General features: G+C 38.2%; 3 protein-coding genes across 4 annotated transcripts; 1 reads left to right on the top strand and 2 right to left on the bottom strand.

The window, feature by feature from the left end:
* Nucleotides 1-21,214: 21,214 nt before the first annotated feature.
* rps6ka2 (ribosomal protein S6 kinase, polypeptide 2) lies at nt 21,215-49,303 on the bottom strand. Its single transcript, XM_047364146.1, has 22 exons — nt 48,642-49,303; nt 43,170-43,286; nt 40,257-40,338; nt 38,656-38,736; nt 37,763-37,842; nt 37,262-37,368; nt 37,131-37,168; nt 36,898-37,040; nt 35,501-35,571; nt 35,049-35,137; nt 34,572-34,636; nt 28,989-29,091; nt 28,630-28,772; nt 28,373-28,495; nt 27,906-27,995; nt 27,647-27,805; nt 26,390-26,551; nt 26,199-26,275; nt 25,709-25,826; nt 25,537-25,593; nt 24,714-24,794; nt 21,215-23,154 (listed from the first exon to the last, which is right to left on the bottom strand). The coding sequence occupies exons 1-22, from the start codon at nt 48,744-48,746 to the stop codon at nt 23,005-23,007; spliced, it is 2,241 nt and encodes a 746-aa protein (XP_047220102.1). The 5' UTR covers nt 48,747-49,303; the 3' UTR covers nt 21,215-23,004.
* Nucleotides 49,304-50,281: 978 nt separating this feature from the next.
* Nucleotides 50,282-60,069, bottom strand: rnaset2 (ribonuclease T2). Its single transcript, XM_047362900.1, has 10 exons — nt 59,921-60,069; nt 58,345-58,422; nt 58,139-58,193; nt 56,817-56,869; nt 53,973-54,030; nt 53,698-53,762; nt 52,622-52,735; nt 52,365-52,410; nt 52,195-52,269; nt 50,282-52,072 (listed from the first exon to the last, which is right to left on the bottom strand). The coding sequence occupies exons 2-10, from the start codon at nt 58,413-58,415 to the stop codon at nt 51,878-51,880; spliced, it is 732 nt and encodes a 243-aa protein (XP_047218856.1). The 5' UTR covers nt 58,416-58,422; nt 59,921-60,069; the 3' UTR covers nt 50,282-51,877.
* Nucleotides 60,070-61,142: 1,073 nt separating this feature from the next.
* On the top strand, nt 61,143-105,048 carry myom2b (myomesin 2b). Of its 2 annotated transcripts, none has more exons than XM_047362899.1 (39): nt 61,143-61,263; nt 68,543-68,643; nt 69,646-69,703; nt 69,915-70,069; nt 70,263-70,349; nt 74,198-74,286; nt 74,853-74,903; nt 75,092-75,256; nt 75,543-75,704; nt 75,833-75,974; nt 76,173-76,372; nt 77,092-77,145; nt 77,234-77,361; nt 77,732-77,915; nt 78,017-78,191; nt 80,835-80,956; nt 81,078-81,265; nt 81,955-82,081; nt 82,219-82,397; nt 83,587-83,701; nt 84,252-84,414; nt 84,539-84,645; nt 85,512-85,556; nt 85,856-85,992; nt 86,218-86,362; nt 87,616-87,678; nt 87,841-87,908; nt 89,424-89,537; nt 92,107-92,194; nt 92,801-92,839; nt 93,632-93,737; nt 94,315-94,381; nt 97,267-97,363; nt 97,908-97,944; nt 100,732-100,754; nt 100,855-100,910; nt 100,995-101,084; nt 104,076-104,201; nt 104,497-105,048. In XM_047362899.1, the coding sequence occupies exons 2-39, from the start codon at nt 68,564-68,566 to the stop codon at nt 104,713-104,715; spliced, it is 4,251 nt and encodes a 1,416-aa protein (XP_047218855.1). In that variant the 5' UTR covers nt 61,143-61,263; nt 68,543-68,563; the 3' UTR covers nt 104,716-105,048. The 2 variants fall into 2 exon arrangements, with proteins under 2 accessions (XP_047218855.1, XP_047218854.1); XM_047362898.1 differs by lacking the exon at nt 61,143-61,263 and adding an exon at nt 61,868-61,903.
* The last annotated feature ends 39,131 nt before the right edge of the window (nt 105,049-144,179 follow it).

Raw genomic sequence — 144,179 nt, forward strand, 5'->3', positions numbered from 1 at the left:
CATTCTCAGTGGCAACACCCAACTCTGGAACCAACTTCCTTTAGAACTTTGACCCAGGTTAAATCTAAGCTTAGGACTTATTTTTGTCAGGTAGGCTTTTAATATCGAGTAGTATGGTGGCATTTTGTCTATGATTCTTAGTTTCCTGATAACACAGTTGATTCTCACTGGGTTTTTATGATCTTATTAAGTTAAGTGTGTTGGTCACCTTAGCTGGTTGTTTTAAAGGGCTATATAAATCAATAAATGAAAGCAATAAATGATATAGAAACTTGAACTTTTAGGCCACAAAAGGTGGCCAAAATGTATGTCTGGCCCAGAAACAAAACTGCATGTCATCTTATGAACACTCCAACTACAGTGAAGCATGGTGGTGGCAGCATGATCTGGGATTACTTTTCTTTGATGGAATTAGATTTGTTTTTCAAGATGGATGAAATTATAGGCAGTTCTAAACCTGACCAAAAGTGTCAGGCTGAAAAGAGGAATTTCATATCTTACAAAATCTAACAAAATATGAACTTTGCTAGAAGAAAACTTAAGTCTTTATATGACCAAGCCAAAGTCCAGAACTAAATTGCACAAATTTTTGGGATCACCATAGATCGAGACAAGAGATGTCCTCATAATCCAATAGATTTTGGATACTTTGTTTTTTACTTTAATTAAACTTTAGAGCTCAAACATAAAAGTCACCATTTGATACACTGTACCAGAGTATAGCTAAAGCTAATTCACATCTGCAGTCCCTTGGCAGGTCACAAAGTACAGCATAAGTGGCATGTTAATGAACCCCCACCAAGGAAGACCTACTAAAGAAGACTGAATACGGTTTTAAAATTAAAAAAGTATTAGTGTGCATGTGTTTACTGATTATTTTATGTGAAGCCATCAAACAATCTGGAGATACAAGTATAAAAAACAGCCTAAGAATACGCCTAAAGGAAAAATCAGAAACCTTAAGTAAATTCCCATCAAAATAACTGATAGCACAGGCAGCCGTATCCACCACTTGAACTTAGTTTACCTGCAAACTGTAGTACCTTAAACTGAAAATAAATAATTCTAATCAACATACAACCACACATTCTGTTTGCATTGTGTGCATTAACTTCCAGTAAATTTGCTTTATATCATTCTGCAGCTTTTTTCTTTAGTTGTCTACCTTGTTTTTGTTGGATAGATAATGATTATTTAGGATAGATATATTTGTCTAGAGCTGAGACTTCTGATAGCTGTATCCTTAAAAGCTAAGGTAATAGCCAAGTGAACCAAACACAATATACCAGCATAAACTGCATTGCAATTGTCTTTGTCAGATGTGTGTGTGTGTGTGTTTGAGTTTGAGTTTGTATGTGTGTGCATGAAGAAGCAGGGGGCCCAGCTGACGAAGCCTCTCGCTGGGACACTGGCAGCTCGCCGCAGGCCCAGCTCTCAGCTCCACCTCTGACAGGCTTCATACTTATTGCTCAATGACATTCGATGTTTTCCTTCAGTTTGCTGTAAGATTGATTTCTCAGATATGTTTGAAATATCTCCAGAGCCCTAGAGCAGGGTGACTGGCACAGCGGCATGAAGAAGGGAGAGACACAGAGAGGTGGTGCAGCAGGGGAGGAAAGGGGTAGATGGTTTGTTTAGGGCAAGGAAAATTGAGATTTCTTCTGTTTTTGCTTTTTGTTACATTTAAATGTTTCAGATCATCAAAAACATTTTAGTATCATACAAAGATACTTGAGAAGATTAATAAGCAGTTTTTAAATTATGATTTCATTTATTAAGGGAGAAAAACATTTGTCCAAACCAAACTGGCCTTACTTGAAAAAAAACCCTTATAAATGGTTGTAGTACATTTGGTGGGCACAGCTGTCATTGAATTGCAAAAGCTGATGTGTCTTTTTTCATCACTGTGGACAAATGTTGGCACACTCTCCTTTGTCGACTTGTTTAAATTCAGACCATATTTGAGGGGTTTTTGAGCCAAAAGGGTTATGCCACAGCACCTCAATTGTATTTAAATCTGGATTTGTATAGGGACTTGATATGTACTTAAGATCATTGTCCTGCTGCATGACTCAAGCATGCTAGAGCTTAATGTCGTGAAAGGATGTCTGCGTATTCTGCTTCAGAATTGTCTGGCAGAGAGCAGAATTCATGGCTCCATCAATTACAGCAAGTCATCCAGGTCCATCATGTTTGACTGTATGTATGATGTTATTTTTCTGAGATGCTGCATTAGTTTGATGCCAGATGTAATGGGATGCACACCTTCTAAAGAGTTTTACTTTCTTTTCCTCTCAGTCCACAGTCTATGTACCCACAAGTGGTGGGAATCAGTAAGGGAAATGAGAGATGGGCCTATGTGTAATTTGTGGTCAGCAGTGGTTTTGACTTTGGAGCTCTCCCATGGATACTGTTTTTGCTCAATCTCTTTTTTATTGATGAACACACAGGGAGGCCTGCAGTGCTTTAGATGTTCTGGGTTCGTTTGATCTCCTGAGTGAGTCGCCTAAGCGCTCTTGTTTTAATTTCCCTCCTGGGAAGGTTCAACACTGTTCTATGTCTTCAGTTTGTGGATAATGGCTTTCACTGTAGTTCACTGGAACTCCTAAGCCTTTGTGGCTTTGTCACCTTTTCCAATTTGATAGATGAATATTACTTTATCATTTGCCCCTGAATTTCTTCAGATCAGGACATGATCTGCTGCTTTCTGTGATTTTCTTTCAGTCTACTTTATGTTGTCAAACATGTCTTATCTAAATCATTGCTTAATTCTAAACCCAAGCGGTAATAATGCTTTTCTGTAGGTAGTTCAACTGAAGCAAAAATGTAGAAAATATAGTAAATGAAATAATCATTATTCAGCTTATCTTTGTCTGATAATACAATTTGCTTGAAGTGTCAGGAAAATGCTAAAACAGAAGAATTATTCAAGGGCGTAAATTATTTTTCTAGACACTTTAGGTTCTATTCCTTCCCTGAATCATTAACAGTATTATGCAAGATATATGAATGTGAAACCGGGCTGAACTGTACTTTTTGTGTACAGGCATGACTAAAGATTTTAGCAGTGGCACTGTGAACATTTATTTTTCATGCTTCCATGGTGTACAAAAGAACATTGCATAACATTGTTTACCCTTCTTCTCCACAGTGTTCCAATATATTCTAGACAGCACCTTGTGGCCCACTTGTGAGTCAGTTTTTGTGTTTTTGTTGTTTAGAGTTGATTACATTTTGTCGACTTCTGCTTTTCCGCCCTCTTTTTGTGAACTGATCACAGGTTGTCAATAGGGTTAAGATAGAACTTTTGGCTTTTGACATGGTGCTCCATCACATTGGGAAACATACAGACCATCAACAAACTGTCCTTGGATTGTTGAAAGAGCTTGCCCTTGAAGACCTTCTTATTATCACTTTTTTTAATGACAGTGTTATTGGACAGAACTGTAAGTATCTGTAGGTCCACTCTTTTCCAAAAGAGGCTCTACATATGAATATTATCAGGATACTTCACTCATGGCATGACACAGGACTGCCCATCTTTTCTTCTTTACCCAGAAAGCCCGAACAAACAGAAGAATACTTTTTCAAAGAAATTAACTTTGATTGAGCCTTCTGCTGTTCATGTTTTTACCTCTTGGCAAATTGTTTGTCTTTCTTTGATGTTATGGTAAATGGCTTGTACTTGTATAGCGGTTTATCAAGTCCCCAGAGACCCTAAAGCTTCTCACTACAGATGTTTGGACAAAAATTATTCGCTGCTCTTCCTGATTCAAGGCATTTATCCAAAACTCTTCAGCTCGCTGTGCGTGGACATGCTCTCACACCTACCTGCGTTCAAAGTTGAGCAACACTGCACTGGTGGCGACATGGCTCATTAGTGCATTTGTCAGTGGGAGACTATCTTAGCTCTTGCTGGATACTCAAGTCCATTGGGAGGCCTTTAATACCACAACTGAACCTCTCACAGTGAAGTTCTCGTATGACCTGGAAAACTGCTGTTTTGGGTATAGCACTCTGAAGGGTTGGGGTTCCGAAGCAACACAATTTGCAAAACATTTGTGATATATTTGTAAAACTTTAGGGCTTTAAAGGTTCTCCTTGCGTGAACGGGAGAAGCCAGAAGATCCTTCATATACGGTTTATTTCATGGAATCAAGTTCCGGTTTCTCCTCAGAGGTGTCCATTATAATCAGATTGGTCCTTATGATACGATTTCAGCCTTTTGTAAACATGCATCCTCTGTGCATATTACACTGTGTCACATCTTGTCACTGAGCATTTTGATCACATTTGCTGCTTTGTTTTATTTTGAACAAGGAAGAAGAGTGTGTGTGTGTTTGAGTGTGTGTGTGTGTATGTGTGTGTGTAGAGGGCATTTCTACTGTTTTAAACTCTTTAATGCAATTTAACAATCCCACATATTCTTTTCACGTTTCATTGGTGTCCTTTACGTGTGAAATTGCAGAGGCCGGCCTAGCCTTCCTGACACGGTACAGCAGAGACATGGTTGCAGTGAAGCGCCAGATGTGGGAGGGAGAGCGAAATTAATTGACACACATTGTTCAGTGGGTGTGTGCTCACCTCCAGTGAATTAGCCGCTCTGAGGGCGTGACTGTTTGAATAACAGGAATTGGGTATGAAGCCTCTCACTCACAGCTGAAGCCAACTTCATTGCCTTCAATTAGCTGATCTGCCCCAGAATTCACATGCTTAACTTGTCGTTTGTTAGTGCGTAAAGATGGAAAATCATTTTTCTGTGAACAAAACATCACATACTTTTCTCTTTCTGACTTTCTACTTAATTTTTCCCTAAATTTTTTTCCTCAAAACTTTCATTTTGCATCCTTGAAAACAAGAAACACTTTACTTAGAGGTGAGACACTAGGAATCATTAGGATGTCAGCCACTTAATTGAAATGACATGCTCATGCAGAGAGTTCAACTTGCTGATGTTGATGTTAAAATCCATCCATCTGTAATTTTAGAAACTTATTAGTTCGCATGCATCGTAATATTTGCTATTTAGATGCAAATTGCTGTCAGATTAAAGAATAAGGTGAGATCACAAATAATGCACATTAGTGACACATGGTTCTCTCCCCTTTTAAGGCATGACAGTTACATGAATGTATGACAGCTGTATTTTTTTTGTAGAGTTCCACACAATTACCTCAAGACATATGGCATCAAGAATAGTAGCACATGATAATGTTCCTCTAAAGTCTGTGATTACCATCTCAGCATTTCAAACTGACCCTAACCTGAACTGTCAGCATCATCTGTATCAGAGGAACTAGCAGTGGCATGCCCACCTCAACTGTGACCCTCGCATGGACTCTGGCATAAAGGTAGAATAGAGCACCTCTTCCCTCCACCTGCCCCTCCTATCTCTGCAATTTCCTGGGCCATAAAGGGGGTGGGCGGTGTTGAAACAGAGGTGGTGGATGAAGAAGGCATCAGGAGATAGTGGGGGTGGCGGTGGGGGGCTCTGCTTCCCCTGGGGCGGCCTGCTGGAGCGAAGTGACCCAGCTTGTCGCTCGGTGACCTGTGAGAGGGACATTATGAAGTGTGAGTGGCTGTCACCCTAACTGCTTGTGACAACACGGCTCCTGGCGCAGCTGTGCCAGCCTGCCCCAGCCAGAGACCCAGAGCCCATGGAGAAGAGGGCGGGAGAGAGGCGGCTTTGGAGAAGGCGTGGAATAGGGTGGGGTGTCCACGCTGGGGCAGGACGAGCAGGAGGCATAGCTGTCATTAAATCTGGACATTTAGGACTCAGTGGATATAAAACATATATAAGAGACTGAGTTTTTCTAAAAGTAGTGATAACATCTGTATCCGTCTCTGCAGACTGCAGGTGCTGCTCCTGGGCCTGGTGACTTTTACTTTCTTTCACTTTGAAACCAACTCAACATTTAAACTTCAGACAATTTCTGTGCGTATTGGTATATAAACACAAACAATCATGTAAAACATATACATATACACACACACACACACACACACACATTGACACACTATAAAGCATGTAGCTTAGATTTTCCGAGTTACAATTGCTACTTTTATGTCTGTGTGGAGTAGAGATATGTAGTTCATACCATTTTTTTATTGTTTGTCATTGTTGTGTTTGTTCTTTTTGTTTCCATGATCACTGCACCCTTTTTCCTCTCTTTGTGGTTATGTTTGTATTTTAATAATTATCATTGCCTTTTCTGTTGTTCTCAATCTGGGTGCGTTACAGTGTTTCAATTATGCAACAAGCGTACTCCATTTTACCACTCTTGTAGAACCAATCTGCCTTCACACTATAAGGCAGCCAGGTCCACCATACTGTTTACTTGATCTTCTAGGAAAGGACATGCTTAAAAAATACCAATAAGAATTTTTACTATTATTTGAAAGATGGACTCTTCTCATATAATTTACAGTTTAAGAATAATTTTTCTTATTAAAAAACTTGTAAAGACCTCCTACCTGTTCTATTGACATTGTAGACTAATTTGCAATATTTTTTAAGGGTAGTTTTGCAGGATGATTTAGAAATGCGACAGTCTAACAAAGAACAAGGACCAAAACACTAAGCGCATTTGCTTCGTATTGTAAAAATCATTTAGTGTTGCAGTTTCTTAAAATGTGATTAAATTTAGAAGGTTGACTTATGAAAAGTTTCAGTGAGTCTTGTCTGAAATTATAACTGAACAGGTCTTGTTGACTATGCTGTAAACAGTACACGTAAGACTACTAACAGTAATATTTATGGTATGTGATTGTATGCAAAACATTTGAGTGGATTACAGATATTTACAGAAATATTAAAAATATATAGCCACTAAATCTGAAAGCATTCACCGAAACCTTGAGCTGCCCCCCTCTGGCCAAGTGGAGGAGAAATCTACCTGAGTCCTTGTTAGGAATGTGATGAACCTCACAAATCTTAATCGAAAGTGATTCAGGTCATGTTTACAAACCAAATCCTAAAAATAGAAGCAGCAACAGTTTACTGATTCTGATTCAGGATGCTTCAGATATTTATGTCTCTTCTATTGCCTCCTGCTCCCAGTTACTTGTTTAAAGACAAAAACATGTCTTTAATAAAGTAGATCTTCCATAAAATATACATATTATTCATTATTTTTCACTCAGACTAATAGGACGTTATATGCTGAACAAGGCATTGACTGAACTCCAGTTTTACGCATCACATCAATAATTTAGTTGTGGACAGGTAAATTGTGACTTGTACCTTATATGCCTCATCCTGGTATATTCAGTCCTCAACCAGTTTCTTCACCTCACGCCTGTGTTCGAGTTGCTTCATTTAACATAACTATATATATTTATCGAAAGGGTTTTATACAATGATCATAACTGTATGTAATTATTTTTGTGAGAAGTAAAGGAAATATTGCTTTTCCATATATATAAAAAAAACTATTAGATACTATTACATGCTTTGAATTTAGTCATCAGTCATTTTCTACCGCTTATTCCATAGTGGGTCGCAGGGGAGCTGGTGCCTATCTCCAGCAGTCTATGGGCGAGAGGCAGGGTACACCCTGGACAGGCCGCCAGTCCATCGCAGGGCAACACACAAACAACCAAGCACAAACTCATTCACACACCTAAGGGCAATTTAGAGTGACCAATTAACCTAACAGGCATGTCTTTGGACTGTGGGAGGAAGCCAGAGTACCCGGTGAGAACCCACGCATGCATGGGGAGAACATGCAAACTCCATGCAGAAAGACCCCCAGTCAGGAATCAAACCCAGGACCTTCTTGCTGCAAGGCAACAGTGCTACCAACTGCGCCACCGTGCAGCCCCTGTTGGAACGCAGCCCGCTGCACAAGCATTACCCCTGGACCCAGCTCCCCTCTCTAACTCTGCCCTCTGCAAAATAATATTAAGATTTCATTCTACTATTTCACATCAACATCCTCTCCCTCAGTCTAATCCTATATCTCCTTCATAGTGAGCTGCTGCTGCACACCTTTCCCGAGATCCGCCAGTCAACTCTTTCAGTTGACTGGCAGACCAAAACATACTCACACATTGCTGTTTTTCCTGTCCTACCTCTATTTCCATGAACCCATTTTGTACTCATGTACTCAACTGTTATGTATCACATTGTATTTATTTCTCCATGAGTATTTCTGATGTATTATGAGAACAGATTATCAGAAACAAATCTAATTTTTGGAATTAATTACTTAAACTGAATATTTTATTACTTGTAGACTTTTGTTGAACACTTTGTCCACTGATTGTGGTTTTGATCCCCATTTAGTCCAGTTGCTTCTTTAGTTTCAAATAACCCTGGGTGACTTCCTACTGTGAGATAGCACCTATTGGACAAACATCTCACATATGTGTTTATGTGCTTATATACAAAGCATATTTTGGGTTCCATCCCTTCCTCTCTGGCTTATCTTTTAACAAGGAAACATGAAAGTTACAGTCTGCCATCTATAAATACTTTTTCATCGCCAGTGTATGAACAAAACAGGGAATGAAATCATTTAGGTTAAATTACAAAATAAACTCCATCTTCATGATCTTAATTTCAGTGCATTTTAAGCTGTAGGAAAATCATTGTCTCTGTGCAAGTCTTTTTAATACTTAGAATTATTAATGTTTTTAATCTTGTGTATTTATAAAGGTAATAAGTTAATGGCTTCCTTACAACACAATATAGAAAAAAGTCAGTCAAATTCTTATAAAAAAACTCTTTGCAAGTTTCTTTACTGTGTAAAAAACACCTAAAGGTAAAAAATTAAACAGTCCAATTAGACTCAACTAATGGTAAACTTTAGAAATAATAACTTGGTAATTTGGGGTGGATTTCCAATATAGTCCAACAGTCATGTTTTTTTTTTCCTTTCCAGTCCCCGCTTAACTTTACTGTCAGAAAAATACCTGTTTCTAAACCTTTTCACTTCACTCCCCTTTTTCTGTGTCCTTCTGCCACAGCTGACCCATGCCTTCTCTCTGCGGGGCCTCTTCTGGTCGGCCCAGCTGGCGCGTTGTGAAACGGCTGGGCAGAGGCAGGAGCCAGTGCCAGCTCTACTGGTGCAGAAATGGGCACACCAGGCAGACAGACCTGGAGTCAGCAGTGGCAGCATGCTACTCCCCCACTGGCTGCTACATTTACAATATACACATATGCGGGCATACATGCCGCTGCAGCCCAAACGCATGCAACACCAGCATCAACGGACCAATGCCAAATAGGTTTGGTCCGACTGGGACCTAGTTAACTGCTATAAAACATTTGTTTGCACACTGTACTAGCTGAACCAAACATATAGACATGTAGAGTTACACAAAACACACATGGGATCATACAGCGTTCCACTAAAATACAGAATAGAAACAACTAATCCTTATAAACTTAGAGAATCCTGAATTTAACCTTAGACTTGTTATCTACTGAGTGACTTGACTAGAAATAAGCATGTGAAAAACAGTTTTAATATACTTTACTGTTCACTGAGTAAACATTAGCTACTTTCAGGAATTAAGAAGAATGAGACCGACCTGCTTCCTTTTGGCTACCTTGTCTTTTTTGGCTATTTATTCAATGTAAATTACCTTCAGCAGCAGACTTGTCAACCCAAACCAAACCCAGCAGACATTGAAATGAAAATTTCATTCCTCTGTCAGAGGAGAAACTTGCTGATTTAAATATTGTTTGGTTGTCTTGAGTCCTTAGCCAGACTTCCTTATTTGTGCTTCATTTTGTGTGTGTGTGTGTGTGTGTTTGTGTGTGTGTGTGTCTATTTTGACCTCTGTCACACAGAGAGACCCCCAAATGTGCTCCAGTAGCCAGCCGAGCTTGGTGAAGCAAAGCTGATATGCTCACTGGCATTTCACGCACCCAAATGCATGCATGTAAATACACACAAGCAGCCAATATCCAGCTAGGGTCCAGTGAAACACACACACCCACAGACATCAGCTAAGATTTGGAAATTATGGTTAGGGTCGGATCCACTAATGCACGTTTTGCGAAGCTCCTTCACACAGCAGATGGAGCCTCTCAGCCACATCCCCACTGTCCACAGTCCAGCTCTGCAGGTTAGCTCATCCTTTTACATCCCCAAGATCTGAGGCGCACTTCCGCCTTAGAAAGTTGTACACTTCTACCTTTGATAATCAAGGCAGAACCTAATTGAGCTCACCCATGCAGAAGATGCGCTCGCCTTTTTTAATGCACACACACCTTTTTTTTGTTGAGACGGGGCCCTATACTGTTTCAGCTCATCCAACTGTGAGATTCTCCTTTCCCCTTTCCAGTCCTGCCATCATCTCACTAATGGTGTTTCTATCTCTTCTCCATGGGAGGTAAATGAAGCTTTTAAGCAGGGAGGAGGGAAGGGGGACTGCTGAAAAGATTAATTGACTTTCTGTGGAGCTTCACTTATCCTCCACTGCCACCTTTGACTTGTGAGTGTATTTGTGTTTGGATTACATGATTATATTACAATTATTGTTGCAATTCGTGGTTGGTTTGAGAGTGTGTCAGGACACATCAAGCTGTGTCCCATCAACCATTTCATCTACATTGACTACTTTGGACTTTTATGCAAAAAGCTCAAATCTTGATGTCAAGGTTGGTCAAAATATTCGGTTTATGAATGAATAATACAATTTTGGGCAATTTTAAATAATCTAACTCAGAAATCTGAATTTGTGGCCAAATTGCATTTCAAAATAAATGCATAATGATCTTTGTTACTTTATTAGATTATTACTATGTTGTTATTATGGCCAACTGAGTTCCCAAAAAATCCTAGTACACCAAAATTTCATGTTTTAGTAAAAATAAATATTCCAAACAACTAACCTTATCTTTCATTCATTTTGATTATTGTATTGCATCATTTTTGGCAAAATGAATTAAATTTAAACTGCATAAGTTGGGCTTGTGTATCGACAAGAGCAATAACTAGACTGTACAGTAACAGACAGCAATGAAAAATTAAGGTACAAAAAAAACATTTTATAATGTTTAAACCTATAGCCAGTGGCTATATTGATTGATGATTATGTATTGTTTAATTTGTTAAATTGTATAAAATAGCCTGATGTCACAATAGAACATATAGTGATGAAGGATGATGTTACAAACATTGTGCAAAGATCCTCAACAAAACAAGATGCACATGTAGGGAGTTTAGGCAACTCATTGATAACAGACAGTGCCATTTTTGACGCGAGGTTTCTTTTACAGATGCACAAATCCACCTTTTCCTAGATGCTAGAATTTGCTAGGGTTTTTCTTTTAAGGTCTGAGCTACTTATTCCATATTTGACTGGTTAATAACATAAAAAAAAGAAAATGAGGTGCTGTTTTATTATTTTTTCTGATAACCGCGGACGTTCAGAATCCAACTGAAAATGTATTAATTACAAGATGATTCCAATCCATGTATGGAAGCGCAGGCCCCTAACCTTGATCAGATTTTTATTAAATCTAAAATAAGCCTTCATGGACATCTGAGGGATGGTATGAGCCCTTAGTTTTTACAGATTTAATAAATAGGAAAAAAATCTGATCTTTGGCCTGCTGGTCACCCATACAATTCGATCAAGGGGAAATTGGCACATTCCAATATCTGGTAGATTCATTGGTGCATCTTTAATTATGCCAAATGTAATACTTGATGTACCACAAAAACATAAAGACGAAGGTGTTGATAGGTGGTAGAGCTTCACAGTATACCAAATCGCAATTGCCGTTTCAGCATCAGGGGTGCAATATAACAATCGCAAAGTTCCTGTTTGAGCACAGCCTTTGGTTGGACACTTTATTTCAAGTGTCAGGCATTCACGCTCTTCATATCAATAATATATTTGGCTTGTTGAATGGACTCTAACTGCCCTCAATCCCCACACCTACTGTGTATTTTTAGGGTCTGATTAACTAGAACTCACAGAGAGGTGTGAGGGCTTTGTGTCAGAGGTAAAGAAAGAAAAGAGTCAGAAAAATGTGGGCTAATCATAATCAATATCATGAGGCCTTTGTGGGTAGTCTGGCAGAGTTTTAAAAAAGATTAAAGCAATTGAAGAAAATGAGTGATAAAGAGAATGGATATACAGCACACTTCAAGGTGAAGTTAGCTACACTGTTGCAGTTCATAATCAATCTCCACTGAGTAAACTGCTTGATATGCATAAACGAGTGTCAAATGACAACAAATATTGCTAGTACCCACAGACTGCTGGTAATCACTGTATTATTAAAAACAAACTTGTATAGAGAAAATGTTCTACCAGACAGTAGTTCTGAATCAGGAAATGCATGTTTGTCTGTGTTTGTGGGAAATGTCTCAGGTTGTCTTGCCTAAAACCGTTTTTTCCTTCACATGCATCGGTTTTTTATAAAAGGACAAACAAAGTGAAGGAATTTACTCTCAGTGTTTACAGTTAGTGGATATTTGGTTACTTTGGCACGGATTGCTGCGAGGTGATAGACACATGATTCAAATAAAGCTCATACAGGGACAAAAATAAATTTGACTCTGAATGCGTACTCAATAGTGTGATGAGGAAAGCCCAAACGTGTGAATGTTCAAAGGACGCTACTCAACACTCTCAAGCAAGTACAAATTCACACATCTCCCCACTACAAGCTCCTCCACCCACAGCTGCACAACCTTCTCTTGTCATGGTGATAATCTCTTTGTCGGAAGCCATCTGTTGGAGATTTGTCCGTCTCATTCGGTGAATGTCCGAATGGCAGGTCGTGCTGTAGTGCCACAGGGTGTCCAAGGGTGTCTGTCTCTATGTGTGCGTGCATGTGTTTTTAGTGACATAGGTGGTGGGATATGTGCTCCTGTCAGAGTCTGTATGTCGCTTGTCTTCAGCACTCTGTTTTATGAAGTAGGAGGAATGTTGAACACGGTGAAAAACAGCTTATTTGCATCAGACAACGCTGTAATTTGAATTTAATAACACATGTACTAATACTTGTTCTGTGTGCCTGCATTCATCCTTGACTTTTCTCATCTTCACGACAGCTTATTCAGATGTACTGTATGTCATGTGTTATCCACTCAGCATTTCAAGTGAGCTGCTTTTTATAATCATTTTGTGAACGTTAAATACTGTTGGAAATGTCCCTCCACTGGATGGCCCTGCTTGTCATTGTTTGGATGGTTTGTTGAAAAGTGACATTAAAAATTTCCTTTTTGATTTAATCATATAAAGCAAGTTGATCCAAGTTTATTATTTGCATGTTTTTAATTACTTTCCTTGTTCACTGGTAAATTTATTAGCATTCTGCAACACCAGACTGGAATGGCCAGATTTCAGTATCAAAGACCTTTGGAGATCAAATGACTAGCAAATATGCAAAGCAAAAGATGGAATAATTCAGTAAATATATTTGTGACAGTAAATAACTCTGCAGATGTTTGCTTCAGCTTCTGCAGTTGCCACCACAGCTTACATATCCTCTTGCTTGAACCCCTTGAGTCCTAACATCTTTCAAAAGTCACGTGGCTTTTTGACATTGTATTTACTAATGCCGGTTAATCAGCTTGATTCTTGCGCCTCAGGTGATGTTATTGACCCAAACACTCACTAAGCAGAAACAGCAGGGGGCTTTTTGTTTATAGCACCTTCGAACAAAAATACAAATTGTGTAATCCTGCAGTTAAACCCATACTAAATTACACAGATGTTTTTCATGCTGTCATGGTACATTTGTTAGTGAAACAAACAGCACTTTAAACCTTTAAATGAAAATCTTTTAAATACCGAAATAACCCATATACGTTATAGGAATGACATCTTTATTAGACGTCATTCCTATAATGAGGATTGACATGTGTTTGATCAAGTGAGTTACATTTGATGGTGCAAGGGCAGTATATGTTAATAGAACAACAAACATTTCAAGAAGTAATACCTTTTAGTTGTACATTTAGCAACATTATTTACAGCATATATATATATATATATATATATAGTATATATTGGGAATTAATGTTCATACACTACATTTTGCAAGGAGAACTTTCCAATAACATATGTGTCTCCTAAGATCAAAGAAAAAAAAAAAAAGAAATCCCAGTGTTATGTGTGAAATTCGGAAGTCATGTTGTCAGTTATAGTGGCAGCTCAAATTTTATTTTACCAATTGCACCCGTTAGTTTGTACTAGGCTATTGAAATCAAAGTAAACAAGATATTTCAGCAAGATATGAGCAACACATTTGATATGCTGTGATGGAATGTTGCAATGACAATATGACTTGTGATAAATAAATGCTTAACTAAACAATGTTAATGTCTTGCTGCTTTAGGCTCACTGCAAGCATAAACCCCAGATAATGATTAGTCTTCCCAAATACCGGAAAAAAGTTAAACTCACTAGTTCCACTGCAACAAAAGGGTTTTTTTTTTTAAATAGTGGCATCTGCCTGCATCTGTTGCTTCCATGAGATGGAAGTAGTACTTATGGAATGTTGAGACTTTTGTTTTGAAAATACAAGAAGACTTTATTTTGAAAGGATAAAGTTGACCCATTTCCATCACTGGTTGAATTCCAGCAAAAGGGTATGTCCTAATTCTGCAATAAATTGCCTCATTAAATATAAAGGCTTTTATTTTGTAGACTATGTTTAGGTTTTATTTTGAAAGTCCAGCATACTTCTTTCAACACTGTTTTTCCAATGCTAAAATAATTTTCACTGCAGTTAAGTCAGTTCTTTTCTGTATTGATGTTGCATACAGTGATAGTGTAATAGCAATACATTTGGGACATATTATGCAGCCCTAAAACAGGAGTAGAAGTCCTCAAATTATCAAGAGAATGAAATAATAGGAAGTACTACAACAAGGGAACAGTTAAGCTGGTTTCAGTAATGTCCCATCAGGGCTCTGCAGGGCCAAAATGTGATGCAAGTTAAACCAAAAGCCATGGTGGCGGTTCGAAATCACTGTTGGAGGACATAGTGTGCGAAGGTGACTATTTATTTTACTTTGCATGTTTGTTCTTGAAACTTATCTCATGTTTGGTAGGTTTACACAGAACCATATAGTAAGGGTTAATAGTGGCACAGCACACAGCTGACGCCTGCAAAAACTGTTTTATGTAAGATAAACTTCAAGCGCATTTTTTTCCCCATTATGATATCAGATCCTTGAATAAATCTTTAAAAACGAACATGCAAGTTCCACATTTACCTGGATATTACCCGTCAGAGCAAATTAAGCTGTGACATTTAATTTGCCAAACATCATTCCATATGTTTGCCAGACACTTCCCCAGCTCTAGTTTGGCAGGAAAGTTGGTGGCCCATTGTTCTTACGAATAATTATGTTACCTTTCAATAGACACCTAGAAATAAAGTTGATATAGAGGTAGGGGAATGATGGCTGCCAGGATGAAATAGCAATCATCATAAGTACAATAAGAATTACTGCAAATGTAGGAAGCCAATAAATTTAAATCTAAGAAAACTTAGGTTCTGTATATTTCTCGAAGTTTTCCCTTTTTTGAGCTCTGATATAAATTCCGACAAAGATGTAATTGTGAGGTTGAGTTATGGTTTCTCAAGGCTTCTATTTCTCCTCTTTTTCGCCTTTCATCTCTCCCCTCCCAACCCATTCTCTTTGCTCTTTTTGTTGTTTGGTCTCCTCTTGTCACTCCACTGCAATCATCCTCGCAGGGGGGCTTGTCATCTGTATCTACTCATATCCTACAATCTCTTCTGTGCCGAGTACTACTGCACTTAAATGTCAGAGCTGATGAGCCTGCCACACCCACCTGACACATCAGCTGAACGCCTGCTAAAAGCTTTTATGGAGTGAGGACCTGGTGGTTGATATAAATTAAAGAGTTTCTCCTTGTTCTATTTTTTTTTTTTTGGTGGGGGTTGGGGGGGGGGGGTGCACACGGTATGGCTTAAAAACAACTTCTTAGCAGAAGGTAGAAAGAGATTGGGACAAACTATGAGCATTTGCTGTGACTGGTTGCCATCTAGTGACTCTCATATATATATACAGGGGTTGGACAATGAAACTGAAACACCTGTCATTTTAGTGTGTGCTAACCCAGATTATATCCAAAAAAACATAAAACCACGGCTGCTCAAATCACGGCAGAATTAAATGTGCACCTCAACTCTCCTGTTTCCACCAGAACTGTCCGTCGGGAGCTCCACAGGGTCAATATATTTTTCTCAAAATATTGAAATGCACACAACATTATGGGTGACATACCAGACTTCAAAAGAGGACAAATTGTTGGTGCACATCTTGCTGGTGCATCTGTGACCAAGACAGCAAGTCTTTGTGATGTATCAAGAGCCACGGTATCCAGGGTAATGTCAGCATACCACCAAGAAGGACGAACCACATCCAACAGGATTAACTGTGGACGCAAGAGGAAGCTGTCTGAAAGGGATGTTCGGGTGCTAACCCGGATTGTATCCAAAAAACATAAAACCACGGCTGCCCAAATCACGGCAGGATTAAATGTGCACCTCAACTCTCCTGTTTCCACCAGAACTGTCCGTCGGGAGCTCCACAGGGTCAATATACACGGCCGGGCTACTCTAGCCAAACCTTTGGTCACTCATGCCAATGCCAAACATCGGTTTGAATGGTGCAAGGAGCGCAAATCTTGGGCTGTGGACAATGTGAAACATGTATTGTTCTCTGATGAGTCCACCTTTACTGTTTTCCCCACATCCGGGAGAGTTACGGTGTGGAGAAGCCCCAAAGAAGCGTACCACCCAGACTGTTGCATGCCCAGAGTGACGCATGGGTGTGGATCAGTGATGGTTCGGGCTGCCATATCATGGCAGTCCTTCGGCCCAATACTTGTGCTAGATGGGCGCGTCCCTGCCAAGGACTACTGAACCATTCTTGAGGAACATGTGCATCCAATGGTTCAAACATTGTATCCTGAAGGCGGTGCCGTGTATCAGGATGAAAATGCACCAATACACACAGCAAGACTGGTGAAAGATTGGTTTTATGAACATGAAAGTGAAGTTGAACATCTCCCATGGCCTGCACAGTCACCAGATCTAAATATTATTGAGTCACTTTGGGGTCTTTTGGAGGAGCGAGTCAGGAAACGTTTTCCTCCACCAGTATCACGTAGTGACCTGGCCACTATCCTGCAAGAAGAATGGCTTAAAATCCCTCTGACCACTGTGCAGGACTTGTATATGTCATTCCCAAGATGAATTGACGCTGTATTGGCCGCAAAAAGAGGCCCTACACCATACTAATAAATTATTGTGGTCTAAAACCAGGTCTTTCAGTTTCATTGTCCAACCCCTGTATATATACATATATATATATATATATATATATATATATATATATATATATATATATATATATATATATATATATATATATATATATATATATATATACATGAACAGTACAGACCAAGCGTTTGGACACACCTTCTCATTCAAAGAGTTTTCTTTATTTTCATGACTATGAATATTGTAGCTTCACACTGAAGGCATCAAAACTATGAATTAACACATGTGGAATTATATACTGAACAAAAAAGTGGGAAACAACTGAAAATATGTCTTATATTCTAGGTTCTTCAAAGTAGCCACCTTTTGCTTTGATTACTGCTACGCACACTATTGGCATTCTGTTGATGAGCTTCAAGAGGTAGTCACCTGGTATTAGGGCCTCTGCTCTAATTCATTCCAAAGGTGTTCAAGAAGGTTAAGGTCAGGCCAGTCAAGTTTTTCCACACCAAACATTATACAACTGTAGCCATGGAAGTGATTGTAACACCAGAATTCATTGATTTAGTGGTGCGAACCATCACGTTGCAATAAACTGAATTCCATATCTTCATATATGCTTACATTTCTTGACCGGGCTCAATTCTCAAATAGAGCTGCACTCAGCTCACAAGAAAAAGGTGTTGGTAGCGTCAAGGACTACTACTGTGCTACTTTGTATTTTAATCCTAGGAGTATCTCTGTTTTCCCTTGAGAGAATTCAATGATGTGATCAGCCTGTTCTAGCTCAACTCAGTCCTCGTGTTTCTCAGGATCCTACTTGCCACACCACCGTCTCCATGACGCTCTCTCCTGGCACTCACTCTCTCTGAGGTCGACCTCTGCAGCCCAAACCTCCCCTGTTGTAATCTATCTACCTGCTCTCCAGCATTCAGTTCATCCCTCATCTTACTCTATAAACCACTGTTGCCTTCACCTCTGGAATGTTGGACCTCACTGCAAGTCCACCATCAAAAACTCAACGCCAGTATCTCCTTTCCTCCTCATGCCTTCCTTTAACTCCTGGATAACTATCTGCTTGTGGGTCAGAAAATTATACCAAAACATTCCAGTGTCATTGGATCTAATTGTGACTAAATAATTACAGCGTTGGAATGGCATTAAATTGACCTCCGGTAATAAAGTGAAAAACCTTGTTGTTATTTTTGACCAGGACATGTCATTTAAATCACATATTAAACAGGTCTCTAGGATTTCCTTCTTTCACCTCCAGAACATTGCCAAAATTAGAAATAACCTATCCAGGAGTGACGCTGAAAAACTAGTCCATGCATTTGTTACTTCAAGGCTGGACTATTGTAATTCTTTACTATCAGAATGTCCACAAAATGCAGTTGAAAGCCTTCAGCTGATTCAAAATGCTGCAGCAAGAGTTCTGATGAAAATTGAAAAGAGAGATCATATTTCTCCTACTTTAGCTTCCCTTCATTGGCTCCCTGTTAAATCCAGAATAGAATTTAAAATTCTCCTCCTCACATATAAAGCTCTTAATGATTTAGCTCCATCATACATCAGAGATCTGATACTGATACTGGTGGTTCCTACAGTCTCTAGAAGTAGAATGGGAGGCAGATCCTTTAGTTATCAGGCTCCTCTCCAGTGGAACCAGCTCCCAGTTTTAGTCCGTGAGGCAGACACCCTGTCTACTTTTAAGGCTAGGCTTAAAACTTTGATAAGGCTTATAGTTAGAGTGGTTTAGGTTATCCTGAGCTATCTCTGTAGTTATGCTGCTATAGGCTTAGGCTGCTGGAGGACATAACGACCACTTTCACTCTCTTCGCTACATTCTCACACTACTCTCCAATTTTGCATTATTTGCTGTTATTTCAGCTTTTAACTTTATGTTCTCTCTCTTTTCTCTTCCTAGAAGCTACACTTGGCCTGACTTTGTGTCTACCTGTGACACCTTTCTGGAAGGGGCATCGTCCATGTTTCTGCTGGCAACAACTTAATGCTCACCCTCTACTGATGATCCACAGTGTTTAACCCTTTCTCTCTCCTAGACATAGTTACTGACTGAGCTTCTACTGTGACTCTATGTGCTTTCTTTCAGACTATAACCTTGAAAACTGGCTCGGAGTTTGTGTTCTTTCTTTCTAGGTGAAACAACTAAAGGAGCTACATCCATTAACATTTACTTTTCCTTCCCATAGAAAGTACTCCTGGATCAGTGCTTCTTTGTTCTTTTTGTGTCTCTGCTCTGTTCTCTCAAACCCCCAGTTGGGCGTGGCAGATGGCCGCTCACACTGAGCCTGGTTCTGCTGGAGGCTTCTTCCTGTTAAAAGGGAGTTTTTCCTCTCTGCTGTCGCTACATGCATGCTCAGTATGAGGGATTGCTGCAAAGTCAATGCCAGTGACTGTCCACTGTCTCCACATGCTCATCCAGGAGGAGTGAATGCTACAAGTCACTGACTCGATGCAATCTGCTGGGTTTCCTTAGATAGAAAAACTTTTTATCCAATTTGAATAAATAACTGAATCTGTCTGCACTGTTCAATGGTTACGATTAATTGGAATGTATGTACCTGACTTTTGTGAAGTGCCTTGAGATGACATGTGTTGTGAATTGGCGCTATATAAATAAACTGAATTGAATTAAATAAATTTGAGGTATCTATACTGGATTCTACATAGCTCGATTTAAATTAAACATTAATGTAAACTGCCCTGAGATGGCAATTGTTGATAATTGGCACTATGTAAATAAATTGATTATGTAATGGCTGCTCACAGGCATTATGTCATGTAAATTTAAAGTACTGGTTTCAAAGTTAATAAAATTTCCCATTGTAATGTTCCAACAGATTCAAGATGACAGAGAATATGTAGTCAAGTACCACTCCCCCTCTGCCACTTACCAAACTGCCAGTCAGCTGACTGAAAAGAGGCTTTTACAAGTTTTCTCTCACTTAAAAAAAGACAAATTTGGCTCTTTGGAAATATTTTTGGAATGTAACATTGTGGAAACTAAAACAAGCACAACCTAACAGTCTTATTAAGGTAGCAGTGCCTCAAAACTGTAGTTAACCAGCTACTAGCAGCAGCTGAGTGTTTAAGCAGAGAACCTGACAAATTAACCAACTAACATCAACTTGTTATACTTGTTCTATGAAGAGCAGAATGTGGAAAACAACTTGAAAATGACTACACATTTTAGCAGTTGTTTATTCTATAATTTGCTTCAGTCAGTGTACCAAAATCAAAATATCATTTAAAAATGGTTTAGATAACCTTTAACTGTAATAATCTAGTGTATGTCATGTTTTACCAGCAGAAGAATGATTGTTGCATACCTATTCTAAATCAATGTAGTTAGGTGATGTAGTTTTGCTTTTCTGTGTAAATATTACAATATTTTGAAACTGTGATATTTTTAGTCAAGATTATACCATCAGAATCTCATAGACGTCAATGCCTAAAGCCTAGTTGGATTACAATAATTAATCAGTTTTAAGGTCAATATAATTTGTTTTATTGAAAGTTTTATAGTGATGCAACCCTGTGCCCTGTAGTTACAAATCTTACTTTTCATGCAGCAGGCTTGAACACATCTTTTAAGCTTTTTTATTTTCAGACTAAATTAAATTATTTATTTGGTTTACTTCTTTTCTGTAACATTTTTAAATATGTGAAATTCCTTTATGTAAATAAACTACAGATTGAGAGAGACAAAAGTCAGATTTTTTTTGTATATGTTTTTCTTGAAAAATAAATATTTCTCTATCGATCAGCCAAAAAAAAAAAAAAAATAACCTGCTCAAACACTTAGTACTGTTTGTTAACTCACGGACATCCAGAGTGAAAAAAGTCTTTGTCATAAGAGGTAGCATTTGCACTATTTTCCCATAATTGCTCAAAATCCATTTTTATATGTGGAATGAAATTCCCATGAATCAGCTTGTCAGTATTTACCTGTACTCATTGTTTTTCACATACTTTATTTGTAAAATGTTGGCCCTTTAGACAGTTATTTCAATGTCTGACCAGGTCAACAGTCTGTGCAGTCTAAGCAATGGATGAACAACATCTCAATATATTTACACTTTCCTTACAAATGCAAACACAAAATGTACAGTCCCTATGTCTGCGAGCCATTGTACAGCTGGGCATATATATACACACAGATTTTGACCTCTTCAGTGTGGGATTTGCATGACGCTATGTACATCCTAAATTAGCAAAACATATGTACAGCTTCACCTCCAACATGGGGCATATTACATAAAATCTAAAGCGCCTATTGTGGACCTAAAGAATTGCATCAATCCCACCTACATGAGTTACAGATGTGTAAAGCAATAGAACATAGTTTATGCAAGGGAGAACATAGGATGTACACAATGTACTACAGGGCCTTGTAGTTACCAAATATGCTTAGCTTGGTTTTAGCTTCTAACAGTATTCATGTAAACTGTGGAACATTGGTCTTCATTTCTTCTGGCAAAAGGTAGAACACTGTAAATGTATAACACAACATAAGTGCTACTCACGTCTGCATTTTCTAAGCATTTTCATGATCTCGTCTTGTGTTTTCTACTTTTAAATCTTAATAGTGTTTTCTGCTTTTAAATCTTAATAGTGTTTTCTGCTTTTAAATCTTAATAAATGCAAACAGGACTGCAATAAACAACAGCATAAACAAACATTTAACACAGCGGTTCTCAAATATTCTGGCTCTGAAACTGTAATGAAAAAAACAAGCCTATAGTCTTGGCAGAGGCCAAATGCAATAATGGATTCTCACATTCGTTGTTGATTAAACAATGCAATTTGTGGACTGTTTGCTGAGAAAAATGGGTTAAGAGTACGACACACCTACTGTATCCCATCCAATTTCCTGCCTACCTCCTGCTGGCTCAGTAAAATTGATCAGGGATACATTTACCAGTAAAACATCTTAGTTAGTGAAATGTTGAAATTATGCACACAACGATTTATATGCAGATTTACTATGAAGCATTATGAAATGAGAGTCAGTGCCACAGTTATCTCAGTTAGCTCCGTTAAAGGATATTAACATATATTGTTACATTTACATGCAAAATTCTAAAACTCCTGAAGAATAAAAAAAAATATTGCTATTGTAATGAGTGACACATTTATAAGTTAAAATATAAGCAAAAGACAGATGAAAAAAAGGTCTACGATATGATCTTTGTGGCACTGAATATTGATTTTCAGTTTTATTTTCCTGTCTATTCTCCTTAGTTTACGTTTCATGTAATTCAAGGCAGTTCCAGTTGAGCTGGATGTATTGCACAGTGTTTATTGCACAAAAGTCTTCCTTCCTTCATGACCAAAAATGTTTACAATTGCTTTGCTTGGAGTCAAATGAGTTTGTTGTAAATGACTGGAAGGGCTGTTTCTTACTGCACCAAGGAGTTGTTTTTGAATTAAGTATGAAATGCCTAGAGGACAGGTCAGACAGATCCAAAGGATCTATAAAACTTCTCCACTAAAGCTACTCATGATCATAGAGTCCAGCTCTCAATGAAGACATAATAAATGTTATGTCACAGTGTAACATTAGCTCATTTTGCTACAGTTTAACAACTGCACTGAAAACCAAGTGAACAGAAATCAATCTTGTTGCCAATATAATGTTAATTAGGCATGATTTGTCCTTGTCAGAATGAGTCGGTCTTTTTAATGCAGGGTTTTTATTATGACTATAGTTTGCCTACTGACTTTCTGTTCTAATAATGAAGTTATTCCTTTTCTGTAGGTTCTGAAGTGATACTTGAACTGCCCAGTTTTTTCATTCCTCTTCGCTGAGCCAGACTGGAGGACTGCACTGGTTCCAAGACTGGAGCAGGAGCACAGCGCTTTAGAGCAGAATATGTGGCAGACAGAGCCCCCTGGCGGAAGATAAAGGACAATGCAGTTAAATGACCTGTACAACAATCCAGTAAGTGGTAAAAGTGCCATCTAGTGGATTTCTGAGGCATTATATTAAGGTGTATGACTTTAATTTAATCAATGAGCAGAACAACAATTACTGTATTATTTACATCTTAAAAGCCATTTTCTCTTTATTCAAGTCATAATTCAAACACAGAGAGGATAAGATGATCAACACTAACAAGCTGCTGGTATTTATTTCATAAATAGAAACGGACAAAAAGCTCACTCTGGTTTGTAGGTCAGATGTGTGTTTGGCCTCAAAAAAAGTCACGTTTCACTAAATATCAGTGTTTTATAAATTCAAGTTCAGTGACTTCAAAGACCAGTGAAAGCTAAAATGTCAGAAATCTACCATGATGTTACTGAAATTAAGCTAAATCAACATAATAGTACAAAATCAGAAAACACAACTATACAAACCCTTTTCTAAACACATAAATAAATCATGATCATGATACATCTGGTGAAACAGGTCAGCTGTTAATTTGTGATCTAGTCTTTCAGGAGGGCCTGCTAAACTATTAATATTGAGCTTTTGTGGAAAAAAAAAAGAAAACAGAGCCAAAAAAATCCTGATTTTATGCATACATATCGACCTGATCAGCCACATTCTGAGCCGTCTCAATCCAGTTCACTTCTGTGCAATTATTATTCTGTTTTACAAACATGAATTTCTATCTATTTCAAATGTTAAACTGTCTTTTATTGAGCATTTGTGCAAGGGAATGACTGAACAGTGGCAACAGTTCTATCAGAAATTCTCCAATATATTTACTACAGTTTAACACAGACTGAAATATTTTGAATTATATAATAATAATAGAAAAAAATATATTTATTTTTTCCCCTTAACTATTTAGCTTAGTTTGAGTTTGAATTTATCTATAGATATATAGATATAGATCTATATATCTATTTATATATATATATATATATATAGATAGATATATCGCCATGGTGACATGCAACACATAAACATAAATACAAATTCCCTTTGGTTTTATTTCTCTGGGTTTATCAATGTGCTCCAAACACATAAAAAGCTAGATTTAGCTGGACACGGGTGCACAATTTTATGTATTTGCCGTCCAGAAACAGGATCGTTTTGTAAAACCATCTTACTATTTAGAGTTGAAATTAGACATTTTAACTACCTCATGACTTCCTGGTTTGGACATATAGGCAACAGTTCTTATATTCTGAAGTCTTATAGTTTATTTTTCAACAAAACAAGCTTCATCGTGCTGTCTCATTGCAAAAACAATAGTCTATGCTTAATTCTTTGGGCTTCTCTTCATATTTCCTTTCAACCAGCCAGACCTTTTGGTAATCGTTTAGAGTAGATCTAAAGGCATTTAGTTTTTAACTTTTTTTTTTGTTTGGTTGATTTTTCTTTTCAATGTTTTCTTTGGGCACACACACACACAAACACACACACACAAATATAACAGTTAATAATTTACAATGGGATGCAGTCATATGAATACAGAATCATATGCAGAAAGGATCTGACCTTGACGATGATGGCATCCTGCCTGGTGAGAGGTCTGTTAGAAAGCTGGTCCTTCTCTACAATCCACGGGTGCCGAAGAACCTAAAGAGCATTGCAATAAAACTGATAATCCATATCTAATACCAGTCAGCAGCATAAAATTAAGAGAGAGCATTATAAACAACAAATTATTGGTAACACACAGTAAATACAGCATTCAACTCTGGTTTAAAGTTAGTAAAATAAGTAAAATAACAAACCTATCAAAATTACAATAAATCAAGCTATAGATGTTTTCACACTTATAATGTCTGGTGCAGTCAGTCTTCTGCAACCTATCTCCTGTTGGGTCTAGTAAAGAGGTCTCACAACTCCTGAATACTGGCAAACCTTAGGCAAGTTAAATATAAATGTGATATTGGTGTTCTCTCTCACATAAAAGACTAGCATGATCTGGCATCGATGGGTACCTGTTCTCACTATCTGGCTCTGTGATTGTCTAATTAAGGTCTCTTCCGAGTGTTAAACTCCAATGTCAAGAGGTTGTAATGCTTGTTGCTCCTAAACCTTTATTACAGCCTTCATCTTTCCTCTTTAATGAGCTCTGTTGAATCTGTTTGTTTCAAACAAAGAGTAACAGCTCCCATTTTCAGGTTAGCTTCTCATGAATATTTCTACCTTATTATTTTTCCTTCTCATATGCATACGAGTCCAACTTGGTACCTTTGTTGGTACCTTTGTTGAAAAAAATAAATATACACTTTTTTTACTAAACAAAAAGAGTGAAACACCTAAACTACCTAACTTTTTTTGTTGGTCACTGTATTTTAACAAAGGATCCTACCTGCGGGGCAGTTAGACGCTGGTGAGGGTCCACATGAAGCATCTTTATCACTATGTCCTGTTAAACATGCACAGACAACACACAAAGAATATTAGCATAATTTGACATAATCAGTGCTGCAGCAAAGGAAAGACAGCTTTTTAATACATGTCAGAGAACATTAAGATGTAACCTTGGCAGCTTCAGACACCAAGTCCCAGTTCCCTCCTGTGATGACAACTTTCCCACTTCCAATCTGAGCCAGGATCTCCTCTGCTGTGTCGTTAGGGCTGCTGGCAAATGGGCTGAAACTGAACAAGAATGAAAAGTCTACAGTTATTTAATGATGTGGTAAATTAGTAATAAAACAATAAACTAATTTAAATAAGACTTGGCAAATACTTATATTTACAGTTTGTAAAGACCATACAATTCTATTAAAGAAGATAAAATTTAGATGGGAAAAGGGATAAAACTGAGATTTGTCCTTGGGGTGACCTTTTGTCCTGTTGTCTGTAAAGTTGTTTTATCAACGGGAGTTTTTTTTTTCCTTATAGGACAGCCGCAATAGGATTATATGCAGGGAATCATGACATCACACAAGCCTAATGCTGACAATAGACAGACCAGTAAATAAAGCTGAAAGTACTGGCAGTTTTATTGCTTTTAAACATTACACTAACCCTGCTATCATTGTGTAGAGAAGGATCCCCAGGCTCCAGATGTCACAGGCTGCATCATAACCCTGTTTCCTTAAAACCTAAACACACAAAAATACACAATGAGAAGTTTTCATGATCTGTTTTCTTTTTTGTGTGAATGTTGGAGAGATAGCAGATGTTTTATGTCACATTGATGATAAATATCACAGTACCTCAGGAGCCATGAATGTGGCTGTGTAACATGGTGTCATCAACAAGCCATTTTCAGCCCGCAGCTGTTTGGCAAAACCAAAGTCGTATATCCTGATGGATTCTGGGAGTCCAGCCTCATCAGTATAGCGGATGTTACTGGGTTTCAGGTCTCGATGCACAACCTGAAACAAAACTAATGATCAACCAACGTGCGTGCTCTTGGTGTGCTTGGGAATATAAATGTTTCTAAATGATTGTCTGATGAAACAAAATGTTCACAATATAAATACAACACTTTCCATAATATTCGGAAATCCTAAAAAATCCTCTACTTCTCGGCTAGCCTTGCTTATCACAGTTACAGTTGTTTTAAACGTTTTAAATTATTACTCTGAATGAGGTGACGCCTGCTACCAATACAGGCCATCAACTTGGCCTGTGCTGCTGCTTCACATGTGATCTTTCTCACACTCTACAGAATATACTGTATCAAGCATAAGCAAATTATTTGGGTAATCTATTTATTGTGAAAAAACATTGTCTGTCCTCTGCATTTCCTTCGCTGCTTTGTCATGCCTGCTTTCTGCTGCTGTCAGCTTCTGCTTGGTTCCTTTGCAACCCATTCACCACTCCATCCCCTGTGTTGGGCTATGAGGTGAGAGGCTCTCTACCTACTTCCTGAGATGTAGAAGACATGTTTAGAGAGGTGGAGATGCACACATCACCCCCTGAGTAGCATGACCATTGAGTAGTGAGACTGGAGCAAAGACGCCAAACTCAAACTTATAATATACTTGCTAATAAAGATGTATTTAAACATTTACACCTGAGTTATCTTAAGTGAATACCATGTTCTCTTGAGTTTCCTGTCTTGAAGAACGCTTAAGAGTAGCCAGAGAAATGGACTTAAACAGAAAATCAAAGACTTCAGATAAAATAAAATTATTTTTTTTAGATACTCTGATCAACAGGAAAAACCAAAGTATAAATTAAACTAATATTTTCAGATATGCTTGTTTTACCACGGGAGCCAATTATCTCAGAATATTAGATTTTTCTTTCAGTTCAGTTCAAAATACCTTTTTAATCCAAAAGGGAAATGAAATAAGAAAAAGAGTAGAATTCCTACATTATTGTGTGTGATTTTGCTGACATTATAAAAGAGCAATTAGTTTTTTGTGCAACCTTTACCAGGTATGCTAATATTGTGTGACGCACTGTATAATGCCATAATCATAGTTTATGTAATTGTTTGGATTTTGGCTAGTCCATCTTACCCCCTGGGAGTGTAAATACTCCACAGTCTTGGTCAGCGTGCAAATGATGTCTGATGCATCCCTCTCTGTAAAATGTGGCAGTCTCAAAACTCTGTCCAGCAGTTCGTTTCCTCGCACTACATCAAGAACCAAGAAAACACACTTGCCATCGTCAAAGACCTACATGTAGAGGAGAAAGGACATACGTATTTTCAAAAAAGTCAAGGAGCTGCTGCTCTACCTATTTTACTTTTGTAGTGTGGTGTTTTTTTTAACTTACATCTCTAAGTGTAATTATATTTGGATGCTGTCCATATCGTAACAGAATTTCAATCTCTTCTGATGGATCTTTCTTGGCTCTGTCAATAATCTGATTAAATAAACCGGAACATAGAATCTGTTATTAACTGCACACAAGTACAACTATTTAACATATTAGGGATATGTTCCATTTGGTACTTCTAAAATGCATCAAGCATATGCAGTAATGTAAATCTAGATATTCCAATGATTTGGTAGTGGTTTTAAGAGTTCATGAGATCTTTTAAAAATGAACTGAGATCAATGTTGTCTGCAACAAAGCCACATTCCAAAACCCTGATGTTTTCATAAACTAACTTGCAGCCAGCAGTTTTTCAGAAAATAAAAGCAAACATATAGAGTTATTTTTACTCTTTATAGCCACAACAAACTGTCTTCCACTGTACTTAAGCCCAGGAAAAAGATTATCTGAACAAATTTTCATACCTTCACTGAATACTCCACAGCAGTAATTCTGTGCAGACATCTTTTGCGGACAAAAGCTCCTGTCTGCTCGACTTCCTCCTTCAGCTCATATGTATCTTTGAATGCCACATCGCTGCGGATATGCTGTTGGAGAATACTGATTACATGATGTAATATTTATTTTTCATTTTATTTTCAAATATCTGTTAGTCTGTCAGTGAGTAAGTGTAAACTTTAAGGTGCAATGTGTAACTAGATATTTTCTAAATGGTACAAACCTGCGCTATGGGGTTAATGTTCACTTCTTGACGGGAAGGAACTACAGGAGCAACAGTGGCCTCTTGGTTTTGATTAGTTGCCACAAAGCTGAAACCACGAAACAGCTGGTGTGTGTTTGCACTTGGAGGAATCCCTGGAGAATCTGGAAATAGAAAACACACACACACACACACACACAGTCTCTGAGAAAAATCCACATGCAAATCTACCTATTTTGAATACTTCCACTTATTTACTACTGATTTTACATCTAACCAGAGCTGACTTAAAATGGAAAAGGAGTCATCTTCTTTTGAGCAATTTGCCCCCTCTGCCTATGCATGCATAGGGGACAAACATGTTACAAGCAACATGTTACCTGTTGGTGTTCTGGAGGTGAACTCAGGGTCAAAATGGAAAGTGTCTTCAGGTCTTCCAACAGTCGGTTTGAATGGAGGCCTCATCTCCTTTCTGAACAGCTTCTACAGAGTACGACAAAAGCAATGTTTGATCAGAAAGAATGAGCTTTGCTGCAGAAACACATATGACCTATGAAACCAGGGGAAATTTACAGGAGGACGTAAAACGTTGCACAGGTCTTACATTAAATTAGTTAAAAAACAGCATCATGCAGTGTTGAGTTATAAAATAATATCACTAACATTGAACGTTTTACGAAGCAGTGTTTCATCATGCATTTGAAAATATAAAGAATATTGCACAGCTACAGACAGTACTCTGTATTTGTTCATCACATATAATGAAATCTGTTGAAGTGTGGTTGTACCATTACTAAAAAATGAAAGTTTAAAATTCAAAAATTATGTTTTTAGATAAAATTAAAAAGTCTAAAAAAATGTAAGCAACATGAAAACTTTCGCAAGGCACTCTATGTATGCCAGTTAAAAGGAAAACATGAACTAACTTAACAGCAACACAATATACAGGTCCTTCTCAAAATATTAGCATATTGTGATAAAGTTCATTATTTTCCATAATGTCATGATGAAAATTTAACATTCATATATTTTAGATTCATTGCACACTAACTGAAATATTTCAGGTCTTTTATTGTCTTAATACGGATGATTTTGGCATACAGCTCATGAAAACCCAAAATTCCTATCTCACAAAATTAGCATATTTCATCCGACCAATAAAAGAAAAGTGTTTCTAATACAAAAAACGTCAACCTTCAAATAATCATGTACAGTTATGCACTCAATACTTGGTCGGGAATCCTTTTGCAGAAATGACTGCTTCAATGCGGCGTGGCATGGAGGCAATCAGCCTGTGGCACTGCTGAGGTCTTGTGGAGGCCCAGGATGCTTCGATAGCGGCCTTTAGCTCATCCAGAGTGTTGGGTCTTGAGTCTCTCAATGTTCTCTTCACAATATCCCACAGATTCTCTATGGGGTTCAGGTCAGGAGAGTTGGCAGGCCAATTGAGCACAGTGATACCATGGTCAGTAAACCATTTACCAGTGGTTTTGGCACTGTGAGCAGGTGCCAGGTCGTGCTGAAAAATGAAATCTTCATCTCCATAAAGCTTTTCAGCAGATGGAAGCATGAAGTGCTCCAAAATCTCCTGATAGCCTGCTGCATTGACCCTGCCCTTGATAAAACACAGTGGACCAACACCAGCAGCTGACACGGCACCCCAGACCATCACTGACTGTGGGTACTTGACACTGGACCTCTGGCATTTCCTTCTCCCCAGTCTTCCTCCAGACTCTGGCACCTTGATTTCTGAATGACATGCAGAATTTGCTTTCATCCAAAAAAAGTACTTTGGACCACTGAGCAACAGTCCAGTGCTGCTTCTCTGTAGCCCAGGTCAGGCGCTTCTGCCGCTGTTTCTGGTTCAAAAGTGGCTTGACCTGGGGAATGCGGCACCTGTGGCCCGTTTCCTGCACACGCCTGTGCACGGTGGCTCTGGATGTTTCTACTCCAGACTCAGTCCACTGCTTCCGCAGGTCCCCCAAGGTCTGGAATCGGCCCTTCTCCACAATCTTCCTCAGGGTCCGGTCACCTCTTCTCGTTGTGCAGCGTTTTCTGCCACACTTTTTCCTTCCCACAGACTTCCCACTGAGGTGCCTTGATACAGCACTCTGGGAACAGCCTATTCGTTCAGAAATTTCTTTGTGTCTTACCCTCTTGCTTGAGGGTGTCAATAGTGGCCTTCTGGACAGCAGTCAGGTCGGCAGTCTTACCCATGATTGGGGTTTTGAGTGATGAACCAGGCTGGGAGTTTTAAAGGCCTCAGGAATCTTTTGCAGGTGTTTAGAGTTAACTCGTTGATTCAGATGATTAGGTTCATAGCTCGTTTAGAGACCCTTTTAATGATATGCTAATTTTGTGAGATAGGAATTTTGGGTTTTCATGAGCTGTATGCCAAATTCATCCGTAATAAGACAATAAAAGACCTGAAATATTTCAGTTAGTGTGCAATGAATCTAAAATATATGAATGTTACATTTTCATCATGACATTATGGAAAATTATGAACATTATCACAATATGCTAATATTTTGAGAAGGACCTGTAAACTAATGTTGAAATGTAACTGGAACTAAGTAAATGACAAAACTAAATATCTAATGCTGCTGCAAAAAATTATGTTTATTGTTCGGCCTCCAGGTGTCACTAGTGTGACATCGGCTGTGTGGGGTTTTAGGTTCATTGGGGGCAAAAGAAAACAGGGAACTGACAGGCCACAAATATTGCAAAGCTGTATGTAAAGTGGGGGTGCAGCCCTCTGCATTTCTTCGTCTTTTCATATCCTTATGGAAGCAACCCTTTTAAAAAGCATGAGAAATTTAAGACAAACTGATTGATCACAAACAATACCAGGGAAACCACTCTGTCTGATCAGAGTAATGATTTATTTAAATGGTATGGAGGAAAATATAAGCCTCTTATTTTCAAAGCTCATCACATTAAGCAAACACTGTTGGGAAATAGGGGAAAATGTGCCTAAGTGGAAGTGAACAGACATGATGACATGATGTGGTAAGGAGCATGGGAGGAGCGGAGAGACTAGTAAACACGGAAAGGAAAATTGAGCTTGAATATTCCCAAAGCCAGATAAATAAGAAGTCATACACATCCTCTGTAATGATTAATTTAATTTTTACTGTACATACACAAATCATCAGTTTTTGTCTTTAAACTCAGTTAAATGAATGCAATTCAGCAGAACAAAGACATACATAAATTTAGTAACTTATTAAGGTTATAAATAAGAGCTTTTCATATGGATTAGAGGATCTTTAGAGATAGTTTTCAGCATTTTGTCAAAAATGTAAATGTAATATATTAATTTGACACCAGCACTCATTAAAATGGTTTTCTATTATATATAAATGTTGAAAAAAAGACTGGGCTTTCGCTTATCCAAGTTGGAACTGATTGTTTTTGTTTTGAGATAAATGCATCGGTACATCTGTACATAAATCCAAACTATTTTACAGCCCAACAAGATTACATAATTTTTGACTCCTATAAACTGGCCAAAGCAGTTATATATTTTCCTCCTTGTTTTAGAAAAATTACACAAAATAATAAAGTCTGAAACACAGTATAATCCACTTTTTATTTCAAGATTTGTAATTATCATTATGCATAAAAAACATTTTTCAAAGACCTGTAAACAATCCCAGCAGATTTGTTTTATTACTTTGGTGATAACCATAAAATAAAAATGAAAGTGACTTGCTTTGATAAAGTATGAGGCCATACAGATATTTACAGTTTTAAATTATTTCTCACATAAATGTTTCAGATAATCAAAGAAATTCTATATAAAAATACCAAAACAGTTTTCACATGAAGATTTAATTTATTGATGGAAATACGCTGTCTAAATAAGCCTAGGCCTGTTTTAAAATATAACTGGTTATGCCACATTTAGAGGCAACAACTCCCATCAAGAGTTTGCGAAAACTAGAAATGAGTCACATAATTATTTTCATTCACCCACATTGGAAGGTTTTCATGAACCTGTTTCAGTCCCAGGCTGTGACTAGGCCACTCCAAAACCTTAATTTTATGTTTTTCAGGCATTCAGAGGAGGACTTTCTGCTGTGCACTGGATAATTTCCCTGCAACATAACCACAGTATGTTTGAGCTTAAGGCCACAAATTGTTGGCAGGACATTCTCCTTTAGGATTATCTGGTAGTGAGCAGATTTATAATTCTTCAATTATGTCAGGTTGTCCAGGTTCTGACGCAGCCAAAAAGTCCCTGAACATCATAGTACCACAACTATGTTTTGCTATGAGATGTTTTTCTACTTAACTGCTCTGCTAATGTTACATCAGATGGATCACACACCTTGCAAAGAGTTCCACTTTTGTCTCATTTTTGTTTTAAGTCTTGGGGATCAGCAGGACGTTTTTGTTGACAAATGTGAGGCTAGTCATTGGGTCCATTTCGGTCAGTAGCTGTTTTTGTCTTGGAACTGCCATTTTTCTCCAGTCTTTTTATTTTTGTTGAATTATGACCAATAATTGAAGCAAGTCAGGCCTTAAGTGCTTGAGATGTTCTCTTGGATTCTTCTGTAGGCACTTGGAGTAATTTTGGTTGGCCAGCTGATCCTAGGAAGGTTCACTGCCTTTCCAATGTTTTTTTCCTTTTTTGGATACTGACTCTCACTGTGGTTTGCTGGGCTCCTATGGCTGAAATAAAAGCTTTGTAACCCTTTCCAGATTGATATATGTCAGTGACTGTGTTTCCCATCTGCTCTGGTTTTTCTTTTTTAAACAGAGGATGATGTGTTGCTTTTTGAGATCTTTTAATTTAATTTATGTTGATAGGCAAGTTTTGTTTGTGATTTATTGATTCTGCTATAAAGGGCAGTGAGAAGGCCTAAATGTGGCTAGTAAAAATTAAGAAACAAAATGTGATGAGTCACAGTTCATTTGTGATTTAAAGTGTTTTATACATGCACAATTATAAACCTACTCAGGAAGTTTTGCAGTGGCAGGTTTGTGCTGCTTTGACATTATTCCCTAGGGATGTAAGATTGTCCAAAGACAACGAGAGTCTCTGGTTTTGATGCAGCACGGTTTAAAAGACAATTTAAAGAGAATCTCAGTCAGGGCAAGACGGATAATACTGCAGAGAATGATCCTTTTCAAGCATTGCACATCAAAGCAAAGGATGTTAAGGTTTAATGATGACTGCCGAGGTAATTTTCAAGACAGATCACATGGACATGTGTAAACTCTCTGAGTGCAAGGCTTTTAAAGATAAACGCCACAGTCAGATAAAGAAGACAGAGTAAAACTGGTTAGGGATTTTTGTCTGATATATTAGTCAATGCAAAAGTAATGACTAAAATATAGCAAGTGTGAGTGACATTTTATTTTTGGGTGCCTTTCAAGACACTCAAGGTCACCTAACATAAAATGCAATATAACAACAACTATAAAACAGCAATAGGAAGCAATAAGCAATAAAACCAGATGGGATTTTAAGACTGTAAGATCACTAAGATGTCTAATGAACATATGAAGTGAGTTCTAGAGATGAGGGGCCGTGTAACAGAAGGCTCTGAACCCTACAGTGATTAGATGGGCAGGAGGTGTAGTGAGGAGCATGGAATTGAAAGAATAAAGAGTACGTGATGGAGTGTAGGGATGGAGAAGAGCAGAGATATATGTGGAGGTGCGAGGTTATGGAGAGATTTGAAAGTAAAGTGAGGAGAAGAATCTTAGATTCAATTCTGTGTTTTATGGGAAGCCAATGAAGTTGGCTCCCCATAAAAGTATGAGGTTGTTGTTAGCAAGACAGAAATTCTACTAAATTCCCTTTATCTTGACTATATTCACACTATTTGAACATAAAAGAAGGCCTTTGTTGCTGGTATAATTTGTGTTGTGTAAAATCTGGTAAAATATTATCTACATTAATAATGTCCAGAGTTCATTAATGTATACTCTTTGTAATTTATACTTACATTCCAGTCAATTGATGCAAAGAAGCGATGTCTCTTAATTTCTTCCACTCCGTCTGGTCCGGCACCTGTCAGCCACACAGATTGACAAAAATATGTAAATGGCCGCAGATATAGAGGAAAACACAGGCATCCCAACTGCATGTTCAAACACCCTTTTGCTTGACAGCTGACTAAACATAAACTGCAGACTACGTACAATCAAGTAAAAACCCTCACAACCCCAAAAGCCCTTGAAATCATTTAACAGAGATTAGGGTAACTATGAACAGGTGAAATACCACCTTTAGACTCTACAATATTTTTGTAGTTTGCTCCTTTTTGGACATAAAACTAAATAAAGGGTTACAAAGAGACGGCTTCACATGTTGGAACACATTAAGCTCCTTTTAGATCAGGTAAAACATAGCCTTGATGAAAACTATTGCATCGCTTTCGTATTAACAGATCAATTATGCACAAAGCTTTTGAACAGTAGACCTAAACGGTTGGCAGGATTCCTCTTGAAGAGTGCTCTTAATAAACTCTGCACTTCAGGGCTGAGGAACTGTGGCATTCCAAGCTTTGCCCTGCAAAGACAGGAAACATGTGATGGTTGGTAAAAACTGTACTTTTAAATAGTATAGTCCAATATAATAACACATATATATATACTAAAAGAATCAAAACAGTAACATACAAATTAAAAGAGAAAATATGCAAACCATTAAATAGAATAACATGACCTAACATCCAGTAATACAATAGCATGCTTTACATATGGAGAAATATCTGCTGCATAAAACACAATCAAGAACAAACCCAGCTAAATGTCAATAAATAATGAATTGTTGTACTAAAAATAAATCAACAATATAATCTTTACCTTACTTATTGGAAGTTAATCAATAAAAAGTTTAGAGACAGCAAATGTTAAAAGGTTTCATTCTTACTTTAAAATAAATGCCATTGTTTCTTTTCGATCTTTCCCTTGAAATGGCAAAGATCCTGTCAACATTTCAAACTGGAAAACAGAACAAGAAACTGTCAGAACATGTCTAATGAAAGGCAGATTACAAGTAATATTCTGAGGTTTCATTAGGTTTTTGATTTCTATTACTAAATGTTAAGCTAAATCTGACATGTGAATTGACATGTATTTAACCTTCCATTTGACCCAGTTGTACTGGTTCACAGGACCAACTTACTGATCAGTTGAGCAGAAGCAACAGTTAGTCATCGGACTTAGCCAGCGCCCGTACCTTAAACAAATGTTTTCATTTGCATTTGTCTTGCAACAATGATCAAAGAAAAAGATCCAGAACATAAATAAGATCATAACATTTTTTTAACACTGTCGGGTTCATTAAGCAGAAACATTGTGGAGACACTTTCACAAAAGCCCAAAACCGTTGGAAACATCAGCACCTTTAGGTCTGAGGCTATTGTTTGCTTCTGGAAAAGAACAGAGGGCCAGCTCCAGGGTAGAAGCAAACTTTTGTCTCAAAAAGAAACAAAGAAAGGCAAAGAAATACTATGGTGCTGTGTTGTGTTGGAGAGAGAGTTCAACAAAAGTCAAGTCTGTTAATTTGTCCATTGAGTTATGATTCCCCCCTTAATTATGGTCACAAGCTATGTGGAGTTCACATAATAAAGAGATTGCAGACACTTTTTTGAATGATGAAAGACATGTCTGAGTGCGGCACTGGGATGACTGCTGAAAGTAATATACAGTATATATATGCTCTAATATAGTCTATACTATAGTATGGACTGCTGTTGTTTTGAATTACAAATTTTATATGAAATCATTTCATATAAAATTTATAATTCAAAATAACATCTTATAATAATTATATATAATTATTATACATATAGTTATTATACATATGTTTTTCTTGATGAATAAGAAGTGATGGAATAATGTTGCTACGGAATGTAAATTACACACCGGTTGACTCCATTTAACAAATAGGTGACCTCTTAAATTAATTGGGTGCACTACATTTTATGTATTTGAATCAGAGTTAAAAGGGTCGCAAATAGAAATGCACAATGGATTTTATTTGTGAAGAAAAACAATATATTGTTTTTCTTTGCTTCCATATTAGGTGCTACCTTGTGTTGGTCTATCAAATAAAATCCCGATAAAATATGCCGGGTTTGAAGTTATAATGTCACAAAACATGAAAAAGGGTGAATACTTTTGCAACATTTTTGTAATTAAGCAGTGTAACTGGAATAAGAAAGTCAATTGAGGAAGTCACAGCAATTCTGCATTATTTTTGCAACTGTGTACAGTTGTTTAAAGGTATATTAGCAAACAACAAAAGTAATGAAGAATTCTCACCATCAGGACCCCAAAAGACCACCAGTCAGCACTTTGTGTGTGTCCTCTCCTGTTTACAACCTCAGGGGCCATATACTCAATGGTTCCACAGAAGGAGTAGGCTCTTTTATCATGATCAATGGCTTCTTTACTCAGTCCAAAGTCTGAGGGGAAACGCGGAATCAAAGTGAGACAAATATGGACAGAAAAAAGTTTAAGAATAAAGATTTTTGTTTGCAGCTGAATACTCTGACCTGTGATCTTTGTATGCCCTTCCTCGTCCAAGAGAATACTGATGAAAGAGACAAACATCATTAGAAATAAAATTAAAAAGGATTTAGGTAAATATAAGCACATAGAAAAAGGACCCTTAATGTTGTAGTACTTCTCAGGTTTAAGGTCTCTATAGATTATCCCCAGACTGTGTAGATGGTCCAAGGCCAGGGCCAACTCTGCAAGGTAAAACTTCACATCCTCCTCTGTAAACATTACCTAGGCAAGTAAAGGTATGCAGATGTAGTAACAGTTCCCTAAAATACAAGTTAAAAAATCACAAATTAGACATGTTAATAATGACCTAAAGATGAGTGAATTACCGAAGCACCATGAGGTTGCCCAGATAACACTTAACATCATGTGTTTGTTTTTGTTTTACTTTCTAAGAGAAGTGCCTGGTTTTCAGGTTATAAAAGTCGCATGCTTAACCCAAAAAGGCTCCCAACTGCTGTGAAAACTGAATGGATTTTGGCTTAATGGAAACCTGAATATGTTATCTAAAGACACCCAGAAAATAAAGCCTGATGAGCAGCACACCTTTGTTGCCTCCATGAATCCACACCAATCAGTTTTGTTTTCTGTTTTATGATAAAGACTGGTACAAACTCACCTCCTTGGACAGACGAGTGAAAAGGTCTCCTCCTCTGAGGAAGTCCAGGATCAAATAGAGCTTTCCTTCTGTCTGAAAGGCTAAAGGCAAACACAGATATACAAGTTTCACAACACATACTGGGCTCATCTTATTGGGAATTTATTACACTACCTTTCATTATGAGCGTGTAATATTAAAATAAGAAAGTGTAGTGTGCACAGTTTTCTGCATGTTTGTACAGTGAAAAAGCCAGTATTTAAAAGATAATAAAACAATGTTTTTCTCATTATGAGTATGACAATTAATCAGAACATTTTCTGAATTACCTTTCCCAAATCTTTTGTGTAACATGGCTCGCAGTGACTAATTAGCATCATATTTGACTCAAATCATCCATTGAAGTTTCACAGCGGCCAAAGGTTTGCAGACATCAGAGCCGTATGGAATAAGCTCTTAGAGTTTTACTGACCAAGTATTGTGTGCATATGCTGTCCGGTTCCTGGACAAACTATTCAGTAGGCTGGCATTTCTGTATTAGAAATTTGATCTAATTATCTAATTTTCTTTAGAAACTGAGTTTTTGGTTTTCATTAACTATAAGTCATAATGATCAAAATAACAGAAATAAACACATAAAAAGCATCTACCTGGTGCAAAGAATCTATATATTATGAGTTTCCCTTCTGAAATGAGTTGCTGAAAATACCAAACATTTGGATTATAATCTAATTTAGTGAGATTCATCTGTATGCCCCACCTAAATGAAAGTTTTTACTAAATATTACCACAATACAAATGTTTGATAGAAATTTCACAATTGAGTAGGACAAGACTTTTTTTTTTTTACACTATGTATAATTTTCTAACAAATACAAAAATGTAAAGCTGCAGAAGAAATATTTCCAACTTACCATAGTGGAGTTTAACAATAAATGGGTGATTAACTTCTGCCAGAATGTCTCTTTCCATCTTTGATCGCACTCGATCCCGTACTAAAAAAAGGAGAAAACATCATTAACTGATATCAATTATCCAGAAATACTTCGATATGCATTGATTCATTGTCATTTAATGAATCAAATGTTTTACATTAAGGTCCAAAATAGCAAAACCCTAACTTAAACTGTACATAAAATAGGTGTGAAAGAATCCACATTATAAAATCTTTCATTTATTTTAACTTGTTGCAAATTTCTTTATATAGATAGTAAAGCATGTAATATTCAAAAAACATGATTCCACTGGTAAATCTTTCCATAGTAAAAGGATTAAGGTGTTGATCATGAAAGAGTTGGCTCAAAGTTGTAAACGTTTTAGAAATAGTCAACAATTGTTCTCCAGATTAAAATATAAGGTATTTCAAAAGCTAAAGTTGTTAAATCTTAAAACAATTCTAGACTTGATCATCTTTTACAGGTAATACTGTTATTAAAAATTGGACTTACTTGGAGACAACGAAACAAAACTGAAAACTTAATTCATGTTAAATTGATGTTGTCATTCTTACATTTTTTTAAGCACTCTTCTAACAAGATAAAAAAATACAAATAAAGAATCTGGGGAGATCTAGCATGTTACATTAAATGAATGCTGACCACATACTCCCAATTACAGAATGGCTCTGTGATAAAACATCCCAGGAGCTAAAACAGGCTATCTGCTCCAAGAGAATAGTAAACAACAGTTTGAATATTATGAATATTATACAGAATACAACCAAGAAACTACCATACTGCCAGATAGCTGCTAGCCTATAATAGGCAAACAGCAAAAAGTCATTCTCTTCAAACTGCAGCAAAAGGTCTTAACAGTTCCTAAACACTTGCAGAATTCTGGAAATATAGCTCAGTTCTAACTTTTATCAAATGTGCCAATAACATAGTTCTTAAACTCATGAAATATTTTGATTACCGTAATTACGACACATCTGACACAACGTTTTTCACATATGTTGCTGAACATAGTACAAAACAAGTATTTCGGTTTCTGGCTGTGCAAATTAAGACAACAGCTATATTGCAGCATCTGTCTCCTTGACAGGATACGACTGTGGTTCTTCCAATTCCAGGGATGAGGGTAAAGAGGATTAAATCTTGTACAAAAACTCTAGATTAGCACATGACATCTGAACCTGCTTCACTCTAGTTTATGCTAATCCCAGCAGATGTAAAAAAAATGTTTCTCTGAGTAAAGAGTACAAACTAACCTGTTTTACCCCAAATCCCTTAAATGTAGGGCATGTGAAGTTGGAAACCTGACAGCCACATAAATAAAGGCATTTATCCACAAAACCCATTTTTATCTCAGTATATTAGCACTTAGATCCATAACAGAGGCTTTTTGCATTGTAATGTGTTAAGTATACACTACATGTCTTCATTTAGCTATGCTTAGATAAAATCAATGTGTGAGTTGTTAATATATGTGTGGATAGATATGCAGAGGGTTTATCTTTCTTTATTTCACATTTTAGGTGTTATGTTCCCTCAAATATTTGCTTTAATTGAATTACCTTTTAGAGTAGCTTTTTTCAGGACCTTCATGGCGTAGAGCTGTCCTCTGTCCACTCCTCTGATCTTTCTAACCAGGAACACCTAGAAATACGTAGCACTTGTTATAAACTACATTATGGTTGTCATATTGTTCCTTACAGTTCATAATAGATGAATATGGCAATTATTGTGAGCATAAAGATAAAAGAGAGACCCTTTCTGAAGCAATAGCTGAACGTAAAAATAAAAGCTGCTGACAGATTGTTAATTAAAACACAATCTACATTAGCCTACAAATTGTAGGTTACACACTTGAAGTAAATGTCATTTACCATCATGTTTTAATAACAGTCCCATGTATGCTGTCTTGGAGCTGCAACAGCTATGAGTTAAACAAGGTCTGTCAACAGACAACAGTACACGTAAGCAGGCAATCCAGGCCACACTGAGACTCGACCTCAATTGTCTGCTCGCAGCTTTGTAAACAGCATCCACTTGCCAATGACTGCCAGGGTTGAATGTTTGGCCCTCGCAGACCTCTAATCAACAGTAACAAGTCAGTCCATGTACCTCTATTCATTTAAATAAGCTTAGTGGTCTAGGAAGCTGTTGTCAAGGCAGCTAATCTACAGATAATTGGAAATGGGTGGCTTATCATTAGTAGATGCTGGTACACTTGCTGGTAAATAACAAGCACACATACAAACACTCTGTTAGCCAGGCAAAAGTAAGATCAGTCCTTTTCCTTTGTGTTGTGTACTTTCTGTGTATTTTAATATTTTTTTCTTTCTTTCTTTCTTTCTTTCTTTCTTGTTTGTTTGCATGGGGACAAGTGTTAAGTATAACAACACTGAACACTGTGACATTTATAGCCTTCGCTAATTTGCAATGCATCTCCCCAGTTGAGCTTTAACAACATAAAACAGTGTAAAAGATAGTAAAACAACATAGCAAGATAAAACATTAAAATATAATTTTGACATAGGCATCTCATTTGTAGTTTTTTTAGAGCTTATTTGAAGATACCAATTACTTGTTGGAGATGGCTTTAACAATTTAGGCCTTCCAACATTTTCTCACCTTCAAAACAGCCACAAGAAAACCTGGAACATTTTAAGAACTCTTAAACCAAACTAAACATGGATTATGGGGATAAAACACACTTAAAGAATCTTTTTTACAGTAAATCTACTCCACTCAGTTAATCTTGACAACATTATATTGGAGAAGAATTTCAATTCAATTCAACTCAATTCTATTAAGTTTTATTTATATAGCGCCAATTCATGTCGTCTCAAGGCACTTCACAAAGGGTTTGAATTGGTGCGGGGTTGTTGGGGAGGTTAGAATAAACTACTGAGTGTTAGACTTTGGCCGTTTTAGAATGGGCTATGTGTAGAGGTACCAAGTAAAGAAAACCAGTTCCGAAAATGATCCTGTCCAGATGTAGCACAAGTCATGAACAATAATTTTATGTCCACTTTAGTCACAAGTTGGAATCTTTATCCTGAATGAGCCATGACAAAATCTCTTACAAAGCGTATTTTATTTTATTTTACTTTATTTTCCAAACAACTTGCAAAAAGATCAGTTACAATCATGCAACCAATGCTTATGGTTTTTTGTAATTCTAGTTATTTTTCAGTGCTACAAAATAATTGTCCACACTTTTTGTCCATATGGTGGCATGTCTGATTGGCTGACACATTTAATACTTCCATCAGTTACCTTCAAAATATCCTTAACAGATCTTAGAACATTTGCCAAAACAACTTCTGACCCCACTCCAATGATATCCTGAATCTCTACATATGGCTGAATGCAAAATTGAATCTCGAAATTTAAGTTTCAAGATTCAGTTATTCTTACTGGTTTTATAACATGTTTTCCAAAGTCTGCTTCTGATTGGCTGATCGGGTTCATGACAACTCTACTTCCAGATGCTGCTGGTTCTCAGTGTACAAGGTTCTGAGACTCTGACAGATAGCGGGAAAATTTTAAGACAGAACCAGCAAAGGAGAAGTCCAGCCAAATCAGAACCAAGCCTGATCCACTTGCCAGATTTGGTGTGATAAATGCATTTTTTGCAATGAAGTTACAGCAAAGCTTTGTTCGGTTTTTCCTTTCCAGCTCTGACCTTATGACCTTATTATAATTTTTTTTCCCTTTTCCCATGAGTAAATCAACACCCTGATTCCAGACCCACAAATTAGGGTCTCTCTTTTCTACATTTTCTCCTCAGTTGGTTTTCTGGTGCTGGTAAAATTGACATGTCCAGCTTTAAAAAGCTTAAAAGCACATTTGCTTTTTTTTTTTTTTTAAACTTGTTCTTGTTAAATCACCATTTGGTAACAGAACATCAAATTGTTTAGCAAAATCCTTGCTTTAAACTCCTGAGAGAGACAGGTTAAACTTAAGATAAAACTTATCTTGTTTGCTTTTAGTTTTATCTTAGTTTTATTTGAATAAATCATTAGGAAATATGTCTTGGTCTGATTAATAATAAATATATACCTTGATTATGTGGCATATGTTCTTATTTATAAATACATCTTCATTTTGATAATCATCCAGAATATCCTGCTGCTACACAGGTGCGATGTAATTGGTTGCTGGGAAAAGTACACGATTTCTCCTTCATGCTGATGTTTTTTTGTTGATTATGAAGTAGGTTATGAGATTGATTAGGACCGATTATTTATGTACATTACTATAATTTAAAGTAGAATATCAATTCCCTACAGCAGATTTTAAATTAAAACTGCAGTCCACTCTGAACCACAATGCCTTATCAAGAAAAGCTTACAAGTGGTTTATTTTTATCTGACACTCATCTAGATATTTAGTAAGCACTATGTCCTTCGATTGTACATCCTCCAAGAAATGTTATTTTAGGTTTTAATCATAGGCCTCAGTTATCATGTTTTTATTACCTTTCCATAGGATCCTTGTCCCAGTACCTTCAGTAACTGGAACTGAGAGGGGTCTGCTTTTTCACAGCCCTCCTTAACATGGTGGCTGATGTCAATCTCCTTAAGTACACTGTCATCCTGATGAAACAAAAAAGGCACAGATCATTTGTTGTATTTTATTAATTCATTAAAAAGCTGTTTGCACAACCTGACTGACATAAGCTGCTTGACATGACTGAAATAGGTACTCTAAACTAAATGCATACAGTTAAAGCCCAAACTATTATTATTCAGACCCCTGGCAGAGAGAGATTTAAACTTATTTTCCATCAATCAAGCTTGTTTCTGATAAAAGATAAAAGGGATCTCTCAAAAGTTAATAGACCCATGTAAAATGAGTACTGGTTTTAAAAGATATGCAGTGGTGTGAACAAGTGTTTACCCCCTTACAGATTTCTTCTGTTTTTGCTTTTAAGTCACATTTAAATCTTTCACATTATCAAACAAATTTTAATAATGCATAAAGATAATCCGAGTAAATATAAAAAACAGTTTTCAAATGATGATTTCATTCATTAAGGGAAATAAGTTTTGCCCCCTAAATCTGAATAATGCTTCCCAGTAAATATTAAACTACAGTTTACTGCTGGGAGAAGAACCATTCTTACACATGATAAACAGAGTAATGTTTAAAGCTCCCAAGAACCCGGAAAAAAAAAAAAAAAACGATGATATCAGTTTCTGCCGACACAGCAAACTAGTCTAATGCTATCTTTGTACTGGGCTTAGTGCGACTCTGGCAGGACAGCACATGCAGTTCTCAGTGTCCACTAACCAAACACATACATAATGGGAAACACAATCTCTTAACAAATGAATACAAACTGTTAATTCTTTTCTTGTTTTAGGAGTTTTGTGGACTTATTTTCTGCACATGAATGGTACATCAAACATTTACTAAAATGCAAATATATTTTGCTGTTGACAGTTCACTTTGCTATTAAACAATGACGATAAGCCCTATAATAAAGCTATTTGTTCCAGAGAGGATAAAAAATTAAGTAAATATAAAATGTTCATTAGTAAGATTTGTGGGGTTTTCTGTACGGTCTCATAATAAATCTCATCTGTTATAACTCAGAAGCTTGCAAGAGCAAAGTTGTGGAAGTGCAATAGATCAATGTTATGATTTTGTCAGTGAAGTGATAAAACGTGTGGAAATTTGATTAGGTTAAATGGCACCTTAAATTGTTTGATATATGATAGTTAAACTCTATTCACACCATAATTTTTAGCAGACCGATATTAGAGGTCATATTTTATTTATGTTTAAATTTATAAGTGTTTTTTCAGACAAAAAAATCTAAACTGTTTCATTTATATTGCAAGAAAAAGGCTTAAGCCATGTGCAAAGTGTATACCATACACAGTTTTTCAAAGGGTAAACTGATCTGTTTCCATAAAGATTATTCATACTTATGTTACAGTATGTGTGATCACACAGGGTTTGTTGCACAGCCGCTTTTATGCCAAACATCCAGGTATTAGAGAGCAATGGATTAGGATTTACAGGTCCTTCTCAAAAAATTAGCATATTGTGATAAAGTTCATTATTTTCCATAATGTAATGATGAAAATTTAACATTCATATATTTTAGATTCATTGCACACTAACTGAAATATTTCAGGTCTTTTATTGTCTTAATACGGATGATTTTGGCATACAGCTCATGAAAACCCAAAATTCCTATCTCACAAAATTAGCATATCATTAAAAGGGTCTCTAAACGAGCTATGAACCAAATCATCTGAATCAACGAGTTAACTCTAAACACCTGCAAAAGATTCCTGAGGCCTTTAAAACTCCCAGCCTGGTTCATCACTCAAAACCCCAATCATGGGTAAGACTGCCGACCTGACTGCTGTCCAGAAGGCCACTATTGACACCCTGAAGCAAGAGGGTAAGACACAGAAAGAAATTTCTGAACGAATAGGCTGTTCCCAGAGTGCTGTATCAAGGCACCTCAGTGGGAAGTCTGTGGGAAGGAAAAAGTGTGGCAGAAAACGCTGCACAACGAGAAGAGGTGACCGGACCCTGAGGAAGATTGTGGAGAAGGACCGATTCCAGACCTTGGGGGACCTGCGGAAGCAGTGGACTGAGTCTGGAGTAGAAACATCCAGAGCCACCGTGCACAGGCGTGTCCAGGAAATGGGCTACAGGTGCCGCATTCCCCAGGTCAAGCCACTTTTGAACCAGAAACAGCGGCAGAAGCACCTGACCTGGGCTACAGAGAAGCAGCACTGGACTGTTGCTCAGTGGTCCAAAGTACTTTTTTCGGATGAAAGCAAATTCTGCATGTCATTCGGAAATCAAGGTGCCAGAGTCTGGAGGAACACTGGGGAGAAGGAAATGCCAAAATGCCAGAAGTCCAGTGTCAAGTACCCACAGTCAGTGATGGTCTGGGGTGCCGTGTCAGCTGCTGGTGTTGGTCCACTGTGTTTTATCAAGGGCAGGGTCAATGCAGCTAGCTATCAGGAGATTTTGGAGCATTTCATGCTTCCATCTGCTGAAAAGCTTTATGGAGATGAAGATTTCATTTTTCAGCACGACCTGGCACCTGCTCACAGTGCCAAAACCACTGGTAAATGGTTTACTGACCATGGTATCACTGTGCTCAATTGGCCTGCCAACTCTCCTGACCTGAACCCCATAGAGAATCTGTGGGATATTGTGAAGAGAACATTGAGAGACTCAAGACCCAACACTCTGGATGAGCTAAAGGCCGCTATTGAAGCATCCTGGGCCTCCATAAGACCTCAGCAGTGCCACAGGCTGATTGCCTCCATGCCACGCCGCATTGAAGCAGTCATTTCTGCAAAAGGATTCCCGACCAAGTATTGAGTGCATAACTGTACATGATTATTTGAAGGTTGACGTTTTTTGTATTAAAAACACTTTTCTTTTATTGGTCGGATGAAATATGCTCATTTTGTGAGATAGGAATTTTGGGTTTTCATAAGCTGTCTGCCAAAATCATCAGTATTAAGACAATAAAAGATCTGAAATATTTCAGCGCGTGAGGCTGGGGAAGCACATCTCTGACTCCCTGACCATCAGCACCGGTTCCCCCCAAGGCTGTGTTCTCTCTCCTCTGCTCTTCTCCCTGTACACCAACAGCTGCACCTCCAGTCACCAGTCTGTCAAGCTTCTGAAGTTTGCGGACGACACCACTCTGATCGGACTCATCTCTGATGGTGACGAGTCTGCGTACAGATGGGAGGTGGACCATCTGTTGGACTGGTGCAGCCAGAACAACCTTGAGCTCAACGCTCTAAAGACTGTGGAGATGTTTGTGGACTTCAGGCAGAACCCAGCCCCACCTGCCCCCATCACCCTCTGTGACTCCACAATTGACACTGTGGAATCTTTCCGCTTCCTGGGAACCATCATCTCCCGGGACCTCAAGTGGGAGCCAAACATCAGCTCCCTCATCAAGAAAGACCAGCAGAGGATGTTCTTCCTGCGGCAGCTGAAGAAATTCAACCTGCCAAAGACTATGATGGTGCACTTCTACACAGCCATCATTGAGTCCATCCTCACCTCCTCCATCACCATCTGGTACGCTGCTGCTACAGCCAAGGATAAGGGCAGGCTGCAGCATGTCATTCGGTCTGCTGAGAAGGTGATTGGCTGCAGTCTACTGTCGCTCCAGGAACTTTACACCTCCAGGACCCTGAAGCGGGCAGGGAAGATTCTGGCTGATCCCTCCCACCCCGGTCACAGACTCTTTGAAACTCTCCCCTCTGGCAGGAGGCTGCGGTCCATCCGGACCAAAACCTCACGCCGCAAGAACAGTTTTTTCCCATCTGTCACCAGCCTTGTAAACAAAGCCCGGAAACCACCCTGACACTCTCCCTTTACTCCACAACCCCCCTTTTTTTTTTGCTGACAGGACACCTGTAACCTGCAACTCTATGCGTTACAATAACGCTCAGCATGGACTCCTGCTTTACTTGCACTGCCATACTTGCACACTGATCACCTGCACTGTTGTACCGCTGTGGCATCCTATACTACTCTACATTTACTCTCACTCACTTAAAACTGTGCACATATATGTATATTATATTGTAGATATGTTTATACTGTTTAATTTGTATTGTATTGCACCGCCTACGCCAAAACAAATTCCTTGTATGTCCAAAAACGTACTTGGCAATAAAGCTTTTCTGATTCTGAACTTTGATCAGCTTCCCTTTCTCTGTTGAAGAAAGCCCTCACAGCAGCATGATACTGCCACCACCATGTTTTGCTGTGGGAACTGTATTAACAGTAATATGCAGTGTTAGTTTTCCACCACACATAGTCATTAATGACTTCTGTAAGCAAATTGTTTTAGTGGATTTTAATTGAGGGTATCAGAATAAAGGAGGTTGAATACAAGGCAAAGTAATTTTTTTCAGATTTTCATTGTTTTTTATTTGTAAAAAACACTTTAAAATCCTTTTTCTTGCACTCAATAATTATGCAAAATGGGACAGTTCTGGCTGAGAATTGAACCCCTGCCCCAGTCTCAAGTCTTTTGCAGCCAATAACAGGTTTTCTTTCAGGATTCCTCTGTATTTAGCACTTTCCATCAACTCTGACCAAATTCCCTTTGCTTATTGAAGAAAAGCATTCCCACAGCCTTATGCAGCCACTACCGTAATTCAGTGGAGGTGGCGGTGGTTGCTGTGTTTGTTTTTTGCCACACATGTTGCATGTAGACCAAAAAATGTTGTTATGGTCTCATCTGATTGATGAGTTGATTTATTGCTGAAAATCCCTATAAAATATGTTAAATTTGCAAATGTAACCTAACAAAATGAAAAGTTTAAGGTTGATAAATACTTGTTGCCATAATGAAGAGCAACAGCTGTCATCCAGAGAGATAAACAGTCCCTCAAACTAAAAATCACTCAAGCTGATTTAGCAGCATTCACAACATAGGGTCTTGCAAAATGTTTTACAGCATATCCAGCTCAGACATGTAGGTAGGTGTACCAGACACCTCACACTGTGACCCTGCAGATGGGTTTGGGCTATAAATAGAACTCCGCTGCTGTGGCTGTCAACTGAATCAATCTGTCTAGGTCCTCGTATTGACCAATCTGCCTGCCTCAGCCTTGTGCTATCTATCCTATTATATGAGTGTGTCCTACACCCCACCTCACACACCCTCTGCCAAAACACATCTCCCTTTGGGCCTCAGGCTCCAGTTCTTGGCAGATAGAGAGAAGGGCAAAAATCTAGCAATGCTTTCTGAATTATTCTGCAACAAATTAAGTCACACCAGTGAGATGTGAACTCAGCTGTTTTTGTTTATGTTTTGGAATGCAACCTGTCTAGCTCATCACATCAACACATTGCAATAGTGATGCAGCTCCTTCCACACGTGCATGCCTCCTGTGACTAGTCAGATGTAAAGACGTCCAGCTGATAGCATGACTAACCTCCAGCTGACAGAACCCTGCGCTGTTCTTGTTCCGCGCTGCCTTGTTCTTCAGGTAGATGGAAAACCATCTCCGCACTGTAAATTTACGCGTGCTTGTATCCATAGCAACGATCAAATCTGTGCATCTATCCCATAATGATGAACATCTCCCTGCTGGAGGGGGAGCTCCCCAAGATAGACGTGCAGTAACACAGCTCTTCGTTTAGGTTTCCTATTTGTCCCGCAGCTTCCCTGTTGGCGCATCCTCAATGCAGCAGTCTCTCTGTAGTTTCTCCATCCTCTGCGCTCTCCGCTGGTTGGATCTCAGCTGCGGCGGGCGAAAACCCAGTTACTGAAAGAGAGTTGTAACAGAGCTGATAATCCACGCAGAGGGCTGATGATTGCTGCTCGCTTTAGGATTGCCCTGTGTGTTTTGCAGCAGGCTCGCTGCGTAAAAGGCTGCAGGGGGTGAGGTGACGAATAAATCCGTTTCGCTGAATCAGGAGAGGTGTGCGTGAGCTCCTTCCTCACATCCCTGCCTGTGCATGTTTGTGTTTATCTTCCACTCTCCCCTACATCTCTCTGTCTGTCTCTCTCATCCTCTTTGCGAAGCAAGGGATTGTCACCAGTCACATTGTGCGCCATCGGCAAGCTCCCCGAACCCTCCCCATTTCTCTCTCTCCATTTCACCTTCTGTCTTTCCCAACAGCACACAGCAACAGCTGGTGAGGTCACATGATGCAAACCTGCAACCTCTCCCAGGCTGACTCTTCTTTTTCGCAGCATCCACACATACAGATTTAGAAAGAGTATTTTAGTAACAGGACTGGGTTTTCAACATGTCGAAATGCAAAAAACGGAATTCAATAAAATGCTGAGTGCAGCAGTCAATAATGATCACACAAATGGGACCAGCAATCACACGGGGAACAGCGTGATCTGTTTTGATCAGTAAGCATGTGTGTGTGTGTGTGTGTGTGCGCGCGCGCTTGTGTTGGTATTTGGATCTGTCACATCAGCAGCTTTTGCAGCGCTGCAGTGTTGCATAACCTGAGACAGAAGCAGTGATACATAGCAGTGACAGCACATTGATGAGAGCTGGGGGTAAATGAGGACTGCTTGCTGTTTCTGAGATGAACTGTCCACAGTTTACCTGATGTGTTGTTTTCTCTTAAAATTAAGATTCAAGTTCACCTCACTCTAACAGGGGTGTACACATCTTCAAATCCAGGACACACAGAAGTCACAGTTGGATTTTCACATGTTTGACAGGAACTGGGTCATGCTTCGGTCACATCAGGTACACAGTTTTTAGCATTTTAGGACAATTGGAAAATGTAATCAAATGTGTTCAGTCAATCTGCTGCGCTCTGCTGTGGGTGGAGATTGAGGATTATGGACTGATGTCTTTGTCCTATTAGGATTAAGGCTCTGTAAGGAGATCACAACATTAATATTTATACCTCACAGCCAGACTGTGAGACTGACAGCCTTAAATATACCAGCGTAACTATGCTGGATCATACTACATAAAGAGAGAACTGTTAACAACACCCTGTCATATTTTGTGTCAGATTGTCCTACTGTGTTTTCCCACAAAGCTGTATTTATAAATTGAAAACATTTCTTATGTTTTTAAAAAAAACGTTGATGACGCTGTAGAGAATCAACAAGATATGTTTATTTATATTAACAACTTACAGCTCTGTGCAACTGCTGATTTAGAACATTTGACATAACAGCAAAGATTAATTAACAAGCAATCACTTTGCTACATATAAAAATAGCCTGAGCCAACAGGTAACAGATTCATTCATAATCCCTGTTTATGCATGAATCAGTTCATGTTTATTCAACATTTCTAGGATTTCTCATAAAATAAAAAGAACTTAAGTCATTCCCTGTATACAGGACGCAGTGAAAAACGATGGATTTATTTCATCTACTTGGCAAAAACCTAAAAGGCACTCAATTACAATAATGAGAACGGTCAAATGAATGACATCAACAAGTCCCAAAGTAAGGCATTGTGCGTTTTAAAGTAAAGGCCATTTTCTCTTCCCCCAAAAGAAAAAACATGCAAATTTCCCTGATGAAAAAAAAAATAGTGTTATTCCTTAATCTATATTTTTGATAATTTTTGGAAATGTATTTTTAATTACTTTATTCATATTTCTGTACCTTTTTTTCCAAACATTACTTAGTTTCATTCATTTTTATTGTTTGCATTTTTTTAGGCTTTTTAACCTTTGATTGCATCTGTAAACTCTTATTAATTTCTATAAAATGACAGCAGCACAAACAATTATTTGCAATAGAAACCAAAACTGTTGTAGTACAAATGTTTGACAATCTTTGGTTAGATTTAAAGCATGTCAATGTGTGTGGGTGAGTGTGTGTAAGTGCTTGTGTGTGGGGGGAAATCTAAGTGCTGCGCTCAGTACAGCTGATCATAACATTCTGACTTACAGTTGGGAAAAGTGGGCAGGATTGTCTGTTATTGTGCTAAACAGGTTAAGATTTTGTTTGCAGAGCAGAACTACTTTGTGTTATTTGGTAATTATATATCAGCACAAACAAAGATGTGCCCAATATGTGGGGTAACTCAAGGCTATATTCTAAGGCTACTTTTATTCAACATTTGTATAATCCCACTTGTTTAAATTAAGAAGTACTATATCTTCCACAGTATCTGTGCTGATGACTTGTCTTGTCTTTTTTTATATATCTTATTTTATTTCCTGCTAAATCAGCTGCTAAATTGGTTTCATTGTACACGAGGTATAATAAAATTTCGCCCAGTATAATGCAGTAAGACAAAAGTAATTGTTTTTTTTGTCCAAAAAATGCAAGGTTAGTAATCAGAACTAGATAGACCTCATGGGGCTAAAGAGCCCACAGCAAGCAAAAATCCTCAGTGTCATCATGGACTCAAACTTGAATTTTGATAACCAAATAAAGTCTATCAACAACCCTACTATCACCTTACAAACATTGTGAGGATAAAGGGGTTTTTATTAAAACAGGAATGTAAACTAGTTATACCTTAATGTAGAACAGCATCTTAGTTTCCGTGTGCATGCTTCATTATTTGCTGTGTATTCAAGTGAAATAGGTTATTTATTAGTGTAAGCGCTAAATTACAATGCATTTACAACAAACAAACAAAAACCTAATTGGTATTATTTTGTGCATGAAAACGGTAAAAGAAGATATTTAGTGTGCTAAAGCTCCTCAGTTTGAGCATGTTTGCACTTAAGGGATAGGAGGGTAATAAACTGGTATGTCATAGGAACACACGCTGAGTCCAGATGGTTTGGTAACACCAAGGGGATGGTCCCAGGGTCCTCTTGAAAAAGTGCTGATGGTAAAATGTTTCTCACAGTCCAGCAGAGAGAAGTCAGCATCAAAACAGATCTCAATCTGTCCCAAGACCTGGGGCTCAGAGTTCTGTCGACAAAAAACAAAAACTGTGAACCTACTTATTGTATAATAGAAGCACCCTATACAAGTCTGAAAATAATTGTCTGTTTTATTGTTTTATTATTTAAAGAAAAATAAGCTGTCTATACCTTTGATGGATGCACACATTGGATCTTAGGTTTCACGCCATAGAAATTTGTCATCCCTTCCTCAATTTCTGAAAACTGCAAGAGTCGCAAGAGAATAAATAACTGTCAGAGTTATTTCAAACAGAATGTAGTTTCATAAAAATCCAGTGCTAGAATACAGATAAACTTACTGTGTAGTATTTGTCAGAGGGGGTAATATTAAACTTCATTAGCATGCTGCAAGAAGACATGTACAGATGATCACTTAAGATGATGTTGGGTGTTATCCACAGAAACATAAAATAAGTGAAGCACAGGACAGCGAGCATAACAAGGTAACAAAAAGCATATAAATCACAACAATTCAAAGAACTAAATAAAGAAACGTTGCTTCTGTATGACAAAGCTTGTGTGAGGCAGATGTGCAGAATACGTAAGTAACCCGTACCTGTTTAAATCCACCTTATGATATAATTCCAGGGCCTTGCTGAAGTATTTATGTTGACTATTCAGTGAAGCTGCTTCAGCTGCACATGTTCCATGTTTAGACCACTCGTACTTCCTGACAAAAAGCAAAAGCTAATTAATTTGACTGATGGAAACACAAAACAATAATACATCCAGATTAGTTGAATGTTAATGTGGAAAACAATGGCAAAGTTCCCATACATTTGCAATTTCAAAATTCCATACTTTGCCAGAAAACATTTTTATAGATTTTTCCCTTCAGTTTTTTCAAGACTAAGAACATATTTAGCATAAATCATTTAAACAATTTTTGGTTTTCTTCCATATATCACAAAACAATATTTTGCAAAATTACAACTGGCTTTAATCAGAGGCAACTGGACTTTGGTTCATCCATGACTCGGATGACTGAGAATCTGCACAGGTATATTGCTAAATCTATCTTCTCCAACATGTAGCAAAAGCCTTTTTTAAGTACATTTTAACAAAAAAGATCAGGTAGGAAGTACAATAGAGAAACCTAGACTGGATTATAGATAACTTAAAATCACATTGTAAACACAAGATACCTTAATTTTACTAAGGAGTTTTAACCTTAACTAAATCCAGGTGAAGAACCTGGGATGCGATTCAAAACCCACAACTAAAAGGATCCAGAGGCTATAAAAAGCAGTGAAATATCCCATGTATTATTTTTGAATGACTGCTAGGAATAGTAGGTATATTCTACTCCTGAAATACTATCTATTTTAAGAGCTAATTGATGATTTATCAATTAGATTTTGAAATACGATGTTAATGTAAAGCAAAGTACTGCAAAGCAGCTAAGTTAAGTTGTTAAGCATCACAATTAATATATCCAAATCTACAAAATGTTACATAAAAAATACACATAGAAAGTATCCCTAATAATAATAATATTAATAATAATAACTGGACATGTATTAAAATAGCATAAAGATACAGTTTGAAAAGATGAAACCACAAACAGGCAAACAAGAAAACCAACTATTTAAAAAAAAAAAAAAATGTGCTAACTTATATGATATGACGTACCAGAACTGAACAGAAGATGGGTTGAGAAGGTCTGGCCAACTCTTCTTCATGTCTGGGAGCAGGTCCTGAAAACAAACGTAACAAAAACACATTTATTTTATCCATTAAAACATGGTTTATTGTCAGTAGAGAAAATAGTAATTTATCATTTTATTAACCTTTTCAAAATAGTTTTAGGATTACAAAGCCAATATCTTAGTATTCAAAGGAAATGTTTTAATTCTGGTTCCTGGAAGGTTGCAGTGTTACAGAGAATGATCAGAGCAGTGCTATACCTCTATTTCAGAAGAATTGAAATGCCACGAAGAATTGCAGTTATTCCCTTTATCAGGCCTGAAACACAGAAAGAGATGACAAAAATATACATCAAATCAAACTTAACAACACTGAACTGAAGAGATGTTTGTCAGGGGCTTCCTTTTTTTCCTCCTTATTTTATCAAGATATTTGCTTCACATAGGTTTCTTCTTTTCAGCTGTTGCACATACTATCAAATGACCAATGCTACCTGGGTTTTGGAGATACAGTTCAGTATAGGTATGTTACAGCAGCAAAAACAAACAAGTTATAGGAAATGTGTTGGATCCTTTGATAAGTGGCCATTGTGGAGATGTCAGTAAAACAGAACTATATTTCCTCTGCTGCAAAATAGTGGATAAAGACACATTCACAGAGCCGACAGACTTTCTAGGCTGCCTCTTGCCTCCCTGTGTTTTATTTCTCTGTTCTCAGGTTTGCAAATAATGTTTGATGCAAAAACACTGTTTTAATAAAAAAAAGAAATCATGAGTGAAGCTTCATAAAGTTGTTTAATTTAACTTTTTTTCCTGTTAATTCCATTAACACATAGAAAAGGCATTTTCGTTTGGAACCACACTGTCTGAGGCACCTAAAGCCTTTCCTAGATGTTTGATGGCACTTAAAAAAGCAATATAAAAATAGCCAGTGACATCTATACCATGTCGGTTCAAGACAAATACAGGTCCTTCTCAAAATATTAGCATATTGTGATAAAGTTCATTATTTTCTATAATGTCATGATGAAAATTTAACATTCATATATTTTAGATTCATTGCACACTAACTGAAATATTTCAGGTCTTTTATTGTCTTAATACGGATGATTTTGGCATACAGCTCATGAAAACCCAAAATTCCTATCTCACAAAATTAGCATATTTCAAAAAACGTCAACCTTCAAATAATCATGTACAGTTATGCACTCAATACTTGGTCGGGAATCCTTTGGCAGAAATGACTGCTTCAATGCAGCGTGGCATGGAGGCAATCAGCCTGTGGCACTGCTGAGGTCTTATGGAGGCCCAGGATGCTTCGATAGCGGCCTTTAGCTCATCCAGAGTGTTGGGTCTTGAGTCTCTCAACGTTCTCTTCACAATATCCCACAGATTCTCTATGGGGTTCAGGTCAGGAGAGTTGGCAGGCCAATTGAGCACAGTGATACCATGGTCAGTAAACCATTTACCAGTGGTTTTGGCACTGTGAGCAGGTGCCAGGTCGTGCTGAAAAATGAAATCTTCATCTCCATAAAGCTTTTCAGCAGATGGAAGCATGAAGTGCTCCAAAATCTCCTGATAGCTAGCTGCATTGACCCTGCTCTTGATAAAACACAGTGGACCAACACCAGCAGCTGACACGGCACCCCAGACCATCACTGACTGTGGGTACTTGACACTGGACTTCTGGCATTTTGGCATTTCCTTCTCCCCAGTCTTCCTCCAGACTCTGGCACCTTGATTTCCGAATGACATGCAGAATTTGCTTTCATCCGAAAAAAGTACTTTGGACCACTGAGCAACAGTCCAGTGCTGCTTCTCTGTAGCCCAGGTCAGGCGCTTCTGCCGCTGTTTCTGGTTCAAAAGAGGCTTGACCTGGGGAATGCGGCACCTGTAGCCCATTTCCTGCACACGCCTGTGCACGGTGGCTCTGGATGTTTCTACTCCAGACTCAGTCCACTGCTTCCGCAGGTCCCCCAAGGTCTGGAATCGGCCCTTCTCCACAATCTTCCTCAGGGTCCTTTTCTCGTTGTGCAGCGTTTTCTGCCACACTTTTTCCTTCCCACAGACTTCCCACTGAGGTGCCTTGATACAGCACTCTGGGAACAGCCTATTCGTTCAGAAATTTCTTTCTGTGTCTTACTCTCTTGCTTAAGGGTGTCAATAGTGGCCTTCTGGACAGCAGTCAGGTCGGCAGTCTTACCCATGATTGGGGTTTTGAGTGATGAACCAGGCTGGGAGTTTTAAAGGCCTCAGGAATCTTTTGCAGGTGTTTAGAGTTAACTCGTTGATTCAGATGATTAGGTTCATAGCTCGTTTAGAGACCCTTTTAATGATATGCTAATTTTGTGAGATAGGAATTTTGGATTTTCTTGAGTTGTATGCCAAAATCATCCGTATTAAGACAATAAAAGACCTGAAATATTTCAGTTAGTGTGCAATGAATCTAAAATATATGAATGTTAAATTTTCATCATTACATTATGGAAAATAATGAACTTTATCACAATATGCTAATATTATGAGAAGGACCTGTACATGTACCATTGTAGCCCTATCGCCTAGCTGAAGCCATGTTTCGAAGCTTTAGGGAGCTTTGTTACAGAGGCAAAGGCTTTTAAGCTACATTTTGTTTACAATGTTTTCTTTCCATAAGGGTAAGGAGTTGTCTAGAAAACAACAGGGTGGCATTTAAAACTAGGGCTGAAAGAATTGGATTATTTGGATAAATTGAGTACTGAAATAATTTTGTTAATGAATCGCATAATCATTAACTGGAGAATGCAGACTCTAAAACATGTCATTTGCTGAAAGAACAACACACTGAGAGCAGTGATTTAGACAAAACTGTACAAAGAATATATATATTTTGCATTTAAGGTAAAAAAAAACCTTCTTTGTTTGTAAATATGCTCTATCTAGAATTCCTCAAGTGGCATAGCTTTAGCTTTACCTGGTTCAAATTCTGTAAAAAAAATCTCCTTTTAGGAACCTTTTACTATCCAATTATTAATTAGTTAATCGAAAAAACAGACAACAAATTAATTGAGTAGCAAAATAATCGTTAGTTACAGCTCTGTTTAAAACTAAGATGCAGATTCTTACCACAGTCCATGAAGCGTCCAGTAACTAAAGTTGGGATGGCAATGATGCTCCACCTGAAATGTGATAAACAAATATTTAACAATGCAAATAAAGAAATAACTTAATAAAAAAATACACTATTACTGATGGAAATAATAATAATAATGACTAACTTTGCCTTTACCAAAAAGGAGCTGAAGTTAGCAATCGTTTGAAGTGTATTCAGGTTAGAGCTTAAATTATTGCTGAAACAGATCATTTCAAACTATTATATATGTCACTAATTAGCTTTACCTAACCAAGCATGAGAAATTTTAATTTGATTGTGCATACACCTTTGAAATTTTGGTATTAATATATATTTCATTGTGTGCAGTGACATAAATATCTGCAAGGCCTCCCTAAACAACAAGAAACTCCCTTGGTCTTAAGCTGAAACACCCTAAACCAAAATACAACATGAAATTGATGAAGATTCCCACTAACTACACATTGCTGCTAACGTACCAAATTTTTCTTTGGATTGTGCCTGATTTTGTCTCCAAACACAATCAAAAAACCTAACCGTGCAAGAAGTAGAAAAGGTACTGTCAACAGTCCCACAAAGAGATGTGTGAGTCATGTTATTACTTGAATCTGAAAAATGCTGCCTCAGCAAACCACTCTGCCGACAAAATCTTGTGATTTCACAATAGATCACTAGGGGCTTTCGTTTATCTCGACAACGCCTGATACTTCCTTGACAACAATGTTAATTCCTCACATGACTTTGGTTGCTGTAACATTGGGGGAGTTCCTGTTTTAACTAAAGAACAGATGAGATGAATCACAAATTCAAATGTGAGCATTTACAGGAACATAACAACATTGTCTTTTACTGAACATGGAGATTTTGAACAAGCAAATCAGAGATATAATTCATTTAATTTGAACAAGTATTGCTGATAACTCCATAAAGCTCTCCGACACTGGAGTCTTGGTCTGTCGAAATATATATTATTCCTGCTGCTGCCAACAGTCAAAATCTATATGACCGGTTTTATCATATATTTCTGGATATGAATGAGTCGTGTTTGTCTTATAAAGTGGCTTGAGATGACAGTTGTTGTAAATTGTTGCCGCTTAGATCAAATAAACTGAACAAAAATAAAACTTTTTTTTTTTTTTTTTTTCGTGTTATTTAACATTTTCTGTGAAAGTCAGAACTGAATTTTATGTTTGGTGATAAATGCATTTATTCTGAAATAAGTAATTTGTCTCAACCAAGAACAAAACAAATTCAGTACAAATTCCATAAATGATGAATACTAATAAAATGACAAGCAAAACAAACAGAAACTCACAGAACAGAAGGTGTTGGGCCACTGTTGTGTCAAGATCAGTTTGGTCCATAAATTGCTGAAACGCATTGACATTGTTAAGTTTCTCCCTATTATTTTTCATTTAAAATGAGAACAACATGCATTTAGTGACAGCATATGCACAGAAAGCAATAAAAAAAAAGATGCAGGCAAGCAGTTTTCATCATTTCTTATCTGTCTGTTCTTACAGTGGTGAAGAAATGGCAGCAGTGGACAGAGCTGCTGCCAGGCAGACCAGTAGAGGGAAGTAGAGTCTCATGGCTGACCTAAAACAAGATGGGACAGATTCATCAAAATCCAAATATTTGACTCATGCAACATTAAAACCACACCAACATAAAACTAAGGTGATAAAATTACTCTTGAAGAATAATTAATGTACTCTGATGGATCTCATTAAAACTGACCTTATAGGCAAGACTTACAGGAGCATGCCCAACAATGACTTAAGGAGAAGTGGGTCTTTTAACTGGTAAAAGTGGTTATAAAGACCACGTGAAAGAATCTCTATCACCTTAGATACACACATAACACAAAGCATAGCTGAAAGATCAGAGCAGAGTTGGACTAGTTTACTAAACAGGAACCTAACCCATTTTATTTACAGAAGTGGAATCTCAACACAGTTCCCATTTTCCTGTAAAACAGTTTCTTACTAAAATTAAAAGCAAATAAAGCAAAGGTTTATTTGCTTTTACATATACTTTTAAATATTGATCTTATTGTAACTGAATTTTCCAACTCAAAACCTTTTAAAGTTAAAGCCACAAAAGCATGAACTCATATGAATATTTACAATATTTTATAATATAACCCAAAGAGAAGGCGTGTCTTCAACATATTCAAAGGGTTACATTACTGTAGGCTGTCCAAAACCAGTAACTGGACTGTGGTTGTAACACTAATGTTTTCTTGCCAGGAAAGCTAGTTTAATACAAGTGTAATAACTGATGCAAAAGGTATAAGGTGTAAAAAAATATATCCTAGTCTTTTGTTTTTGGATCCCAAATGACATGTTCAGGTTTGCCATTTTCTCATCAGTTTTTTGTGCAGAGGAATGAAAAGGATTCTCAATTAAATGATGCAGAATCAATACATAAACAAAAAGCCATCTACAAATTAAAATGAGAGGATTCCAACCTCACTGGTTAGTTAGCTAGTTGGACCACTAGAGGTTACAAGGATTAAGACGGGAGCCAGTGGGGACCGACAGTACAGCACTGTTTAGCAGAGCAGTAAACGACCCAAACTTGACCTGAGAGATGACCTAGTCCCTCTTCTCACATAAACCCAATGAGAACCTTTAAGTGGGTTGGGAGGATTTCCAGTTTAGTTGGCAAAGAAACGAAAACCCCAGGAATTAACTAACGACACCTCTAAGGAAGACAAAATTACGCCCTTTCTCCACCATTCGTAAACCTTTCTAGTTTTACACAAAACGCAAAATAAAAATAAACCCCGATTAAAAGCCCGTGCACAGTATGCAGTAGACCTTTTTATCCAGTCCTTGAAGACTCCGTAAACATTTAATGAATGTTCACGAACATGTCTAGGTGATTTGGACGGGATTAAAACAATGAGTATATAACAAATCTCAATAAAAGCATATTTAATCCAAATGGACTCTCTAATTAGGTCAAAATCACGACGCAGTGAAACGTGACCTGTTTGTTTAGTGATCATAAAGTATCCGACATTTTAACACGGAACAAAATGCTAAACCCTAATTTACAAAAAAAAAAAACAACTTACAACAAACCTCACCTTGTGAATATGGAGGACTTCGTGCTTGAGATCTCGGTTTGACTAGGATTAGGTCTGCATACTGCTTTGCCGAAAGAGAGTGTTGTTTTTGTCCCACCGGCACTGAACTACCGGCTTTGTTAGCTCAGCCAATCGTGGGCTTCGTAAACACATCATGCGTCATTATGCTTGCAGAACCACTGCCGGGGCGGCTTGGTTTAGTGCGATCCTTGTCCCGGTGGCTGCTTCGAACCCGTTTTCAACCAGGTTCGGATAGGTTCTCTGATTGAACTTTAAAAACAAACGCCCTTCAAAGAATGTTTAGGCACATTTAAAAATGTCTAAATATGTACACGGTTATACTATTTATACAATTATAGGCATTAACCAAAACAAGCATGCTTTCAAACTACAAAAAAAAAAAAAAAAAAAAAAAAGAAAAAGAAAAAGAAAAGGAAGACCAAGTTCTTTTCTTTAAATGGGAAGATTTATTTGGGTAAAAAACAGAATAAAATAATTTTTTTGTCAGGGTGTACATAAACGTGCAGAGTAATAAACACATAATAATAAGGTAATTAAGCAGTCAAAAGTAAATATAGATTTCCCAAGGTGTCATTTCTTCACTTGAAAAAGAAAATATTCTTCTCTTATGTAAAATACGGAACTGTTATTAGTTGTTTCCGTTGTCTCTTCTGCACACTTCCATATCTCTACGTCATTCAGACATCACACACTCCTTCTCAGGCTGCTTAATGTTGCCGCATGTTGTTCCCTCACATGATTTTGTCTCAGACGTGCAGTCTGTGTAACAGCTCCTCTACAGCGTCAGGAATAGTCGAGTTGTAACTGTAGCTAGTTTTATAAATAGACCATGACCAAAGTTCAGCATGCGACGCAGCTTCTCAAAATGTTCTTTAATGCAGATGGAGAAAATTCTAAGAGCAGGAGCCCGATGCAGTGTGCCGCTATATTCAAAACTCAAAGTTAAACAGCTATAAAGTTCAATTTAAATAAATAGCAAATGTTCCCCTCCCATAACTGATGAAATGTTATGTTTTGCCTGATCTAACTGTTATGCTTGGTGAACTACTTAAATATCATTACTCTTTGAATAACATTCTTGCAGATGTAAAATTTAATAGTTTCTGCTAATCAAATAGCTAACTGGTTTTAGTAGCTATGTCTCGAAGGATACTAGTTATATATAGGCAGTTTTACCTCCTTATAAGGCCTTGGGGACAGGCTGGTGGGGGCCAGCTGGAGTCGGGTGGTGGTTCTCTTGGCCTTGTACAGAACTTGGTTTAGGTTGACTCCCTGTGGATTCAGGTTGATAACCGAAGTCGCTGAAAAGAAAATCTCAAGTGGTAAGAAAAACATTTTTAAAGCATGTTTCCTGCTCTTACCTCTTCTGTATTGTTAGTCTTATGACCCATCTTCATTTCAAACCCATTAGTAGCAGGTAGGATCAGCGAGACAGGATTGAAGAGAGCACAGCCAAGAGATGTTTTATGATCCTTTACTGCTGCTAATGATACTTAAAAGTGATGAATGAAAGAATATGGCTTTGCAAGTGTAAGAAATTAGTAATGGAGTACTCCTTTAAACACCTTGTCTCTCATTTATTGGACAGGTGGTTTGTTTTGGTCAGCAGAGAGGGAGAAAACATCTCTGTATTTATTGTTGTAACCCAAATTAGTCAAGTTAAACACAAACTGGACAACTATAATAGCCAACAAAAGCTGTTTATTTACTAGCTGTTAGTGTGTACTTCAAACATCTAAAATGACATAAATTTAGCTTTTTTCTTCAACAATTTCATCTTGGTTTATAGCACGTTTTTGCATCTGAATTGCATCCCATTGCTTTGTATGGTTATGGTTGAGAGTACTGGAGGTTTACAGTTACAGATGGGTTTCTTTTGGCTGTTACAGTAAAGGCTTGGCTGACAGAGCCACTAAAGTGCAGAAGTTATGGAACAAGAGCATGCCCTGCAAAGAAAGAGTAGTAAGCCAAATTTGAATTGAATTTCATGCTTCTTTTACCTTTAGGCTTAAAATATTTGCTTGCTTAACATTGGCTATGTAATACAAAAAGCTCTACTTGCTCACGAGGAATTAGTCAGACTTTCCTGGATTTTAATGGTACTACTCTGAATTACTGTTGGAAAACTGGTTTAAATGTACTGCTGTGATTGTTTTTTTTTTCTTGGCATTTGCTTAGTCTCTCTAAATTCAACAAATATTTTACCAACTTTGTTCCTGACCTTTTTTTCAGGAATTCAGGAGAGCAAAAATATGCATTTTAAAAAGTGCATTTTAACAGGAACTATTTTGCTTTTGTAGCAGCTAACATCCTGTGTTAAACTTATAGACAAAACGTTTGAAAATGATATGGTAATATTGTATGCTTGACTGGCAGATTTGGGGCATTAGAAGTAAGCTGAACTTGGGTTTAGTGATTGCAGAGATGACACTTAAGCTGCAAAGTGCATCTCAAAGGTATGGGAACAGGAATGTGTGCTTCAAATTTCTTCTGAACTTCTCTCTGGTCTCTGTGGGCTTTAAAGGGATGTAAAACAAATGCTTTGATGGTTGTCGTGAAATAATTACTCTTTAGTAAAAACAACAAGACATTGGTTGGAAAGCAAATGTTTGTCATAACCTTATGTTACTGGTCAGTGAAAACAGTATGGCATTTTTTACATCACATCTATAATTTAAAATGTTCTTTTTAACATATAATAATTCCATGGTCTTCATCCTTTTTATATCCCATTTAAACGATCTTTGAAAATTCACTTGAGCTTAGAATAAGGCTCTGCTATCATTTCACATGTCTCTAGCAGACTAACATTCTTCTTTAATAAATAATTATTATGATGCCAAAGAGCAGAGTTAATATGGTGAAATTGGAACAACAAAAATTTAAGCTAAATATTTTAGTTGACATTTGGTGCATCTTGTTCATGAACAGTGGTCCACAGTCATGCCTTTTGTTTTATTTCCTGTGTCTAAATCAAAGTGTCACTTCTACCCATTAAACAAGCTAGTACTTTTTTTTTGAGTGTGAGTTAAGATTTGCTGGATTGTTACAAAGTCGTACTCATACTCGTCATCTTCCGCTTATCCGGGACCGGGTCGCAGAGACTCAGCAGAGACGCCCAGACGTCCCTCTCCCCAGACACCTCCTCCAGCTCCTCCGGGGGGAGCCCAAGGTGTTCCAAGGCCAGCCGAGAGACATAGTCCCTCCAGCGTGTCCTGGGCCGTCCCCTGGGCCTCCTCCCGGTGGGACGTGCCTGGAACACCTCCCGAGGGAGGCGTCCAGGAGGCATCCGGTATAGATGCCCGAGCCACCTCAACTGGCTCCTCTCGATGTGGAGGAGTAGTGGCTCTACTCGGAGCCCCTCCCGGATGGCCGAGCTCCTCACCCTATCTCTAAGGGAGTGCCTGGCCACCCTATGGAGGAAGCTCATTTCCGCCGCCGCTTGTATCCAGGATCTCGTTCTTTCGGTCATGACCCAAAGTACATGGCCATACGTGAGAGTAGGAACATAGACGGACCGGTAAATTGAGAGCTTTGCTTTTCGGCTCAGCTCTCTCTTCACCACAACGGACCGGCACAGTGCCCCCATTACTGTGGCAGCCGCACCGATCCGTCTGTCGATCTCCCGCTCCATTTTTCCCTCACTCGTGAACAAGACCCCGAGATACTTAAACTCCTGCACTTGAGGCAGGAACTTCCCTCCAACCTGAAGAGGACAGGCCACCCTTTTCCGGTCGAGAACCATGATGTGGAGGAGCTGATCTTCATCCCAGCCGCTTCACACTCGGCTGCGAACCGCCACAGCGCATGCTGTAGGTCGTGGCTAGAGGGGGCCAGCAGGACCACGTCATCTGCAAAAAGAAGAGACAAAATTCACTGGTCGCCAAACCAGAGCCCCTCCAGCCCTTGGCTGCATCTAGAAATCCTGTCCATAAAAGTTATGAACAGGACCGGTGACAAAGGGCAGCCCTGCCGGAGTCCAACATGCACCGGGAACAGGTCCGACTTAGTGCCGGCAATGCGGACCAAACTCCTGCTCCGCTCGTACAGGGACCGGATGGCCCCTAGTAAAGGCCCCCCGATTCCATACTCCTGGAGCACCCCCCACAGGGCATCACGAGGGACACAGTCGAATGCCTTCTCCAGGTCCACAAAACACATGTGAACCGGTTGGGCAAACTTCCATGAACCCTCGAGCACCCTGTAGAGGGTATAGAGCTGGTCCAGTGTTCCACGGCCGGGACGAAAACCACACTGCTCCTCCTGAAGCCGAGGTTCGACTATCGGCTGGACTCTCCTCTCCAATACCCTGGCATAGGCCTTACCAGGGAGGCTGAGGAGTGTGATCCCCCTGTAGTTGGAACACACCCTCCGGTCACCCTTCTTATGAAGGGGGACCACCACCCCAGTCTGCCAGTCCAGAGGCACTGTCCCCGACCGCCACGCAATGTTGAAGAGGCGTGTCAACCATGACAGCCCAACAACATCCAGAGATTTGAGGTACTCAGGGCAGATCTCATCCACCCCCTAAGCCCTGCCACCGCAGAGCTTTTTAACCACCTCGGTGACTTCAGCCTGGGTGATGAAAGAGTCCAACCCCGAGTCCCCAGCCTCTGTTTCCACCACGGAATGCGTGATGGCAGGATTGTGGAGATCCTCGAAGTACTCCTTCCACCGCCCGATAATGCCCTCAGTCGAGGTCAGCAGCCTCCCACCCCCACTATAAACAGTGTTGGCGAAGCACTGCTTCCCCCTCCTGAGGCGCCGGACGGTTTGCCAGAATCGCTTCGAGTTCAACCGGTAGTCCTTCTCCATGGCCTCACCGAACTCCTCCCAGGCCCGAGTTTTTGCCTCTGCCACAGCCCGGGCCGCAGCACGCTTGGCCTCACGGAACCCGTCAGCCGCCTGAGGAGTCCCACAATCCAACCACAGCCGATAGGACTCCTTCTTCCACTTGACAGCATCCCTTACTGCCGGTGTCCACCACCGGGTTCTGGGATTGCCGCGCGACAGGCACCGCAGACCTTACGGCCGCAGCTACGGGCAGCAGCATCGACAATAGATGCGGAGAACATGGTCCACTCGGACTCTATGTCTCCAACATCCCCCGGGATCTGGTCAAAGCTCTCCCGGAGGTGGGAGTTGAATACATCCCTGGCCAAGGGGTCTGCCAGACGTTCCCAGCAGACGCTCACTATGCGCTTGGGCCTGCCAAGTCTGTCCAGCTTTCTCCTCCTCCAACAGATCCAACTCACCACCAGGTGGTGATTAGTGGACAGCTCAGCCCCTCTTTTCACCCGAGTGTCCATAACGTGCGGCCGAAGGTCGGATGATACGACAACAAAGTCGATTATCAACCTCCTGCCTAGGGTGTCCTGGTGCCAAGTGCACTGATGGACACCCTTATGTTTGAACATGGTGTTCATTATGGGCAATCCGTGTCTAGCACAGAAGTCCAATAACAAAACTCCACTCGGATTCAGATTGGGGAGGCCATTCCTCCCGATCACGCCTCTCCAGGTGTCACTGTCGTTTCCCACATGGGCGTTGAAGTCCCCCAGCAGAATAATGGAGTTCCTGGGGGGGGCACTATCCAGCACCCCCGACAGGGACACCAAGAAGGCCGGGTACTCCGCACTACCACTTGGCTCGTAGGCCGAGACGACAGTCCGAGACCTATCCCCAACCTGAAGGCGCAGGGATACGACCCTCTCATCCACTGGGGTAAACCCCAACACTAGACGGCTGAGCTGGGTGGCAACAAGCAAACCCACACCAGCCTGCCGCCTCTCCCCACGGGCCACTCTAGACTAGAAGAGAGTCCAACCCGTCTCAAGGAGATGGGTTCCAGAGCCCACGCTGTGCGTGGAGGTGAGCCCGACTATTTCTAGTTGATATCTCTCGACCTCTCGCACAAGCTCAGGCTCCTTCCCCCCCAGCGAGGTGACATTCCATGTCCCTAGAGCCAGCCTAAGCATCCGGGGATCGGGCCGCTGAGGTCTCCACCTTCGTCCGCCACCCAATCCTCTTTGCACCGGTCCCTCACGGTTCCCCCTGCAGGTGGTGGGCCCACTGGGGGATGGCCTCGCGTCTCTCGTTCGGGCTTGGCCCGGCCCTGTCCCGCGAGGAGCAACCCGGCCACCAGGCGCTCTCCGGCGAGTCCCGACCCCAGGCCTGGCTCCAGGGTGGGACCCCGGCTCTGCCGTACCGGGTGACATCACGTGCCTCGATATTTTTGTCCTCATGAGGGATTCTTGAACTGCTCTTTGTCTGACCCATCACCTAGAGCCTGTTTGCCATGGGACACCCTACCAGGGGCATTTAGGTCCCAGACAACATAGCCTCTAGGATCATTTGAGCACTCAAACCCCTCCACCACGTTAAGGTGGCGTTAAGGTGATGTTAAGGTGGCGGTTCAAGGAGGAGTTGTTACAATGTCCATGTGTTTAAATTCCCCAAAGGCTTTTCTATTGGTAGAGGGATAATAAATAATCTACAGGGGTTGGACAATGAAACTGAAACACCTATCATTTTAGTGTGGGAGGTTTCAAGGCTAAAGTGGACCAGCCTGATAGCCAGTCTTCATTGATTGCACATTGCACCAGTGAGAGCAGAGTGTGAAGGTTCAATTGCACACAACATTATGGGTGTTCAAAAGAGAACAAATTGTCGGTGCACGTCTTGCTGGCGCATCTGTGACCAAGACAGCAAGTCTTTGTGATGTATCAAGAGCCACGGTATCCAGGGTAATGTCAGCATACCACCAAGAAGGACGAACCACATCCAACAGGATTAACTGAGGACGCAAGAGGAAGCTGTCTGAAAGGGATGTTCGGGTGCTAACCCGGATTGTATCCAAAAAACATAAAACTACGGCTGCCCAAATCACGGCAGAATTAAACGTGCACCTCAACTCTCTTTTTTCCACCAGAACTGTCCGTCGGGAGCTCCACAGGGTCAATATACACGGCCGGGCTGCTATAGCCAAACCTTTGGTCAATCATGCCAATGCCAAACGTCGGGTCAATGGTGCTAGGAGCGCAAATCTTGGGCTGTGGACAATATGAAACATGTATTGTTCTCTGATGAGTCCACCTTCACTGTTTTCCCCACATCCGGTAGAGTTACGGTGTGGAGAAGCCCCAAAGAAGTGTACCACCCAGACTGTTGCATGCCGAGAGTGAAGCATGGGGGTGGATCAGTGATGGTTTGGGCTGCCATATCATGGCATTCCCTTGGCCCAATACTTGTGCTAGATGGGCGCGTCACTGCCAAGGACTACTGAACCATTCTTGAGGACCATGTGGATCCAATGGTTCAAACATTGTATCCTGAAGGCGGTGCCGTGTATCAGGATGACAATGCACCAATACACACAGCAAGACTGGTGAAAGATTGGTTTGATGAACATGAAAGTGAAGTTGAACATCTCCCATGGCCTGCACAGTCACCAGATCTAAATATTATTGAGCCACTTTGGGGTGTTTTGGAAAAGCGAGTCAAGAAACGTTTTCCTCCACCAGTATCACGTAGTGACCTGGCCACTATTCTGCAAGAAGAATGGATTAAAATCCCTCTGACCACTGTGCAGGACTTGTATATTTCATTCCCAAGACGAATTGACGCTGTATTGGCCACACAAGGAGGCCCTACACCATACTAATAAATTATTGTGGTCTAAAACCAGGTTTCAGTTTCATTGTCCAACCCCTGTAGCATGCATATAAATGATAAGCTTTGTCCCCTTAATGCCATCACTGTGAACTGTAAGTTTATAACCAAGGATTTGCCATTCAGCTGCTGCTGGATTGTTTTTTTTTTTTTTTAAATCAGAAATTAGGTGTAAAATAAAATATCATTTTACAATTGACATTTTTTACTCGTTCAAGATTCAAAAAGAAAAGCTAGAGAAAAATAGTCATATAGTAAAAAAAAAATGCAATTGTTTATCCATCTGTGTAATCGTACTATAGAGTTGTTGTATAGGTATAACATCAGCAATTTCAAAAAAAGGACTTTGTTAATCTAAAAGGGAAATTAAATTGAATTTAAAATAAGTTAGTTCCTGCTTGGTTTGTCCCTTCACCATTTAATGGTAATTAATCAAACAATACAAATTGTATTTAACAGTTTATTACAGCAGCTATAAGTACCGTGTGTGACAGCCATATTAGATTTTGTGATCAGGGTGTTCAGAAACCTCCAACTTTTTAAGTCAGAGTTGTGAGTTGAGTGGGCATTCTGGTTTACAGTTTGTTTGTTTTTTTTGTTTTGTCGGAAAGTCTAGATTTACACTAACAAATGAATTGCAATATTAAGCACTGCCCTGTGAGTGCATGACTTATTAAGAAAGAATTCTGAAAGCAGACCATCTTCCATACATACAAATGACTGAGACAGCTCTCTTCGAAAGACTAAAATCTGAAAATGTCCTTTTTAACATTTATCTTTTTCTGGAATTTTAGAATCTTATCAGACATCTGTTAAAGTGTGTAAAGCGCGTAGGTCTTGTATCTATGAAGCCGTCTCTTATTCTGACCCAAATCTTTTGTGCTTTGTTTCGATCTCTTGTCTCTGTATTTTTCTTTGCTCATCTAACAGGACAGTATCTACAGCACCATAATGTCAGCACGGCTGAAACGAATATACGACCACCAATACCACCACAAAGAGAGCCAATATCTGGTTAAAGAATACAGCAGGTAAAGCTTACACATGCTAACAGTTGATATTAGGCCGCGGCACTGCTTTTTGATTGAAAATTTATTATAAATAAAGCAGTAGCTTCATGAATTTACTTCAAATAAACATACTAATTCCGTTATATTTGCTGATATCTGGCCAAATATAAAAACATGGTGAAAAATAACATCTGGCAAGCTGATTCTGGATTCGACAATTATTTTCATGAAAAATTAAAAACAAATAGTTCAAAGATGCTTTTTTCTTTGCAACAATATTTTACCATGGGGATTTTTCTTCCATGTCGCAAAATATTTGATCAAAACACTACAGCAAAATCAAAAAGAAACCAGATTTACAATAAATAAACTGTCTTTATTCTACCTCTTTGCTTTCATTCTTGTCTGGTAGGGGTGGGATCCAATATCGATTTAAGAATAAAATTCTAACAGAATAATATGTACCTGCTCCTAGTGTTTTTTTAGCTGAAAGTTGACTTTAGCTTTCGGAAAACAGCAAACAGAAAGAACATCAATTTTCCTCAGCTACATACTGACTGTTTACCAAGTTATTGAATATTGCATAGATTCTGTGCCAGGATAGTATTTGTTTTGTGGGCCTTTGGAAGGAAGAAAGAAAGAAAGAAAGAAAGAAAGAAAGAAAGAAAGAAAGAAAGAAAGAAAGAAAGAAAGAAAGAAAGAAAGAAAGAAAGAAAGAAAGAAAGAAAAATAAACAAACAGACAGACAAATAAAGAAAAAGAAAAATAAACAAAAAGACAAATAAACAGACATACCACGTTAAAGCTTGTAGACCTCAGAATTGTTTACCTAAAGCTGAAAAGACAAAATTTGTTTATTTACCTTATAAAAAGTCCACTCTATATATTAAAAGGTAGGGATATATAAAAAAGAATGTTACACTGCATTACTTATGGTCGTGCATTCTCATATCCAGTGTCTTGAAGAAATTTTTTTGATTTTCCTAAAGTTATTTTGATTAGTTGAACTTTGTTTTTCTTCAGCTCCAAGGCCATTGAAGAAAGATATGAACACAAAACAAAAGCTCGCATCCAGGAAGTGGTAATGTTTATTGAATCACTTTTATTTCCGTTTTAACACAGAGAGGAAACCAACTAGGAAACCATTTAATCTCAAGTTAACTCTTTGTCTCTTTATAAATGTCAGTGCATCATAATTAGGATACAGCTTTAGTAATTAATGACAAGAGCAAGACAAATAGGTCTGTTTTCCTCAACTGTTTATTCATTGGCATCCTATTTTTCCTGTTTAGGTAAAAACGAAGTTGGGGGAAAAATATGTGCGCGAGGAGCCTATGATCAGGGGACCACAGTTCCTCGTCAGACTCAGATCCCACACTGTGTTTGAAAACACTCCCATCAAACTCTTCTGTACTGTTGAAGGCTTCCCCATGCCAGTTGTGAAATGGTGAGAAATTAAGATGTTGGTCTTAACCACTGTCATCTCATTATAATCATTATATAACATTGTCTCTTTAGTTATTCCTTAAAAATATTGTGATAGTACTTGTAATGTTCTAAAAATGTACTTAAAAATATCAACCACAAAGCTTACACATATACCCCACTGTAGCTGAGCCATCTTTTTTTCTCCCCCTTAGGTATAAAGATGGTGTTATCCTGAACGTGTCCTCAGGAAGGTACCTGGTTGAAGCCAACGGTGGCAGCCACTCTCTGGTGATCCCAAGGTACAGTAAGTTGAACAAAACAGCTGTCTGTATCAAGTAAGATTGATCATCAGGTTTTTCTGTACTGACAGGTTTATGACACATAGCATCTGGTTTATTCTGCAAATAAATAGATGTAAGTTATTTTTTATCTGTTAGTTTTGCCATTCTACATTTTGTTATATTCTATGGTTCTGCTGGTTTTGTCAGTTAGTTATTTCTATGTTTTCATATGCTTTTAAATGAAGATTATTTGACAATTACTTGACAATTACTTGACAATAACAATTTAACCAGTATACTTCTTAGATGACTGTATTGTCAAGTTTCCACTATGGGTTACTGAACATTTGTTTATCCTGAACTTAATTTCCTGTAACTTAGGATATCTGCCCAGGCTGTTTTTTGAGTACATTTCCATTGAGAGCTCTGAAAGCCAGGCCATTTCTGTAAATTACGACCCCTGATTCAGAGCCGGTTGTTACCCTGTTGGAGTGCCGCTGCAGTCTGGGGACACAGTTCTCCAACCAGAGAATCCAGAATGCAATACAAAACATGAAATCAGACTAATAAAGCATTACTCTTAGGTAGTGTGAAAATGTGTAGGCAGAAGAGCCATTAAATGAAGAGCCATTTTATACATGCTTTTGTCAGATTTGGTCCTGGTTCAGGGGTAATGCTGGTGGGTGGGAAACTATCCCAGAAAACTACCCGAGTTGCTAAATAGGATCCTTCAGTTAAAACACAATTTAGGTATCTAAAGCAGAATACGTGCAAAGCGTGAAGCTTTGAATGTTTTTTGGGGCAAAATATTTGCATCCTCTGTGATGGAACCTATGCTTTAGCATAACCATGACTGGTTTTCCCCATGCTTCCTGTTGTATGACTCTGACTGTATGCACAATGCACAACAGAGGTGGGTAGAGTAGTCCATAATTTTTCTCAAGTAAGAGTGGAATTACAAACTGGATTCCAAAAAAGTTGGGACACTAAACAAATTGTGAATAAAAACTGAATGCAATGATGTGGAGGTGCCAACATCTAATATTTTATTCAGAATAGAACACAAATCACAGATCAAACGTTTAAACTGAGGGAATGTATTATTTTAAGGGCAAAATATGTTGTTTCAAAATTACATGGCATCAACAAAACCCCAAAAAGTTGAGACATGGCCATTTTTACCACTGTGTGGCATCCCCCATTCTTCTTACAACACTCAACAGACGTCTGGGGACAGAGGAGACCAGTTTCTCAAGTTTAGAAATAGGAATGCTCTCCCATTCATGTCTAATACAGGCCTCTAACTGTTCAATCGTCTTGGGCCTTCTTTGTCGCACCTTCCTCTTTATGATGCGCCAAATGTTCTCTATAGGTGAAAGATCTGGACTGCAGGCTGGCCATTTCAGTACCCGGATCCTTCTCCTACGTAGCCATGATGTTGTGATTGCTGCAGAATGTGGTCTGGCATCATCTTGTTGAAAAATGCAGGGTCTAGATGACGCCTAGATGGGAGCATATGTTGTTCTAGAACCTGAACATAGTTCTCTGCATTAATGGTGCCTTTCCAGACATGCAAGCTGCCCATGCCACAAGCACTCATGCAACCCCATACCATCAGTGATGCAGGCTTCTGAACGGAGCGTTGATAACAACTTGGGTTATCCTTGTCCTCTCTGGTCCGGATGACATGGCGTCCCAGTGTTCCATAAAGAACTTCAAATCGTGACTCATCTGACCACAGAACAGTCTTCCATTTTGACACACACCATTTTAAAAGACCCCTGGCCCAGTGCAAACGTCGGAGCTTGTGGAGCTTGCTTAGAAATGGCTTCCTCTTTGCACTGTAGAGTTTCTGGAAGTATTCCTGAGCCCATTCTGTTATTTCCTTCACAGTGGCATTCCTGTTTGAGGTGCAGTGACGTTTAAGGGCCCGGAGATCACGAGGATCCAGTAGAGTTTTACGGCCTTGACCCTTACGCACAGCGATTGTTCCAGATGCTCTAAATTTTTTAATGATGATGTTATGCACGGTTGATGATGATAACTTGAAAGTCTTTGCTATTTTAGGCTGGATAACACCATTCTGGTATTGTTGCACTATCTTTCTGCGCAACAATGGTGGAATTGGTGATCCTCTTACCATCTTGGCTTCAGAGAGACACTGACACTCTGAGAAGTTTTTTTTATACCCAATCATGTTGTCAATTGACCTAATTAGTGTTCAGTGGTCTTCCAGCTGTTCGTTATATGCTCAATTTCCTTTTTCCAGCCACCTATTGCTACTTGTCCCAACTTTTTTGGAATTTGTTGACGCCATGTAATTTTGAAACAACATATTTTTCCCTTAAAATTTTATATATATATATATATATATTATAAATAAAGTTTGGATCCAAACCCAATGATGTGACCTTAAACAAACCATTCATGCTAGCCCCATACCTCTAGTGTGTCTGAATTAAAACAATTGTCCAGGCCAATATTAATCCACAGTGGTGAATAATTGCCAGTTTTCGCAAACATTTGGTGGCACAACCAGTCGTTTAGGGAGTAATGACTTTTTTTCTTAGGGCCCAGTTTGAATAGCTTTTTACTCCTAATAAAGCGAATCATCAATTAAAATAGGCATTTTGTAGTTTCACAGGTAATGTTTGTTAGACATTAAACCTAGTTTGACATTTAAATGTGAAACGAAGCTGAAACAGAGAAAGCTGTAAGGGTAAAAATACTTACCGAAAATAATTGCCAATTCACTTCAAAGCTCATGAATTCATAGAAATCAATTAGTTTAAAGATTGCTAGGGAAAAAGAGACATTTAAAACCTAAAATGACTCCCCTCTAAAATTCTTCAGCCATTTTGTTTTTGGCACAGTTCTCTTTTCTTTTCCTTTTTCTGCAGCTGTTCATGTATCCAACTTCTCTGACACTTTACATGTTTGTGGAAATGTGATGCTTTTTAAAGTACTTTACCAAAAGTATGTTGAAATCCATCATAAATCATTACAAAAATCTCCTTTACGATCCACAAACAATGTGAGATTAGAGGATGGAAACAGCTGAGTGTGTGGCTAGAGATAGAGCATAGCTCGCTCTCGCTCCAGCCTGTAAGCTCAGCTGTTCAACTGCTGACCTCAGTGCTACCTGACACTCCAGGATTCTTTAGGTCATTGCTTTCTGAATGGATCCCATCAAAACCTCCCACCCGCTCAGGATGATGGGATCTAATAAGACTGACAGGAAGAAAGAAACTGCTTTTTTGTAATACATAAACTGATGAAAAAAGTCAGTTGTTGTAAAAGATTGAGAGAGGGTCAGAATTTTAAAATATCCTTACTCATAAATTATGGACATCAGATTGAAGGAAGACGCAGAGAATAGGACCATAAAAACAGAGGACAGAGAGTCATACATGGGTTTCACTCAGTGAACTGATAGCTCCTCTGGAACATGCTGTAGCTTTACCTTTGTTTCAATGTTTTAAAACAGTTCTTTTTCTAAATTATCAGAGTTATGATAAGCCCTATTTCTAGCATCCCTGTCTCCAAAGCCATAAGTCCACAAGCCTTACCTCATCCACCCTCTATATGTGAAAATGTTGATCCAAGCAGAACCTTCTCTAGTGGCTGTCCTGCAGCAGATAAAATTATTTATTAATGCATCGATTGCTATTTTGTAGTAGCGTTAAAGACATAAATGATTAATGGATAGCTCTGTTCTGCTTCTTAAATCTTTGAAGTACATTCAGTGTCAATGCTTCAGATTCCATAGTTCACTGTGAATAAATGGCCCAATAGAAACCCAAGGCAACTTTGTCATGAGGATCTGTGTTGATTGGCCAACTATTTGCTTTCACTTTGTTTTACAGATGTACAACTGAAGATACAGCCCAGTTCACTGCTGTAGCCGGTAACATCCATGGACAGGCTTCTAGCCAAGCATCCGTCATTGTCAAACGTAAGTTTTTGAGGGTGGTGGGATAAGTGGGTTGGGGAAAAGTCTGTTGCAGCAGAAAATTGGCCACCTTTAAAAATTTGCAGCAAGCACCCGCCACCCCCAATGCCCTGGACAGAGTCTTATGTGTATCTTCCATGTTTTTGAAAGTCGGTTTAAGCAACAAAAGCTCCAGTGAATTTTATTTATTTTTCTATTTGTTCTTGCACCTAATTTGTTCTTTATGGTGCACCCCTTTTAGATTCAATCAGTCCCCACCAATCCCCACCACCCGCCAAATAAAACGACAGCATAATAAACCTCCCAACATTCTTTCATGGCTTTTTTGCTTTCAGTAGCCCCAATCTGGCCACTTTGTAAAATTTCTGCAGGCGTCGTTGTGACAACATTGACCTTTTTATGTGCATATTTGTTTTTAAGCATTTGAATGTATAAATGTGTATGTGTACTGTAAGTTTAACCTGTTGGCTTGCTCAGTATTTTAGTTTTCCATCTTGTCCAGAGCCAAACAGATTTTCATTAACAATGAATGAATTAATATTCACAATGTTTTTTTTGTCATTTTGTAGGATATAAGGAAGAGGATGAATCCAGCCCATATGCATGGTTACCTTTTACTGGTACGTTCTGTATTTTAAGCTTAGGTTCTGCGTAATTGCTTTCACTGTAATACTAAAATTAAGTTTCATAACAATCCTGCAAATAAAAAAAAATCTTTCTCTGTCCAAAGATTTCACTGAAACAGGCTGCTTAAAAAGGTTTGTCTTTGCCTCATTGTATGCATTATCATGTTTTAATTTTCTCCCAGCCGCTATGCTTCCCAAGATCCATTACACAAAAATCAACATAACCTTTGTGGAGAAGTTTGGCCCAGTGTTTGCGACTGAGGGAGAATCAGCCACTCTGTCCGCCACCATGACCCTGGACCCCAACCTGGCCAACCTACAGCCCGAGGCACAGTGGTACAGAGATGGTAATTCTCACGATTCTGCATTTTATGACAAATGATGTGCTGTGTTTAGTGTTATTATGTATTAATATGAGCCAGTCTACATGCAGCTATTGTACAGTAGCGGAAAGCAAGAAAATTGAACAATAACAGTTTTTTTTTAATATTATTTTGGACACAAGTAGCTTCCTCCAATTCATGCAAAGTGTAATGTTACAGATGTGTACGTTTACAAAATTACTATATTCAAGTCAAATATTTTGGACAGATGGGGGCCATATATTAACATATGAATTGGTTTTGCTTTCAGACACTCGTCTGTTTGACTCCAAATGGGTGAAGATTGAAACAGGCAGAGGGTACACCACCTTAACTCTTCCAAACCTCTTCAAAGACGATGAAGGCCTTTACACACTTCGGATGGTCACTAAGGGAGGCACCGCAGAGCATAGTGCCTTTGTCTCAGTCGCTGGTAGGATGGATGATCAGAAAGGCCAAGAGACAATATTATTAAATAAATGATCAAGCCATTTTGTATTATTACATTTTAGCAGACACCTTATTTGAACAAAGCCCCTTCTCCTATTCTTGTCTAATTAGATGGTCCTCCCCCTGTTCCCAGTGCACCTGGGGCTCCAATGGACATCAAAATCCACGATGCCAACAGAGATTATGTCATTGTTTCCTGGAAGCCTCCAAATACCACTACAGAGGGTCCAATCATTGGATACTTTGTGGACAAGTAGGATTTTGGTTTAAAGCATACACATCACATTTGCCGCTGCCATGTTTTGGGGTTGTTTTACACCTTTCTTCTTTTTAATTTCAACTTTGCCATAATATGATGACATAAGTAGAAGTATAAGAACCACTAAAAGCTGAAATACTTCAATGAAGCTAATCTAACTCCTCTGCCTTTTCTTCTTTTTCAAATTCTCAGATGTGAGGTTGGAACTGAAAACTGGACCCAGTGCAACGATCACCCCATCAAGATCTGTAAATACCCAGTGTCTGGTCTGTTTGAGGGGCACTCCTACTACTTCAGAGTCCGAGCCGTCAACTCCCGCGGAATCAGTAAACCTTCCCGCATGTCTGATCCTATCGCTGCTCTGGACCCCACTGAGTTTGAAAGGCTCCATGGTGGGTGTTATCTGCAGAGAAAATGCCATCCATTCATTTTGCTGCTTTAAAGACTCCACAGGTGTACTTTATAGTTTTTTCTGTAGGCCACTGTAATAAGACTAAGCTAAAAATCTGTTTTCTGACCTTAATTTCACTACCAGTCAAATGTTTGGACACACCTTATGCTCAATGGTTTGTCTTTATTTTTATTCCTACCTCCGGGAACTCTTTCTGATTTAAAACCATTTCAGGTGACCAGCCCATGAAAAGAGAATGCAAATAGTCTGCAAAGCAGTAATCAAAGAAGGGGGGGGGGGGGGGGGGGGGGGGGGGTATTTTGATAAAATCTAAAAGATATTTTGAGTTATTTTACCCAATTTCTTGTTTGCTACATAATTTCTAAATACTTATGCTTCACAGTTGTGATGTCTTCACTATGTACCTACAACAAAAGTAATAAAAATAAGGAAAAGCCACTGAATAACAATGGTATGTCCAAGCTTCTGACTGGTAGTGTACATTTTTTGCCACTTCAGAAAACAAATGTATCTATTGAGGGTAATGAAGGTATTACTTACTTAAGCCGCTTTAAAGGATATTCTGTTTTTCTGTACCTGCTTGAACGATCTGTTGCTAATTTGCCAGTAACTTACTCTGTTTATTATGGGATGTCCATGAGAAAACATTAGGGTAACTCTCAAAACTAATATGTATCTTTGTATCTATGCATCTTTCAGCCAAAAAGCTTGGAGGAAAACTGGATGTTGTGTCTTACCATGATGAAGAGGAAGGTGAAAGTTCATTTAAACTGTACATATCCTTTACATTTTTTATATTGGGCTGACATTTATACACATATTTGTTTGTGTTTTTTTGAAGCTGAGGGAAAGCCCGCAGGTGCTCCATCTGGAGTTTATGCTTCCGAGACGGACAGGACATATGTAGTTTTGAGCTGGAAAGCCCCAGCATATTTTGGCAAGGCCCCCATGTGGTACTACATTGAAAAGGTAACACTTAGTTTTGTAGTTTGAACAGTTACTTTAGTACTACTGACAGGTTAGGCAAACATTACAGCAAGTCAGGCTGCATTTATTATGTAGGGAAAAATTAGCTCTATAGGAGAGATAATTGAATGTTCCTCCTCTTGCATAATTGATTTTCAATTAAAGGGATGACAACCTTTATGAGGTTAAAATAACAAAGAAGACAGGTTCTGAGAATTTTAATGGAAAACAAAAGCAAAAATGGGCAGAGGGAAGGATTTTAAAAATAGTTATTTTAACAATGGTTAATTTTTATCAACATTTCTTTTAGTTGCTTTTGATGGAAAAATTCTATTTCATCTTCTGGAAACATTTACTTTTTGGGTCTTTACAGGCCATGGCCAACACCGAAGCATGGCAGCGTGTTAATACTAAGGTTCCTATCCGATCTCCACGTTATGCAGTCTTTGACCTGGCTGAGGGCAAACAATATAAGTTCAGAGTGTTGTCCGCCAACATGTATGGAACCAGCGAGCCATCTGAGCCAACCGGTCTTATTGAAACTCTGGAACTTAAAGGTTTTTATTAGTTATTTTCCTTTTACTTATACATAGTAAATATTTATTTTTTATGATTTGTTTGGGGTTTTGCTTATCTTTTGTGGTTGTTTTTTTTTAAGGTGTCCCATCAGCTCCTGGTCAGGTGATTGCAACAAGGGAAACGGATACCTCTGTCCTCATCCAGTGGGCTCCTCCGAAGGAACCCAACAATCTGATTGGCTATTACATTGATCAGTGTGTGAAGGGGTCCAAAGACTGGACTTCAGCCAATCACAAACCTCACAAAAACACCAAGTATGTTTTAAACCAACTGCAAACAGTCCATTATGCTGTGTTGCACTTATTAGTGATTGTAAATGTAACATAAAGTACAGACCAAACGTTTGGACACACCTTCTCATTCAAAGAGTTTTCATGACTATGAATATTGTAGCTTCACACTCAAGGCATCAAAACTATGAATTAACACATGTGGAATTATATACTGAACAAAAAAGTGTGAAACAACTGAAAATATGTCTTATATTCTAGGTTCTTCAAAGTAGCCACCTTTTGCTTTGATTACTGCTCCGCACACTCTTGGCATTCTGTTGATGAGCTTCAAGAGGTAGTCACCTGAAATGGTTTTCACTTCACATGTGTGCCCTGTCAAGTTTAATAAGTGGGATTTCAAGCCTTATAAATGGAGTTGGGACCATCAGTTGTGTTGCGCAGGAGGTGGATACAGTACACAGCTGATAGTCCTACTGAATAGACTGTTAGAATTTGTATTATGGCAAGAAAAAAGCAGCTAAGTAAAGAAAAACGAGTGGCCATCATTACTTTAAGAAATGAAGGTCAGTCAGTTCGAACAATTGGGAACACTTTGAAAGTGTCCCCAAGTGCAGTCGCAAAAACCATCAAGCGCTACAAAGAAACTGGCTCACATGAGGACCGCCCCAGGAAAGGAAGATCAAGAGTCACCTCTGCTGCGGACGATAAGTTCATCCGAGTCACCAGCCCCAGAAATCGCAGGTTAACAGCAGCTCAGATTAGAGAACAGGTCAATGCCACACAGAGTTCTAGCAGCAGACACATCTCTAGAACAACTGTTAAGAGGAGACTGTGTGAATCAGGCTTTCATGGTAAAATAGCTGCTAGGAAACCACTGCTGAGGACAGGCAACAAGCAGAAGAGACTTGTTTGGGCTAAAGAACACAAGGAATGGACATTAGACCAGTGGAAATCTGTGCTTTGGTCTGATGAATCCAAGTTTGAGATCTTTGGTTCCAACCCCCGTGTCTTTGTGCGGCGCAGAAGAGGTGAACGGATGGACTCTACATGCCTGGTTCCCACGGTAAAGCATGGAGGAGGTGTGATGGTGTGGGGGTGCTTTGCTGGTGGCACTGTTGGGGATTTATTCAAAATTGAAGGCATACTGAACCAGCATGGCTACCACAGCATCTTGCAGCAGCATGCTATTCCATCCGGTTTGCGTTTAGTTGGACCATCATTTATTTTTTACACACCTCCACGCTGTGTAACTGATGGTCTCAACCCCATTTATAAGGCTTGAAATCCCACTTATTAAACCTGACAGGGCACACCTGTGAAGTGAAAACCATTTCAGGTGACTACCTCTTGAAGCTCATCAACAGAATACCAAGAGTGTTCGGAGCAGTAATCAAAGCAAAAGGTGGCTACTTTGAAGAACCTAGAATATAAGACATATTTTTAGTTGTTTCACACTTTGTTGTTCAGTATATAATTCCACATGTGTTAATTCACAGTTTTGATGCCTTCAGTGTGAAGCTACAATATTCATAGTTATGAAAATAAAGAAAACTCTTTGAACGAAACGTTGTGCCCAAAACTTTTGTCTGTACTGCAGCTGTGAGTGTGTAAAGTTGCTGACCTTATGTGGATTGGCATCCAATTCAATTCAAATTCAATTCAATTCAATTCAATTCAGTTTTATTTATATAGCGCCAATTCACAACACATGTCGTCTCAAGGCACTTCACAACAGTCAGGTACATACATTCCAATTAATCCTAACCATTGAACAGTGCAGTCGGATTCAGTTATTTATTCGAAGAGGATAAAAAGTTTTTCTATCTAAGGAAACCCAGCAGATTGCATCCAGTCAGTGACGTGCAGCATTCCCTCCTCCTGGATGAGCATGTAGAGACAGTGGACAGTCACTGGCGTTGACTTTGCAGCATTCCCTCATACTGAGCATGCATGTAGCAACAGCAGAGAGGAAAAACTCCCTTTTAGCAGGAAGCAACCTCCAGCAGAACTAGGCTCAGTGTGATCGGCCATCTGCCACGACCAACTGGGGGTTTGAGAGAACAGAGCAGAGACACAAAAAGAACACAGAAGCACTGATCCAGGAGTACTTTCTATGGGAAGGAAAAGTAAATGTTAATGGATGTAGCTCCTTTAGTCGTTTCACCTAGAAAGAAAGAACAGATAAACTTTGAGCCAGTTTTCAAGGTTAGATTCTGAAAGAGAGCGCATAGAGTTAGTCACAGTAAACAATTGCCATGTCTAGGAGAGAGAAAGGGTTAAACACTGAAAGACAGGGCCATGTGGATCATCAGTAGAGGGTGAGCATTAAGTTGTTGCCAGCAGAAGCTCAGACGATTCCCTTCTCCAGAAAGGTGTCACAGGTAGACACAGAGCCAGGCCAGGTGTAGCTTCTAGGAAGAGAATAGAGAGAACAAAGTTAAAAGCTGAAATAACAGCAAATAACTGGAAAGTTCAATTCAAAAATACTTTATTAATCCCAGTTCATCCTGTTGTAGCTGTACTGTGCTGCTCACACTGCTCACAGCGGGGCCGGTCCTGAAAAGTATAAAGGGTTGAAAAAGTAAATAGATGAATGTTTTTATTTTTTTTGTGAATGATAACAATATCATAAAACCTAATTTTGATTTCTTTTTTTTTGTTCAGATTTGTGGTTAGTGGCCTGAAAACAGGAGAAACGTATGTATTCCGTGTCCAGGCAATCAATGAGCTGGGTCTCAGTGATGAATCCCAGGAATCTGCACCCCTGACTGTCAGAGCTGCACTTAGTGAGTACAGCTATACTCATAGCCGCTATTGCAGATGAAAATATAAGGATTTGTCCTATGATTATGGATGTCATATGGACAAAATAAAAATGATAACCAATCTTTGCAACTTTTTTCTTAGCAACCCCGTCTGCCCCTTATGACATTGCACTGCTTAACTGTGATGGCCGTTCAATGGTTCTGAACTGGAAGAAGCCTCTGCAGTCTGGAGGTGCAGAGATCAAGGAGTATTATGTGGATAAAAGACGCAGTGGAACCAGCATGTGGAGGGAGATTCATATTCCACCAGTCACAGAGAGACTTTATAAGGTACTTTGTAAAGAAAGTCTCTTGATACTTGTTAGATACTACATGTTGCCCAATCAGCAAATTTAATTGAATGTCACTTTTTGGCTGCTTTCTATGATGTAAAAAAAAGAAGGTTTGTAAGCTTTCCAGCTTCGACACCAATAGTGTCCAAACTCAAGTATAAAGTAGTCGTGAGCCACGACAACTAAGTATTTCCTAAAAAAAAAAAAAATGCAAAAATTGTCTTATTGTGATTTTTTTTTTCTCTGCTCAAGAAGAAACTTAACACGTACTGTTTTAATGAAATATATGAAGTAGTTGGATGTAATTTAAAAAAAAATTATCTGTAAATCTTAAACATAAAAAAGGTCTTATAACAAAATGTCCACAAAATTGAGGTCATTTGTCTATTTTCTTGGTCTGGGATTTTTTTTTTTGTCCATTCTAAGCAACAATCATGGCATATAACCCCCTGTTATTTTTCTTATTATTAAAAAGAAAATTGCTGTATTTTAAAGTTATTGAATTGGTGCATCCAGGTCTGCTTTTGAGTAAAGGTCACAAGATGTTTGTGGTCCTATTTAGTATTAATTGAAAACGAAAAAAAAACCCCAAAAAAAACATGATTCATAAGAGACAAATACTTTGTACTGTACCCAACATTTTCAGATAAAAATAATAAAAAATGTACCAAAATATTTTACTGACAGGTGGAGGGCTTGACAGAGGGAGCAGTCTATCAGTTCCATGTCTATGCAGCCAACCTGGCTGGTCTTGGACCAGCTTCCAAACATTCAGATGACTTCAAGTGCGAGGCCTGGACTATGCCAGAGCCCGGTCAGTAAATTTTATCTTCTATCTGAAATGGTTTTGAAGAAACTCGGAAACTCAAACTGAAGTCTAAATTTAATCATGCAAAGGCTGAATGGGAAATTGTTGTTCTACTTGTTAATATTTGTGTATGTATCTTTTAGGCCCTGCTTATGACCTGACGTTCTGTGAAGTGAGAGATAATTCATTGGTAGTTGAGTGGCAAAAGCCTGTCTATGCTGGTTCTGAACCAATCACAGGCTACCATGTTGAATATGCAAAGAAGGGAACCTCTGATTGGAAAACAGCCAATGAGAAAACTGTCAGTCACCGCTTCCTAAAGGTAAGGAGATCTTTAAATGCAGGTTCTTTTTTTATTGGTTTTTGGTTGCCCTAAATTTATATCCATTATTATTACAACCTAACAAACATCACAACCAAGCCTCTTTGTAGTAGTGCAGTTGCTAAAACTGTTTAATACTGACATCTAGTGGATGAAGTATTACAACTAGATTAAAAAATGGTACGTGTTGCTAAAGTGGTAGGATAGTTGCTAAGATACACACACACCAGTGAGAGATTTGACATTTATGAGATTCTGGCACGCCCATATGTACACTGATTTACTTTACTGCTATAATTTATTATTGATTGTGTAAAATATAATTAGAAGGTGGAGCATTTTCAGCTTACATTATAGGTTAGTAATAATCAAAGAATAAAAAGGTCTGAGTACAAGCAGATACAGTAAATCTTATGCTTATTTAATTTAGTCAAAATAATAATTATTGTAATAATAATAAAAAACATAACATCTGATTAAATAGTATTTCAATAACATTACTGAGTTAAAATGAAGCATCTGAGGTTCAGTGTTCCAGGATATGGAGATGGCTTTACATTCTAAAAATGACTGAATGGGCAAGTAGTTTACCACACGAAGAAAAATCTTCCCCCCAAATTCTTTGTGGACTTTGCAGTCTAATAAATTCTTAAAAGTCCCATTAACCTTGCAATTAATTAACTACACTACCACATGGAATTTGCAGCTTATTTCAGGAGGACTGAAAGAAATTCCAACACTATCCCATAGATGACAAATCTAAATAAGTTGTTTAAAATGTAATGCAATGCTTTCCTGAAACGAAAGACAGAACAGTTACCATCTGGATGCTACTAATTACAAAAATACAGCTAAGACAGTTAATAAGCTGTTAAAATAATCAAGCAAGACCGAAAAAAAACTGTGTTGATTGTTTTTATAGGAAGAGATGCATCTGTCCCTCCTAATCTAAAATATGTTTCTGGCAACAAACTGAAAATGAGCATATTTTTTAAAACAAATAATGAGATTTCTCTGCAGTTTTAAATTAGCCATCTTTATCTTCATTTTCTACCTAAAAAATAAGTTTCTAATTGTTTGCAAAATGATTTGTACATTATTCTTTTTGTAATTATTTCTAGATATATATTATTCATTGGTTTGTTCTTACTTCCATGTTTATGTTTTTTCTACTTTTGTGTTTTTCTAGGTAACAGGTCTAGAAGTTGGTACCTGCTATTTGTTCAGGGTCCGCGCAGTCAGTGCTGCAGGAGTGGGTATGGCCTCAATGCCCTCTGATCCTGTGACTGCCAAGGCTGTAGAAGGTAACCAAGCAAGAGTAGAAGATCATGATTCAGTTTTTAAATCTAAAAGATTGTATACATGGCTGTATTTTGTTTTTTCTTTTACAAACAAATGTACACTGACAGTAAAAATACAGCTAGGAAATTACGGATGGATTGACACTGCAGGATGTAACAAAATGCAAAGTATTTGCAAAGTGCACTAAAGAAAAAAAAAATACAGTGCATTCTTCTTTGCTTGTATTTGGATCGATGACATCACAAGAGGCACATAAATTATCTGGCGTTAGTAAACCTTATGGACAAGTAAACAAGTAAACACCTTAGGAGGAGGACTTTGATTATAGATATTGTAATTACTATTTTGCAATAAAATAGCCAAGCAAATAATAAAACTGAATATTACATGTTCTGTTTGTGCCTAAGTGCATCTAAAATGAGCTTAACTGATTTTGCAGGAACATCTGGCAAGCAGCTTTGACTGAAGCTAACTTTCACTAAAACACTGATTCTGACAAGCTTCCAGTGGCATTTTAATGAAAGAAAAGCCTAACTTCTCTATTTATGAAAGGTTCTCAGGAAGTCTCATGCACTGTGGATGAGAAATCAGGTGACATTGTTCTGTCGTTCGAGTCCTGCCAAATGAACGAGGGCTCTCAGTTCATCTGGAAAAAGAACTATAAAGAAATCACAGATTTCTCCAAAGGAGTGGAGATTAAAACCGAAGGCAGCCAGTAAGATCACAGACCCAATCAAGCACAACTACATTTCCACGCTTTATATTTTAATACCTATTATGTTTAGAGTCTTTTTTTACCAGCATGGTTGTCTTTGTCTCTTTCCTTCCCTGTATTACAGATCTAAGCTGATCTTTAAGAACGCAGATAAGGAAGACGCTGGAACATACTCTGTTTCTGTTGCCAGAACAAATGGAGTTTCATCCAGTTACACAATCTCAACTGAAGGTACTGATTTAATCATTATTGTGCTAGTGAGGCTCTGGTGCTTAAACACAAGGCCAAATTCTATTTAAAATGATTTATTTAACGAGGAAAGTGAGTATGCAAAATATTTGATAAAATTAGTTTTACAGTCTTAGCATCTTCAGCTTTACTTTCAGTTACACAATAGATTTTCTATTTTTTATTTTCTATTTTATGATTGTTTAAAACTTTTTTTATTACTCCTCATTCATTTAAATTGCATGAATTAATTTACCTTAAGTCAATATATTTAGATAAAAATATCGGAATCATAAAAATTTGAAAAGGTGTGTATTTTTGTTCAGACAAATACATATAAAAAGTAGAGACATGAGCAAAAAATCAAATCAAAAGAAACTGCATATCAAAGAACTGTGTAGGATGTAGCTCTGATGAAAGCAGTGAGACTGTACTTAGACCTGATTTCACTGGCATGTAGGCAATAAAAAAAATCATTACTCCTCTGATGAATACCACCTGAGCACATTGCTGATGTTATTTCAACAAGCCTTAGGTAGTCTATGCATTTTATCACAACGTCTTCGCTGGGAAAGACTTTCTGTCAAACGTTTTTTTTTTTGTATTTTCCCTTCTATTGCACCACTCTCCTACTCGGCTATAATGTGTTATTTAGTGCACCTTCCACTGCTTCTCTCCCATTTGGCCCACAGATATTTCACATTGAGACTGAATACAGTTTTATTCTTCAGGTACACAAAGTTTTATTAGCAGCAATGAGTCAGCCTTTTAATGTCTCCTAATGTTTCAGATGTTCCCTGTAAATTGAATTTGATTGCTTGTTTGTTTCAATGGCAACATGAAATGAATAAGCTTCCTTTGTTTTTCAGAGTTGGAAAAGATGCTGGCGCTCAGTTATGATATCAGACACCCAAGTACGTATCTCCATTAATCTCTTTTTGTCTCTTTTAATATATCCTCTCTCAGGCTCCTGCTTTGCTGCATCTTAAGCTACCTCATCCACTTCCTACATTTCTCTGTTTCTCTCTGTCATGCTTTTATATTTGCTTTCTTCCAACTGCTTTGAACCTTTCTCATTTCTTTATTATTTTAGGGGCATATTTCCTATTTTATTTGATCCATAAAAAAAAAAAACCTCTTACCTACTTTTGCATCACCTGCCTGATTCTGTCTTCTCCTTTATACTCCTTTCCTTTCCTTTTCTCTCCAATAGTTATCCCACTGAAATCTGAGTTGGCCTATAAGATTTTGGAAAGAGGCAGAATGAGATTTTGGCTGCAGGCTGAAGAGATTTCCTCCAAAGTCACCTACAAATTCTTTGCAAATAACAAGGAACTATCGGGAGCTGATGTAAGAGACACTCTGCTTTTTCAAAATGAAAGGCATAGAAATGATGGAAACTGTACTGTCTGCCTTCAAGGTGAACAGGCTCACTGTCTAACAGCTCCATGTTGTCTCAGGTGTTGGTTTGTTGCAACATGAAAGGCATAATCAAAGCAAAACATATATCAATCCACAAAGTCTGTCATCAAGTTTGTGTAGCTTCTCTTACAATGCAGGTGTGTTTTTCCACAGCCCAATAAGATGGGGCACGACGTCTCTACAGGTATCATCGAGTTCATCATGGATCATTTCACAGAGGAGAATGAGGGGACATTTACGTGCCAGATTACAGATGGTGGGGGCAAAGCACAGAGCTCACTGGTTCTGATTGGAGATGGTAAGCAAGGCCAGCTCTAACTATCACCACATTACTTCAAATGGAAATGGATAGACTCTACCACTGAAAAGCTTTAGCAAAGGACAATGAGTTATTTTGTCTTATTTTAGTTGGTTACAAAATGGGCTGCATGATGGCACATTTGCCTTGCAGCAATAATGTCCTGGGTTTGACTCCCTGCCGGGGGTCTTTCTGGATGGAGTTTGCATGTTCTCCCCGTGCATGCATGTGTTCTCACAGGGTACCCCGGCTTCTTCCCACAGTCCAGAAACTGTTAGGTTATTTGGTCTCTCTCAGTTGTCCTTAGGTATGAAGGGGTATATGCATAGTTGTTTGTTCTGTGTGTCTCTGTGTTGCCCTGCAATGAACTGGTGACCTGCCCAGGGTGTACCCCGCCTCTCACCCACAGACCATTACATAGACTGCTGGACATAAGCATCAAGAAGTTGGTGTAGAAAATGGATGGATGGATAGTTGGAAAACGGTATTAAAAAAACAAGAGGCGGTATGTCCAAAAGTGACTTCTTAGTCACATAACCAGCCTCAGCCCAGTTAAAAAGAGCCTATTTAGACGTGTTTTGTACTATATCTTCCTGTGTACAGCTGAATCTCAATACATGCCGGTTTTGTTCCACTGTGCTTTATCAAGTCCAAAGTCACTCCATAAACAGCTGTCTACCAGGACATTTTAGAGCACTTTGGAGAATTTGATTTCATTCTCATCAAGGATTAACACCTATCCACATTGTAAAAAAGTACCAGTCATACAAATATTAAAAAGACAGTGCTTCACTTAAACAAACTAAAGTCCAAAGGGCTTCGTTAACACAGACTGTTCAGCTATATTCCACGCTGTTTTAAAGCAGTAAGGAGTGCTCAACTAATTGTGGAATGCAGCACATTAACATACTTTTCAGTAGACCGATTGATTTAATTAGCTGTAAAACATAGTCATCAAAATGAACAAAAATAAATCTATCTGCATCTTATCAAACTTAATAATATATCAGTCTAACATTTTGAATTGAATTCCTGACAAAAAACGTTTCATATGATATTATTGCACCTACAGGGTGTGGGCCTGTGTAAAATATGTTATACCTTTAAAAAATGTAAAGGTGGGTTTGAACTTACAGATTTCATTCTCATACAAGACACTGCTATGTAGCTCTCAAAAATAACATCTCAGCATATAATGGAAGTACTTCAACCTTTTAATGCATTTCATTTGATGTACATTTCTGTGCACACAGCTTTCAAGGCTGCTTTGGCAGAGGCTGACTTTCAGAGAAGAGAGTACATTAGAGTGAAAGAGGGTAAGAAAAAAGGAATATCATCTATTTCCTTTAGAAGTGGACAATGTTTTCAAGTAGCTCAACTATGAAAACTCAAAAAGATTCTTGTCTTCTTTTGTCTAAAGAAAATACTTTTGCAAAATGTTGCTTACAGTTAAGTTTTTTCCTTTTTGTTCACAACAGGCCCCCACTTCAGTGAGTTCCTTTCGCTTCACGTTGGAGATGATTGCTCTATAACTTTGGTCTGCAAGGTATTCAGACAAGTTCAATAATTACTCAATATTTCCACCTTAAACAAATGGGCAGCTTCCCTGTGGATAACTGATTTGCCATTCTGTAGAATGAAGGTTGCAATAGTGCTTTGTAGCACCAAGACAGACAAAGTAAATAAGTATATATTGTGCTGTAAGTAATTGCTGCAGCTGTATTACCAGATGCATTACATACTTTTAGATGTAATGGGATGCATATCTTCTAAAAGAAGAATCACTTTTTAGTCAAGCTCAGGAAAGTTTTTTTTTCCCCTTAATAAATGCATTCATGATTTGAAAATTACTTTTTGTATTTCCCCATGGAATCGTGCTTTAAAATTTGTGTGAAAATTGAGTGGTTCTACTAGGCAGTCATGCAAATCAGTAATTTTTAGAAAGGTTAATCCTTTGCACTCACCATGTAATAAATTATATATATACGACATATACGTGTAAACATTTAGAGCCTACTTGATATCTGCACAACTAACCATAAAACAATCATTCCTCAATTGTCATGGCATAATTTACACTCAGTGATTTTGTTGACCTGATAGCTTTCTGATCTGAAGAAAAGTAATAAAAAAAAAGGTTTTCCTCATATAAAATTTATTTTTCCACCTTCTAAATTTAGCAATTATACATACATACTCAAAACAGTAAATGTAGCATCTTAGAAAATAATCACATTTATTTGAAAAGGTACATTTCTTTAAACTTCCCAAATCCTTTCAACTTAGCTTCACTGATCATGACTTGCTTCAGCCGTTGGGCTCTTTGTGCCAACATGAAAAGGATGTATTTGACAGGAGCTATTCAACTTAAAAGCCGTCACACTTAAAGAAGTTCAGCACAGTTTGGAAAAAACGGATCGTGCTCTAGATTTATTTGAGTCAGGATTGTCTTTTTAAGTAATTTAATGAAAACTTAAGATTTAAAGTTTACTAATTTAAATGACTGTTCATTGAAATTATGAGTAGCTGTATTGATGCTAAAAAAAGAAAAATAAAAGGCTAAATGTTATTAAACGTCTGTCCTGCGTATTCTTTATAGGTCTCTTTCTTAGTATCTGTAATATGTTTCAGCAAAACCAGTGACCAGATCTTAGACATCCCGTGGTTCCTAAAACAAACTAAATTAAAGAATAGAAATTGTCACCATTTGTGAAAACTGCTTGAAGTTTTAATAGTTTTTGTGCATAGTCACTATTTTATGGGGATGAAACAAAAAGCACAATTTTCCACACTGACTTGTTGTTTTTCAATGTTTTAATGAGCTACCTAACAAATGAATCTAGGTGACCTTAATTGGTTCCAATTAGGGCAAATGAAGAATTTATTCATCTAAGAAACCTTTTGGAGCATGTAATGGAAACAATTATAATGCGACTTGTGGGTTGCCTGTGCTTTGTAGAAATGGAGTGTGGGCTGTGTACAGGAATCTACAAGATCAAAAACATCTACCTTTTTTGTTGTTAAATGAATATTTAACAATATTAATGTTATTTTGTTGTAGGTTGCTAATTTAAAGAAGGAATCTGAGTTCCACTGGTATAAGGATGACACAGAGATTATCCCTGATGTGAAGCCTGATCTGAACTCAGGGGTGTGCAAACTGCCAATTAAGGAGGTGAGAAGAGGTTGTTTTTGTTAGTCTCCTGCAAACTTAAATTGAATGTAAACTATAGTTGTCCTAACAGAAAGTTTGTGCATTCTTGCGCTTGATTACATAAATATAGTTATGATAAAATATCGTTGACCCTTTATCAAATAATTATCGGATATTAACTTGATTCTCAAATGACTTGTCTAACCTCAGGTCTGCAAATCTAGACAGCACAGATTCCAGCAGGTCATTATTTATAAAATCAAAAGAAGCCAAAATGGAAAAGTTTGTGAAAAACTATGTATACTCCAAAACCCATGGTACCTAAAAAATATAACAAACCCAATAAATTGTTAGGAGGAGTAACGTCTTTTTGCTGGGAGCGTATTGCACTTTAAGCTCTAAAATTCAAAGATTTGTGGATAAGAAAAACAAAAACTTTTATAGAAATCTGACAAATTCATATGATGATCAAATAACCACAACAGATACAAAAATGACAGGTTAGTGTATTATCCTCTCACAAATGTGAGATGTTGCATCACAATCCTGTGAAAAACAAGGTCCTATTTTGTAAAATGTAAATATTATATTTAATATATCGATTTAAAGACCAACTTTAAATATGGTGAAAACAACAGATCATGGTTTAACCTGAATGTTAATTTGATAAATGATGACACTCCTTCACTCTGCATAAACTGTTCCTCCACCAAGGTCAGGGGTCAAGTAGTATGTGATTTTTTTTGTTTTTTACCTAGACACATTACCCAAAAATATCTACCAAGATGAAGCTAATCAAATTGGGGGAAAGTAGTAAATGATTTAAATTAATTCGGTTTAAATTAAGATCATGTTAACTGAATGTGTGTTTGCAGCTTTACAAATAATTCACTCCACTAAGCACGTTTGCATTGCTTTTTATTACCTACAGTAAGTCTTCTTTGTCCTGTCCTGGCAGCCAAGGTTGATGGTCTGGTTGTGTTCCAGTGTCAGTGGTAGAATGGGTTTACAAAAGTGGGATGTTCCTCATGCTGCACATTATTAGATGATCCTTTAGCAGAAGGAGGCAGACATGACATAAGGATGATTTAAGCAAGCCTCACTGTCATAAAATAGTGAAGCGCTGGACCCAAATGCAGGAAGGAGGCAGGAGCCAGGCAGTTGAAAATAAACAGTTTTACTTAAGAAAGAAAATTAAAAAAATCTTAAACAAGTAGTATTTATACTGGGGAATTTGATTACTAGAATGCTAGACAGGTGAGTTATCAGGCATATGGGGGACAGCTTGGCTGTGCATGGAGCTGACACACTGAAGGAAGCTACTAGGTAGATCTGGGAACAAAGAGAATAACAGAAGTGAACACTAGCAGAGATACAATCCTAGGAGTACACAGAAACCCAGATATGACAGATTGTGGACCAAGACCTAAAGAAGAAACCGGAAATCAGGAACTAAGAGCTATCAAATGTCCCTAAAGTGTCGCGATTCACAAGTGTTTGGGTTTTAGTTTTCATTTGTGTTTATTACTTTGTTTATTTATTTTTTTACATTGATTAGTTTTTTTCTTGTGTTCTGTCTTTTGACTGTCATTGCATTTATTTCTCTTAGGACTCTGCTTTTCTGTCCCTCGTGTCTTGTAGTTTCTTCGTATTTCTGATCAGCTCCATTCATGTTTATTAGTTTACCACTCTCTGCCACATCCATCAGTGTGCAATTAGCTCATTTAGTCCACCTGTGCCTGCTCATCTTACTGTTGTCACCACTCCTGTTGGACGTTGTCCCCCTGCTGGATTGTTCCATATCTTCTATGTACCTTTGAAGATAGACCTTAAATGCTGAGAAATCCTAAAATAAAGCAAACACCAGACCAAAGTCCCAAAGATTATAACCAGGGGTGGGTAGAGTGGCCAAAAATTGTTCTCAAGTAGAAGCAAAAAGTAGCCATCCAAAAAACTACTTAAGAGAAAAAAATGTATTTGTTAAACAGACTATTTGGGTACTGAGTAACTGTTTGATCAAATAGCATCTGATTTAATTTGTGAAAATTATTTTATTAGATGGAAAGTTATGTTCAAATTCCTATGGTTTAAAGAACAAAACAAAAAGTTTGTAAAAATAACTAAATAATGGAATAACAAATTAAGAAGAAAAACATTTCTCATTCCAAATTATTCACAACCTAAAACTTTTGAAACCAATACTTACAATAGGTCATGTATATATGTTAGAACAGTACAAAGTACTTCCATTGAAAATATATACTGTTTACTAAATATATATTCAACCCACCTCTAGTCACTTCATTCAGTGAAGTGACTAGAGGTGGGTAGAATGTCCAGAACTTGTTCTCAAGAAAGGGTGGTGTTACTTCACAATAATGTTAGTCAAGTAAAAGTAAAAAAGTACGATGCAGTAAAACTGCTCGTAGAAGCAAACGTTTAGCTATTTTAATTTGTACACTTCATATGATTATTTTCTTCAAAAACAAGATCTATGCATATATGTATATTATTACAATAATTTGTTTTGTATTTTATTTTTAATGTGAATCAGTTAGTGATTTTATTAATGTTTTTGTTTCTCCTCTAGTTCTCACTGAAAACAACAGGAGTGTACAAGGCCACCATCAGTGACGACAGAGGAAAAGATATGAGCCAAATTGACATATCTGGAAAAAGTAGGGAGATTTTCATGCTTCATTAATTCTAAATGTGCAAAGTAATAATTGTGTGTACAGCAGCCTTATTTTCTGAATGCATATAAATGGAATAAAGAGGTCTACAGAAAGTATAAGCCAAACAGATAGCTTAGAGGAAGATAAAAACAAAATCTATGGGAACACCAGCAAAACTCTTACTGAGCTGCAAGCTTGAAAAATCTAAAGAATCTAGAAATTGTTTTTCTGTTCAAGGTTGTTTGAAATAAGTTGACGTTGCTGCTCTTCTTGTTTCTACTGCTGTGTGAACCTTGCAAACAGATCTAGGCTTCAGCGTACTTAAAACTATCTTTCATACCTCCTGTTTCAAATGTTATTCATTATTTATTGATACAATAAAAAAAATTTAAGATGCAACACAAAAAGCAAAAGTACTCAGCACCTCAGCCTATTATAGGAAGCTTATACATTATTTATAATAGTGTGGAACTTGTAATCATTGTATAATACAGTTATTAAAGGAAGTGAAAATTTCAGTCGAGTATTTTTGGATCCTCAAGAGGGCAGCAATGTGTCTTTTAGTCTTGCCATTTGCCCTTACTCCTTGTTCATCTGCTTCTCTTCTAGCCTTTGACGAAACCATAAACAAGCTGAGCCAACTGGCTGGTAGGTATCTGAACCCTGTTTACTCACACCTAAACACCACACAAATTACTCATCTCACAAATACACATTAAAAAGAAGTAGTAAACATAAGTTGGATCATTCAGCATGATAAATTTACACCACAGTGATATCTGATTTGGTAGATGCATCACTAGGTTGATATTTTTCTGCTCTAAAATCCTGCACACTACTGAACACACACATGCACACACTCATCAGAGTGTGGCAGAAGTTGCCATGCAGGAAGCATTTGGCCATCATGTCATCAAGTGATAAAATAACCTTAAAATTCCTCTGCACTGTCACAGTGACACTGTAGAGGAGCATCATACTCCTATTTTAAGCAACATTCACTTGACAGCTCTGCAACTGCTGCTGTTGCAGGAGTAGAGGAGGGTTCATTACAGTGATAATAGGAAACTGTGGTGATGTGACCAGGTGGATGACACACTTGTCATGTGTAGCTGACAAATTGCACACAGACATGGCGTAGTATAAAAGAGCCTTTTTGTGTGTAATGGCTTCAAAAAAAGCGGATAAAGCCTCTCAGCGCTGCAGTGGTTCACTGAATGCAGCATAGTCTGCTACCCTAAATGTCCCCCTTTCTTCATTAGTGCAATTTCACTCTCAGAGCTGGACAGAGGTTAAGCAGAAAAGGAAACCCTTAGAGTGAATACCAAAACCTTTTTGGTTCAGGAAAGATAAATGATGTGTCTCTCAAAAGTCATGTTGTTCAGCAGCTGATGGTAAAACATGATTTTGATTACAAATTTGCACCATCACCTTCTTTAGGAGCCAGCGCTGCAGAACTGGTTATTAAGTGCACTGCAACAGGCATTCAGCTCCAGTGCCACATGAAGTATTATACCTCTGAGATGAACATCAGCTGGTATCACAGGTAAGGAATGTCATTTGTAAGACTATTAACAATCCAAGTATGTGCAACAAGTCATGTAAGAAGTTCAGATATACTCTATGAGAAAGTTTTTAAGTAAGCAGGATCTCATCAACACACTGACCAGAAAGGTAATTATTTAGCTTTTGTCATATGTTAAACAGCAAGAACAGCAAGCCAAATAAATCTTGTCATGGCCATTAACACGTACTTCCATTAACCCTTTTTCTTGCGCTACAATTTATTTTCCTGTTTTGTGACAGATATCACACCCCTATTATTTTTCATAAACTGCAGAGCTCCCTGTAGTTAAAGGCAATTTTACACCAGAGATTGTAAAATGCAGGAGGAGAATGTTGCACAAAAAGCAGGCAGAATGAAATAGGACATGAAAATACAATAACAGAAAAGCCGAAGATGAATGGGAGGATGAAAAGTAATGCAGATTAGCTTTTTACGGCATTCTTTTGTGAGTTTTAAAGATTAACACGTGCTTTACCTCTATGTTTGATGATGCATTAATTTACAAAATACTAAACACACATCTACACTAACTTATGCTCTGTACTCCTTTTCTCAGTGAACACAAACTTACACACAGCGACAAGACTGTGATTGGAGGAACACCCGCCATGGCAACAATGGAGGTATGATTGTATCCTGTGGTGTGCTGAACCTCATGTAATTATAAGGTGGATCATACCTACATAATCACCTAAAACCACCTACAAAGTCTTCAATGTGCCAGAGAAACAATTACCCATCAAGGATATTTACAATTTACAGTGCCTTGCAAATGTATTCTTACGTTTTAAACTTTTTTTCACTTTTTACCCATAAAGTTTGATGCATTTTATTAAGATTTTATGTGAAAGACCAACACAAAGCCATGATAGAGTATTATGGCCATTATAGATAGAAAGCAAAAGAAAGGAAAAAAAAAAAGTTTTGGGGACACGGAGGAGTACATTTCCTCCAAAAAACGTTTAAATTTCTAGATTAATTTAACATATTATATATATAAGAAAAAACTTATACCTTTTAAGAAAATGTATAATTTTCCATGATTAAAGGCATAAATTTAGATATTAAAACTAAGATATTTTCTGGCATTGTAGTCAGAAATTTGCAAGAAACGAACTCAGAATTTTACTAAGATAATAAAGTGAGATATTTGTGACAAAAAAATGCCTGATGTCTTCTAAGATTGAAGTGGTAAATCATCTGGATTTTTTTCCAAAGTGTAAGTGTAAGATCTTTTCCTGTATCAGAATGACATCTGCTAGGTGTAAATTTCGCCATGAAAGCTTTAAACGGGTTCAAGAGCACACCCCTGACAGTGAGGAAGGAGCTGCAACATGGCTGCATCGGGTCTGTACCCAGGAGATGTTCTGATACAGGAGAGGAGCCTGGATGTACATCTCCTTAATTTAACAACTTGCTGGACTTCTGGCAATTTTTTACTTTATAATGTCAGAGAGTATCTTAGTTTCAATATGGTAATTTATGCCTATTTCCATGGTTTATTTAATCAGGGAAAATTGTAAAAATTTTTTTGCAAAGTTAGGACTTTTTGGCATTTCAAAATATCCAATATCTATCTCGTAAATATGTGACATTAATCTAGAAATGTCTGAGTTTTTATTTTTTTTTTATTTTTATTTTGTGGCACTAGTGGCCTTTAAGTTGACCGACAGGAAATGTGGTGGGGAGAGAGTGAGGGGAAGACATGCAGCCAAGGTGAATGGGCCAGGATCCCGTACTGGCTGCATCGAGGACTGTAGCTTCCGTATATGGCTGGCATGCTTTGCCCTGCGCCACTACTATGCCCAGATATATTTAAGTTTTTTGCTGGAAATGTACTCCTCATTGGCCATATAATTTTTGAACTTTTATCTACAATGGCCCTAATACACGTACAAACCAGTGCTACGAAGTGGAATAAAAATTGTATATGATTTTCTGTTACACAAAAAATGTGAAAAGTAGAAAAGTGTGACATGCATATGTATCCTTCACCTTAACCCTAATACCTCAAAACAAAATCATCCACAACCAACTGCCTTAATTAGCCACCTAATTCGTAATAGAGTCAATCTGTGTGTAACTAAATCTAAAGCCAAGTTTAAATACAGCTGTTGTGTGAAGATCTCAAAGCCTAGAAAACATTGGGGAACAAACAGTTCTCAACATCATGAAGACCAAGGGTACACAGGTCAGGGATAGTTTATATAACAAAATTGTATACTTAGACATTTCACTGAGCACAGTTGAATTTATTATCTGAAACTGGAAACAGTATGGCATAACTCAAAACCTACGAAGACATGGCTGTCCATCTAAACTGACAGCACGGGCAAGGAAAGCAATTAAGCAGAGAAGCAGGATGCCTATGGTAACTCTGAAGGAGCAGCAGAGATCCACAGCTCAGATGGGAGAATCTACTGACAGAACGTTTTTGCACTCCACAAATGTGGAGTTATGAAATACTGGCCTTTAAAAGCAATAAGAAGTCTCATTTGAAGTTTGCTACAAGTCACATAGAGGGCACAGCAAACATGTAGAATGTGCTCTGATCAAATAAGACCATAATTTGGTGTTTTGCATTCATGCACAAAACTAACATTGCTCATCACCCTGAACACACCATCACCACAATGAAGCATGGTGTCGGCTGCATTATGCTGTGGGGATGCATTTCTTGAGCAGGGACATTGAAGCTGATCAGGTGTGATGAGAATATACATGTACCTAAATACTGGGGGTCTGAGGAGAGGAGATGGTTGGTGCATGTAGAGCTTTTGTGTCAGAGTGTGATGTGGATGATTTGGTGGAAGCTGCTTTTCAAACCTATCTGTGGCAAGTCTTAAGCATCACCGTTTACAGATGCTCTTTATCCATGCCATGACTGAGTTATTTGGTAGAGAAGAATTAGCAAAAATGACTCTATCAAACTGACATACCCCAAGAGACATGCAGCTGTTCTTGCAGTAAAACTTAGTTTTACAAAGTACTGATTTGAAGGTGAAGAGAGGCTGAACACAAATGCATGCCACACGTTTTAGATTTTTATTATTTTTTTTAGGTTGAAAATTGTATATTCTTTTCCTTTCACTTTACATTTATGTACTTGTTGGACATTCTTGTCTTTTCTATCACGTATAATTAATAAAAAACACGTTGAAATTCCTGACTGTAACAAGACAAAATGTGAAAAGAATTTAATTAAATTCAATTCAGTTTATTTATATAGCGTCAATTCACAACACATGTCATCTCAAGGCACTTCACAAAAGTCAGGTACATACATTCCAAATGAAAAATAAAATTCAAAATTAAAGGGTTTGAAAACTTATGCAAGGCACTGTAGATGTTAAAGTTAATAAAACTAGTTCAACAAAGCTGCAACTTTATCCTTTTTGTCAGTAAATGTTAGAGCAATAATTAATGGATATTTTGAGGCTATGAGGTTGTAAACACTGTGCAGATGAGGTTGTAGATCACATTGTTGAGCAGATTCACTAATTCACAGGTAATTGAGCCCATGGAGAAGGATAAAGGAGCCTACTCCATCGTAATCACCAACTCAGAAAGCTCCCATAAACGAACCCTGGATCTCAGTGGCGATGGTCAGTGACTTTCCTCTCTCACCTTTAGTTTTTACTAGATCAGTGACCAGAAAAAATGCAATAGCTTTATTTATATGTCTTTCAAGGACATCAGTTTGTATGCTTGAACTTTCAAGTGCTACTCCAATCATAGACAAGAATGCACGAGTATAAAACAGTCTCCAACCCTTAAGGCCTGAAACTCACTGCAAAAAAAGATAAAAAGTTTGTTGTTTACTCCTTTACAAAAAAGGGCAGCAGCTGGAATTCATGATGGCTGCAATCCTATATGTCTACTTTCAGAATGTCTCTGTATGACATCTGTGTCTTTCAATATTTGCACTATCCTCCTCTACAGTTATACTTTGAAAGATACTGAACAAATGCATTACACCCATGTTGCGTTATTTCTCTCCTGTCCCCACTGCTGCAGTTTAAAAGATAGTGCTGAGTATCTTGATTTTATGAAGATTGATTTTTTTGCAGTAAATTGCTCTGAAACAATACAAAGGAGGCATCAGTGTTGTGAACAGTGGCATTGACTGTCAGCTCTTGTGTTTTGCAGTGTATGAGAAGGCATATGCTGAGTTCCAGAAGCTCAAGTAAGATGACACACTGATGGCTGTTCTTTACTTTTGCCTTAAGGTGTATATTTAGTAACAGTTTCCTTCAAATTTGGCTTGTAGGTTTCACATTCAGGTTTCAGTTGCTCAATCTAATGAATTCCCTGGATAATTTACAGTCAAGCACAAAAAACACAAAAATCCCTTTTAATCCTTGTAATGCAGAAAGTTCACTTGTATTTTTCACTGAAACTTTTAATAGGATTTACCTTCTAGAAATAATATCTTTCAGAAATTTGTTGATTTCCTTTTGCTGTTGGAGTGTATTTGGGAGTTGAACTTTGAGGCAATGGTAACTGAAACTGTATAACAAAAATTAGCTCTTATCATATAGTGTTTGTCTTGTAAGTATAGCATTTTAAAATTCCTTGTATAGGCAGCACAACTATGACTGTATTTGATACAGGATTTATGATATCAAATAGAAATCTAAACATTTAATACTTAGAAACTTTTAGAAATCCTCGTTCCATCCATCCATCCATCCCTCCATGACTATTTGTAGTATATTTGTGAAACAGTAATATTTAATAAATTAGAATGTGTGTTCCAATGACGATTGTTTGTCAGTAAATGTTAGAGAGTATTTCTGAATACAACAATCTTTACGTAGGTGTAAAACATACCTTTCAAAAAGCCCACATTTCTCTATTAAAAAAAGTTATATAAAGTGTTTTCATTAGCTGTAAGCAAAACCTCCTCTTAATTAATAGAAATTAACACTTGGAAACATCTGTTTTATGTGCAGTTAATAGATATAATGCATTTAATTTACTGAGCTAAGTTACTAAAATAAATTACCATTTCAACAATATTGTCATTTACTGAGTGGGTCTGTATACAGTGCGGCCCAACCATCAACAGGGCTAAACTAACCTTATGATATTTTTTAAGCCAGATCAATGTTTTGCATTATTTGATGAACTGTAGTCATTCTACTTCAAGCTTCCTGCAGATAACAGAGCTCTTTAAACTAAATCCAAGTCCAGCCACCCTATGATAGAAGCTCATGTCAGTCAGTTTCATCTGGGATCTCATTCTTTGTCATGATTCAATAAGATACATCAATAAATCAAGAGCTTCACTTTTTGACTCATATTCTTAATTTACCAGGAGAGGCAGGAGCAGCACCCAAATTAGTGACTTCAATCATCTCCCGCTTCATCCTGTCATCACTAAAAGAAAATACACCAAGATACCTGAACCTCTCCTCTTGAGGGAAGACTAAAACTGGCATGGGGGGAGCAATCCACCTTTTTTGACAACCAACACCTGAGACATGGAGGCAATGACTCTCATCCTGGGTGTTTCATACTTGGCTATAAATTGCTATATGCCAAAGGTGGGGAACTCCTGTCCTCAAGGGCCAATGTCCTGCAATTTTTACTTGTCTCTGGTCCAACACACATGAATCAAATTGTTGAATAACCTCCTCAGTATGCATTCAAGTTCTGTACATTTGATTGAGGTGTGTTGAAGCAGTGATGCATCTAAAGAATGCAGCACACCAGCACTGTGAGGACTGAAGTTGCCCACCTCTGTTTTAAAAGATGCTCCCTTGAAATGGCAAACCTGTATGAGCCCAGCTTAAACTTGAAACAGGCTCAACTTTGTGCAGAGAATGAGTGCATCCACAAGGCTCCTCCTAAAACCAAGGCGTAACAATGTATAAAAGCCTCTTTTCTAAAACCCTTGAGTAACATTTCCCAAGCTAAGTGTGAACACTCTCTGATCACTTTCCTAAAAATTGGAAACACCACCCCACTCTGCCAATTGACATGTGCTTTCCCAGTCCACAAGTGGCACCCTACCACCAGGGAACTGAGGAACTATCTCATCAACCTCTTCCATGTTGATGGATAGTCCTTGCTCCAAGAATTTAGCCTTTGCCTGCAGCAGTTCAGCCTCAAAAGCATACAGAACCTGAGATGAATGGAGTTAAATTTGTATAACCCTAATGAAATCTAAAAAGCGTAAGTAGACTGTACTCAACAATTAAACGAAGGGAAACTATAATAATAATAATAGTAACAATACTAATGATAATAATAATACGTTTAAGATTTCAAAAGGTTCACTCCCTTTCTGGGAACTACTCTAGTATAATATTATCCAAAATAGGAACCAAGGGTTATAAATAGAATCAGTCACAAAACTGGGATCCTGTGTGGACCTTTGTCTAATTTAGTATCTCATGATTTTTGGACATCGACTTAAAAAAGAAAAAAGTGAGAAAAACAGTAAAAGCCCGAGTGCTCACCTGCATGCAGAGTAGAGATCATCCACATCCCATTTCTAATTAAAATTCAAAGAGAGACATTTATCAACAGATTTTACAAACACATTGAAACAAGTGACACCCTGCTGCCCTTTTGATTGAGCATCAACATGCCAAGAGCAGAATAGAGTTCTTCCTGCCATCTGGTCCGGTAGCTGACCTCTAGCCCTGCCATGCTGCTCCAACAGCCCCATACCAAATAAATCTTTTTTTCCAAGTGAAAGGTTTAGAAATCTTCTAAACAGTGTAATAGGATTTGGCAGCACACCCAGATTTCCTTCTGACAAACCATCTGACCACCGCAAGTTAATCAGCAATAGAAAAGATCGTGCCTGCTCTCAAAAACAGAGCCAGAAATGGAGATGCAGACATTTGGTGGTTATATTTTTGTGTTATTTGGTACATTTTAATTTGAAGTTTTTTACCAAGGTGTAAATATTAGCAGTGTTCTTTCTTTTATAAAATATCTAACTTTATTTGTATTTCAGGGCTGAGGCATATGCTGAAAAGAGTGAGTTCAACCCTTTTACTGCTGCAGCTTTTTATTTCAATTACTCTGTATTTTTAAATAAAAAAATAGAGTGATAATGTTAACAATGGTTTGTTTTCAGACCGTGGAAAAGTTGTGGGAGGTCTGCCTGATGTTGTCACCATAATGGAAAAGAAAGTGAGTGTCTATATGTGTTTAGATATCTGGAATCTATAGCACTGCAGGCACACATCTAATAAATCACCCCTTTTTCTTTTATAGACCCTAAGTTTAACATGTACAGTCTGCGGAGACCCCAAACCTCAGGTGTCATGGCTGAAGAACGGTGCAGAAGTTGAACCTGATGACCAGGTATATGACCTGACACTTGACAAACAAAAAGATCCAATTATATTTCACAACCTGCCCTTAATTTAACATGCTTGACTGCAGCACTTAATGAAACAATCATGTAAACCCAGTCAACCACCATTTGTGCTTTTATCTGATTCCTGAAAATGAAATAATACAGCAACATCAGTGTTTCTTGCTTTGACCAATCAATGTAAAAATCCAACACAACAGCAGCAGGACTTTTATTTTGACCAGTGGCATGAAACAAGTCCATGCAACTGTAGGGCGTGATGTAGTGAGCCTAACTACTTTTAAAGGTTGTCCAGCCATTGTGGCATCACAAATACAGCTACTTGCTCAGAATCCCATTTTGCTACAGCTAGCAGCACATTGAAAACTGTATTACTGTTGTTGTTTTCAACAAAAGCACCTAAACATCTGCAATTGAGATTAGGCAGCATGTGTTTGTGGAAGGTGTTTAATTCTGAAAAATATATCCAAAAACTGAAACTGTGATGTTTCTTCTCAAGTTCTGAAACTCAAACATAAATCTGCTGACATTAACGATTTTGTCGCAATCTTGCAACCCTGGCTGTTGTGAGTGTTGACAAATACAGAGAAGGTTGTGGCTCTAGTTAAGTATTTTTTACAACAAAAAAGGATATGCTTAATGTTGAATGGGTGTGTGGTGCAAATGAAATGCACATAGATAACCTTTAAAAGGCATATACACTACATTGCCAAAAGTATTTTGTCTACCTTTACTTGTAGATGAACTTTGATGACATCCTATTTTTAATCTATTAGGGCGAATTTGTTGATGGACCCACAATTGCTGGCAATAGCAACTCTAACTATTCTGTAAACATCTTCCACAAGGTTTAGGAATGTGTTCATAGTTAAATGAGAAAACCAGAATTGCAGCCTCTGCTGTTCAAGTATGTTGAGGTCAGGACTCTGTGCTGGCCAGTCAAGTTTCTCTACACCACACTTTATACACATGCAGCCATGGAAGTGATTGTACAATTGGAATTCATTAATTTGGTTATGTGATCCAATACGTTTTGCAATATAGAGTGTCAATATTTTTACAACTTTTCCTTTCAATTTGTCTTCAGACATGTAGCTCATGATGTTCATATTTACATGACCAAAATCAAGAAATACTTCAAAAGTGAGGTTAAGGCAGCAGAGACAAAGGTTGCTGACGAGTAATGAGATTGTAGCTGAAAAATCAACATAGTTAATGCATATCACAATGTCCAAGACACAAGTAGTGATAGTAAAGTCTCCGGCTCTAACTTGAATCCATAAAAGGAAGATTTATTTGCGATATATCTAGTAAGGATGAGTAAGTTCATCGAAATGTTGTATGAGAGCAGTAGCTTGGAGACCTAACAAACTGGTGCCATATGGAGGCTTTTAAAAGCATTCTGTCAGAAGCCTAGTATGCATGAAATTCACCACAGTAGCAAATGGCAAATTGCAATACACACAAACTTTGCTCCAGTTCTTATCAGCATTGTTATTCTAATGTGTAATTCTAGTGTGTCATTAGAATAGCCAACATTATATTGATGAACCTTTCAAAGATTGACGAATCTTTCATTATTCAATCTCACTTTTCTCCACATATTTAGTCCATGTTTTTTGTGAGGGTGTAGGTGTCAAACATTTTTTCTAAGGCACCGTCTATTATGCCACTTAAACTCTATAAGTCAGTCTATAGTTAATTTCAACACAACCAGTTGTTTGGCACTAATGTGATGGAATGAAGAGATGTTTTGTACTGAAGGAGGACATATAAAGAGCAAAAACTGCTGCTGTAGAAAGTCTTTTCTTACATGATAAGCATTTTGTTTGCAAAACAGCTTTGGTTACCTCCATGGTCGAGCTGTTTACTCCTTGCCTCAGCTATTTGTTGTAGCTCACAACAATAATAACTATTTGTTGTAGCGTAGGGACCCCTTTGGCAAGTTCCCCATAAAACAGTATTTTCTGAACCAAGAAAACAGTCTGAAACAGTAGAGAAAACAATAATTTTTCAGTGTGGATCAAGATTACATGTCAGCATCAATATCTCACTCCTTGTTTTGAAGGAAGATTTAGAAACAGACTTTTTGTCATCAAAAAAGTGTCTTAAAATCCCTTATCTGTTTTAAAAACCAAACGAAAGCCTGATTATGATTTATATATGTTTCGTACTTTCATGATTTATAGATTTTTAGGCTCCACAACATGGTATTCGCTCCTTAGTTGAGTCTTGTAGATGGATGTTTCTTTATGACCGTAATTAAAGGAAACAAAATATGTCAGTGGATTTTAGGTGAGATCTGTATTAAGAACAAAGTCTTTCATCAATAATAAAAAATCAATCTACAATACCTTATACCCATACATACCAACCAATGTAAGTTTATACAGTCGGTCTTGAATCGGTACACTCTCTTTGAACAGCATCCTGCGGCTCCTGACAGCTTTGAAGATTTAAGTTTGAGAATCTGTAGTCCAGGAGGAATTTCTCTGCAAGTTTTTCCTTTTCTTTATTCATTCTTGCCTCTGCTAATAATCCATGTATAACAAGAATTGCTATCCTTGGTGATATGTTTCTTGAACCCAAAGGGATGCTTCTCACGTAACTTGTTAGCTGAGATGCTGCAGAAGGTATGAAGATGAACAGAAAAACAAATAGAGATTTACATAGAGGAAGAGAATATTACTCTGAGCCCCGGAACAAAATAATTTAAGGAGTTTGAATGGATGTGAAATTAGTCAACTAATATAAAAATAAATGTCAATTTATCTATCCAGTGCATGTATATTAGAAATGCCAAAGAATTGCTCAGAGAAGATACAATTTGAAGTTTATTACTCTACTATGGGCTCAAAATAAAGAAAAGTTTAAATCTAACATGAAATACAACCTATTCCGAGTGGTAAATGGTTAACTTCATGTGCTACCCATCTCACATTTTTAACCTTTGATTTCTTTTTTCATCTTCTTTGCAGTATGTGGTTTCTATAGACCAGGGTAAGTTTGCTAGTCTGACAATCAAAGGTGTTTCCATGGAGAATTCTGGGAGATATACGATGATTGTCCAGAACAAATATGGAGGGGAATCTGTGGATATAGTGGTGAGTGTCTCTGCTGTAAACCACAAATGACTGGATTTACTCAAAGCTATGACATTTCACTGACCATCTGTGGCCACTTTATTGCCTGAAAGTGGGATATATAAATATATATTTATATATATATATTGTCAAAGCTTTTTGATATTTTGACAGAAACTTCAAAGGCTCAAAATGATTTCTTTTAGTACCTTTTGCTTGAAAGCTGAATGCATTTGGTACTCCACCTTAAGTTAGAAAAATGCATGAATTTCAATGTTTTACAGTTTTGCAGTACTGTTGCCGCTTCTCTCTCCAGGTCAGTGTGTACCGCCACGGTGAGAAAATCCCTGAAGCAAAACCAGCTCTGACCCCTAAAACGATCATCCCTCCTAAACTCCCCATCGAGATCCCTCAGCCCAAGACCCAGCCTGCCCCCTCTGGATCTAGTCCTGCCCCCCCTGCTTCAAGTCCCGCTGCTCCAAAGGCAGCCCCGGGGAGAGGGATAAAGAGTCCCACTCCTTCTCGGAGAAAGTAAAAAGCATGATAGCCACAAATGAGAAGGGAGCATATTCACGCACCACTGCACATATAGACCACACATAGAAGCTTTCAATGGTCATCTCTATCTGGTATGAAATGGAGCTGAATCATTTGCAATTAAATTAAGAGTCCAGAAAACCTTGATAAGTAAAATAAGTCTTTTGATTGTAAGACGATGCAACCTATTCAGTCTCTTTTAAGGTATATTTTATCAAAACAACAAAAATGTGTATAAGTGAACAGAGTGGGATAAGTAAATTGTTCATATCTGGAAAAGTCAGATTTAGAAATTGAAAGTAACTGAAATGAAATAAAGCTGGAAGTTCAAGAGTGAGTAAATTGTGTTCCATTGGATCTGTGTCAGTCTATTTTCAGTTCAACATCCGTCCATCCATCCATCCATCCATCCATCCATCCATCCATCCATCCATCCATCCATCCTGTTTATTCTGAGATTACTTAGCCAACAGAGGAAAAGAACCACAAGTTTATCCAATTAAATACATAATATTAATATAGGAACTGGTTATACGTATAATGCAAAATTCTTAAAAAAACTGCCACACAAACACAATTTGTTTCAAAATCTTAAAATACCATATAAGAAGATAACATCACATTTTACTACCAACAAGGTGGTTTCTGAAGAGCTTTCTGCAGAACCCTTTGCATGTACCATTTAACAATGAAAAAAATCTAGACCCTGGGTCAGGTCTTTGCTGGATTTTATCGTATTTGTTCATGACATGACATTCAGAAAGTGATATTTGCTATACATAGGCAGGCCTCCGTCCTCTTTTTTTTGCCTATGGCTTGGACAGTGTTCCGTAAAAAAGACAGTTTTGGACAGTTTTCCTTAAAAAGTGAACAGAAGACTTCTGAAATAAAACAACCCGTCAAAATCTAATTATCAAGACTACGTCAGTTAACTACAGCAAACTTAGTAGTCTGGGTTTTTTTCTGAGGGTGGTAGTAGAGCTACATGGCAAAATAGGAATCTACCCAGCTAACTCTGAGAGCAAGTAAGGTAAAGCACACTTTAGTCAAAACTCTAAAGAGTAGAGAAAAGTTTGCAAGGGAAACGAGGTGGTAAAAATGGCAGTTATTAGACTCTCTTGGGAAAAAAAAAGAATAATTATTTTGTTTATTATTTTGAGATTAAAGTCAGAATGTTGATAAAAAAAAAAGTGGAATTGATGAAAAGAAAAAAGTGGAAAACTTCTATCAACAATAAATTTAAAATGACTCTGGCACAAAGATATCTGACAATCATGCCTTTTGTAAATTAGCTATTACTTTAGAATAGGATTTTATAGCAAAAGAGAAACTTTCTCTCTCAGCATATAAACATTCTGTGGACGCACACCCTTAGTCAGGCTATCCCGACGTATATCAAATCCACTTGGAAAGAATAAAGCAGTTTCTGCATTTTCCTCATTCTTTAACCTGTTAAGCCCTAAGTGGTTTTAGAGCATCTTCTGCCTGAAATTACATACCTTAAATAAATCAAGTATAGCTCCACAGTTATAAGGCCTACATGCAAACTTCTGGTACCTGTGTAAAGGTAAGACATAAAATAATATTTTCCCAGTGGAAACACTATTGTAACGGTTACCGTGTCAGATTTATTTGTGATTAAACAAAGAAAAAATAAACATTTTTGAGCTTTTTTCTAGATGAAAATTGCAAAACACTATGTAAATCCTTTGGAATTCCATGGAGAACCCCCGGGATCCATTCATCCACATCTTCACTATAATTGCAGCAAATTTGGCCAGAATAAGTTGAAGCATGTATGTTCAACAAAAGTTTTAGAGGGCAATGTGCCAGGCGGAAATGCCAGTTAGGCAAAGGGTGCCAGAACTTTCCCAAATGTGTTTTTTACCTCATAAAAAGGAAATAAAAGGGAATCTGGTCAAATAAAAGTGCTGATTTCCATTGTAGGAGTCCTTCTGCATATGACATAGCCTTTAGGTATGACAAATACCCTGTGTAACATCAAAATGTACAGTTGCAAACATAACTGGAAGCTAGCGAGGTAGTGTGCAAGCTAGCAGCTGGCAGACAACAACTAGCAGACTGTAATGTGCAAGCAAATTACATCACCAAAAAAGGTGCTAGAAAGACAGGTTATGCCTTGTTAGAAAGGTGAGTGTCTCTAGTTTGTTATGATATGAGACATGTGGGGGTGCTGCAAAGAGAAAGGTGCTTTTTGTACCATTTTGTTTACAGAGTCAGCAATGTCTGAGGGACCTGAAAATGTCATCGCCTGTGTTTACTAAACTAAAAGGTATTTGTACAAAACCCATTTGGGGAATTGTTTTATGATGATTAAAGCCTCCTCTTACGATATATTTAAGAAGAAAAAAATTGGTGGAGTTTTGCCTAGTTTTATAGACCGCCAAAAAGGGGCGTGGCCTAGTGGGCCTGTCGGGCTAAGTGTTATTACCACATTATTCTTCAAAAAATATATATGTATTTTTTACTAATAACCATTTTGACCCTAATACTCATTTGCATAAAAAGGATTGCAGAACAGGAAGCTAAATGTATCATTGTGGATGACCATCCCATAACAGTTGTTGAGAATATAGGTTTTCACCAGAACCATAGTTTATGCTTCCCTTTCAACACCACATACGCCAACACAGCTCTACCCAAGCTGGAAATAAACAGAAAATAATTTTTGTCACCTGCGGAGTATGTTATCTGATGTAGCTCCCATTGTCTTTACAACAGACATTTGGAGCTCAGAGATTTGAGTGATGTCACTCCTATCCTCACGGCAGCCTAGATAGATTATTTATTGATCGCATTCAAGCTCTGCTGCACACAAAGCAGTGCTGTTGTTCTCACAGTGCAGGGGATATAAGCAAGCTGCTGAGGTTATGCTGAACAGATGGGAAATCGACAAAGAGCAGGTCCATGTCATTTTACTTGATAACGCAAGAAATATGAAAAAGGTGAAGGATGATATAAAGATTCCAAACATTGGTTGCATACAAACATTGGTTGCATAATGCACAGGAACCACCGTGAGGAAGACAATTGGTTCTTTCTTCAAACTTCAATAGAATTACTAAGACATCAGTCATAAACATGATGTTACATTGATTCTGATGACTTTGTGAGTACATGTACCTGTGCTAGAAAAAAAAAATGGTATCAAATTGAGACTCAGTGTCAGCAAAGGCTTAATATTAAGTTTTTTATTTATTCATACTTTATTTATTAAGAAAGAACTGTCCCAAAATTGAAAATCTCATTTACAAGGGTGTCTTGGGCAATATGACAGAAATAAAATACAACACACATACAAATGTTACACATTATACAACTTTACAGATCACTAAAATAGAACCAAAAGCAAAACTAAAACTAGTTGAATGACATATTCAATAGAGTAATCAAAAATTAATCAGTCAAAATAGTTGCATCCAGATATTTGACTATTTAAAATGTTTAATAATTATTCAAACACTCTATGAAACAAATTCCTTCTACGGTAGCTGATTTTGGAGCCTCAGGGGCAGAATGTTTTAATATATTTTCCCAGCTCACCATGAACCTTTGCCGTGTTAGATATGAAGGAAGAAGGCCAAGAATAGCTTTATAAATGAGGATATGACACTGGTTTGATCTTCACTCTGACAAAGCAGACTATTCAACACAACAGTTTCTCATAGATTGAGTCTAACTTAACGCTCCGTGCTAGATGTGTCAACACAATTTAAGCTCTGTATTCAGACATACATATACAGTACATCTCCAAAATCAAACAAACATCTAAAAGTAGCAGCCATACGTTTTTTTCTTAGCCTCAAAAGAAAGACAAGACTTAATTCAGAAGATAAGTTTTCACTCCAACTTCTGCAGTCTGACATGAAACTTGAAGGAGAGAGAAGCATCAATTAAAATTCTGCTGTATTTGTCTGAAAGTAATTCAATTGCCGAAACAACAAAAGTGTTGACAGATGGAAGATTAAGAGACTTTAATTTTGCAATGGAAATTACCTGATTTTTGTTTTAGCAATCAAAACTAGACTGAAGCTTGCAAAGAGCCTGATGTGGTGTGGATCCAATATGATAACAATCTGCATGAAAATGCAAAATACAGGTTTGATACTATATAAAATGAACAAGAATGATCCCAGGAGAACGCCTTTGGTTACATGAAGGAAGCTAGAGGAGTTGCCTTTAGCTTTCAGTTAGATTTCTTTTTCGAAAGATAATTTTCAAATCACCCACAAACTAAACAGTGATGCTTACTGTCACGATTAAACCATCAATTACTATAAAGACTTTAGAAATCAAATCTGTATCCAGACAAAAAATATTGACTGGGGCATCTGTTTTGATAACACATTTAAATGTTTTACATCCTTCACCTCTAATGCTGGTGGACAAACCAACAAGACCATTGTAACTTTCAGAACCACTGTCTTTAACAAAATCTGTGTTTATGCTGTGCTGTTGTTGAAACACAGGTGAACTGGGTCATACAGAGCAATATATTTCCTTCCTGTGATTTTATGGCTGCAAACATATGCCGACGTCCTGTTTAACGGCACCATAATTAGATGCTGAACATGCTAAAGACGAGCTGCCAATGACAAAGCATGCTGCGCTTTAGAGTGAGACTGACATTGCAGTCAGTAAAAACATTCATAATCAAATTAATATTAATTCTGCATGGCCCGTTATATTTTTAGAAATTCTGTGTACATTCTACTCTATAGTCAACATGAATTATGTACTGCACTTGTGTTCTTCATCTAAATGGAGGTAGTGACACAACATAAGTAGTAAGGTTTAAAGGACTTGTGCTGGAGTGCAGGAGGTGGTGATGGCAAAGCTGATGGAAGAGATAGCTGATGAGATTTGTGGTTCATTAAAGCTGATGAGAAGTGCAAACAGGGGAGAGCTGGAATAGGTGGAGGGTAAAGTGATTGTTTCTGTGTTTGCTGTTGCTAATAAAAGACAGAGATTACACTTTGCCCAGCCTGTTTACTCATTCTGTCAGTGGGAAAGAGATTGAGAACAAGAGACAAGTTGGGTGAATAAAGTAGAGATCGAAAGAGACGATAGCAAGACTGAGGTTTATGGTCCTTGGCATTACTTCTCCTGTCGAGTTGCTGATGTTTCTGCTCTGGCAGTATGAGACATGCTTTGGCATGCTTGTTAACAACTTGAGAATGAGCTGAGAGAAAGGAGAGAGCGTTAGCAAATGGAAAACTGGGATAGTTGTGAATTCATTTTTTTTTGCCAGTGTTGTTTTTGACTAGAAAAACCTAAGCATGTCATAAGAAAAGAATGCAGGCAGAGCTTGAGTGAGAGCTGAATGCAGATAATACAGTGTCGTGTGTGGCAGCAAAAGAGTTAGGAGGCTCAACCCAAAAGCAGTGTTTGTTTGCAAGATCTGGTGGGAGGGAAAGAGACACGCGGATCTGAATCATCTTGATGTTTTGCTGATCATCTGCTGTAAGATCTTTTCCTTGACTTTTTAATTAATTTTCACATTTTTAATCAACATAATTGTGGCCACTCCACATGTTGCCATGGCAACGAACTTTTAAAATTCAATAAAGTCGGGTAATGACTGTGAAATACACATCCGGTTCACGAAAACATGCATACATACAAACCCACCAAAGGAAACACACATTAACACGCTGTTTTTCTATTACACTGCACACACACATACACACATGCACACACAGGCACACACATACACACTCACTTATATACTGTAGATGAGTGCTATCTAAATGGAATAGCTAGCCAATACTGATAGCATGAAATTGTGTTTCCAAATATAACACCGTGTCATTGGAGTGTGTTAGTGTGCATGTGTGTGTCACAAAACCAAACGAAAGAAAATGGTTCACTAGAGTCCACCACATGGGGGCACTATGGGAGCACAGATACACATTCAAATATAGTAACTCAGGCACATGTACATTTGTTCACACACACATGCACACACACACACACACACACACGCACACACACACACACACACTTTTCCTAATTAAAGCCAGTTTAAACAATAAGATAAACTAAGAGCAGACATGCTCTTTTGTGGGTGTGTACTGACAACTACTGTTATTAAAATTCCACTGTTATCACACATACACGTGTGTTTATGTTACCCTACATACACACAGATGTCAGCACATAATTATACTCACGTGTTCATACAAGTATTTTCTAATATGCAATGTGCATTGTGGGTGTGATGATTGCCAATCTTGTCTTGATATCGGTTATAGCAAACTTTTCTCTCAAAGAGAGACGAGAAGGACCCATCTGATCATATGTGAAGAAAGAGGAAAACCAGACAACCATGAGAAAGGAGCACGTTATGCTAAAAGGTTGTGTTTTTTCAGTGCAGATTGTTATTAATGTTCATTGTTTGACTTAAAAAAATGGGCATCTATGGGAGAGAGGTAGGAAGCAAGGACAATGTTGAGAAAGGGGGAGAAAGAAGGTCAATATAGGGATCAGGAAGGGAGAAAAAAATAAAAGGGAATGGTATAAGAGCCAAACGAGGAATAGAAAAAGGAGTCATGAGCTGGACAGAAGAAAATAAAAAGGAATCATATTGGACTTTGAGACACAGAATTAAATGTATTAATAGTTATCTTTGGTGCATCCTGCTTGCAAATTATTGGTGGACATTTGCTTTTATCGAGGAAGGTGTGGAATTTATAGTCATCTAGTGGCAAACTTCAGAATGCAACCTGCATGTGAAGAGTTGTATGGCACCCATTAATATCATAGTGGTATAGTACAACAGATGTACTTTAGCCCTTTACATGATCTCTCTAACAATAACCAGTCAGTTATGACTTCATATCAGTAGCTTCATAAAATAAAGGAAGTGTCAACAGTTTTCTTATAACATGGAGTTGCATTTAGGTATTCTAAAGGGTGCCAACAAGTTGCAATATATTAATTTAAAAACATGTTTTATCCCTTAATAATCATTTATTAAAATTTTTTCAAACTCTCAAAAAAAGCAGAGAGAAATTTAGATTCAGCAGGTTGAATCACTGCAGCTGTACTACTGTGTTTCTCTTCAGGCCCTCGTTAAGGTTTTACAGAGAAATCAACAGAAAAATTATGAAATAATTTATAGTTGTGTGAGTTTAATAATAGTAGGCATGTTATTTGTCAAAACCTATTAGGTCTCCTGCTCAGAACCCATGTTAACTGGAAGGCTGGGTGTGCATCAGGTGGAAAATGACTCATCTAAACATGGAGGCAAGCTGAGTGTTCACATCTGCTTTATTTTCTGTGGGAGGACAACATGCTTCTTCTGCAGGAATGCCAGGTAGATCAGCTACTCACCAGCAACCCTGTAGCGTCCTATGACTCAGTGCAAATGTTGGATGTTTCAAAGTTGCAGACACCTGTCAGCATTGGGACTTAAACCAAGGACAGCACACCCACTTGCCATTCTGGACTGCAGTTTTAATGCACTTCTCTGCACCTGTGGGTCCTTATGCACATTAAATGAGGCACACAGTCAGCACTGTTTAATAAATAATTTTGTGAGTGAAAGAACGACAAGTATAGCTCCTAGAATAGCTATGTTGTTGTATTAAACATTTCCCAGAAATCATGCAAGCACATGTCCTAACAACCAAAGTTTATGACCGTGTGTATATGGTCAACATAGCCCCACTGCTAACCTCGCTAAGATTCTACAAAGCAATTTGTAATACATTTCGATTTTACCTATATGGTAAATGCAGATATTTATATTGGTACTTTATATATGCATCACTTTTTATTCTAACTCCTAAGGAATATCCAGAATGATGGTCCACAAAATCACTCCACTCTGAGCTACAGATGCCCATACCATTTACTTACAGTGACTTACAAAAATATTAGACTTACACTTTTTCATTCAATACAAATTAAATATTGTGTAGAGGAAGTAAAATGATCAGGATTTAAAAAAATGTTTACAAATGAAAATCTGAAAAGTGTGATGTAAACTTGTCTTGAACCCAGGTTAATCTGAAACATCTGAGCACAATTCAATTCAATTCAATTCAGTTCAACTAATAGGCTTCACAAATCACTTAATTAATTGTGTAATTTAATCTCAGTATGAATAAAGCTGTTCTGCAAAGGCCTCGGTGATTTGTTAAGGAAGATTACTGAAAAAAACATCTTTAAGCTCAAAGATCATACCACATGTGTCAGGGATAAGCTTTGGAGATGCAGGTTATAAACGACATCCCAAGCTTTGAAAATCTTACAGTGCACTGTTTAAGCCATCATCTGGCAATGAAAGTCCTTTGGTCCAAAAGAAATCCTGCTACGATGGTCCACCAAAACTGACAATCTGGGAAAGGAAAGCTTTATTCAGGGAAGAAATTAAGAGCCCCTTGGTAACTGTGCAAAAGTGTATATATTCACAGCTCAGGTGGGAGAACGCATTGACAGGGCAACTGTTAGTTGTGCACTTTACAATTCTGGCCTTGATGGAAGAAAGTCAATGTTGAAAGAAAGCTATAAAAGTCCAGTTTAGACTTTCTCAAAAACCATGGAGGGGAGAAAAGAAATGTGAAAGAGAGTGCTCTGGTCAGATGAGACCAAAATGAAACTTTTTGGCTTAATGCAAAAGACCATGTGTAACGTAAAACTAACACTGCACATCACTTAACATGGCGGCGTCAGCATCATGATGTGGGGATGGTTTTCTTCAGCAGAGACAGAAAACTGCTTCAGATAGTAGATGGTAGGAAGATGGATGGAGCTAAATTTAGGACATTCCCGGAAGAAAAAATGTTAGATGTAAAAGACGAGAGAACAGGGTTGAAGCTCACCTTCCAGCAGGACACTGTCCATAAACACACAGCCAGGCACTACATAAAAATTGTTCAGATCCAAGCATATTCATAAGTTTCAATTTGCAAAACGTTAAAACTCTAGGTTTACAAGGCTGTTAGAGATATACCTCTTGACTCACAGTTGTAATTGCAGAAAAGGTGGTCCTATAGAGTATGGATTTTTGAGGCTGAATACATAGGCACGTCATACTTCTCAGATTTATATATGTGCATTGCTTTGTGTTAGTCTATCACTTAAAATCCCAATAAAATGCATAAATTCTGTGGAAAGGCAGTGGAGAAAAAAATTCAAGCTGGCAAAAAATGACATAAAATTATAAATTATAAGGCATTCTAGATTTTTTTATTTTTAAACAAAGCATGTTTTTAAGCTCTGTAGAAAAGCCTCCAGTCCCCATAAGAGTGATTAAACATTTCTTGACATAAACTCAGCTAAGACAAATAAAAACAAAAATGTATTTAGTTGAACCATTTTGTGAAAATGAAACCTAACCTGTTTCATTCAACATTTGCAGCAGGGGATGTTTAAACAGGACAAACGAGAATCCAAATTAGACTAAAAATATGAAACCCATTTCAAATCTTACAAGGAAACCCAAGACAAATACGACACTAAAGACTTTCACGTTTTAATTCAAATTAATTCAGAAAAGGAAAGTAAATTTCAAACATTATTGAGAAAAAGGTCATAAAAATAATTTCAGTTGAAATTATTTTCCTTGTATTGTGCGCCTGATGGGCATATGTGTTGTAAATTGGTCTCTTTGGCTTCCTAACAATGAAGACTTAGTTTAACTGAGCTATTTAAATTGCTCACATTCATGAATATGACTCAGGATCTGTCTGAGCTCAGGTCACCCTGCCCTCGGTATAAGTAGGGTAGTAACAGTAAGCAGAGAAAATGAAATTCTTTTGTGTCACATAGAAAAAAAAGAAAGTTGTTTTGAGGTTAGTTTGATTGCAGTTTTCAGAAAATGGGAGACAAGGAGATTGACGTGAGTTTTTTTGACCTCAACTACTTATTCCTGAAAAGTTTATATGTCAGAGATGTACGTCTCTTATCTGATAGCGCTGTTATACTCTCTACGTATAACTGAAGTACTTATGAACATGAACTCTGTATTACCATGCTCTACTCAGTCGGCTTTTTTCTTCCAACTCTGATCTCTTTACCCTCCATTCATGTCTTCTCCTGGCCTGTTTTCTTTGTGTTCTCTCTCTTTCACTCACCCTCCCATTTTCTTCGTCTTCCCTTGTCCAATCACTGTGAAATTGCAAGGCTGCTACTTTGCTTCTTTTGTGACAGAGAATGTGACTCAGATAGGAATCACTAGTGAACTTCCTTCATTTGTTTCCCAATTTAAATGATTTTCCAGCTTCACGGGCACACCCACCCAGACAACCTGACTTACTGTTTTGCTCTGCAATTCCTCCAACCTGTCTACACTCTGTCTTTTCTTTAACTCTCACTCTTTTTTTCTTTCAAAGCTCTTCTTACTCCTAAAAGTAATTTTAGGGCTACAGACCTAACAAGCAGGAGTCCAAACTGTTATTCAGTGACAGTTATTACCAAGATTAAATGGAGGAGGAAATAATGCAGTCGGGGGAAGACAGAAAATTGCAAAAGCAGATAGACTGATCATGGTTTACCAAAATCTATGATAAAATTTATGTATTTGTATTGTTATGCAAAACACATTTTTGGACATACTCTGGGCTAATACTCCTATTCCCAATCTGAGAATACCTTTTGAGCTTTCTAGAAACATTTCATTGTTTGTCAGCTTGTACACAGAGGAAAAAGAGCTGTCGTTCCTCCCAGCCATTGTGATGTTTTTTTGTCCTGATATTTAGACGCCAGCTCTCTTCTCATGAACATCATTTAAAGGCAGCACACCATTTGCCTCACCTGTCTTTCTATGCATCAGATATTTTGCCAGAATTTTACAGTGAACAGGTGTCTGCACCTCCTCAGGCTAAGGGTCAGAATCTGTGGAAGGAGCTACATCATAATCAGCCAATTCAAATTCAACTTTTTTATCTGCCTCATGAAACCATGAAGCCATCAACTGCATGGATCACAGCCAAGAGCCGTGAGTAGTTAGTATATTCTCTCTTCCCATTTCGCAAGTTTACAACTAACAGTTTGATCATCTTTTGTTTACAACAAAACGTATACTCCAGATATGAGGTGTGACCTTGCTATTTCTGGAATAATTACTTCTACTTGTAAAATCTCTTGGCGGAGAAATGTTTTACTGTAATGCTGTATTACATGAAGCCTTATCAGAATGTCGTACACACGTAGAAGAAATACCTACTTTTATGGATATATTGACTAAGAGGAAAATAACAGAGCTTTGAATTTATGGAGACCGTAGTCCAAGGAAATTTTTTTCCAAGCTTTTGTCCATTCTAATGAAGATCTGTGTTTTGTTAAAATAATTAACAAATGGCTCTGTAATCCAGCTGACATCTACAAATGAGTGCAGATGATTCAATTATATGAGTTAAGAATCCTTATCACTGCAAACACCATAGTCCGGTTTAATTGCTAATAAATGTATTCTGTAGCACGACAAAAAATAGAAAGTCCCTAATAAACAATCACTGTGAGTAAAGGTAACATAGCTACATAGGTTTTGTTTTGGAAAATATCAGGTTTCATTTAAAACAGAACCTTTCACATAGACAAAAACCAAATATAAGCAGCTCAAAAAGTAAACAACATTTTTATTAGCACTAAGAGTGGGCAGCTACACTTTATACATGTTTTAAATGTAAGAGCTTTGATACTATGTCATAAAAAACTAAATTAAGGGTGTTACACATAGATCAGTTCTTGGACAATTACAATTTATATTACATATTTTGATATACAAAATATCTACTCTTTAGATTGTCAGCATATGTTCAAAACTTTTGTTTGAAAATACAAAAAGTTTCTCATTTGGAGGTAAAGATAAGATTTCAGAGCATCTTTCCTATAAAAATACATTTCATACATTTCCATATTTCTAAACAACTCACACTCAAAATGTCAATGGAGTTTGACCTAACAGTATCATAAAACATTTCCAGAAAGTAAGAAAGTTGTTTGACTTCTCATTGTTTTTCTAAGCAATTTAAAATGAATTGGTCATTTTGAGTTTGACTTGTTTAGAATTATGGAACTCTTAAATCCTGTAACCTTTAACCCCAGATGAGAAATCTTTCCTCATTAATTAACCACTGTCTTCTGCTGGTATGAGACTCACTAAAGATAAGTCCTCCATACAGACCAACTTCAAAAGAACCAAACCATATCTTTTTTGGGTTCAGCACAGAGCTATTGCTGCTGTGAAAAAGTGTGCTTGCATTTGCATTCATGAACATGAGAGTGCATCAGTCGTGACCCGACATTCAGAGGAGACAACTCTGACTTCCAAGGTCACGAGGCTCAAATTCACCTTCTGCAATCTAATGAGAAATACTCAAAATTGTCGGACACCGGTTGTGACTGCATGCATTATAATGTACATCAGCCATTTTGAATACCATTTTAATCACATACATGCAATAGTGATTGCATGCTGCTGCATGTCATGACAAACCTTAAGGTTAAACTACACAATATATTAACGACTGTAATGGCTGTTTTATTATCAAGGTAATCAGACTCTTTTTGAGATCTTGCAGCACACCACAAACACATGAGGAGAAAGGAAAGTAGAATTATCTTATATTAGATTATTTTTAGATGAAAGCATGTCATACAGTATTTGTTCTCTTGGTTCTGCTTTCCTTCCTAAATATTTTTACTTCTGTCTGCTCTACTCATGTTTGATGCAGAACCAAGTAACTTTAACTTCTGAAAGACTACATTGAAATTAGTCCAGATTTTAACTCCACCCTTAAAAAAAGTAAAAGATTGATTTTCTAATGGCAGATTTATATCTGTTTTCTATCGTGTTATTTTTTATTTGTGTAGTTATAGTAACTAGATCAGCCATTCTCAATCCTGGTCATCAGGACCCACTGTACAGCATCTTAATCTTTATTTCCCTCCACAGATTCTCTATCAGATTTATTGCAGGACACTTTCTTGGCCACTACAAAATGTTAATATTACCTGCAGTCAGAGGTATGATAATTTTGAGTTTAACTGTATATGGGCCAAATGCTGGTATGTAAAGCAAAGGACAGCTGAGTTGTGCACTTTTTGCAATCAAAATTATTTGAATGACATAGAAAGACACATGTAGAAACATTCTAATGTTTATGTGAATCATTCCAGATGAAGATATATCAAGTCTTACAATTTATTAGATTCCAGAGAAGGAAATGGCTATGTTTTGCCAAGACTGAATGTAGGGTTGAAACAACTGAAACAAATTTACCACATATTCAAGGGTTGCTAAGCAGAATTCCTCCACTGATCTGAATCCAATTTGCTTCAAGATGATTTAAGATGCTGGCAGTGTGCTTATAAGGTCCAACTCCTTCAGAACAATCTGGATTGATTAAGGGCACCTTACCAGACCAGTCTTTTTCATCTAAATATCAGAGTTGCACTGATTACATCTTCAGAGTAAAACTAGGTGTTGAGGTTAAAATCCATCTAGGACATTCACTTTTCTTACATTGATATTAGAAACTATCCAAAGCAATACAAGGAAGGTACTAATAAAGTGTGCTTTGTACGTCATCAACAAACTCGTATATCAACAACTCATATATTGATAACAAAAAATGAAATTTGTATAATATAATATAATATAATATAATATAATATAATATAATGTAATATAATATAATATAATATAATATAGGGCTGCACGGCGGTGCAGTTGGTAGCACTGTTGCCTTGCAGCAAGAAGGTCCTGGGTGTGATTCCCGGCCAGGGATCTTTCTGCATGGAGTTTGCATGTTCTCCCCGTGCATGCGTGGGTTTTCACCGGGTACTACGGCTTCCTCCCACAGTCCAAAGACATGCCTGTTAGGTTAATTGGTCTCTCTAAATTGCCCTTAGGTGTATGAATGAGTGTGTGCTTGGTTGTTTGTGTGTTGCCCTGCGATGGACTGGCGATCTGTCCAAGGTGTACCCCACCTCTTGCTCATAGACTGCTGGAGATAGGCACCAGCTCCCCGCGACCCACTATGGAATAAGCGGTAGAAAATGACTGATTGACTGATAATAATATAATATAATATAATATGATATAATATAATATAATATAATATAATATAATATAATATGATATAATATACTACTTGGGCTGCACGTTGGCACAGTTGGTAGCACAGTTGCTTTGCAGCGAGAAGGTCCTGGGTATGACTCCTGGCCTTGGGTCTTTATGCATGTAGTTTGCATGTTCTTTCCGAGCATGCATGGGTTCTCGCTGGGTACTCCGGCTTTCTCCCACAAAGACCATCCACAGGTTGACATTTTTTTGTTTTGGTAATTATTTGTTTAGATTACTTGTAAGGATGTCATATTTTATTTGGAAACTGCAGAGAATTATTGATGTGCTTTGGCATGGAAATTGTTTTAGGAGCTTTTTACTTTGGTTTTTTGCCACAGTTTTTTTTTTGCAATTTCAGTCTTTTTGCCCCCAGAAATGAGACTCATCATACACTCAATAAATCTTTTTGTACACACCTTCAGGTCTAATCATCATCAGCAGAATCTGAATTCCATCATTATAAATGTTATGGTGGCATGCTTTAATAGAACTTGAGTTTTCAATTTCATTTGCTATGGTTTACACTTGTTTCTATGCATTATATATTTCTGCTGATGATGTAGAGCATTTTCGAAAATGTTAGATCAGATTTGGTTTGCAGTTCATTCACATTTTTATTTCACAACCATTAAACATTTCAGTGACCTACCATGCCTTTTCATTCTACATATTAAATTATCCCTAATTATTCAGGCTATGCGTAACCAATCTGCATATTTCAAACAAGTAAACATCAGTGTAGAATATTGGATTTAACTGAACATGTCTTGACAATAATATTATTATATTTACAATAAAATATAATAAATTTATTTTGAAGGCCCACACAGGAAATAAGAAATAGAATAAAGAGAGAAAAGCATAAAAGTCTCAAAGTCAGTAAATTAATAGGGAATGAAAGATTATGTTTAGATTTGTAAGTGTGCACATCTGGTCTGTCCGTGTATGTTTACAGGTTACTTTTGCTTCTGGCATAAGGTCCGTGCACTTCTCCTGTCATGACCAATCATTTTCAACCAGACCGCTCCTCCATAAACAAATACACACATACACAAAAACACACACACATGCATGGTTTTACTTACTATGACAACAAAAGGGTCAGCTATGCAGTCATCCGTGCGTGCTTCTCTCTTTGCATCCCAGTAAACACAGAGAAGGAAACATGAAGAAGGTGGAATGAAATCATATACTGCAAGTCCCTGGTATTGTGTAGTCATTTCACCCTCTAGAGAAAAAGCTGCAGCCTCAGAGGTCCTGAAAATAATTCCTATATATTCGAGAGAGAAAGTAGATTTTCTCTCCTAATTTTAAGATGCATTTTAAGATGCATTTAAGATGCATTTAAAAAGTTATATGCGTAGAAGTTAAGGACTCATGTCACACTTTTTTGCACATAAAGACACGCAGACACAAGCTTTCAAGTCATCGAACAGCCCAGACAGAAACTGGAAAGGGACACAACCTTCAACACAAAATCTATAAGTTTGAAAGGACTGCAGCGGCTGCAGTTTGGCAGCAGCAGTTTAGAGCAACGTGAAGGTATGGTCAATAACTCAACTTAATTTTATTTTAGTAGCATAATCAAACCGGTTACATAAAATATAATAGTATAATTCAGCAAACTGCTTCATCATGTCCTGTACTACAAAGTTCTGTGGGGCTTTTTCAAGCTTCATAGATTTAGCCAGTTTTTGCATAAATATCACATTAAACATCAGCAAAAATGTAAACATGTTAAAGGGATTTCTAACATTCTTGGTATCCCCAAGGAATGAGCTGGAGAGTTTTGCTTGGGGGAAAGAAAACTGGATTTTCATCTTGAATCTGTGTGTCCCGTGACCCAAGTTTGAATAAGCAGAAGAGATGGATGGATTAATTCATGACTGGTGCTCACAACATTACTTTATAATTAAGGGACACAAAAAAATATTTCTTAAGACTTCGGAAAGAAATCTTTAAATTTTCTTCTTACAGTTACAAGATTATCTCATCAGTTATTTGACTCCACCCATCCACAATCTGATAAACTGTGTGTATCTTACAGAAATCCAACACTATTATTATCATCCTGAGTGGCAGCATTACTTTATAGCAAGATATATGGATCTGTTATTTTTTTAATGAGATATTTGCTTAAGGCCTTTCCTTAAACAGGATTTTAGTATATTAAATGTTAATAATGTCATATACTCACAGTACTAATCTGAGCCTTTAAGTGTCTTAAACAAGGACTTTATTGTGGATTGAATCACCTCAACAGATGCAGATGCAAACAATATTCTGCCAGTCAATAAAAAAAGAGGCAGGTAAAAATATCAGCTTATCCATAAATCTTCAGAGACAATTAAATGTGTATTTTTCAAGTCATAGCCATTCTAGTTTTTTTTTGTTTTGTTTGTTTTTTTAGTGTATGATTTTATTCACATTGAACAATCCTTTACAGCATGATTCATGCCTATGTGAACACTTTTCCTTTTGTGTTTTTACTAGTTTTTTAAAGTCATGTTGGGATTAAAAGCATTTGAGGCAGCTTTTGCATAATTTTGGATTGTAGCCACAGAAAGATAACCAAGTTTGTTTAATGACATGTGTGTTTTAGATGAAAATGACAATTGCTTTAGTTAAGAGGATCAGGAGCTACATGGAGTATTTTCAATTCATCTTTTTAAATCTTTTGCTTCTTTACTTCTTTTTCCTCCTCCACTTGACTGTCACCTTTATCTTCCTATCTCTGTTGGTTGACTGGATGGATATGCAAGGCATTTATTGTGGGAAATTGGCTACTAATCAAGAACCTATAAAGTGTATCTGTTTTCAAGTTAGGGTGCTACAGTGCAGCAGCCACATTATCTATGTCATCTAACAGTTTATGGAAATAGGTGCAGAAGCAGTTTAGGAAAACAAATTTGATAGGTATTATTTAGTCAACTCAGAGGTAAGGAATGACACAGAGTCAGTTATACTTGCGGCAAGGGTAGCTGTGCAATACAAACTACGAAGTATTAGCCCCCTCTCTCTTTATTTATACATGCTTGGTCACACACAGTTCAAACATCATTCAGTGTGGGGGTGTGTGTGTGGGGTCAGAAAGGTTAGGGTTCATTTGTCTTAATTATAAACAAACAGAGGAAGTGGGAAGTGGGGACCTGGTGAATAGCCCCCAGATGCTGCTAATAAAATAATAAAATAATAAAAGCATAACTCATTCTTGTGACCATCTCCGTTCCTGTAACATGTAAGGAGGGAAAAGCACTTACATGAGTGATAAACAATACAAAAGATATAAAAACCCTAACAAAATTATATAAAGCTGTAATAATAATTAAATATTTGCTTTGATCCTATTTTGCTATTAGTCTTGTAAAGCTGCTGGTGTCCTGGAATTTTGATGCTGTGAAGATCCTGTCTGCAAAATACACTGTAACAACAGAGAAGAATCAAAATGATAAAACAAAAAACCAGTGAAGAAATCAAAGTGCTGTATTTGAAAAATAAAGCAAATAACAAACACAAAAGAGTTAAACATATAAATATTATATTTAACATTTTTGATGGCTTAAAAAGAAATACTTCTAACCCTTAAAATGTAACTTATTAAATGTGTCGAAGTATAAAATGGAAGGTAATTTATCACTACCTCTATCCCCACTGTTCACATGCCCGCAATTTCTTACCTTCAAGAAGGCTTTAGTGCTTGACTTTTCTACTTAATTAAGTTATCAAATATCTCACAATGTGGATATCTTCAGTGTGGTTTCTTTGTGCGGATGTTTTTCACCATCTTATGCAGCATCATCCACATTTATTGGCTGTGGCAACATTGGTAAAGATGTGTAGCCTTTACAAAAATAACCTTCTTTTACAATAGGAGTATCTGAAATGGAAAATATTGCCCAGTACTTCAAAATAATTTAAAGATTTGTTTTCTTGCTCTTCTTATCATCCTGCACACTGTGTATGGTGGAAAGATAAACACAAGCCCCATTCAGCCTTGTTTGTTACAGTTCTACTTTTGAACAATGTATTGGTTAGATATGGGCATTTTCAAGTAAATATGTATTTTCTTTTAGCCATATCCTGACTTATTAGCATCATCACACATCTAAATTAATTAATGTCTCACAGGAAAATGAACATGGTCCAATTTGATTTCATTGATCTTTGTGTCCATATCAACACCACAGTGGTAACTTAACACTAAATTCAGTTTACAGATATATTATTTAATCTCCCATAACAATGCTGCTTATAAAAAATAAGTATGAAAAAGGTGAGCTGATCAGTGCAAATGAAAGCATGTTTAGCACTTTTTTATTCAATACAGCATGCATTAAAGTGTTCATAAAAATACAAGGTTGTGACATACAACCAATCATAAAAGCACATTGCTCATATATGATATTGCACATTTTCACAAACCTTTATAATCCACTTGGTGTTCAACCTAGTACTCAGTACAAACATTTCCTACCTAATTTCATTACAAATCTAAATGTTGTATACTTTTAAAATGAGGCATTTTTTGCTGAATATACAGTCATGGTAAAAGAAAACACACACTCACCTAAAATTTGACCACTTTATGAACTGTAAGCAAATTCTACTGGAAGTGTTTTGGCTTCAGGCTTCAGCTTGTTATACTACTCAGTAAAGCAAGAGGAAGGAGAAGGTGAATTAGCTCTTTAAGCACTATATTGACTCTAGAAGGTCAGAGTTTAGATTTTAAGGGTTAATGATCACACAGTGACACTTAAAGATTTGATTTTGCAAACACTTTTTTTTTTATTGCTTTGCTAACCTGAGGATCTGTTAGTAGAGATATCGCTTTTCTTCCCCATTTCCAAGGATGTCTAAAACAGGTCTTTGTGTCATGTCATGTTTATATTCTTGGTGAAACAGAAGTCATGCATTCGTTATTAAATGTTTCTGGATCAAAGAATGCTTCTGCTGCATTTATTTTATGGGAACTGTTAATCGTGCCTCTAATTGGGTTGAATTTCTTGAAAACAATTATTTCTTATTAAGTGGGGTTTTTTTCTCCACTAATTAAACACACTTTATTTAAAGGTTGATTTTTCAAAGATTTTTTGTACGAGCTGATGCTACTCCAGTAAAAGATGAATCTATTTTTAGGCTTTTAACAAATCTTTAACAGCCATGAAAAAAGGGGAGGGCACGGTACTATGTTAAAACATTGGAAAGTGGGGAGATCTCATAGTTAAAAATTATGGTCAATTGCAGCAAGCACTTTAGTCACATCATGGGGATCAAATGCAACCAAAAGATGTGAAAGAGAGCCTAAATTGTGTAAGGATTATGATTATTGATTAATGAATATTTATCAAAAATTATAATTAAAAAGCATAATTCAGAAAAAACAACTTTCTTAACCAAAAATCATTGCTTACGAATAGAAATCAGAGATGTCCTCTGATGTTGTGATTATGGGCTCAAAGCACTTAATAATTACAATTAGTTAATTATTATTAATAGGTGATAATTATTAACCAAAACCACGCTAAATGTCACTGTTTAATCATCTGCTCCACCGATCAGTGGGGGAACTTTACCTTATTTTGACAGATAAATCACTCTAAACACAAATTCTTCTCTTTACTGTATATATGTGAACATTCATTGACCATATGGAAATACAGTTACTATTCTGGTCCAAAATTCTTCACCTAACTAAATATGCACTATTCTACAAAAGGGAATAAAATGCCTATCTAAAAATTATAATAAAAGAAAATATATGTGCATTGAGTGTCTATGAAGGTCAAACCAGCAGTTTACGGACAAAATGTGCAATTTGGGTTAACTTCATAAGGGGAGCAGAACCAGTGTGCAGGGAAGCCTTCTTGGTGCGCTGATGCATCTCGATGGCGGCTATCGGTTGGTAGAATGGTGGGGCCGCGCCCTTAGACACTAACAGCTAATTGCCCCAAATCTCAAACAAAGGGTCATAAAACTCTGGGGGGGGAACTCAGTGGAAAAAAAAAAAAAACTCCAGTAAAAAAACTGGGTCAAAAGAATGGTCAGGCCACGAGGCCCAGACCGCAGCTACTTTGAATGGAAAACTTTTAAAAGTCCAACTTCTAACTCCTGGCTGATTTGGGATCAGCCGGACAAAAACATGTACACGCACCTAGCTGATCGCATCCACGCTCTGCAATCAAGTAACACAACAAATCAAAACAGCTCAGTATAAAACACTTCAATCAGTATTGCATGCAACAAGTTAATACCTTGGATTAACTACTGGTGATTTTAAATCACCTTTAACTATGCCTCAACCTGCCCAGACCTCTAAATACACCTATCTGATTTAATATAAAAAGAGCGAAATTATGTTGACGTTGACTTCTCTTCACTGGCTTGAGTATGTAGGTCTGAAGAAAAAACGAGGGTGGGGGGGTAGTGGCTGGAGCGTCACGCGTCCGTGATCACTCAAAACGGTCAGCTTCTATAAGGAACCGTTGCAGTCGACTGAATCAACAAGGAGGAAAACTCATCACCTTGGCAACAAACCTCTGTGGGTGTTCACCTGCACCAGAGTGTCGGCAGGGTCTTCGATCGGTTATGAATCTTCTGACATTCTTGTATCAGACAGAATTCCAGTTTACAAGCCCTTCTGGGAATGGCCGTGTGGAGAAAAAGTTAAAAGCTCTTGCGAGTTTCTGTCATTCCAGATATGGGCCTCCGTTGGGTCGTCCTGTGAGACATGCTGGGAATGGCCACAAAAGTTTGGTTTCCGGGGTTTTATAATCTCAGGTGACAACAGAGCTACGATGCCTGTTGAGCTGCGTGTGTCGAACTGCGAAGCCTTGTCGGTCTGATCGACCAAACTGGGTGACCCCAAAAATTGCTATTGAGAATATTATTGCTTTACTGAGATTCCAAGGTAGAAATAACCATTTGCTGGACTTACTTGGCTTTGATTTTCTCTTTGGTGTAGTGAAAAACTTCTTGTCTTGGCTTAAATGCTAAATCTGTGCTTGTTCAGTCAAAATATGTTTTGTGACCCATAATTTTTGTCTGATAATCAACATCACCACCATGAGTAGAATCATTTAATTTACCCTATTTTAAACCTCTTTTTATAAAACCCTTTTTGTCCATATTTGAAAAAACTTTATTATAGCTATGGAATAATTAAGTTAGCATGACTTGAAGTAGATACATTTTTGAAATAAAAATTTGACTTCCAGTGTTTGAGATACCTGAATTAAACTAACAGTTTAATTAGTTCACAATTATATTATACTAGATGTAGTTTAGATTACAGTTTGATTCTAATAACTAGGTTGTTACCGGTCCAAATGAGAGCCAAGCTTTGGAGGAAAATTGGGACTCATGTAGAGTATTTTTCTTGTGTCCTGTCTTGGCATTTCAGGTACCATATATAGATAAGCTGGTTGGCTACATGTGACAGGGCAATTCTGCATAATGAAAACTATCTCAAGATGGAATCCTAATTGTGTGATTGACATCAAGACTGCATCCAGAATCAAAGTAGGCAGGTTAAATTGTTGTAATAGTAATCTGTAGGATCATGCACAGTATTTAACTGGAAGGGATGGACTAACCATAACATGAATGTTACAGTAAGTCTATGCCATTTCTATACAATTTGAAACCAAGATCTACTTTGAAAATGTATACACTTAATATCATATTATCATTTCTGTTTTCTTCTACAAGACATAGCATAAACATGTATTTCTATTCGTTGCAATAAATCTTTGATCAAGGGTTTGCTCTTTAAAATTACAATAGTCTGCAAAGCTCCCCGACTTCTGCACAGATGAATATATGTCAGAGAACTACATCAGATAATAATTCATCCTTTTCCACCCACCTCCAGCTGACAGATTCACAACACAACCATAAGAGCCAAAACTGTCCTGCGGTCAAACGGTGCAGAAAGGGATCAAATAAAAAAACACTTCAGAATCATGATATGCCCCCTATCTCATCACTGTCAAACAGATGCAGGATAGATTAAAGCAGCTCTGGTATCAGTAAATCCATTTATTTATTTTCCACCCACCAGTGCTTTTTCGCTGGACTGCAAAATGCATTGCAGCATGCATTGGAAAAAAAAATGCAAGCTACTGGTCCATGGCACAATAGGCAAATTTTTTTCTGGAATTGTAATGGTTTTCTTTGTATCTGAAAACCTTGCATCAGTAGAGAGAAGAAAACCATAAGAAGAGAAACAATCTGCACAGTACCATAGGGCAGCCTGTAATTTCAGAAATGTTTAACTTTTAATTTATTTGCAATAAAAGGACACCATTTATGATATTTTTGGAAAGCAGCATCAGAAATGTGGCTCTAGACTAAAAAATGTCCACTGTGGCAGATTAAACTATTATACCCTTAGTTATTTTAAGTGACCTTTCTAGCCTTCATATTAAAAGTAGAATCATCAACACACCAGGTAATATACATGAACTTCTACCTCAATTTGAATCTCCTTAGGTGTGCAGCATAATTCTGTCATTTGCTTCCATTTTAAATGCCTGCTCTGTTTTGATTAATTTCTCATAGATTTAGCACTGCTAACTCTTTTATTTCAGGCATTGCTTGAAACCATCAATTCATCTGAATTCAAGTGATTTATATAGTGCCAATTCAAGATAAACCTTAATAAATCTCAAGGAACTATACAAGAACAGATCCAATTTAAATTTTAAAATATGTAATTACTTAAAAACTTGTTTAATTCAATTAAGTTTATTTATGTAGTATTAATTCACAACAATCAAATCAATACAATCATAGACAGACAGGTCCAATTTGATCCTAGTATAGTATAGTATAGTATAGTAGTTATGTGCGAGTTCATGACTGGTGAGAGAAAGACTCCTCTGGAGTTAGATGTACAAATATATGAACCCAAAATAGAGGCTTATGTTTTAATTTTGACTTTAATTGAAACATTTATTTATTTTAAAAGCTATTATTATGCCTTCATCAATTCCATACTGTTCAACAATTCAAAATAATGTTTCATATAAAGTCAGATTTGAAAATAAAATTGAAAATTGTCTATGGTTTTATTTTTATTTGTATATGACGTCCATGGAAACAGGGTGCATGGATCCAAATCTTTTAAAATCGCTCAGTTCTCACTCACTGTCATAAGTGTATTTTGTGGTGGACCAGAGGCAGACAAGCACGGAGAAAAGCAGAGTGGGTTCAAAACTCCAACTTTAATTTAAAGAGTTCACTCACATGAAGGCGAGGTGCAGGGTGACAAGATAATCCAGTTGACAGGGTATTTGAAAACAGAACTTAACAGAATCCAGTGCAAGGACAAAAATCCAAAAGAGACATCTCACAAGAACATGGAAGAGACATAACACCGCGTGGAACAAAGGACGAAGGCAAACTTAAATACAAACAAAGGTGGACATGAAACAATAGGGCAGGTAATCAGAGGAACAGGGAACAGGTGACACAAGGAGGCTGGGAGACAGAGGGAGCAGGTGAACCTAATAAAACCAAAGCATGAGGAAAGGGACTAAAGACAAGACAGTAAGCAGACCTAAATGAAACTATAAACCAAGATAAAAATAAAGCATAAGAATCAGGGATAAACATGAACTGAAGGAAACTGAGAAACTGAAGGGAACACAACAACCTATGCACTTAACAGAATAGGAACCAAAAGAGAACCCTGACTAAAAAGTAAACAACCCTAAACAAACACTGACTGAACCAAAACTGAGGGTGAAGCAGAGGAAACGAGGACTAGAATAAAAGTAAACAATAACTAAAGGTAACCTATAAAGGAGGAAATAGAGAACAAAGATAAACAAGAGGAACAAGGCTAAAGGGGACCGGAGGACTAATAACAATAATAATAATAATAATAATAATAATAATGAAACCATTTAAACAAGAAAGCAACGCCAAGGGAACAAAGGGTGAGAGAACACACTGGGGGGCAGAAGAAAACTAGAACTGTAGGAAAAACAGAAAACACAAATATAAAACCATAAACAAGAAACCTCTAGTAAACAGTAAACAAAACAAAACACAAAGTCCAAAACCTCACATCCTGACAGTACCTCCCCCTCAAGGTCGGATTCCAGACGACCACTAGGCGCAACACAGAGTCCAAAACAAAACAACCCAACCAGGGCGGGTGGAGGGGGCCAGGAAGGAGGGCCAAAGTCCAAAACAAAAATAAAGCCAATGAGGGCGAAACTTGAGTCCAAAACAAAAAATCTAGATCCAGAGGCCAGGGGCACATAAAAAACTAGGGTCCAATAATTTGGCTGCTAATGAGCCAGAGGCAGGACAGCAGGCATCTAGGAAGCCAGCGGCGACAGAGATGCAGGCAGTCCGGAGGCCGGCTGCAAGGCCAGGCGAACCTACGAAGCGAGGCCCTCAGAGGCCGTCGGTGAGGCCAGGCGAACCCACGAAGTGAGGTCCTCGGAAGCCAGCGGTGAGGCCAGGCGAACCCACGAAGCGAGGTCCTCTGTGGTCTATGATATGGCCAGAACCATGGCGGAGACTTGGACCCAGGTGGGGCCCGCAGAAGCTTGGACCCAGGCGGGAGATCTGGAGGTCGGCCAAGCAGGGTGGATGACCTTCCAGGAACTGTGTCCGGGTGTGTCGTGTCAGGCTCTGGCGTGTCTGGGTGTGTCGTGTCAGACCTGGAGACAGGCAGTGTGTCTGGCGTGTCAGACCTGGAGACAGGCAGTGTGTCTGGCGTGTCAGACCTGGAGACAGGCTGAGTGACAGGCTGTGTGTAATGTGGGTGTATGTCAGGCTGTGTGTGATGTGGGTGTATGTCAGGCTGTGTGTGATGTGGGTGTATGTCAGGTTGTGTGTCAGGCTGTGTGTATATGTCAGGCTGTGTGTTGTGGGTGTGTGTCTGGCTGTGTGTGTATGTCAGGCTGTGTGTGTGTATGTCAGGCTGTAAAGCCAGGAGCACCCTCCAAAGAAAAAAACAAAAGGTGTTCCAGACCTGGCTGTGGAGGCAGCCCACTCACGGGCTCCTCCTGGATCAGGCGAGGAATTGGAGGCAGCCCACTCACGGGCTCCTCCCGGATCAGGCGAGGAAGTGGAGGCAGCCCACTCACGGGCTCCTCCCGGATCAGACGAGGTTCTGTAGACTTGGCGGCGGCGGCGGCGGCCGGCTGAGGCTCTGTAGACTCGGTGGCGGCGGCCAGATGAGGCTCTGTAGACTCGGCGGCGGCGGCTGGCTGAGGCTCTATAGACTCGGCGGCGGCGGCGGCGGCCGGCTGAGGCTCTGTAGACCCGGCGGTGGTGGCCGGCTGAGGCTCTGTAGACCCTGAAGCGGCCTGCTATGGCTCTGGAAACCCTGAAGCGGACTGCTGTGGCTCTGGAGACCCTGATGCGGCCTGCTGTGGCTCTGGAGACCCTGAAGCGGCCTGCTGTGGCTCTGGAGACCGAAGGGCGAAGGGACCTCCAGCTGAGAGTGGTGCTGGAGCGTCAAGCCACCCCCTTCCCAGGAACTCCGCCTCCAGAATGAGGTGCACAAAGTCCAAATCCTCGGGGAAGATCCTCAGGTACTCAGCGAAGCCCATCACCTGCTGCCTCATGAGCTCCGACTGTGGCGTCTCCAGTCCAGACTGGACCCACGCCGGAGAAAACAGCTGCGAGGAAGCCGTGGTGGGTGGACCCTCCGTGGAAGCATAGAAGGCGTCCACCCGAAACTTCCCAGTGGCGGGTGCCCTCCGGCAATAACGTTGTCCCGGGCAGGAGGAAAACCCAGCCAGAAACCTTGCTGCGGCTGGCGGAGGTGAGGATGGCTCTGCTGGAGGCTCAGCAAGCATGAGCTGAGGCGAAGCTGCTGTGCCCGTGACGAGCTCAGGCACTGCTGCTGACGTGGACGGCTTCGCTGTGCGCTCCTCCGGAGCGAAGCCAGACAGCGGGGACGAACGGGCTCCAGAACCTGGTGTTGCGGTATCATGAGGACCCCCAGTAGAGCAAGGAGCTGAGGTGTCCCCTCGACCCGCCACGGAGTCTGGGACTGGGGTTCTACACCTCCGTCGCTGCCTGCGGCTGGCGGAGGAGGCAGGTGCTGACCCGCAGCGTAACAGACTGGTCCCGGGGAGAGGCAACGCCAGGCTGGTGCCCCAGAATGGCGACAGCTGCTCCGAAGCTTGTCCCTCTTGGCAAGCGGACCTCTCTGCGGCTCGCCGGAAATATTTCCACAGAGTGATCTGCTCTTCTCCATCTGCCTGGTACTTGTGGCGGTGTCGTACTGTCATAAGTGTATTTTGTGGTGGACCAGAGGAAGACAAGCACGGAGAAAAGCAGAGTGGGATCAAAACTCCAACTTTAATTTAAAGAGTTCACTCACGTGAAGGTGAGGTGCAGGGTGACAAGATAATCCAGTTGACACGGTATTTGAAAACAGAACTTAACAGAATCCAGTGCAAGGACAAAAATCCAAAAGAGACATCTCACAAGAACATGGAAGAGACATAACACCGCGTGGAACAAAGGACGAAGGCAAACTTAAATACAAACAAAGGTGGACATGAAACAATAGGGCAGGTAATCAGAGGAACAGGGAACAGGTGACACAAGGAGGCTGGGAGGCAGAGGGAGCAGGTGAACCTAATAAAACCAAAGCATGAGGAAAGGGACTAAAGACAAGACAGTAAGCGGACCTAAATGAAACTATAAACCAAGATAAAAATAAAGCATAAGAATCAGGGATAAACATGAACTGAAGGAAACTGAGAAACTGAAGGGAACACAACAACCTATGCACTTAACAGAATAGAAACCAAAAGAGAACCCTGACTAAAAAGTAAACAACCCTAAACAAACACTGACTGAACCAAAACTGAGGGTGAAGCAGAGGAAACGAGGACTAGAATAAAAGTAAACAATAACTAAAGGTAACCTATAAAGGAGGAAATAGAGAACAAAGATAAACAAGAGGAACAAGCCTAAAGGGTACCGGAGGACTAATAACAATAATAATAATAATAATAATGAAACCATTTAAAGAACAAGAGAGCAACGCCAAGGGAACAAAGGGTGAGAGAACACACTGGGGGGTAGAAGAAAACTAGAACTGTAGAAAAAACAGAAAACACAAATACAAAACCATAAACAAGAAACCTCTAGTAAACAGTAAACAAACCAAAACACAAAGCCCAAAACCTCACATCCTGACACTCACCTTCATGTTTTGGACGTTGCTGTTCAGTCTGTGCTGCCCATTGATCCCAAGTCAAATCTGTGTACTCTACACTCTTTTTGGGTGTACCACTCCAGTTGAAAAGAGTACATTACCTTTTTCCCACTTATATAATGCAGATCTTTCTGCTCCAGAGTTGATCTTCCTCTCTCTTACATGTCATGTTTCGGCTGAAAATCCAGTTTTGAAAGTAATCTTCGACCAAATTAAAATTAGTGTGTGGTTACTGGACTTGTCGATGAAAACACCCCTGCACTCTGCGTACCTGAAGAGTACGTAGTGACATGCTGTTATCTGTCTGTGGCCTCAGCACTGACCCCTATCTGCGCTGCACAGTTCTTTTTGCCTCACCCTTACCATTTTCACTGTGCATTTATGTCCAATTAGAAAGACAATATTCATTAAATATAATAGACAGGCTGTGGAATGTCAGCATGTTAAGTACACGTGTAATCCATCATGTACAAGGGTTGGACATTGAAACTGAAACACCTGGTTTTAGACCACAATAATTTATTAGTATGGTGTAGGGCCTCCTTTTGCGGCCAATACAGCGTCCATTCGTCTTGGGAATGACATTTACAAGTCCTGCACAGTGGTCAGAGGGATTTTAAGCCATTCTTCTTGCAGGATAGTGGCCAGGTCACTACGTGATACTGGTGGAGGAAAACATTTCCTGACTCGCTCCTCCAAAACACCCCAAAGTGGCTCAATAATATTTAGATCTGGTGACTGTGCAGGCCATGGGAGATTTTCAACTTCACTTTCATGTTCATCAAACCAATCTTTCACCAGTCTTGCTGTGTGTATTGGTGCATTGTCATCCTGATACACGGCACCGCCTTCAGGATACAATGTTTGAACCATTTGATGTACAAGGTCCTCAAGAATGGTTCGTTAGTCCTTGGCAGTGACGCGCCCATCTAGAACAAGTATTGGGCCAAGGGAATGCCATGATATGGCAGCCCAAACCATCACTGATCCAACCCCATGCTTCACTCTGGCCATGCAACAGTCTGGGTGGTATGCTTCTTTAGGGCTTCTCCACACCGTAACTCTCCCGGATGTGGGGAAAACAGTAAAGGTGGATTCATCAGAGAACAATACATGTTTCACATTGTCCACAGCCCATGATTTGTGCTCCTTGCATCATTAAAACTGACATTTGGCATTGGCATGTGTGACCAAAGGTTTGGCTATAGCAGCCCGGCCGTGTATATTGACCCTGTGGAGCTCCCGACGGACAGTTCTGGTGGAAACAGGAGAATTGAGGTGCACATTTAATTCTGCCGTGATTTGGGCAGCCGTGGTTTTATGTTTTTTGGATACAACCCGGGTTAGCACCCAGACATCCCTTTCAGACAGCTTCCTCTTGCGTCCACAGTTAATCCTGTTGGATGTGGTTCGTCCTTCTTGGTGGTATGCTGACATTACCCTGGATACCGTGGCTCTTGATACATCACGAAGACTTGCTGTCTTGGTCACAGATGCACCAGCAAGACATGCACCAACAATTTGTCCTCTTTTGAACTCTGGTGTGTCACCCATAATGTTGTGTGCATTTCAATATTTTGAGCAAAACTGTGCTCTTACCCTGCTAATTGAACCTTCACACTCTGCTCTTAATGGTGCAATGTGGAATCAATGAAGACGGCTACCAGGCTGGTCCAATTTAGCCATGAAACCTCCCACACTAAAATGACAGGTGTTTCAGTTTCATTGTCCAACCCCTTTATATTGGCGACATAAAGAGAGGGAGCAATGGGCATGCACCTATGGCTTGCATCAGTCAGTGTATGTGACATAGTGCCATTGGTGAAAAGTAACTTCCTTTTAACAGGAAGAAGGCTTCAGCTGGACCAGGCTCAGTATGAATGGCCATCTGTCATGATTGACAGGGGATTCAGAGGACAGAGCAATCAAACAGAACCACAGACAAATTAGACCAGGGATACTTTCTATGTTAAAGAAAACCTGAGTACACAGAGTTAATGGGACCAGGGGCTCTATCAGTGGCCTTGTCTATGAGAGAAACACATCCAAGCAGCTTAATACTTAGTACTGGACTTAGCCAATACTACCATCCATGTAATGAAAAAGAATGTACATCAAGTTAATCAGAGCACTAGGTCTTTGTGTAGCTTTGCCCAGGAATAAGACATTGAAAATTACAGAAGAGAAAGCCTAAAGGTATCATCTAAAACATGAAGCTATTGGCAGCAATATCTCAGCAATAACAATTTCCAGGAAGGAAATGCAGCTTAACACAGATATCTAACAGAGAGAGCATGAAGCTAATAAAGTAGCAGGAGAAAACAGTGTGGAAAAGAGTACTGTATTTTCTTGTGCAGGATAATTGCATAATAAGTACAGGGGTAGTTCAGTATAACCTAAGCCACATAAGATTTAAGTTTTATTGAAAGGACAGGAAAAAAAGCCAAAAAGAATATTTAAAAGCAAATAAATAACAAAACTCTGAATCTAAATATCAAACAATATAGGTAAAGTATTTGTGATTTGGGGTTGTTTTGCTGCCACAGAACCATGGCACCTTGCAGTCATTATGTCTCTATGTATACCAAAGTATTTGTTGCTGAAGCTTGGCCAAAATTGGGTCATGCAACAGGAAAATGATCCTAATCTCAGCAGCAGCAACAGATTGGCTAGAAAGTAAAATAATGGAAGTGTTGCAATAGGCTAGTCAATATCCAAACCTCAACCTGGTTAAAATGCTGACCACAAAATCTCAATATCGTTTTTTTTTTTTTTTTTTTCAATTAGGATCATTAGCAACTATCAAATATAAGATATTCGATCCTACATATCATGTTTGAAGTCAGTCAGTAATTTCCTACCGCTTATTTGATAGTGGGTTGCGGGGGAGCTGGTGCCTATCTCCAGCAGTCTATGGGCGAGAGGCGGGGCACACCCTGGACAGGTCACCAGTCCATCGCAGGGCAACACACAAACAACCATGCACACACTCATTCATACACCTAAGGACAATTTAGAGTGACCAATTAACCTAACAGGCATGTCTTTGGACTGTGGGAGGAAGCCAGAGTACCCGGTGAGAACCCACACATGCACAGGGAGAAAATGCAAACTTCCTGCAGAAAGACCCCCGGGAAAGACAGCTGGGAATCGAACCCAGGACCTTCTTGCTGCAAGGCAACAGTGCTACCAACTGCGTCATCGTGCAGCCCCATGTTTAAAATGTCAGTCAGTCACTCATTTTCTACTGCTTATTCCATAGTGTGTCACGGGGAAGCTGGTGCCCATCTCCAGCAGTCTACAGGCGAGAGGTGGGGTACGCCCTGAACAGGTCGCCAGTCCATCGCAGGCCTGTTTGTAATGTATTTTATGAAAATACATGTGACTTTAAAATCAAATATATAAACTGCACTTGTGATGGAAATTCTTTCAGTAGGCATTCCACAATGTATGGCCTTTGGGTTACCTCACTCCCCTGAACCTCTGTGTTATTGGAGAAAGCTGTAAAAGTCATTATCAGAAGTTTAATGGTTAAGGCCATTTTTTAGGGTGATGCCTTTGGGAGAGTAGATGGTTGTTCCTAGGTAACCTTGTCACCTTTGAACCCGAGAAGGGTCTAGGGTCGTAAAACACAGACTCTTTGCAGTTGAGATAACACTGTCATGTTCTGGTATAAATACTGTGTGTAAATGTTGATCGGGGCTCTGTTTCACTGACTAACCTCAGTGTCAGGGTCTTCAAATGCTGAATGCCTTTGAATAAAACTTATAAAGACAAAGTCCGGATTTTCTCTTGTTATGAGTCAACTTCTACCCACTTTGATAAGAAAATTCCACAACAATTTTAGCGTCACGAACAGGATCTAACGTGCCAGAGGAGACCGCAGGATGGGACACGGACGCCTGGCCAGCCTGAGAGTTCTTCTCAGTCCACTTCCATTTTACGGAGGGGAGTCCTCATGTCCGCCTGCGGCTTCTGGCTGATTAGATCCGAACTATTTGTCTTCAAATATATCTGGGTGAGAAGTTGCTCTGTATGATATAATGTATATTATTATTTTTATTACACATTAACCATCATCTCCTAACTAATTAATTAGGTTCCAGAGTTGCGAGAGGGAGGACATCAGCTGAGGGCCCGGTTACCCTGCAAAAGGAATTGCAGGGAGGTTGTCATTGGTAACAATGGGATAAAGCAGAACACAGGGATTTGCGGGTGGTTTTTAGCAATTTTCTACACCTCATAAAGGAGAAAAGCCAGTGGGCAGACGTGCCGCTGAACAGGTAAAAAAAAAATGGTTCCGGAACCTTGAGGCATCAGGGGTGTCTCCTTCTTCAGACTCTGATTTATAAAATAATGAAAGGAAAAAGTGGGGATGATTGTGTTAAATGTGCTTTAATTTGGAAGATAAGTTTGGTTTTTCACAGCATGGAAGTTTGAGTGTAAATAAGTTAAATAGTTTAAAAAGTTTCAAGTAAAACAGTTTATGGAAAAATAAATAAAAAAAACCTAAGAAAAGATTAAAAAGCACAGAGTGCATCAATTAAGGGGTTAAAGAGTTAAAACTTTCCTGAAGGAAGTTTTGTTTGTCTTAAATATTGCGATCAGTCGGAAAAGAAGGTAAAAGTGAAAAAGGGACATTAGAGATGCGAAAAGAAAGTTGTTTTAGAAAGGAGTATAGTTCATGTTGTGGAAGGAAGTGACAGGCAGGGGACAACTGACTGACTGACTGATAATATTTATTTGTACAAAATCTGAACCTATACTAAACTTTTCTTCTGCCTCTCTCACACACAAATACACACATATATGGGATTTGAGTTCAACATCTGCGTTTTTGAGTCTGGATTTTAGAAACCTGCCCTTCCCATGGCTACTCCGCCAGAGACGCTTCTCCAGCACGGCCTGAAAGAGAGAGATCTGCCTTCCTGCATGTTGAAAATCGCAGTGTGACTTTCTACAAGAAAAAAAAAAAACGAAACTCAGAAGAAGTCTGGACCCACTGAGATGGACAAAGATCCATGCTGTTTGCAAGAGCCAGAAGAGCGATACACTGGATTTATATTGAAAGCATCTTATGCGGGCAGAAGAGAAACCGGAGCAAAGTTTCTTCTTTCTCCCTCCTGAAGAAGTTAAAGTGGACAAAGAATGATTGAATGTCTCACCAACAGACCTGGGAAGGGCCTGGTTGTTTTTTGGACTGATAGAGGACTGTGTGCCATGACAGTCTGACTCTGGAGCGATTTAGAAACTGATGTACAAACACACACACATTTGCATAAATCTTTTCCTATTTTCTGCAACGAAGAACGCTTATTAACCGCTGCTCATGTGACGCTTGCTTGACGTTGACAGATATAGCGGGTTAAAATATTATTTTAGGGTTAGAAAAGTATCTTTAAAAAGGTGATAACTTAGTTCATTTGATACTTTCCGGTTAATTCTTTCAGAGAAACAAGTTCTCTTTCGTCGTGGAATATTCAGGGTCAATTATTCTAGTTATTAAAAGTTATTAAAAGCAGAGGAAGTTACAACATCTCCAAAACTCAGCAGTAACCATGTGTTTCTATGTTATTCTCAGGACAGATCTCATGAAGGAGCATTTTTAAAACCCAGCGAATGCGTAAAACCTGATGGGTTTCTCCTTCAGGTATTATTTTCTGTTGTCAGATTTTGTATTCCATAAATCTAATGGGTAGAGACCTCATTAAAACAGTCTTAGTTCTACTGCAGATGGTCTTCATACAGTTTCTGACACAGTATTTACAGTTTGGTGCAGTTTTTGTCCGCAAGTGTTAACTGACACTTATGGAAAGTACAAATTCATTGTTTTTCACAGCAGCTGCTGGAAGAGGTTATATTAGGTTTTTCTTCCTCTTCTGATTCATGCAGCATGTTGATTTACACTGTACCTTATATCAGGTCCTGACAAAAAACTATGAAAGGCTTGGTTCTACAGGTTCTTTTTTCTCCCTTTGGAGAAGGAAAGGACACCGGATCAGTTCTGTGTTGCATAGAAATATTAAAACACTTGTTGTTTTCTAAGATATCACCAGCTAAAACTTTTAAAACTTTTGAGAGTAATTGGTTTTGTTCAACACATTTCCCTTGGTAAAACAAACCTTTAAAATGAGTATGAAAAATTGGGCTATTTAGAAAGAATCTGATTGGACAGTGGTACCACACAAAAATTAAACTAAGCTCATGTTTCCTAAAAGACTGCATGAAAAGGCCTTCAGAACTGTGGAGTTATTTTCCACCACAGTAACAAGTTTTTTAAGCATGCTTTTTCTTTATTTTAAAACAGATCTGGTTTTTGTTTTGTTTTTGGCTTTTTAGCATAATGTTTGTCTGAAGCTTCTTATGAAGTGTGTTAGAAGCAAATATGATCTGAGGTAAATTAGGAGCTGTGAACTAATAATTTTAAATCTGATTATTGTCCAAGCAGAAATAATATATTTAGCCAATCCTTCAATCTCTGCAGAAAGTTAACACCATTGTTCAATGCAGTAGTACTCAACTTGTGGTTCCTGGACTCCTGAAGCCTGTAAGCCATAGATTTTGGGTCCATGAAATTATAATACTTAATTAAAGGTAGGCTGATTACTTATTAAAATAGATCTAAGCCAATGATGAGTTCCAGTCATTTTGGTGACTTTGAAATGCAATAATACTCAAAATTTATACTCTGGGGAACACAGATTGGGGTTGAAGAGTTTAGTTTTGGAACCAAGGTTAGGATTTTTATAACAGAATCAAGACAAGTAAAATCCTTTATTTTAGGAAAAGAAAAGAAATAAAGGCCCTCTTAACAGTAAGAGGATGGTCGGCTCAAACTCAAGTCTCCTTGTTTGATTTCTTAAGGTTTAAAGATTAAAGGAATACATAGGAGTACAAAGGTACACAAGGTGATTTCAGATTACTAAGAGATAAAATATTGGAACATTTATCAGCATTTGGATTGTAAAAGAGGGGTTCTAGTAATAAGTTCTCCCCAACTCTCAAAATTTAAATAGCCAAATTAAAGAAAATGATGTTTGTTCCTTTTTGAAACACTATGTGGGAAAAAGTCCAGTTTGGAGACAATCTTCTTCTCTTAATTTCTGATTAAGTCAAACACTGCAGTTTTGTTTAGTTTGGGTATAACATGAAAATGTCAACGCTGACTTTTCTAATTTCCCCTCGGGGATCAATAAAGTATCTTTGAATTTGAATTGAATTAAATAAAAAATACTTCTTTGCATTTAACTTGAAATTCTGCAATACAGCTGCGATCAAATTGAGCCAAACAAAAAGAGAACTATAACAATAACTCTCATGATTGTAGTTATTATTATAGAGTTACAGTACAAAGAATTAGCAAAATGTTTCAGCATCAGTAAATTTGGATTAATTTAAGAGAAAACTGTTGCTGTGCTTCTAAATACTTTGAGATTTTTTGGACTATGTGCACTCATTTAAAAAAAAAAAAAAAAAAGGGATCCTGAAGATTGTCATAACAACATTGATCAATTATAACATTAAAAGATATGGTTGAGAAAACATATTCTGAAAAGAGATTGTTAAAAATTTCTTTGAATTCTTGAAGCTTCAAATTTGGCCATTTGTCTGTCTTTGATGTTTTGTCTTTGTTTTGTTTGAATGAATGTTTGTTTATATGTTGCATGAAACGATAATCCATGTTTAGAATAATGTTTCTAAATCCCAGATTGATTAAACTTTGAGTTTTCAGGAGAGTTAAGAAGCAGCTTGTTTCTGAGGTAGGTGCATGTTAATAGCTTTGCAGTTTAAGTTACACTAATGTGGGATGGGATGAAGAAACTGTGGGTCCCGCCCATAGGCTGTCAATCAAAGGTTAGTTCTGCCTGACTCCGCCCACCTACCAGGTTGGTTCATGCCTTTGTTGTCATGGTAACGCTCAGCACCTCCATTGAGTTTTAACACTGTTTAAGAGACAATAGAATCAAAATGCTTGTAGTGATTGTTGCCTTAAAAACAGGTTTTTTTTTTGTATAAAGATTAAGGATGTAGCATGACTTTTAGATTTATGTGTTTCATTATTAAAAGGTTAATGAAATAGTTTAAACTAGTTTGAAGAATTAGTTTTGCATACAGAATCACTGGTGATGTATTAGATTGAAAGTTTCCCCGGTGCCATTAAGCTAGCTGACAGTTCAAGATATGCCAAAAGTAAGGAATATATTTTTGATAAAGAATCTGAGTCATGACTTTATACTTGGTGGGAATTATTTATTAGATTCAATTTGTAGGGTTTATTCATCCAAATTACATTGGATGTCCATTAATCTAATACTCATCTTTGTACAAGACAAATTAGGATGATATGTGACTAATTTCTAAGTGAGACATTGATGAACTGAATAACTAAAGTTTGTGTTTTGTTGTTAATGGAACTGAATTGCAGTTAAAAACATCTGGATTTTCTTTATGTTGCTTTCGTTAAATTCATAGTGACACATAGTTATGTCAGAATTAATTTCTTTGGTTCTAGGTAATGTGATCTTGGTTACTAAAACATTTTTGTACAAACGTTTTGCTGGATGGTCGCATGGGTTGGACCCTGCGCCAGAAGAGGGGAATGTCAGAATAAAGTAACTTGGGGTTCCAAAAGTTTTAGCACTCATGGGAAAAAGGGTAGCTCATGCCTCCAGTGAGGACTTAGTGACAATGCGAGAGAAACGTTGTACTTTGTTTATATAAATGGTGCATAGCTCCCTAAGACCACATTCTGAAAACCTCTCTGAAATTATGGTGTTGATTCTTTTGTGACATTTTATATCTCCACAGATTAGACCATTTTTGAAATTCTTTGTGGGTATTCTGAAACTATGAAATGTTGACCTGTAATCAGACCTTCCTCAAACATCATGTCACATTTTTGATATTCAGAATATTTAGCTGCTGGTCACTGCTAGTATATCAGGTGAAGTCAGAAGATCAATTCTTTGGATTTTATTGGATGTTTTGATGAAGTTCATGTAGTTAAGCACTTAGGTTTGAGAATGGGACTTTGAATTGAAAATTAGCCAAGCGTTGTGAAGGCTCTACCTATTGTTCTCACTTATGTGAGATTGAGAAAAATGACACAGGCAAATCTCAGTCCTTTTGAAGTGCTGTGTGGCAGGTCTCCTAATTTGGACATGGGGATATTGCCAAGAACATTTTCTTCCACATCTTAGTGTGAAGATAGGATGTTGTTTTACTGTCAAAACCTGTCCACTGTGTTTTCTCAAGTTTCACAGATGGTGAAGGCTGCATTACCAGAAACAGCCACTTCCACCCTCCAGTCCTTTATTCCTGGGGACTGGATTCTGGTCAGAGAATCTAGGAGAAAACACAGGAAGTCCAGGCGCTGGAATGGCCCATATCAGATCCTACTAGACACCCAGGAAAGCTGCAGGAAAGCTCTAGCTCCTCCAGCTTCATCTGGCTTCCAGGACACAAGTCATCTTCCAACTGGATCATCCACGGCTGAAAGGTGTGAGGACAGCGGACCACCACAAGACAAAGAACTGTAAGCTGATCACTGGCGAGTGATTGAACAGGTGGTTTGAAGAACACTGTTCTTACAAGGGCACAATAATCCCTTGGGCAGTGCAACGTTATTTCAGAATCTACTTAAGGCCATCGCATTGCCTGAAAGTTAGAAATCATAAGGTCATTTGCCTCACTGCACACACACCACAGTGAGAGATTCTTTCCTCCCACTTTGACAGCGAGACTGACTCTGAGGAGGATATCTCGGATGCTTTTATCTAACTTTTATGTTTATTGCTTGATATTTATCATTATGGTATTATTACAAATTTGAATGTGTTCATTTCCACCGTTGTTTAGTTGGACTATGGAAGCCTAACTTCCAGCAGGTTAGAGTTCCTGTTTCTAAATATATTTCTAGAGGAGCTTCCTATGACCGCCCACCTGTACCAGACTGGTAACAGGGCAGCTTGAAGACACTCAAGAGAGTCAGCAGGATTTTTTGTTTTTTTTGTTTTTTAAGTTGTGTTTAGAATTTGTTAATTTTCCTTTAGTTGTGATTATCTTGTAATCAGAAGAAAGGAGTGTGATGGAAATTCTTTCAGTAGGCATTCCACAATGTATGACCTTTGGGTTACCTCACTCCCCTGAACCTCTGTGTTATTGGAGAAAGCTGTAAAAGTCATTATCAGAAGTTTAATGGTTAAGGCCATTTTTTAGGGTGATGCCTTTGGGAGAGTAGATGGTTGTTCCTAGGTAATCTTGTCACCTTTGAACCCGAGAAGGGTCTAGGGTCGTAAAACACAGACTCTTTGCAGTTGAGATAACACTGTCATGTTCTGGTATAAATACTGTGTGTAAATGTTGATCGGGGCTCTGTTTCACTGACTAACCTCAGTGTCAGGGTCTTCAAACGCTGAATGCCTTTGAATAAAACTTATAAAGACAAAGTCCGGATTTTCTCTTGTTATGAGTCAACTTCTACCCACTTTGATAAGAAAATTCCACAACACACTTTATAAAGGTTTTTTCTTGCCATGAGCGTAAATGGATTGAATAAAGCATCCATCCATCCATCGTCTTCTGCTTATCTGGGGTCGAGTTGTGGGGGCAGCAGCCTAGACAGAGAGTCCCAGACTTCCCTGGCGAGCTCATCCGGGGGAATCCCAAGACGTTCCCAGGCCTTGAAAGGACTATGTTTCTTGGCTGGCCTGAATAAAACACTTCTCAAAACTTCTCAAAACTAAACATTTGTGTCTTGCATCAGTTAATTATTTTATCTTTTTGCTTTCCTTTTGTTTTATCTTTATACTTTCCGTGAAATTAGTTGCTTAGACATTTTGAATTTTTACCCTGGTCATTTGTCAAACTTTTGCTTTTTCCTAATTTGCCTTTTTCTGATTTTCTACTGCTGTTTTCTGTTGGAAAGGCGTGAAACATAGGTTAGAATGAATGTTAGCATGAAATTAACCCCAGAATACCAAATCAGTACTATGGAAAGGTATTTTAAAGTTTCTTGGAACAGCTTAGAAAAATATAGACATGAGTAGAAGAAAGTATAGAATTTCTTTATTTCTACTGTACTTAAGATTAACCCATCTAGCTTAAAGCCTTGAGTAATGGGCAATAATCGAATTGCCAATCTTACAGCCATGTATCTCGGGAGACCTGCACCTGTAATTGCTGCAAAATGGTGCTCTAGTAAGTATTGACCTTGGGCTCATGGATTGAAAACACATGCACATTGAAGTTTCCAGCATTTTATGTCTTGTTTCTTATTTGTTTCAGTTTGCACTTTAAAGTGGCAGAAGTTGTATGCTGATCAATTGACCCCCCCGCCCGCAACCTACACTAATACTTTCCAGAAAGTCAGACTGCAAAGCAGAATAAATTCCAAAGGGGCTAAAGACTGTTTCAAAGGCACTGTTTGTAAACTGGTAACTGTGTAGATAATTAGCAGAAAAATCTCATTGATACCAGCAACAAGGAGCACATATAGGGCAGATAGGTGCTATGGCTATGGTGCCGCTAATTACCACTGGGGTTTAACATAGAACTTAACAAGCTAAAGAACTATAAACAGTCTGTGAGAGTTAACTTTTTTCTTCTTTTTCTTTTTTTCTTTTAACAGGTCTGCCTCTGTATACAATGAAGTTTCAAACATATAGTTGTTTGATGCTGTAAAGCACCAAAAACAAAATAGCAGGACAGGACATGTTATAAAATCTCCATATGTCTGTGTCTCTTCAGATTCTATTACAGTGAACTTCCACACAATAACCAAACCCACAACTCGTCACTTTTGTGAGTGTGTAGGTTAATATAACCTCTGAAGCAGATTCCTGAATACAACACCTGACACCCTGATGGTGCGCTCACACACTCATGCACACACATTTCTGAAAGGAATCTATTTTACACAGAACACTGCAATCCAGAGTTACTTATTAGAGCTGCCAGCTTCTAATGCCCTGCTCACCTGGCTGAGAAGTTTGTGTTTTTTGTGCTCCAGTCAGCCCAGATTCAACTTTTATTACATTTCTCCCATTCCATATTTTCTTTATATATTAACATGTCTCATACATCTCTTGTTTTCATTTTGTTTTTCATTTTCAGCCTCCATTATAGATTTTCATATCTGTCAGGCTACCAAATAAGTAACTCAATA

Source organism: Girardinichthys multiradiatus, chromosome 4 (assembly GCF_021462225.1).
Source record: "Girardinichthys multiradiatus isolate DD_20200921_A chromosome 4, DD_fGirMul_XY1, whole genome shotgun sequence".
Lineage (NCBI taxonomy): Eukaryota > Metazoa > Chordata > Actinopteri > Cyprinodontiformes > Goodeidae > Girardinichthys > Girardinichthys multiradiatus.

Bases quoted from the DNA above. Each gene is read 5' to 3' on its own strand.
- myom2b (XM_047362898.1), top strand. From the start codon at position 61,883: ATGCCCTGCAAAGAAAGAGTA. The intron at 93,738-94,314 runs GTAAGGAATGTC...TCCTTTTCTCAG, and splicing joins AACATCAGCTGGTATCACAG to TGAACACAAACTTACACACA. The intron at 94,382-97,266 runs GTATGATTGTAT...ACTAATTCACAG, and splicing joins CCGCCATGGCAACAATGGAG to GTAATTGAGCCCATGGAGAA.
- rps6ka2 (XM_047364146.1), bottom strand. From the start codon at position 48,746: ATGGATACAAGCACGCGTAAATTTACAGTGCGGAGATGGTTTTCCATC. The intron at 37,041-37,130 runs GTCAGAGTATTC...GTTTCCCCTCAG, and splicing joins AGGGCATACAAAGATCACAG to ACTTTGGACTGAGTAAAGAA. The intron at 35,572-36,897 runs GTGAGAATTCTT...TCTGTTTTCCAG, and splicing joins GGTCTTTTGGGGTCCTGATG to TTTGAAATGTTGACAGGATC.
- rnaset2 (XM_047362900.1), bottom strand. From the start codon at position 58,415: ATGAGACTCTACTTCCCTCTACTGGTCTGCCTGGCAGCAGCTCTGTCC. The intron at 52,736-53,697 runs GTACGTCATATC...GCTTTTTGTCAG, and splicing joins CCATCTTCTGTTCAGTTCTG to GAAGTACGAGTGGTCTAAAC. The intron at 52,073-52,194 runs GTATAGACAGCT...TTTTGTCGACAG, and splicing joins AATGTGTGCATCCATCAAAG to AACTCTGAGCCCCAGGTCTT.